At 43.2% G+C, this 144,179-nt stretch overlaps 1 protein-coding gene across 1 annotated transcript; it reads right to left on the reverse strand.

The window, feature by feature from the left end:
* Positions 1 to 64,733: 64,733 nt before the first annotated feature.
* LOC148011252 (histone H3.2-like) lies at positions 64,734 to 65,165 on the reverse strand. The gene has a single exon (XM_087670335.1). It carries the CDS (start codon positions 65,163 to 65,165, stop codon positions 64,734 to 64,736), a length of 432 nt encoding a protein of 143 aa, XP_087526461.1.
* Positions 65,166 to 144,179: the final 79,014 nt, after the last annotated feature.

Consider the following 144,179-nt stretch of genomic DNA (forward strand, 5'->3'; position numbering starts at 1 on the left):
TCACCAGAGTCCACTCGGCTAGCAACATGCAACTCCTTCCTTCGTGCGGATGCGATCTAAATAAAGATATCCCTTAATGTGTTCTTCTAGGGATCAATTACGAATGGTAGTCAACACCTTATAGGAAGTTGGAGAGACATAGGTTGGGTCATATTCAGATGCCTTGATTGCGCATCACTTAATGTGTTCTTCCAAGGGTCGGTTACGAATGGTAGTCAACACCCTATAGGAAGTTGGAGCGACATAGGTTGGGTCATATTCAGATGCCTTAATTGTGTGTCATTATTCAGCGCTGGTCATTACTTGGCATCTCTCTAGCTCCCATTGCAAGCATAGAGCATAGCATGTCCTTAAGAAGGAGGAGTTGTTTTCAGCAAGATGTTGTAACTTCTTGATTTTCTGGTTTGTGGTCATGATCATGTGTTTGCTATATGACATAATGAGACACTGTTTGATTGATTGTTCCTTAGATAGCTCGGCTGCAATTAACTCCTCAGCTACTTCGAAAGCTTTAACAAATACAAATTCCGACTCCTCCCAAGAGCAAGGGAGTGTTCATACTTCCGTCGCTATGGGTTCTTCCAAGAGGCCTAAGTCTAGTCAATCGTAGCTTTTAGCCAATGTCATGAAAGTAGCATCCAAGCAATCGAAGGCAAGCAACCAAGTTGTCCCCAGTATTTTCAGCTAAATCTGGGCCAAGGTTAGAATTGATTGCCACTCATAAGAGGTCCTAAGCCCGGTGGGTGGTTGAGGCTTGGCAGAACTAGAGAGTTCAGCAGCTAATGGTTGCAACATGGTTTTCTACTTAGGTTGTAGCTTGGCCTCATCTTCGATGGATTGGGTTGTAGTTGTGGTTGTGGTGCTACTAGACATGTTTTGAGGTTTGAGGGGCACCAACAGGGGTAGATTTGAGCGGTTTGTTGGTAGAGCAGGCTGTAGTTTTGGGCAATGGATTGGTTCAGGCCTTGCTGAGCTAGGCTTTGGAGGTTCTATGGACTTAGCGGCCTGATTTTCTTATGGTTTGAGTGTCTTTGGAATAATGTTTCCTGTGGTCAAGCTTGAGGGTAGCGTTTGAGTAGGGTTGTTGGTTATTTTGGCTTTAGGCAGCCAAATCTAGGTGTTACCCGCATAGTAGCCTTGCGCTTGCAATAAGGCCTTGGGGACCCCTCTCGGCTTGATCGTATGTCGATGTTTATAGTTTCGTCTTGGCTTCCCAGGTTTTAGGTGTGGATCATTAGCCTTGTGAGGTCGTGGGTTTCTATTCCTAGGTAGCGCTCTTTTCTTAGGTACCCATTTTAAACTGGGGTTCATGGGCTTCAATGTTGGTTCTAATGGGTTGATGGTGTCGAGGCTTGGTAGGTTGTGACAAGTCACGATGCCCCTCCTTAGTCTTGACGGTGGGTTTCTCTACTAGTGGCTTTGTGGACTTGGAAAGAGTCGTGCCACCCTTGCTGAAAGTTGCGACTATGCGGGCATTACCCATAGCTAAATGGATGCGGTGCGACTCATAGTCGACATTGCAACGAGTTTTCTTTTTAAAGGTTTTTCCTAACAGTGACTTTGTGCCTGCATCTTTAGTGTTGGGAAACACATAGAATGTCCTTTGATTGAGTACAATAGTACTAAGTCACCCTATTTGAAGCTGCACTGCTTGACATGCTTGTCAAACTAGCTTTTGTGTCTTGCATTCTTGCATATGAGTGCATGGGTGGCTAGAAGCTGGGTTTTTAAGCGTTCAAGTTCAATCAATCATTCCATCCATGCCCCCTTCCCATACCATCTTTTTTGAAGGGCTATCTTGAGGCTTGGTATGAAGAATTCCAAGGGAAGGATTGCCTCTGTACCATATGTCAATCTAAAGGGGGTCTACGTGTCTTGTAAGCCGTGTGGTAGGCCCACAAGGCCGCCATCAGCTTGTTATCCCAATCACTTGCCAAAGATGACTCTGGTCAGGATGTATACTAGGGAAGGATTGCCTCTATACCATATGTCAATCTAAAGGGGGTCTGCGTGTCTTGTAAGCCGTGCGGTAGGCCCACAAGGCCGCCATCAGCTTGTTATCCCAATCACTTGCCAAAGATGACTCTGGTTAGGATGTATACTAGGATTTTATTTGTTAATTCAGCTTGACCGTTTGCCTGAGGGTAATAAGGCAAGGATTTTCGATGGATGAGAGGTGAGCTATCACTTCATTGATGAAGTGAGTGCCTTGGTTTGCTGACACCCTTGTAATCGGTTGGGGTTGCAAGATCGACAATGACCTTGATCTTCAAGAAATCTGTGGCAATGCCATTCTTCGATACCATGTGCCCTAGGATACATCCATACTTCACCCAAAACTGACACTTCAAGGGGTTTAATGAGAGACAATATAGTCGACATTGTTCAAAGACCTCTTGGAGTCTGTCTAAGTGCTCTCGCTAAGTAGAGTGAACACACAAGTTGTCCATGAAGACCTCTAACTCCTTCATCAGCATATCTTTGAATATTGTGCACATCAATCGTTGGAAAGTGGCTAGTGCATTAGTCAATCCAAAGGGCATGAGTATGTAGGCAAAGACTCCCCATTCAGTGGCAAATGAGGTTTTATACCTATTGTTAGGGTGTACTTGCACCTAATTGTGTCCAGAGAAGCCGTCTAGAAAACTATAGGCCTCTTTGCCAACTACTCTCTCGAGCATATGCTCAGTGTAGGGCAGCGGGTAGTTACCTCTCTTTGTAGCTACATTTACCTTCTTGTAATTGACACACACTCTAATCTTTCCATTCTTCTTTAATACAATGACTATGGGGGAAATCTAGTCCGTGTGTTCAATTTTATAGATGAATCCTACTCTCATTAGCTTGTTGATTTCTTCCTTGACAGCATGTGCATGCTTTGGATTCATGGGATATGGTCATTGCTTGACCGTTGTTGCATCAGGTGTCATGGGTATGTTGTGAGTCACCACACTCGGTCTACCCATTTGAGCTCTTCTAGGGACCAAGCAAAGACGTCTACATACTCTCGCAAGAGAGTAATGAGACTTGATGCATCTTACTCAGCCAAGTCATCGGCTATAAAGACAGGTCGTGGGGTCTCCCCTCCCTAGCTAAATTGACCTCCTTGACCTTGGCAGGTCCCTTGATTGGTCTTGCTTGCCCTTGTCGTTGGGCTCCCAGCAAGATCACCACCCTATCTCCCTTTTTGAACTTTGTGAATCGTTTTGGCAGGTCTTGTGGTTTTCGTTGTTCTTCTGTCTGCATTTCTTTGCTCAGCATCCGTCATTTGTTCCTTAACCGTCGACATTGTAGGTGGAAAGGTAGGTCCCCTTTATGCATCTAGTATTGGGAGGTCGAGGTATTTTACGGTCACTATCTGAGCTAATTTTTTATTTAAAATCGAACCCTCTATCTTTGCTAGATGAGGGGCTCTCTCCTAGTGGTCATAGCTTAGAAGGTGAGTCTGTTCGCAGCAGTGGTGAGTCACTTGGTTGGGCTAGGCCTACCTACTCATAGTCGATCGCACCCGTGTGCTCATCACAATCCTTGTGTCTGACTCCTTTCTCTACTCTAAGTGCACTCTACTTGCGTGGTCTCGCATCTACTTGTATTTGTTCGATTATACGTCCCCCAGTGTCATACTCTAGGGTATCGATTTCCCTTTCGCTCTCATCACTGAAGGAACAACAATCCTCATATTCATCGTTAGAGTTGTCTTTGTCCAATTGCTCATCATTTTCCAGGTTGTAACATATGTCTTTTTGCTGGTCGAGGATTACAACCCAATTGTATCTCAAGTTTAAATCATGCACTTTGGACCATCGCCATTCAAGCTCATCTAAGAGGACTTGGAGTGGCTTAAGATTTGTTGCTGGATTTCCAACCAACTTGTTGGTCAAGTACCCTAGGATCTCCAGGAGCTCTTGTCTATTGTTCGGGACTTGGAATGCAACAAGACTAGGTCTTCCACGTAGGCTCCCGGTATGCAGACTGGCACTAAAAGTTTGTTCTTAATCTTGCCAGTTACCTTGATGGCTTGTTTGTACTCCTCAGTGTTTAAGAACAGTAGGTCGCTGGTAGCAAGAACATGCATCAAATATCACTCGTCCTCAGGGCACGGGATATACTTGGTAAGGGCCCCATAGGATCCCCTAGTTTGCTTCCTGTCGCCCTTTAGCATGGTGGAGATGGCGTCTAGGTCAACTAGCATAGTCTTCCAAGTGTCCATCTCTACTCTTACAGCCTCTGTTTGATTGCCTAAGAAGATAATACTATTGCCTCAGTCTTCTATGACTCTTGCATTGCGCATTCAGGGTCCACCTAGTAGGATGTCGTAGTCCACTCCCTTCATCACTGTGAAGTCAACCGAGAATTGGATTCATGCAATCTTCACTGGCCAATTTTTCAACACTCCAAACAGTTTCACCTTCATTCCATTAGCCAACATGACATTGAACCTAACAATCTCGACCAGTGGGTTTGAGAGCGGAATTTTGGTGCCGGAAAGTGCTTAAAAATAGCTAAAAATTATGAATATCAAGGGAAAAATATTCAACGTCAAAGGCAGTGGCTCGACCTAGGACGATTTTAAGCATCAAAGTGCTCTAAGGACACCCGGGCAACACTTACGGAATTTAAGTAATTTTTCCATGCGCCTGCGTGGGTCAATGGAGCTATTAGTCAGTGCGGGATGCTGAGACGAGCTCACAGAAATTTTCAGATCGCGATTTGGACACCGTATGCGCGAGAGGCGGGGAAAAGGCCAACAAAAATTGGGAGGTGCCCAAAAAAATGAGAAGTGAAGGGGTGCCTTTGTGAAGGGGCACCCCCCTTCTAAAAATCGTGATTGAGGGGGGACGGCGGCTGATTAGGAGGCGCCGAAAAAAACGCCCCCCCCCCCCCCCCCACAAATCGACATGGAGGCTTGTAAGGAAGCCATGAAACCAACTCCTCCAGGCCACTACACTCGGTCTCCGCTCCGTATCGCTCCGGTCTACACGAGGAATGGCAGCTTGTAGAGGGAGAGAGAAAATCAGTCTTTCTCTCTCCTCCCTCTCTCTCCTCTAAGAGGGAGTTCATGTGGGAAGAGGAAGGAAGAAGAAAGAATGGTGGAGGCTTGTCCGGCATCGATCGGATTGCTCCACGGGCTGGAAATGGTGACTTGTAATCGTCATGAGCATGAAGTGCTGCTGATTTTCAGATTTGCAGCCATGGACATGAAACCCGAAACACGCAAATAAGTGGTAATTCAATTTTTTCAAAGAAAATTTGAGATTTCATGGCTTTTGATTGATAAAATGCTGTTCATATGGGTTAAAAATTGTTTATATTGCTGTTTTCCATGAGTACTTGTTGATCATAATCAGAAAATCAGAAAAACATGCATCTTGTGACTCAAAATAATACACTAAAACACGTAAAATATGGAAAATCAAGGGAAAATGATGTTTTTGGGCATAAAAATGGAAGAATAAATAGGAACACCAACTAAATTTTCATTTTTGTTGCAAGAAGGAACTAAGGGCCATAGACCATAACCTATTTTGAATTTTTAGTAATTAAATAATGCAGAAAATAAGGAAAAATACAAGGAAAATGGAGAAAAATCACTAAAAATAGGAGAAAATTGCATTTTGGGTGCGGAAAATTAATGAAAATTAAGAACAATGTTTGTGAATGTTTGTGGGGACTGAAGCATGAGGATTTTCCTCAGTTCAACCCCACATTCTTGTTCTAGTGCATCTTTTTCCGTTTTTTACACATAAAATGATGGCAAAATGCCTGCTAAATCTATACAACAATACAACATTTGATCGATGGGAGGGTAGAGTGGTTAAAATGTGTCTAAATGTGGAGTTAAATGATGAAGAGATTGCTGGTTTTTGTTTGCATGCCATATAGGTCGGTGAATAATTATAAAATAAGGGCCTAGTAGCACGAGAGTTTCCTCGGTGCTAGGTTCGTGCAACGCCGCATAAGAACGGTAGTTGGAAATCATTGAAAGGATCACAATATGCATAAATCATGGAAATATTTAAAGGTATCGAAAATCCTGGATGCACAACAATTGCTTTCATTAGGACTTTGACTCACGTTGAGTGAGAGACAGGACACCCTAAGCCATAGGCTAGTCGTGGGGTCTAGGGGAAAGAGAAGTAAGGACAATGGTACATTCCTGTATACGATTAAATGGTACCTTGAGTGGATTTTGTACGAAATGTTTATATGTTGAGCGACGCACCGAGGGGCCAATCCCCAAGGTGTAGGAGAGTCACAGAGGGGTGGCGGCATTTAGCCGTTGGAGGACCCCCCTATGTCTGTGCTTCATGCCATTAGGCAATGTGTAAGGGACTCCCTCTGAGGAGTAGTGGGCGAGAGAAGAGTGGACTACAAATGACGTAATACAAACGCAAGACATTTAGGAAGGCAATGTATGTGTCATCAATGCTCCTGGCCGCGAGACTGTGGGGTTGTTGAGCGCATGAGATAGAGGTCCGGCTAGTGCACAAGCCAGTGCTGGCCTGTTCTAAGTTCCATCAGTGGTGCATTTGCCGGGAGCCGCTTAAAAGTGGCGGTCCTCGAATCCTGGTTGTCTAGGAACCAACTAGCAGTTTATGCCAAAGGATATTCTGATTGATCTGTTATTTATTGATAAGCATCGTCTAGCAGAAATCCAAAAGCAAGAAAGAGACGAAAGAGCTAGGCGACGTGCTGAAATTTTTAGGAGATATTCCCCTAAGCGTAGCGGTGTTGAACCCTTACGAGGGAGTGGATCTAGTGGTCTTGGTGCCACAAGTAGTAAGTTAGGAGAAGGTGGAAGCTCTAGTGCTCCCTTTCTTCTATAAGCCAGTCTACATCAAGTGCGGGAGGTGTAACCCCACCTTCCCTTATTCCTAGTGCAAATCCAATCCTCGTCATGGCGCAGCCTATTGCAATCCCAGCAGGAACGACAGATTTGTCGGCTCTAGGTTACCCGCTATCCATTTTTAATGGGCTAGTTGAGGAAGATGCGGAACTCCACATTAGGGAGTTTCAAAAGCTGATGTTTAACTGTCGCAACCAAGAAGAATGACATTTAATGATGTTCTTCAATATGACTCTCAAAGGAAGAGCCGCTATATGGTATCATGGTTTAGAAGCCGGAACCATATTGAATATTGATTCATTTTATGGAGCTTTTCGAAGGGAGTTTGCCCCTGAAAGGGGTGGGCAATATTGGTTGCATGTACTTAACGTGACCCGCCAAGAACCACACGATGATATTCGTGCTTATGCGAAGAAAATAAAAGAGGTTTTCCGTAAGTTAGACACCTCTATTCCTATCCCTGCAGCTGCCCAATTGCAATATTTCCTACATGGTTTGGACTTTAATATCCAATTGCAGTTGAGTAGTGTCCCCTTGGGGGATATAGATACTACCATTACACGAGCACAAGAAGTGGAATCCCGACTACAAGCAGCCTATGCTTCTCGAGGCAATTTGAATATGGGTTTAGTATTGGGAAACAATATGACGATGGCCAATGGCAGTAATGGCCAAGGGATAGCGATGGCTAACCCTAATGGGAGAGGGAACATGATGTAGAATGTCCCTTTATTACTAGCTCCCTCTAGCATGTCGATGCCTACGGGCAGTCAAATGGCTCCAAATGGTGGAGGCCAGGTGGTCAATTCTAATACCATGCTTGTGGCTCAACAACCAGTGCCTAATCGAATTGTTAGGCTGATGGAACGACATGGTAATGACCAAGGCTATGAGTCGAGTGCTTCCAATGTTCTTGGCCAGGTTAAGGACATGATGAAGCATTATACTGACATAATTACGGAGCAGTATCGGCAAATAGCCGTTGATGTCAACTTCCTTAAAAAACAACAAAATTTGATAGGAAGTAGATACCCAGATGAGGGTGCACCTTCGAGGTTTAGTTGCAAATGGTGTGGTGGGCAGCATTATCCAAGAAATTGCCCAAATGTTAAGTGCGACATCTATGGAAAATCCGACCATTTAGCAGCTTGCTGGAGTAAGATCAGTTCCCTCCAGCGAGGAAGTCGGCAACCAGGGCCTGTTAATCATCGTGTGCAAGGAAATGATTCCCAGCGAGAAGACGGGCCTAAAAAAATACTTCAATGACCAAAGACTACAGTGGAGGAGCTACCCAGTGGTAGTGGGGTTAGTTTGATTGAGGCTATACGCGTTAATGATGCTGAAATCTCTAATCTGCGAGCTATCCTTACAAGAGGTCAAAAGGGTAGAGAAGCCGACAAGGATAAGCTTGTCGACGGAAACCCTAAACATGGTGACAAAGGAACGCAAGTTTTGGATCCTGCCATGGAAGGGGGACCTTTGAAGCCCGTAGAAAGTAAAGCCGATAAGGAACCACCAAAGAAGAAGGTGAAAGTTAAGAAAGAGGCAATAAAGCCGATTCAACGACCTAAAGAGCGGATGGTTTGGCATAAAAAGCGAGCTCTATCGAACTATCATGAATTCGATTTGGCGAGCTCTCTTTGCGAAGTCAAGCCGGATGTGAATCTTTTACAGCTTATTAAGCTTTCCCCAAGAGTACGCAAGGAATTTAGGAAGATCCTACGTACCGGGTATATAGTAGAACCTTTGGGTATTGCGGGAGTTGGTGATGACTGGTTCGAGCATGCTGAGAAGCATTGCCCAAGGGTTGCGGCCTATGTCGATGGGATATTAGTAGATTATGCCATTGTCGACACAGGATCATCTGTTAACATTATGAGTTCTGAACTGATGGAAAGGTTGGGTCTTGCGATCCAGAAAGATACCTCCACAATTCTCAGAATGGCGGATGATAGTTTGAGACAGCCGGAAGGCTGCATTACTAAGGTCCATGTCACTGTTGCAAATGTAGAATGCCTGTTGGACTTTAGGATGATTCGTTTTGCAGGCCGTCCAAGTTACCAAGTATTACTCGGACGACCTTGGATCTTGCAAGCGGACTGCCAAGTAGATATACCCGCCGGTCGACTAATATTCGGCAGAGGTGCCCAGCGTGTGGTGGTTGACGCTTATCCTGAGTCCCCGCAGAGTGAGAGAGCTCCTCTATCTTCTACAGGATTGGAGACATTAGAGGATTTATATGCCAGTGAGACATCATCGAGTGATGAGTCCAAAGAGGGATCCACCACGGAAGACATCTATCAGATCACTTTGAACGAGCCGATAGAGGGCCAAGATCGTATAAGAGATGCAGATGTTATCAAGCTAGACCTTGGTACGCCTGATGATTCGCAGCCAATCAAATTAGGTTCTATGCTCAGCACAGCAGAAAGGGAGGACTATGTGGCCTTGATTCAGGAATTCCGTGATATCTTTGCCTGGAGTTATGATGAGCTGAGAGGCATTCCTCCTAGTCTGGCTGTTCATACAATCCTGTTGAAAGAGGGCAGTCGTCCTGTATGACAGAAAGTAAGGCGTATGCCTTTCGAACTGAGGGACAAGCTGTTTGAAGAGTTACAGAAGCTTTGAAAAGCGGGTTTGATTTTTCCTGTGCAACACATGGAATGGTGTTCGCCAGTTGTGATCAGAAAGAAGAAGAATAATCAAATCCGATTATGTGTAGACTTTAGGGAGCTGAATAAGCAGACAGTTAAGGACTACTACCCGTTGCCATTTATTGACCAGATTTTGGATCAATTAGCGGGTAGGGAAATATATTCGTTTATGGATTGCTTTGCAGGATATAACCAGATGGCAATTGCAGAAGAGGACAAGTTGAAATCAACTTTTATTACTATATTTGGTACTTTTTCGTACCATGTGATGACCTTTGGTTTATGCAATGCGCCTGGTTCGTGGCAACGAACAGCAGATAAGACATTCGGTGACATATCCCCTAAAGAGTTGAAGGTGTTTATTAATGACTTAGGGGCCGCCACCGTGAGAGAAAGGCAGTTGATCATTTTAAGAAAATGCTTTGAGCGCTGTAGACAATTCTATATCGCTCTAAATCCACGGAAGTGTGTTTTTGGAGTACCTTATGGGCTATTGCTGGGTCATGTGGTCAGTTCGGTAGGAATTGCGACAGACCCCAAGAAGGTCAAAGTTATAGTTGCCATGGGTCCACCACGCACTCCGAAGGAAGTTCATAGCTTTCTGTCTTCGGTTGGTTATTACCGTAGATTCATAAACGTATTGGCAGAAAGAACGTTGCCGCTTACAAATTTATTGTTCTTTAGCTGTTTGTTTGTATGGAGCGACCCTTGTAAGGTAGCATTCGAGGATGTGAAACAAGAGCTAGTAAGAGCTCCCGTTTTAAAAGCACCTAAAAGAGGTGAGGTGTTCTATATATTTTCAGCAGATACCATGCATAGTATCAGCTGCTGTTTAGTCCAAATTTGGGAAGAGAAGTGGTACCACCCGATTGCTTTTGCTAGCCGGATGCTGGGGGTATCCGAAATCAATTATACCTACATGGAGAAGTTGTGTCTAGCGATGGTCTTTGGGACCAAGAAATTTAGGCATTATATTCTCTATGAGAAAGTTATGTTTTATATGAAGGCGGAGGGACTTTGATTATTGATGAATAAGCTACAGCCGCCCGATTGTCTAGCAAAGTGGTTAACACTTTGCAGGAATTTGATTATGAAATCCGTAGTAAGCCACCAAGGTTGCAAGGCATCGTGGAATGTCTTGTGGACTTTGGGGAGCCGAAAGAATCTGTGGGCTGAAGGTAGTGACATGGAGTTGTTATTTAAAATAGATACGGCATCTATTCCCTCCTGGTACGATGCAATAACGCATTATTTATCGACCGGAGAGGCGGGATCCGAATTATCTAAAGCTGAGAGAAGGAAAATTAGGCAGCAAGCGTTAAAGTTTGCCTTGATCGCAGGTACATTATATCGACAAGGGGTTGATGACATCTATCGCCGATGTGTGATGCCTGACGAGGTGCCATTCATTTTGGAAGAGTGCCATGATTCCGCTTATGGCGACCATTTTGCTGGACGACTTACAGCACAAAAGGCTTTAAGAGTAGGTTATTGGTGGCCTGCTATCTTCCAGGATGCGTTTGCATATGTTAAGAGATGCGATATTTGTCAACGACATGATAGTCGAGAGAATAGGAAACGTCCACTCAACCCTATTATGGTGATACTTCCATTCGAGAAGTGGGGAATAGACTTTGTGGGTCCTATTACTCTGACGTCGACTGCGCAAAAGAGGTACATCATTGTAGCAACTGACTACTTCACAAAGTGGTTAGAAGCACGTGCAACAAGGAAAGATGATGCTAAAGAAACTGCTAGTTTCCTTTTAGAGCAGATAATATGCCATTTTGGTCCGCTGAAAGAATTAGTGTCGGACCGCGGAACCCATTTCCTGAATAAGGTGATCAAAAGTTTGACAGAGACTTGGCAAATTAAGCATAACAAGACAACCCCATATAACCCGCAAGCCAATGGGCAAGTTGAAAGCACCAACAAGCAGCTTATGGGCATCCTATCCAAAATTGTGTCGAAAAAGAAACGAGATTGGGATAAAAAGTTATACGTGGCAGTGTGGGCCTATAATACGACCTTCAAACGAGCCACTGGCCATACCCCGTTCAAGTTAGTATATGGGGAGGAGTGTGTCTTGCCTTTAGAGATTGAGCTGCCGACTATTCGGTTTGCCATCAATCATTCTTTGAGTGATGAAGACGCACTTTTTGAGCGCTTGATGACACTGGCACATTTAGATGAGATTAAGCTGCAGAGCTTATTGCACCAAGAAGTGGCGAAGCGCCGAATGAAACAGTTACATGACCTCAAAGCCAAGAAATACACCTTCAAGAAAGGACAGCTTGTTTTGTATTATGATGCATGACGTGAATTATTTCCAGGCAAGCTAGAGCCCAAATGGGACGGGCCCTATAGGATCGTTAGAATAGGAAAGAATAAATCCACAGTCTTGTTAGCTGACCTTGAGGGGATAGAATTTAAAAATAAGGTTAATCTTAATAAGATTAAACCTTATTATTTTTTATTGCACTAATACTATGACTGCCTTGCAGGTCTAGGAGAGATCGATCAAACATCTGCAAGGAAATCGTGATAGAGGTTGATGGGTCGTTTGATCCCTTATTTAGAACACCCATATTTAGAACAGAGGTATCATCAGGGAAAGCTCATTTGGTGGAGCAAAGGATACAAGGTGATTGAGCAAGAAGGCGGGACATTTATTTGGGAGATCAAGGTCTTCTGCCATCACTGCCTACAAATTTTGACGAGCATCCCTGTTGAATTCAATGATGATGGAGGGATGGAGCCTACAATCCACCCGTTGAGTATGCTGAATTTCGATTACCATAACTACGAGTAGAGTTCCGGATGGCGGGAAATGTAAACCCTTTATGGACGTACACCTTGTACTTTGATGGGGCGTCCAGGGATGCATGCAAAAAAGGAAGTGTAGGAGTTGTCATCCAAGACCCCCGATGACGCATTGTCATGAAGTTAGCTGCTTATCTCGGGGTGAATTTTACCAATAATATGGCCGAATACAAAGCCCTGATTATGGGTTTGAATATTGCAAAGAAGGGTGGTATCCGCCAGTTATTGGTGAAAGGGGACTCTCAGTTGGTTTTAAATCAACTCAATGGGACGTACGTGGTACGAAACCCCATCCTTTGCATGTACCATCATACTGCCATAGCCTTGCTAGACGAATTTGATAGAGTGTCTTTTCAGCTGATTCCGCAAAACTGGAATCAGTTTGCCGATTCATTGACTAATTTTGCGTATGAAGAAGACCTCTTCTTTAATTGTGGCCCTTGTCCCGATATATCTATTGACGATGAGACAGGACCTGGTCGTTTGTGGGGTATGCTTTCTGAACATGCCCTCTTTGGCAGACGATGGTTGATCTGGGTGATGCAGAGGGTAAGCGAGACATCTGCCTTTATTATCTTGGACCCACAGACTGATTAGACGACATGTGATGTGAACACCTCTTGCGATATACGCAGGAGGGATGGGTCATAATTTAATGCACCTAGTTTAGGGCTACGAGCCTCTGTTCCCCTAGGAATGATAGAGGGCCGATTCAGTTTTGTAGTGAAGTGTTTCATTTCATTAGGCCAAGAGGGCCATTTCCCTGTCTAGTGCGGGTGCGTTTAATCGGGTTTTTGTGCTGTGCTGGACAGATTTTGTGGTTCGTGGAATTTGGTAGAGCCTGGAGGAGCCTTTGCTGCAATGGAAGCTTCTTGTGGCCAATCCAGGTGATATCTCTCCTTTACGAGTACCTTTCTTTCCTGTTATATGTATTTGTACTTGTCGAGGGGATATATTTTTGTTGGGGACCGGCAACCAAGGCATGAAGTCCCAGGTTTAGGCTAAGTATGTTTGAGGGAGGTCGGAGTAGTCATTGCCTCCTTTAAAGACATTGTCAGGCATCGAAAGACCTGTTGTGGAAGGAAGTCCTAGTGGCCCTGTTCTGCTAGCCTGCTAGGCAGCCGTTCTAGGAGTTCTTGTTAGTAGTGAGGCAGTTAGAGAAGCCTGCCAGAAGATAATAATAATGATGCCAAGAAACCCTGAACATCCCAAAAGATGAATATAAATACGAAGGTGTGTAAAAAGGGGTTCTAACCCCTATCAAAGAAAAGAAAAAAAAAATGAAAACATATAAGCAGTTGATCATTGCCTTACGAAGGCCTGGTAGGTTCCTGGGGACGAGTCAGACCCGGGGCCGATACCTTGTCTTCCTAGGGGTGGCTTCTTGCTGAAAAAAAATGACAAAACAAGGAAGGTTGGAGCGAAAATAAAAGTGAGCGTTAGAAAAGGATTAAGTGTCGCCTTTCGAGGGCTTGGTAGATTCTTGGGTGCCGAGACAGGTCCTGAGGCCGATGCCCTGTTCTCCTTGGGTCACTACGCTCAGCTCCCTCCTTTTTACATGCCCAAGTATGTTCATAAAATAAAAACCCTAAAAGAAGACATGTACTGAAAGAAAATACTCCTTGATCACGCTATAGGAGTCCTCGCCTTGTAGGAGCTCCTAGTTGTATTGTCTTTAGTTGGTAAGTAGTTTAGACTACTACTTAGGGCAACCTCTTTGATAGGGTTTTTTAGTTTGGCTGTGTTGGAGCAGCTGGTTAGTGACTCACTTTGGATCTTCTATTAGATGATGCTAGGCCTACTCCTTGTGGATGTCATGGCTTGGTTCTGTCCAGGGGTAGGGGGAGCATTGTGCTGAGTTTTATTATATATTTGTTTTGTATCAGTTTGATTCTTCTTTGGTTGTTTATGTGCAGATATGTTCGTGGATTCGACGGGCTGAGCCGCCCTATCCCATGGTCGCCAATGAGAGCAGAATTTTGGTGCCGAAAAGTGCTTAAAAATAGCTAAAAATTATGAATATCAAGGGAAAAATATTCAACATCAAAGACGGCGGCTTTTAAGCGTCAAAGTGCTCTAAGGACGCTCGGGCAACACTTGCAGATTTTTAGTAATTTTTTCATGCGTCTGCGCGGGTCAATGGAGCTATCAGTCAGTGTGGGATGCCGAGACGAGCTCACAGAAATTTTCAGATCGCGATTTGGACACTGTATGCGCGAGAGGCGGGGAAAAGGCCAAAAGGCCAGTCAAAAATTGGGAGGTGCCCAAAAAAATGAGAAGTGAAGGGGTGCCTTTGTGAAGGGGCACCCCCCCTTCTAAAAATCGTGATTGAGGGGGGGCGGCGGTTGATCAGGAGCCGCCGAAAAAAATGGCCCCCCCCCACAAATTGACATGGAGGCTTGTAAGGAAGCCATGAAACCAACTCCTCCAGGCCACTACACTCGGTCTCCGCTCCGTATCGCTCCGGTCTACACGAGGAATGACAGCCTGTAGAGGGAGAGAGAAAATCAGTCTTTCTCTCTCCTCCCTCTCTCTCCTCTAAGAGGGAGTTCATGTGGGAAGAGGAAGGAAGAAGAAAGAATGGTGGAGGCTTGTCCGGCATCGATCGGATTGCTCCACGGGCTGGAAATGGTGACTTGTGATCGTCATGAGCATGAAGTGCTGCTGATTTTCAGATTTGCAGCCATGGACATGAAACCTGAAACACGCAAATAAGCGGTAATTCAAAATTTTCAAAGAAAATTTGAGATTTCATGGCTTTTGATTGATAAAATGTTGTTCATGTGGGTTAAAAATTGTTTATGTTGCTATTTTCCATGAGTACTTGTTGATCATAATCAGAAAATTAGAAAAACATGCATCTTGTGACCCAAAATAATACACTAAAACACGTAAAATATGGAAAATCAAGGGAAAATGATGTTTTTGGGCATAAAAATAGAAGAATAAATAGGAACACCAACTAAATTTTCATTTTTCTTGTAAGAAGGAACTAAGGGCCACATCCCATAACCTATTTTGAATTTTTTGTAATTAAATAATGCAAAAAATAAGGGAAAATACAAGGAAAATGGAGAAAAATCACTAAAAATAGGGGAAAAATGCATTGGGTGCGGAAAATTAATGAAAATTAAGAACAATATTTGTGAATATTTGTGGGGACTGAAGCATGAGGATTTGCCTCTGTTCAACCCCACCTTCTTGTTCTAGTGCGTCTTTTTCCGTTTTTTACACATAAAATGATGGCAAAATGCCCTCTAAATCTATACAACAATACAACATTTGATCGATGGGAGGGTAGAGTGGTTAAAATGTGTCTAAATGTGGAGTCAAATGATGAAGAGATTGCTGGTTTTTGTTTGCATGCCATATAGGTCGGTGAATAATTATAAAATAAGGGCCTAGTAGCACGAGGGTTTCCTCGGTGCTAGGTTCGTGCAACGCCGCATAAGAACGGTAGTTGGAAATCATTGAAAGGATGTTTTTCACATGTGCACCATATTGATTTCATAATTGTTTGAGCACTTAGCATCCACAATATGCATAAATCATGGAAATATTTAAAGGTATCGAAAATCCTGGATGCACAGCAATTGCTTTCATTAGGACCTTGACTCACGTTGAGTGAGAGACAGGACACCCTAAGCCATAGGCTAGTTGTGGGGTCTAGGGGAAAGAGAAGTAAGGACAATGGTACATTCTTGTATACGATTAAATGGTACCTTGAGTGGATTTTGTACGGAATGTTTATATGTTGAGCGACGCACCGAGGGGCCAATCCCCAAGGTGTAGGAGAGTCGCAGAGGGGTGGCGGCATTCAGCCGTTGGAGAATCCCCTATGTCTGTGCTTCGTGCCATTAGGCAATGTGTAAGGGACTCCCTCTGAGGAATAGTGGGCGAGAGAAGAGTGGACTACAAACGACGTAATACAAACGCAAGACATTTAGGAAGGCAATGTATGTGTCATCAACGCTCCTGGCCGCGAGGCCATGGGGTTGTTGAGCGCGTGAGATAGAGGTCCGGCTAGTGCACAAGCCAGTGCCGGCCCGTTCTAGGTTCCATCAGGGTTACTCCAGGTCTGGAGTACTATATGGCTTAGCACACTCACTCCTGCCTCTGTGTCTACAATTCCCTCTCTTGTGACATCCCCCAAATCTAGGACTGGTAGGACTGCATGCATTTTTGCACCTTGCCAAAAATCATTGACATACAAGGATTTAGGCATGGAATGCAACGCCAGACTTGGTATTTGAGTTTCTGCATCATGCTTAGGCAAGTCTGTGGTAATTGGCCCATTTGGTTCTTTAACCCACTATTTCAGCTCTAGTTATATCGTTGGATGTTGCCTAAGCAGGCCGCCCAAGCTTAGAGTTATAGGGGTGGTCATTAGTGTATTGAGGGGGTTGCTAGTCACTTGCATCTCTCCTAAGTCTGCAGTTCTTGGCCAATGGCTTTGTCTAGGTGGCTTTGCTTGTGGTGTTATCGCCTCCCTTGATTTTGGTCGTGTAGAGAGGTTGGCACACTTATGCTTGAGAGATCATCGATCTCATCTTCTAGTATGGGCTCAGCGCCTTTTAGGTGCTCCTAGGTCTCCTTCACCCATTCTTTCACCTTCTTGATGGCTTCAGTTGGTGCTTTAGGCTGGGGTACTCCCTGACCTTAGCACTTCTCTTTTCAGCCATCCATGGAGCTTATGTTTCTTCCTCTATGTCAATGACTTTCCTCCCCACAGGTAGTGTTGTGGAACTTTCGATTTTTAGGGTGACCTTAGCATCTGGTCTTTTCTTCCTTCGTCTCCAACTCTTCTTTCCAATTGAGTTTTCATCAAGGTTGCTAGGCCCTGGCAATGATATGCTGGCCTGCTTCGTCTGCGTGCGGGTCATGACATGCAATGGGATAGGCGTGGCCTCCCATCGAGTGTGTTGATGCCAAACAACACCAACGGAACTGATGGCTTGTTTTCTGAACTAGAGTATGGTCTCCGCCTAGAGCAATCAACAAAGAGATGAGTGATTCCACACTCAGCACATCTCAGGTCAATCTTATCTCTATTTTCTTGCTCCTCTCAAGGCAGTGTGAAGAAATGTGTCCTGGGTGATTGCATCTCCAACACACGATTGGCTCTTGGATTTGTGCTCCTAGGCCTTTTCCTCTCCCCCTCCCTAATGCCATCACAGGCATTGGTCAGTAGTCCATAAAGACTATGTTGCCTTCCTCATCATACGATATGTATGGGTTTACATAAGACTCGTCACCGCTAGGCTCGTCGTCCACATAGTGGATTGGAGTATCACTCGATGGGTGGGTCACATAGGCTACAAGTGGTCTAGAGATACCTATAGGATTTATTTCCATCCCAGGAGGGATGGGCAGCTTAGCATTATTAAGTGCCAAGAGAGCCAATGGGGCTCCCCTTCCAAAGAAAGTTTGGTGGCCTGTTTGCAAGGTAGGGTTGATCATAAGGCTACGGGTATGGGAGTCTTTGAGGTAGTCTACAATTCATGGTGGCATGGGAAAACCTACCACAATTAGCGCAAGGTCATGACCTAGGGTCCTGACACTTGGCTAGCAAGTGGTTCCTACCACAATGCATGCATTGGACGCGTGGGCGCATTGGTCGTCTCATCATCTCATATAGTTTAGTTATGTCCATCAAAAATCTCTGCTAGCTCCTATCCTGAGTCAATGCCCTTCCCTTTGTCTTGCACACTTGGGCCTGCTCTCTCACTCAGTGTTGAGGCCCTCTTAGAACTCCTGGTACTGGACTCTTCTCGATTCAAACATTTGGAGCTTCTTTCCTTGAGCTGGTCATCCACTCTAATAGCTTCCTCAAAGACCCCTACCAGTGCATCTCACTACAAGCTTGAGTTGCCGGTCAAGGCTTGTAGAGCTCTTCACTTTGTATTCTATTGATGAAAACAGTGGATACCACTCTTTCGGTTGGTCTCTCGCCCATTGAAGAGGCTTCTCACCTAGGTCACATAATCTCGAATATCCTCTTTCTCTCTCTGCTTGACATTCATGAGTCGCACTAGCAGGTTGTCAGAGTACCTAGGTTTAGAAAATCTCTTAATGAAGAGATTTTTCAAGCCACTAAAATTGACACGCTCTACAGCATCCAAACTCGTGTACCAAGTCCATCCTTGTCACCTAAGCACACTCCAAAAGATTGGGAGCATTGAGTAGGATCGGTAAGGCCGTTGGCGTAGCAAACTTGCTCGAACTATTTTACAAAGCTGAACAAATCATTATTTGCTTGGTACTTGTCTAGCTGCTTTGCCACTACACAGATTTTTGATTGGCTCTTAGATCCTTAGTTAATCCCTAACCCTGCTAGCAGTGATGTTGCTAATGCTGCAACGCTTTGCTCTACTACCGTGTATCTAGCAGTTGCTTCATCACACTTAGTGTGAGGTTTCCCTCTAGCACTCTCTCGCTATCCGATCAATTTATGCCTGCTAGGGCTAGCACTCTCTAGATCTCTCGCATTTCTAAACTCTAGCGTAAGCTCCTAGTTTGCTGGCCCTAGTTATACGCTGCTAGGCCTTGTAGAGCCCTGTGGGAGCTTTCACTCAACTGCCAAGACCCACGAATTGCTTACTATTTCAAGCGTTCCAAGCCAAGCACTAATGGCTACCTCTCACATAGCAGATGCGCCATCCATATCTATGGGTGTAGTGAGCTTACCTCCATGCCGATTGAGTTACCTCCTCTCCGGCGCACTCCAGTAGCTCGACAATTCAAGTGCAAGCTTCAAGCAAGCTCCATCCTCAAGCTCCACGCTCCAAGCTCCATCACCGCGAGCAAGAGAAGAGAAGAGAAGAGAAGAGAAGAGAAGAGAAGAGAAGAGAAGAGAAGAGGAGAGGAGAGGAGAGGAGAAGATGGAGAGCTTCTCCTCCCTGGTCCCTCACCCTCGTACACTCACTCCCTCACACTCTCACACTCCCTCTCTCAAGCCCAAGCTCAAGCAAGCAAGAAGAAGAAGAAGAAGAAGAAGAAGAAGAGAGCCACTTTTGGCCACACACAAGAATGAGCTTCTCATTCACTTTTCAACTTTGTATACAAAACCCTAAATCCCTTTTGGGAGGTCATCCCCTTATCCCCTTTTTTACATGGCCAGCCATGGCCTAGGCCCTTTTTCCCATTGTCCTTCTATCTTCCTAGCTTACTTTTCACCGCCCGTCTACATTTACAAATTGCATAGGTGAGAGCCCGACACTCCTTAAATTAAATCATGATGCGTTTGCACTCTTTTACAAAAGTATTTACTTGCACTTTTCCTTGTGCGCTTTTTTCCTTTGTTTAGGACTTTTCTTCATTTCTTGTGCTTTCATATTTTTATTGACACGCCTTCATCTTCTGTTTCACTTTTGCATTGGCCTTTGTCCTCCACTTTAGATTTTCCACCTTGTTTGTTTGATGGTTAACATTACCCTCCTCCTAGACGAGTGCCAATCCCATGGCACTCACCGTCGTAGGTAGCAGGCTTAGCATGCACCGAAGAAATGGGTGGCAAGGACGTTTGTGGTTGCCATGGAGGAGTGTTAGTAGTGGTGGGGAGGAAGGTCATTGGGGACACGTTGGTGGCCTAGATGGCTAGTGGTAGGGCTATTGGAGTTGGTGGTAGGGATGTTCTTTGTGGGGATTGCACTGATGGAGTACAAGTGACGGTTTGTTGGGGATTCTGCACATGACGATTCTTGGCGGGCTTGCAGGATGATAAAGGATAGGAATTCAGAGTTGAGTGTCGATGAAGAGAAAACAACACTTTCGTTGGAGTCTTCAATACCTGCAATTGAAAACCTCTCATAGGTGGTCTCTCCCTAGGGGTAGTGCTAGTCTTCTCTATGGTGCACAAGACATAGTTCAATTAGTTTGGGAGATAGGTTGAACTCTAAGCAAGTTGAGAGTATTGTCCTGCACTTGAGGACCCAAACTGTGTATATAATTCAGTGCGAATATTATGTGAGTGCTCGTGCATACTTAGATATTACGTAGTTAGAAGACCCTGGGCTGGTTTCTTGTAACAATATGTGGATGAAGCAAAGTTGTCCATGTTGAGAAAAAGTACATGTGAAGGTGTATGAGACATCCTTTGCATTGTGACTGCACGACATATCCTAATTGAACACAAGGACACCGCACTTTCGATGGTTGGGAGCTATTGGACTTGCTTGACGAGGACGGTGTACTTTTCATGGCCATTGTGTGGTGCTTACCACAAGTGATTGCAATGGTTTCATGGCCATTGTGTGGTGCTTACCACAAGTGATTGCAATGGTATTAAGGCAGAGTGCAAGAGGGAATTGTGCGAATGGGTTAGGGTGACAGGTCTAACCATAGGCGAGGCAAGCTCCCTAGGTATGTCCTGCCCTTGATGTGGCTTGAACAATTGTGGGTGATGCTAAGGGGCTAGGGGACTAGGGACAGAGCCAGTCGACGAAGGTCACTGGACGTACCTAATTTGAGGACCCCTAGGTGCTGTGCTGTGATCGTGGGTGCTTCGTATCTTTTTCTTCTTTTTTTTCTCTTTTTTTCTTTTCTGTTTTCTTTTTCTTGCATTTTTTAAATTTATTTCTTTCTTTTTTCTCCTTTTTTTTTTGGACTTGCCTGAGTACAACCATTGCAATGTGTTGAGGCTATCAGCCTTTCAATGGGTTGGGGAATGTCAAGCTTCGAAGGTTCAAGAAATGGATATTATAGTGATGATTGTGCCCTAGCCTCGTTGTTAGAGAAGCAGTTGTTGAGAGGGGAGATACAGTTGAGATATTGCAACCCTCTTTGGAACGTGCGATGTTGGTACAATTGGGGTAACAGCTACCATGAGTGCCCGGCGTAGAGTGTAACCCAAAAAGAGGAAGTGGTTAAGATCATGCTTTGGCCCATGCGATGTGGGCACTCGCACGGGTGATCTTTGCTTTCGGCAGAATGGCTTTGTTGCGGCTCTTTGTGGGGTCGATGGACTTGCGGTGACTTGGGCATTGAACACTTTCGCACAAAGACCTACATCATCCTGCATCCACTTGTCACTTCATGAGAGTACATGCACGACATATGCTACAACTAGAATAAACTAGTACAATGCAAGGAGGCATCACTTATCTGAATTCCATGGTGTTGGCTTAGATACTTATCACTTGCGCTTGATTAGCTTTTTCTTTTGCTAAAGATGTGAAATATATTAAATGCAGATATGAAAAGTTTGTACAATTGGGAAACATGTCAGATCTTAACCATTTAAAGACAAAAATTCATGGCCAAATAGTATTTGGTAAACCTTTTATACAACATGGGGCTACTCTATTTGCACGAGGCGGGGCGAGTCCGGGTGGTCGGGCGACTCAGGTTGCGTTGGTGAGGGGCTCTTGTGAGGCTGGGAGGGGAAAATGTCGACTGGGACTTGAATGGTGTAGTCCCTGGCCGTGACTGTTTTCAAAATGCTTTTAAACAATGCCTCAAATTCCTGCCTGTCTTGAGCTGCCCTCTCCTCTTTTGAGCACCTAGTGCCCAAGCGTCTAGTGGGAGCTTGCACAATCGGTGTTGCCATGCCCCGTGTGCTCCCTTGAGCTTCTATTTCCCTGGCCTTGGGATTTTTTGGCCTACATCCGAGGTGGTGTTGCTTGGGTCCTCGTTTCTTTGCATACCTTTTAAGGGTAGGTATGTAGCATTTCGGCGGAAGAGCTTGCGCTACATGCTCCCTTCGACAGCGGATAGCATCCTTGCAAGCCAATTGCACTGGGTGCTCCATGTCGGCTATCGTAGGGGGACCTGCAATATGCAAACCAAGGATTAGGCCTAGAAGCAGGATAAAACTATTCGCATGGAAGGGATTATACAGTGGGTTATCAAGCACACATGACGAGAAGGGGAGAGGTGAGGCATGTAGTGTTTGTTGTAGAAGGATGGCCTTCATGATGATGTTCATTTGGCCTCCAACCATTAGCAGATCTTGGCTCATGCTAAGTTAGGTGGACTGGTTGTCATGGAGTGGGGCAGGGCTCATCCTCGGAAGGATAGACCGGAAAGGGGGGAAGGTGTATAGAAAGGGATAGTACCCTGTCTACACCATCAGAGATGTTGGTCAGGGCTTCCTATGATGGTAATGAGGGTTGCATGCCCTCCACCTGGAGGCGGGAATGGTCACACAACTTGTAAATGTGTGGTGAGAGGAGGACCTGAGAAGCTTAGCTTGTTGAACCCAACTCTTCTCCCTGCACTTGACTATCATTGCTTGTGTGTGTTGATATTTCTATACAGGATCACAAAAGTCATTGTTTATTTATATACATATCTATGAATCCATGTCACTTCACGAGGATAAAAGCCAATTGTAGAACTCCGGATTGTATTGGACTGTGGCACACGCATCTAGTACTTGTGGCAGCTTACTCAATATCGATAGATATTTTGCAACATCAAGTAGCATGGAACCTTGTCCGAGTCTACTGGCAATATGTAACTCCTCCTCAATGAGAACATTATCAGACAGAGCGTTCTCTTGGCCAGTTTCAGCTAAGTTCATACCCCAAATGGCAGTCAACACTCGAAAGGAAGTTGGTGCCACATAGGTTGGGTCTCTTTGAGACCTCCATTTGGCCAATCGCTCCTCTGAGACTGTCATGATCTGGGCTCCTAGTTTGGCCATTGCAACACGGTTTTCAAACCAACATTGTTCGAATTGACTTCGATCTTCTGATTTCCTCTTTAGTTGCCCTATCTATAAGAGATTTAGTTGACAGAGCACATCATTGAATGTTACAGTTAAGCGTAGTTCGTCAGCTTCCTTGTCAGAGATGAGTCACATGCGTTCATACATGAGCGTGTTATAGTGCTTGTCAAGATGTTCTTGCTCTTCCCAGGATAAGGGAAATGGCAATTATTCTTCAAGCTACTCTTTAGGGAATGCGTCCATGTCTGCCAGGACATAGACACGTGCGAACACTTTGAGCTTAGCATCCAACTCGATTAAGCATTTTGCGACACTTCTATGTTCAACGAGGGCTTGCTCGGTTGCTATCTCATGCATGGTTCTAGGAGCTTGTCGAGGCTTTAGCATAGCTGGGGGCTCGGGCCTAGACGAGCAAGATTGGTCAATTCTAGGATTTCTTATGCTATTGGTTTCCGTGTTTCTCTCGAGGCTTTTTCATTGTGTCATGGTTCTCCTTGGATGTGACTGGTATAAATTTGTCACCCTATTGTGACAGCGTTGTATCCACTCTTGATTGGTCAATGCGAGTTCTGTTGTCAGTGGATTAAGTGTTGCAAGCAGCCATTGATGGTAACAACTGCTTTGATTTTTCAGAGCACATGGATGTGTCTGAGGTTTCACCGCTATTAGGAGAGGCATCAATGGGGTCATTGGTGGATGGACTCGATGCTTTATTCCTCCGCTCTCCAGGGCTCTTGGTGTCAATGTTCTTGGGGTCCACAACCACCTGTAACTACTATTGTTTTCGCTGTTTTCTCCTCTTTTCCTTGGTCAGTGAAGGTGTATCTCTCAATGACTCAGGACCCTGGACTGGGTCAACTATTGATGTGCTTGGCTAGGCCTCAACATTCTCTTTCTCTAGTGTGTCCTTATGGGAGATAGCCATGGCCTGCTAAATAGCCTCGCTAGGGTGTAAGGGTACAAATGCCTCCCTTTTTGGAGAGTCTAGCTCTTCCCTTCTATTTAATTCCTCCAGCCTAGACTTTAGGCACTGGAGTTGTCAATGAAGTTGGTTGTGACACCTCCTCCACAGGTAAACCACTAAGGATACGTTCCGTAAGGGCCATTGTCATGACCAAGGGCTGTGACTGTAGTGATCCCTGATTAGAAGTAGTGGCGGCTATTTCAGTAGACTGGCTACTACTGGTAGATTGCAGTGTCAAGTCCCCAGGGCAATCAGAAGTGATCATGTCTTTTGTTGCCCTTTGAGCATTCACCTATGTAGATCGAGCATGAGTTGATCTAGTCACCTTAGGTTGCACAGGCATATCCTTAGGTTGAGAGCTAAGGGTGGTGTCGTGTCCTGCCTCTTGGACATTTGGAAGCTTTGATGTAGGTAGAGATTGGGATTGAGTAGCCGCGCTTGATGACTATTGTGCTTCCTGTGTCTGTTTAGAAAAAGAGGATATAGGAGATCTAGGACTCTTAGGTGGACTTGGCATTGGCTGAATGATTTGCTTGAGGCTATTAGACGATTGTGCCATTTGCTTTGTTGAGTAATCAACCTTCTCACGAGCAGCGCTGTGCCTCTGGTGCTCATTATACTCTTGGGAAGTCAAAAACTCCTTGAGCACTAGTGGTCTTTGTGCACACTCAATGGTTACATATGACATCTGTTTATTAAGCATGCTAGGCTGAGGATCTACCCTCCGATTGGTCCCATTTGGTTTCTTGATTTTGACCATGAGGGGCTCGGTCACTCCATTGTTGTTGACTCGAGACTTGGTTTTTCATTTTAGATCTCCTCCTACGCTTCTTTGCTCTTGATACGATCTGGCCTTCAGTCGACAAGGGAGGTTTAGCAAGGGGTTTTGGCACCCAAATCCATGGGTTACCTACATAATACCCTTGAGCACGTAGCAATGCTTTGGATATCCATCATGGTATTGTGTTGACCCTCCATCGATGCCTTCGTCTATAAGGCTTGGGCTTCCTCTAGGGTCTTCTACGATATTTGTAAGTCCAAAGCCCGTCCTTGGCATTATCTCTTAACCTTCTTGTTTCAGGCATGGCCTCACTCACTGGTTCTCGTTGTTCGACCTGTGCTCGTATTAACTCTTCCAACAAGTCCTTGCTCTTGTTAGCAGGCTTGATTGTTATGTCACCACCCTCCTTGCCTTTCTCTCAAGGTTCGACGAGGTCACCCTTTCTAAAGGTCGTGACTATCCTTACACCCGGTAGTGTCAGATGTATCCTCTGTGCTACATAGTCGGCCTCACACTTGGTTGCCCTTTTGAAGGGTCTTCCAAGGAGGGTTCCCTTCTCACAATTAGCACTATTTGGAGGAACATGAAATATGATTGGCAAGCTTTTAGTTTCAATTGTCGCAAGGATTTTGCACTTCCCTATGAGTGCTTGTGGGTATCCCCTGTAAGGGCTAAGAGTTGCATTAGTCAGTGTGAGCTCTGGTTGGCCTAGTAGGGTCCATGATTCATAGGTCAAGATATTAAAATCTGCTCCTTCATCAATCAGAGCATCGATAGTATGCTCTCTTTTCACGGTGAGTTTGACCCTAAGATAAGCAGGTGATACTATGTCTTCATCTTCTGGGTCTTGGCTTGTAAATTTAAGCCTTCTGACAAATGCCTTTGAGTCCCTAACTGCACGACCAGATGTGGCTTCTCCATCGATGTCTTGGGTCATCTGTGTAGTGCTGCTCAAGATACATCTCTCGTCAAGAGTGTCATGTCTAATCATCTTCGCATTTGTAGCTTGCTGAAGTTGCATTTTGCTCTAACTAGACACGGTCTGAACACAATGTCTTTGTGTTCTCGTGGTGTGGCCTTTTTGCCCTTGATGGCTAGATTGGCATGTTGAGGTTCTAGGGTCTCTTTTTTTCTTTATTTGGGTGTGGGCTTCTATTTGCTGCTTTGTAAGTTAAGATGTATGCTTGTGTAGAGTCATGACTACACTAGGGCCTAATCTAGAGGACTTGTCACAATGCACGTTTTCTCTCCAACCTACTTGGGGGAGGTGCAGAGGGGGCAGAGCCCCCTCTACAGGGGTCCAGGGGGGCAGCCTCCCCCGGCACGTAGGGCCATTATGGTAAACACCATGTGCAATTTGGAGGGCGATTTATAGCCAAATTTTGAACTACTTGATGGATCTGTGATGTGCCTTTAGCTCTACGTAGCATTTGGGGTCAATTTCGGGGTTTAGATGCGTCAAAATTTGTGTTCTAAATACCTATCCGATTTTGACAATTTTCTGTCTAGTTCTGAGATGTCTAATTTTCAGGAGTCCGATTATCAGAATCGGACGTTCGATTTTGGGTTGGTTCGATCGGTCCAGTAGTCCGATTTTGGTCACATCCAATTTCTGGAATCGGACGTTTGATTTTGATAGGCGTCCGATTCTGAACTCGTCCAATTCCTTGCGTCCGATTTTCGTGTGTCCGATTTTTGTGTGTCCAATTTTGAAGTCCAATTTTCAGTGTGTCCGATTTTCAGGGTCCGAGTGTCCGATTTTGAGACTGGGTCCGATTCTCACAGTGGTCCGATTCTGGGAATCGGATCAGACAAGGTGGTCCGATTCTAGCAGTCAGATGGTCCGACCCCGAAATTGAATGGTCCGATTCTAGGATTCGGACGGACTGGTTCAATGGTGCAGACGACGGCCCGTGGGTTGCGCGCGATGCCTCAAGGTCAACGTCTACTCCATGGAATTATCCAGCGCCTTCTAGGTAGGTGCAAAACACTACAAGGAAATGCCAAACATACCTGGAATCACTGTGGTGCTTGAATCAAATGGCATTCCAAGGATCTGCTCCCCTATTTCCCTGTTTCAGCCTGTTATACAACAACAGAAAACCCTACTGTTTACTCCAATGTTTTGCACCTATCCTTCCTAAATGCAAGAAAAAATTATAAGAAAAATACCTACACTACTCCATCATGCTTTCCCAAGTCCAAAACAACAAAAAACTACTTGCTAAGGAGATCGAATACCTCTTCAAAATTCTCCCTTCCTACCTATCTACCTCAAGCATCGGTTCGGGGAAAACCCTACTTCAATGCTCGATTCGAAGCGTGCAAGCGCTCAAGGCTTGAATCCGTTGGTCCCGGCAATGGAACCAAAATGTGGGAGCTTTTGCTCAACTGCCAAGACCTACGGACTGCTTATTGCTTCAAGTGTTCCAATCCAAGCACTAATGGCTACCTCTCACATAGCCGACGTGCCATCCATATCTATGGGTGTAGTGAGCTTACCTCCATGCCGATCGAGTTACCTCCTCTCCCGCGCACTCCGATAGCTCCACAATTCAAGTGCAAGCTTCAAGCAAGCTCCATCCTCAAGCTCCACACTCCAAGCTCCATCACCGCGAGCAAGAGAAGAGAAGAGAAGAGAAGAGAAGAAGAGAGAAGAAGATGGAGAGCTTCTCCTCCCTGGTCCCTCACCCTCACACACTCACTCCCTCACACTCTCACACTCCCTCTCTCAAGCCCAAGCTCAAGAAAGCAAGAAGAAGAAGAAGAAGAAGAAGAAGAAGAAGAGGAGAAGAGCCACTTTTGGCCACACACAAGAAGAGCTTCTCATTCACTTTTCAACTTTATATACAAAACCCTAAATCCCTTTTGGGCGGTCATCCCCTTATCCCCTTTTTTACATGGCCGGCCATGGCCTAGGCCCTTTTTCCCATTGTCCTTCTATCTTCCTAGCTTCCTTTCCACCGCCCGTCTACATTTACAAATTGCATGGGTGAGAGCCCGGCGCTCCTTAAATTAAATCATGATGCGCTTGCACTCTTTTACAAAAGTATTGACTTATGCTTTTCCTTGTGCGTCTTTTTTCTTTATTTAGGACTTTTCTGCATTTCTTGTGCTTCCATATTTTTCTTGGTGTGCCTTCGTCTTTCATTTCACTTTTGCATTGGCCTTTGTCCTCCGCTTTAGATTTTCTAGATTTTCCACCTTGTTTGTTTGACGGTTATTTAGTGTCAAGAATCGCGTGGTGGAGGGGGTTGCTCAATATGCTGCGCCGAACACACACAGAATGCACAAGGAGAAGCTCACTCAAGAGACAAGAAGAGAGATGGAGGCCAAAACGTTTTCTTGCTGATTTCTTCTTCTTCTTCCACTCACTTTTCAATGTACACAAAGTATAGATAAGATACAACATAAAAGGAAAGTGGCCTACTAAGTCAAACAATGCATAACCGACTACACTAGTCGACTGACGCTATAACTATGCCAGTTGTAAATAGGTGTAACAACCTGAATATAATAAGTAATGAGTCAGTGGCCATGTGAGAGTCATAATGACCACCGACGTGCTAAGTGTAGATGTGTGGACCCATCTAACCAGGCGGTCCATCATCAATGTCCGCATGTGTTGAGCTTGTCATCTCAACACTCCCCCTCAAGCTCAACTGCATCTCTGCAACTCCAAGTAAGCTTCGAAACTTTTGAAGCTTCTCTGTACCCAATGCCTTCATAAAGATATCAGCTATCTGATCCTGTGTGCTGACATACACCAAGTCAATCTCACCTGCTAGTACCTTCTCTCTCACAAAGTGGTAGTGTACCTCAATATGTTTTGTCCTGGCATGGAACACAGGGTTCCTAGCCAACTGTATACTGCTCATGTTGTCACAATAAATGACAACTGGACCTTCCACCTGGACATCCAAATCAGCCAATAGCTTTTGTAGCCATACTACCTCACGTGCTACAACAGCAGCACCTCTATACTCAGCCTCTGTACTCGACAAAGCAACCGTATATTGCTTTTTGCTGCTCCATGCAACTGCTGCACTACCAAGAGAGAACATGTATCCGCTGGTAGATCTTCTATCAGACATACTACCAACCCAATTTGCATCTGTGTATCCAAACACATGTACATCTGTACCTGCCTCATAGAAAAGTCCATAATGTAATGTGGACTTCACATATCTCAATATGCGTCTGACTGCATGTAAATGTGGCTTTCTAGGTACTTGCATAAACTGACTCACAAGACCAACAGCGTAGCTCAAGTCTGGCCTTGTAATGGTCATGTAGATCAAACTCCCCACTATCCTCCTGAACATAGTAGGGTCTTCTATCTCATACCCAACATCAGTACTCAGCTTTACATTCTGCTCCAACGGGACTAAAAGTGGTTTGCATGTAGCCATACCATACTTGGACAACATATCCAAGCCATATTGTCTTTGGAACAGCCATATACCATCATCACATATTATCACCTCAATGCCAAGGAAGTACCTTAGTTCACCTAAATCCTTCATCTCAAACTTCATCTTCAAATAGCCCTTGACTTCAGCAATCCCACTATCACTATCACCTGTAATAATCAAGTCATCCACATAGATGACTATGATGACCAACCCTGCATCTCCCTTTCTCACATAAAGTGAGTGATCAGCATCAGAAACATAAAAGCCAATATTGACAAGATACTCTCTGATCTTGTCAGACCATGCTCTAGGTGCTTGCTTGAGCCCATAGAGTGCCTTCTTCAACCTGCACACATACGTGGGATGCTCTAAATCTTCATAACCTGCTGGCTGATCCATATACACTTCTTCCTGCAAATCACCATGCAAGAAGGCATTCTTTACATCCATTTGCTGCAACCTCCAACCTTTGGCTGCTGCCAAAGCAATCATACATCTGACAGTTGCCATCCTAGCAACTGGACTAAAGGTTTCATCATAATCTATGCCATATGTTTGGGCATAGCTTTTTGCAACCAGCCTAGCTTTGTACCTGCTAATAGAACCATCTGCATTGTGCTTAATCTTATAAACCCACTTACATCCAATAGCTTTCTTTCCCTTCGGCAATGATACTAGATCCCAAGTCTTATTGGCCTCTAATGCAGCCATCTCCTCATCCATTGCTGCATCCCAATGAGCATCACCAACAGCCTCCTCAAAACATGTGGGCTCAACATCCTCAACTAGTTTCACCATATAATCATAATGGTGAGCTGCATAACCTTCAAAACCAAATCTTTTAACAGGGTATCTCACCCTGCTAGACCTGCGTACCACTGGACCACTCAATGGAGTCTTTGCATTAACGCGTGCTCTCTGCACACCTGGAGTCCTCACTGAAGGAATGCCAAGCTCATCATCCAAGCTCTCTGAGCCACTGGAGTCTCCATCAAGAACTGCATCAATGCCTTCTGACACTTTACTCTTTCCTTTGTCTTTACCTGTAGTGCTACTAGATGCACCTGAAGATGTAGAGCTACTCCTTAGTCTCCCAGACCAAGGACTACTAGATGATGTCTCTGGTCCGCTAAGAGTTCGTGATTCTTGCTTTTCAGCCTGTACATGAGTGTCATGATCATCATCATCATCTAATGCATCACCACTAGATGCATACCAACTGCTCATTTCATCAAAGATGACATCCTTGCTCACTCTGAACTTACATGTGACAGGGTTGTAACAGCGATACCCTTTCTGCTCTAAAGAGTATCCAATAAAGACACACTTTTCATCCTTTGGATCCAGTTTCTTCCGCAACTCATCTGGCACATGAACATACGCAATGCAGCCAAACACTTTCAAGTGTGAGACATCAGGCTTCTTACCTGTAAAACATTCTTTGGGGGTCATACCATGAACTGCAGCTGTGGGAGTTCTGTTCATAATATAAACAGCAGTATAAATAGCCTCAGATAAAAAATGCTTAGGCATATTCTTTTCAGCCATCAAGGCACGTGCAACTTCTGCAATATGCCTGTTTTTCCTTTCTGCAACCCCATTTTGCTGTGGGGTATACCTGCATGTGAACTGTCTCTTTATCCCATGAGACCTCAGAAAATCACTGAACTCATTTGAGAGGTACTCTCCCCCTCCATCTGACCTCAGGCACTTTACTTTCAAGCATGTTTCTCTTTCAATTGCAGCCTTGAAAGTTCTAAAGTGCTCAAACACTTCACTCTTTTCCTTCATAAAATATACCCACAGCTTTCTAGAACAATCATCAATGAATGTGACGAAGTATGAACTACCTCCAAGAGATACATTTTGTGTAGGCCCCCAAATGTCTGTATGCACAACATCAAGGATATTTCTGCTTACATCTCTGTCATGTGAAAAGGGTTGTCTTGCCTGCTTACCAAACTGATATGCTTCACATACCTTCTGAAATTCTACAACTTTAAATGTAGGCAAACCTGTAACCAACCCTTTGGACTACATTAATTTCAGCCTTTGTACATTTGCATGTCCAATGCGTTTGTGCCAAATTTCAATGTCTGCAACAACACCTTTTCCTTTGGCATACATAGCCGCATTCATAGTAGGAATTCCAGCATCTAGAGTGAACATACGTCCAACTCTACTTCCCTTTGCTACCAACCTGCACTTGTCATTGAAGTCTTCTACAAAGCAGCCCTTTGCATTAAATCTGACTTGTAGCCCTTGCTCTACCATTTGACCGACTGACACCAAGTTCTTTGTAATAGATGGTACATGTAATACATCTGAAAGACTCTTTGTCTTACCATCATACAAGGACAATGGAACTTTTCCAATGTGTGAAATTGGGTGGCATGAGTCATCACCCGTCTGTACATAACCTGCATTCTGCAAATCCTGCATCTCTCCAAACCATTCTACATGGCTGGTCATATGATTGGATGCACCTGAATCAACATACCAAACATCTTCATGTGTTCCCTTTCCCGTAACAGCATTCAACATATGCTGCATAACGAACAAATGTTCATTTTTGTCTTCATTCTGTCGTGAAGACGATGCATAGTTTCCTTGCTGCAACTTACCACTGCGGATATCATCTCTCTTAGCATAACATTGGGCTGCAATATGACTTGTTTTGCCACAGTAGTGGCACACAATACCAGAGTTGTTAGAACCTCTGTTCTGCCATCCACCTCTTCCTCTAAGCTCCCCCTGCCTCTAAAGTTACCACGACCTCCTGAAACCTGCATATCGCCAAATTGCTGATTCAATCTGTTTTGCTGGTTGTCACTACCACGTCCTGTACCACGGCCTCTTGAAGAGAACCTACCACGTCCCCTTCCTGAACTGGAGTAGAAAGCTTGGACCTATTCACCACTTCTTTCAAATGTCTCACTCTGCATGTTGATCTCTTCAGTGATCATAAGGGAGACCAACTCATCGAAATCTGGAAATGGCTTTCTGACATATACAGAAGTTACAAAAGACTTCCAAGCCTTTTCATTGTTAAGTCCACCCAAGGTAGACGACACCAAATCATCATCATCAGGCATTGCATCAATCGCTGCCAATGCATCTGCAATGCTCCTTACCTTCAATGCATACTCATTGATAGACATCTTCCCTTTCTTCAATGTATTCAACTCTTGCTTGAGTTGAATCTTTCGTGCCTTTGTATTTACAGAAAACATACTTTCAAGTATGGTCCAAGCTGCATATGCATTCTCTGCATTTCTAATGTGTCCTAGTATATTATTGTCAATTACTGCAGACAACCAATACATGAACTTTTTATCCTTTGCATTCCATTCCTTCTATGCCTTTGTCTCTTCTGCAGTTGGAGGATCACTCATCTCCGGTTCCTTTTCTTCACCTGAAACAAACTCGTAGAGGCCTTTTCCAATAAGGAAGTTCGTGACACGGAACTTCCATGAAGGGTAGTTGTTCTTGTCGAGCTTCTCAATGATAGGGCTTCCACTATTCTCTGCCATTATCACAAAATTAATACCAACAGCAAGTAAATCTTCTGCAATCCTGGACCTGTAGTGCACAGCAATACACCAGACAGCCTTTTTAACTGTCTGCTCAACAATACATGTAATCTGCAACCTTTTTGCAGATAAACCTTGTGTTTACTACTGGTAAACACCTTTGAACTTACAGATTTGAGATCTGTAACATGCGCACCCACGTTCGGTCAATACAGTCGAAGTCACAGTGTACCTTGAAACTGTTATCCGCAACCTTGCGGCTCTAAAACGGGCCCTGAAACGGCCTCAGATGCCCAAAATAACTGCGAGAAAGCCCTAAAGGGTCTATCTACAGAATACACATCGCTCTTTGTGCACACCAAATCTCACTGCAATCTGAGATTTTTGCTCTGCCCTACTTCCGGTGCCTCCACAGGCACTATCCAAGAGAAAGAGTTGAAGGATGGAAGAGCTTCTTACCCGTGGCTTGCTTGCTCAAACCTTGCTTCTTCTCCTTTGCTTCAACCTTTGAAATCAGCCTCTCTCAATGGCGCGGCTCTGATACCATGTCAAGAATTGCGTGGTGGAGGGGGTTGCTCAATATGCTGCGCCAAACACACACAGAATGCACAAGGAGAAGCTCACTCAAGAGACAAGAAGAGAGATGGAGGCCAAAACGTTTTCTTGTTGATTTCTTCTTCTTCTTCCACTCACTTTTCAATGTACACAAAGTATAGATAAGATACAACATAAAAGAAAAGTGGCCTACTAAGTCAAACAATGCATAACCGACTACACTAGTTGACTGGCGCTATAACTATGCCAGCTGTAAATAGGTGCAATAACCTGAATATAATAAGTAATGAGTCAGTGGCCATGTGAGAGTCATAATGACCACCGACGTGCTAAGTGTAGATGTGTGGACCCATCTAACCAGGCGGTCCATCATCAATGTCTGCATGTGTTGAGCTTGTCATCTCAACAATAAGCCCTATGAGCTAGCTTCCTCTCTTCCTCAAGGTCTGCTATGACATCCTCTATAGGTCTACTACAGTGTTCTAGCCAAGTTTGAACATTGTACTTGTGCACTAACTGTTGGACGGTCGGCCTCTGAAAAATCGCCTAGGTCCAACTCTTTGTTGCTTCTATGGCCTGAGTTGCCATTTTCCATGTCCAAAGCTTCCTGCTTTGTCAAGTTGTCAATCAAGTCAATAAGGCCGGGTAGATCCACTTCCACGATAGTGCCTGTCCTTGCTGCCTCCAGCATTTTGGCTATGGTCTTTGTTTGGACGTACTTTTGGGGATTCAATCACCCTTCTATGTCTTTAGGTCTTCTCTTATTTGTGGGTTCCTTCAAGTTCTTAAGTCTGGGTGAGTTCCTTGTTATTACAACTAGCCCTCAACTTACCCTCACTCTACACGTGCTTGCGTGTGTGTTTTCTTTTTTGTGCGTTATGTAAAATCAGGCTTTTAGCACTTTCCAAGTATGCCTACTTGAGGGCTAGAAACCAAAGTGAGTGAGAAGACAAGTACCTAGACGACTCTAGCATTCTCATCATGGGTTTAGCCTGATAGGCTTGTACACTCGGTTTTTTGCTGTCCCTGCTGGTTTTAAGGATTCTCTACTATTCCCTCTCCTCGGTTATTATTCATTAGGCTCCAAGACTCCACTCGATATTGCTACTGAGCTAGATCATTAGATGGTCGACTAATGTCACTCCTTTGCCTGTGTCTTGTTGACCCCTTTGTTCCTTATGCCAGAAAGGCATCTCAAGTGTCTGTATGGTCTTCCGATGTTCATATGGACGATGTCTAGGTGGTCTTGTTCAATTTTCAAAAAAATGTGGAAAAATCAGACTCGGCCCAACAGGTCTGAATTGCAAGGGCCGAGTGGTTGATTCTTTGGACGAGCCAGAAGTTGGGGGCCAAGCGAATGATCAAGACAAGGCCGAGTGAATGATTCAGATAGGCCGAGTGGTGAGCGTTCGAGTCGAGCGAGCCGAGGGCCAAGTTTCCATGTGTCGTCCGAGTCAAGTGGGCTGAGGGTCGGTTCTGGGATGCGTAATTCGGAAGAGCCAAATGCATATTCCTAAGTCGGCAAAAAACTCACCACACTGAGTGATTGTGGCCTCCACACTGGCTAAGGACCTCCAGATCCTACCTACGCAAGAAGGAGAAGGTGTGGGTATACCTATAGTTGGCAACAAACTTGTTGGCGATGCTATGGGAACTTTCGCTCAACCGCCAAGACCCATGGACCGCTTATTGTTTCAAGCGTTCCAAGCCGAGCAAAATGGCTACCTCTCAAATAGCCGATGCGCCATCCATGTCTATGGGTGTAGTGAGCTTACCTCGATGCCGATCGAGTTATCTCCTCTCCCGCGCACTCCGGTAGCTCCACGACCCAAGTGCAAGCTTCAAGCAAGCTCCATCCTCAAGCTCCACGCTCCAAGCTCCATCACCGCGAGCAAGAGAAGAGAAGAGAAGAGAAGAGAAGAAGAGAGGAGAAGATGGAGAGCTTCTCCTCCCCGGTCCCTCACCCTCACACACTCACTCCCTCACACTCTCACACTCCCACTCTCAAGCACAAGCTCAAGCAAGCAAGAAGAAGAAGAAGAAGAAGAAGAGGAGAGCTACTTTTGGCCACACACAAGAATGAGCTTCTCATTCACTTTTCAACTTTGTATACAAAACCCTAAATCCCTTTTCGGACGGTCATCCCCTTTTCCCCTTTTTTACATGGCTGGCTGTAGCCTAGGCCCTTTTTCCCATTGTCCTTCTATTTTCCTAGCTTCCTTTCCACTGCTCCTCTACATTTACAAATTGCACAGGTGAGAGCCCGACGCTCCTTGAATTAACCCATGATGTGCTTGCGCTGTCAAAGAGTTTACTGTCCATGATATAAATCATGGGATTCTTATGAACTCAGAAGAGTTTCACTGGGAATTATATGAGATATTTGCATACAAAATTCAGGCATTGTTATCCAATATCTACCTTAGTTATACAAGTTCTTTTGTATTTATCATATAATTTGCAATTATACCATGTACATGTATGAAAAATAAGTCTATGGGAACCTATAACTTGGACATCTGGAAGTAATTGACAGTCTGCTGGATAAATCACATTAATTCAGGTACAAAAATATGGACAAACCCCAAAAATATTGCCAAAAACTGTCAAAAAGTCCACTAGGTCCACGTGGGACCAAAAGTAACTAACTTAGGTGACTAGCAAGTGACCTAGGCTGGTCAAAAAGTGAACAGGGTTAGAGCAGAGAGCAACCCACGTTTTTCGGTGCAAAATGCGAGCTGCACTGCCTGAGGAAGACTGGAGGAATGCTGGAGCTGAGATGCATGGAATGGAGCATGCAAATTGAAGATTAACTAGTCCAACTACTGAAGATGTAAACTTGGTGAGAGCTCCACTTCTCTGCCTCTTTGGTCTGACAAAAATACATGCTAAAACTGTCTATAAAAGAGGGGAAATCTGAGAGAAGAGTATTTAGCCTACTCTTATGCACGACTTCTCTCATCTTCTCTACCTTATTCTTGGTCCAATGAAGCCCGACTTGTGCCCAAGTACTTGAGTGACTTTGGGGCAAGCAAAGGGTGAGGATATTGAAGACTTATGGACTCTTATGGGCTGAAATAACTAGTCATAAACAGGGCAGCCCACTATTTTGATCTATTTTTATGAGCAAACATGGGTTTTTTATGGTTGTAATAGAGAAAAATGACCTCTTTTCTTTAGGACATTGTTCATAGATGATCAAGAGTGCTTCTTCTTGAGTTTATGTACTCATTTTGAATTTGTTTATGGGCTGGAATTTTTTGTTTCAAAACAGGGCTGAAGCTAAAATTATTCTTTTCCCATTCATTTCATGTATATTTGGCCAAAATCTTGGATGTAATTGATTTTAGCATCAAAATGCTTGACCCGAAGGATTGAAATCCATCTATGTACATGAAATAAATGCCATTAGAGCTTGCATTTGACATTCATAAATAAATTAGAAATCTGAAAATATCCTTTATGAATTGATGTATGCATCCTAAAGCATTTGATGTAATCAAGCTAGTCTTATTCCTTCTGTTCATGTATGTTAAGTACAAAGTGAGAAGGCTTGAATTCATCTTCCATACCTAAATTCTTTCTAAACCCCGAATCTTATCAAAACACAATCCATTTTTCCTTCCCGAATCTTGAAACCCAAACTCTTCTTCTGCACTAAAAGCCCCGGTGGTAGACCTGTCAAGATTGTGGGAGAGAAGGAAGGAGTCTCACTTGTAGCTATCTTGCTTGCACAATGGGGAATATACATAGAGGTGGAGGCTGAAAACAGATTTCCTCTTCTTAGTTGTGCAAGCCAAAAAGAACTCACATACAAAGAAATAGAAGAACCCTATATATGGGTCTCAAACCAAAGACAACTAACTAAGGTGGCATACTAACTGAGCCAGAACTAGAGTAGATAAGGATAGCTATCATCTAGCTATTATTCATGGGCGGTGTACCAACCGCATCTACAACTGACAAGTCGGTGACATAAATGCACAATGGTCACCTTGGCATATCACGAGTGGAGCTCGATATCTCAACACTCCCCCTCGAGCTCAATCCCAATTCCTGCACACCAAGCAGGTCTCTGAAATTGCGCAGCTTCTCTGTGCCCAATGCCTTCGTAAATATGTTAGCTACCTGATCCTCTGTGCTGACATAAACTAGATCAATAAGACCTAGTAAAACCCTCTCCCGCACATAGTGATAATGCACCTCAATGTGCTTTGTTCTAGCATGATAGACTGGGTTATTTGCCAAGTGTATACTACTCATGTTGTCACAATAAATGACAACTGGCCCATCTGTAGACTGATGCATATCATAAAGTAGCTTATGCAACCAAGCTACCTCACATGCAGCCATTGCTGCACCTCTATACTCAGCCTCTCTGCTCGACAAGGCAACTGTAGGCTGTTTCTTGTTGCTCCAAGTGACTGCAGCACTCCCAAAAGAGAACACATATCCACTGGCAGATCATCTATCAGAAATGCTACCAACCCAATCAGCATCAGTGTATCCATGCAACTGTATCTGAACCCCAGTCTCATAAAATAGTCCATACTGCAATGTGGACTTCACATACCTGAGTATGCGTCTAGCCGCATCCAAATGCGGTTTCCTTGGAGCCTGCATAAACTGACTTACCAATCCAACAGCATAGCTTAAATCTGGCCTGGTAATAGTCATATAAATCAAGCTTCCTACTATGCGTCTATACATAGTAGGGTCTTCCAGAAGCTCACCTGCGTTTGTGCTCAGCTTCACATTCTGCTCCAAAGGAACTGAAATAGGCTTACAGCCTGTCATCCCATATTTGGACAGCATGTCCAATCCATACTGCCTCTGCAAGAGCTGTATCCCACTTGGTGATCTAATCACCTCAATGCCCAAGAAATAACGCAGCTCTCCCAAATCCTTCATCTCAAACTTCTGCTTCAATAGCATTTTCACATGAAGGATATCTTCATCACTATCACCTGTGATAATCAAATCATCAACATAAATGACAAGCAGCATAATACCTTTCTCTGTTTTTCTCACATAAAGTGAGAAATCTGCCTTGGAAATTTGAAAGCCAATAGTGACAAGATATTGTCCTATCTTGTCAGGCCATGCTCTAGGTGCTTGTTTCAAGCCATACAAGGTTTTCTTCAACTTGCAAACAAACTCAGGATGAACAGTATGCGCATAACCTGGTGGCTGCTCCATATAGACCTCTTCTTGCAAATCACCATGCAAGAAGGCATTCTTTACATCTATCTGATGTAAAGACCATCTCTTTGATGCAGCCATAGCAATGACTGCTCTTATGATTGTCATCCTTGCAACCGGATTGAATGTTTCTTCATAATCAATGCCATATGTTTATGCATACCCCTTGACTACTAATCTTGCCTTGTATCTGTTCACAGAACCATCTGTATTGTGCTTCATCTTATAAACCCACTTACAACCAATTGCATTCTTATCTTTAGGCAAAGGTACCAATTCCCATGTAGCATTTGCTTCCAAAGCATCCATTTCTTCATCCATGGCTTTCTCCCATTTTTCTTTTCCCATGGCTTGCTCAAAAGAAGTGGGTTCTGGTTCCTGTATCACTTTGACCATATATGCATAGTGAATGGCTGTAAATCCATCATATTTCAGCCTATCCACAGGATACCTAACTCTGGTAGACCTGCGCAAAGTGGGTTCACTCCCAGGTGCTCTCAAAACATCCCTGGTCTTCCTTACTCCAGGTGTAACAATAGAGGGGATACCTAACTCATCATCAATGCTCTGTTCCGAGCCACTGGATTCACCATCCACATAAGAGTGACCTGCATTCACATCAAACATGGGCTGATCTACCTTCTCTTTTCCTTTTCGTGAAACCTGCATACCACTATTTGCATTGCTTTGAGAAGATTCTCCTGATCTCAATCTGCCAATCCATGGCGAAGAATGTGAACCACTGCTAGAGGACACTCCAGGTCCACTAATATTTTGTGACTACTGCTGTGAATTCTGTGCAGCATTACCGTTTTGTGCATCTACATCATCAATTACATTTACTGGTTTATACCAGCTACTCATCTCATCAAAAACAACATCTCTGCTCACAGTAAACTTACGAGTAGAAGGGTTATAGCATCTATACCCTTTTTGCTACAGAGAGTAACCAATAAAGATGCACTTCTCAGCTTTTGGATCCAACTTGGATCTCAACTCATTTGGCACATGTACATAGGCAATGCAACCAAAAATTTTCAAATGAGAAATATCTGGTTTCCTACCAGTATACCTCTTCTCTGGAGTCATTCCATGTATTGCTGCAGTGGGAGTCCTGCTCATTATGTAGACTGCTGTAGCAACTACTTGAGCCCAATAAAAATCTGGCAGGTCTTTTTCATTGAGCATGGCACGAGATACCTCTCCAATATACCTATTTTTCCTTTCTGCAACTCCATTTTGTTGTGGGGTATGACTGCATGAATATTGCTGATTTATGCCATGCTCCTGCAGGAACCTTGCAAACTCATTTGAGCGGTACTCTCCCCCTCCATCTGACCTTAGGCATTTTATCTGCAGACTTGTTTCTTTTTCAACCATAGCTTTAAGAGTTTTGAAATGCCCAAAAACTTCACTTTTCTTTTTCATAAAATACACCCAAACTTTTCTGCTATAGTCATCAATAAAAGTGACAAAATAATGACAGTCTCCAAGAGATGCAGCTTTAGTAGTCCATACATCAGAGTGGATTAATTCCAATGGCTTCTTACTCTCTTGAACATGTCTAGGAAATGGTTTCCTTGCCTGTTTTTCAAACTGACAGGCTTTACATATCTTATGCATTTTTGCAACCTTGAATTTAGGCAATCCTGCAACAATATTTTGGGCCTGCATTGATTTAAGTCGCTGTACATTAACATGACCAATGCGTTTATGCCAGATATCAATATCTGCAACTACACCGGTCCCATGTGCAAACATTACTGCACTCAATTCAGGCATGTCTACATCCAATGTAAACATTCTGCCCTTCTTCTTTCCTTTTGCTATCAAGTGACCTTTATTTTTCATATCCTCAACAAAGCATCCATGAGGATTAAATCAGACCTGCAAGCCCTGCTCAACCATTTGACCAACAGAAACCAAATTCTTGGTGATATTCGGGACATGAAATACATCGGACATGTATTTTTTTTTCCCATCCTGCATAGACAAGGGAAATTTTCCAATCTGCACAATAGGATGTGCAGTATCATCACCAGTCTCCACAAATCCTGGTTTTTCCATTTTCCTTGCATCCTCCATCCATTCTGCATGATCTGTCATGTGGTTTGATGCACCTGAGTCAACATACCATACATCATTGCTTTCTTCTGCACTTGTCACAGAATTGTTCATCTGCTGCACCATGAACAAATGCTCATTTCTGTCATCACCCTGTCTACTAAAAGATGCATAATTCCCTTGTTGCAGTTTTTCATTCATGATGTCATTCTGCTTTTTATAGCAGTCTTTAGCCATATGACCCATTTTACCACAGTAGTAGCATTCAACATTACTGTTTGCATTTTGACCTCTTTGCCATCCACCACGACCTCTTTGGTTCCCCCCTGCCTCTAGAGTTACCACGCCCTCCTCCATAGGATTGGTTTTCTTGAGTTTGCTGCATATTCTGATTTCTACCACGGCCTCCAAATCAGCCTCCTCTACCTCTGCCTCTACCTCTTCCAGCATTTGAGTAGAAGACAGCTTCTTCTGAAGTTCCTCCTGAAGAAGATGCACCACCATTTCTCTGCTCCTAATAAATTAGAAGAGCAATCACCTCCTCAAAATTAGGAAATCTTTCACGGACGGAAATGGATGTTCGGAACTGTGCATAATCCTTTCCTAGACCATTCAAGGTCATAGAAACTAAATCATCATCTTCCACTGGCGACCCAATGGAAGCAAGTGCATCTGCAATCTTCTTCACCTTCATGTAATAGTCATTGATGCTCATATTTTCTCTTTGCACATTGTGCAACTCTTGCTTGAGCTGCATTTTCCTGGCTTGCGTATTTGAGCTATACATTTTTGACAAAGTATCCCATGCCTCCTTTGGCGTACTTGCATCCTGAATATGCACAATCATAGAGTCTAAAATACTGATAGATAGCCAGTACATAACTTTCCTGGCTCTCTCATGCCATGCTTTAAATGCCTGCATTTGCTGTTGATTGGGAACATCAGGAAGAACTGGTTCTTCTTCATTTCCTACAACAAATTCCCAATATCCTTTTCCCATAAGAAAATTCGTCATTCTAAACTTCCATGCTTGGAAGTTGTTCTTGTCAAGATTTTCAGTGACAATCTGTGAGAGAGAATCAGACGCCATTACAGAACACTGTAAAAAATTCTGTCACTACAAAAAACACAGTTTCACCCTCACAAGGGCAAATCTGCAAAACTGGCGAAAGTGGTATTTGACCACACAGTCACTTCCTAGTGACGATTTCGCATAAATAGGAACCAAGGATGATTCTGTAACTCCCAATGTCTCTGCACATAAGCATACGATGCAATTTCTGTGGTAACTTTTCACCGACCTGTAGAACAGTGGTCGCACAACATAAAACTGGGCCTTTTCCTGAGTGCGTGCAGAAAACTTCCGCCTCCAAAACAGGCCCCGAAATGGCCTCAAATAAAAAAAACAGGGTTGCCGAGGGCAAAAGCCCTCGCCCGCAACATATACTACACTCTCTTGCTTCACCACGAAGGGCGTCTCAACCTGAGACAATGCACTCTTGTAATTTCCGATTGTGCTACCTGCAGAGATCTACTCCCAAAACAGAAAATGAAAGCAACACTGCTCCTCTTACCAGAACACCGCGAGCTTGGCTTGCTTTCTTGAGCTCCTTACCACGAACAAGGCTCTAATACCATGTCAAGATTGTGGGAGAGAAGGAAGGAGTCTCACTTATAGCTATGTTGCTTGCACAATGGGGAATACACACAGAGGTGGAGGCTGAAAACAGTTTTCCTCTTCTTAGTTTGTAAGCCAAAAAGAATTCACATACAAAGAAATAGAAGAACCCTATATATGGGTCTCAAACCAAAGGCAACTAACTAAGGTGGCATACTAACTGAGCCACGAACTAGAGTAGATAAGAATAGCTATCATCTAGCTATTATTCATGGGCGGTGTACCAACCGCATCTACAACTGACAAGTCGGTGACATAAATGCACAACGGTCACCTTGGCATATCACGAGTGGAGCTCGATATCTCAACAAGACCTTCAACTCTTAACGCAATGAGAGTGGTGAACCTGACGTGAAGGTCCGCTGCTATAGAAGAAGAAGTCTAATGGGAGAATCATCAAGCTCGGGAGGAGATGCTTTGCAACAGTTGGTTCGTCTAATGCAAGAGAGCCAACAACAACAGCTGCAATTTCAGCAGCAGTTGCAATTGCAACAACAATGGAGACAAGAAGAAGAACGAATTGATGCTGCTGCCATTAAGGCCTTAGAAGCAGTTGGGCATGAGCTCAAGCAATTTAATGGGCAAAATGTGTCCTCTTTTATCCGTCTCTACACTGACAAGATGGTCTTCTTTGGAGTTCCTCAACATGCCTGGAGCCGTTACTTTGCCCGTCTGGCTATGCATGGCCTCCAAGACCAAATTCATGGTCTTTTCCAAAAATATGCTGGATGGACTGTGTTCAAAAAGGCTCTTCGAGAAGAATTTTTCCTTGAAGATTCTGGCCTTATGACAAAGAAAATCTTCACCAAATGGGTCGAGAGGCCCCAAAAGGGTCTAATTGCTACTGCTCTTCATCGAGAGTTTGAAAGCAAATTTGTCCAACTAGATCCCGATGACCAACAAGGTATGGAAAGTCAAAAGATTGAGTTATTTTTAAAAGCTGCAGATTCTTCTCTTCAGGAAAAATTGACTGACCGACTTGAAGACCCTGACTCTGAGACGGGATTAAAGACTGCTTGGAGAGATGTCACTGAAGCAGTTAACATGATTGCTCGAAGAGAGCGATTGCGCCTAAGATGGGGATCAACCCCTGTATCAACTGACTCTATGAAGGAGCCTGTTTCAGCTTCTCGACCGCCTGTCTCTATGGCTGAGCAATCAAGAAATTTTGTTGTTCCTTCTCCAAAGAAGGATGTCATGGATGAGTTAATTAAAAGCATGCAGGATCTCCATCTTAATTTAACAGAAATTAATTCTAAAGTAGAAAGGCTTGATGTTAAAGTAGATGAAAGGGGTCGGTCAACTGCCCAAAGACTTGCACGAGAAGGCTTTAAAAGATGCTGCATTTGGTGTGATAGCCTTCAACATGACAAGAGGGAGTGTGGAGCATTCCGTGAAGATGAAGCACAAAAATTAGTCTTTTGGAAGGATGGTAAAATTCATGCAACTGAAACCGGGCTTCCTCTTGAGCCAAACTTCAGCAACGGTGACATGAAGAAAAGATTGGAGGATTTGGCAACAAGAACAGCCTATGCAGCTGTTGATGCTGCAAGTTATGGGTTGTAAAAGCCAACTAATGAAATTGTTAAAGCATGTAAAACTAATGCAAAATCTAAAGTGTGGATGCAGGCCTTGGAACATATGGAGCAAGGCAAGGCAACTAAGGATGATTTAACCACTGCCAGCCAATGTATTCGAGGAAGAACCGGATGGTCCGAACCTATGGATTCATTCTCAGCTTTTGCCCGGCTAGCTGAAATTAATAATCAAGAAGCCATGATAGAAGAAAAGAGAAGAAGAGAAGAAGATGTTGCCGGTCCTTCTTCTTCAGGACCGACTAAACGCATAACAAGAAGCAAATCAGACCAACAAAAGGCTGCTGAAAATCTGCCGCCACCAGAATTTGACATGGGAGATGCCCCTCAAGCAAAGAAGACACAAGGAAAATGAAAAAGCAAACATCCCAGTTACAAGTTGCAGTCGGACATAGAGACCGCAACGGATCTTAAACGGATCCTAGAAGAAAGAATTCTTGGTAGTAGAATTGAATTTACATTAGGTGAAATTCTTGGTATTGCAAAACGAGGATTTCATGATGTAATAATTGATGTAATCAAACGAAAAAGACAATATGTTGGTGAGAAAACTGAAGAATCTATACATGCTTTTTTGCAAGTACTTCATGTGTATTTGTAGGATGAAGAGAAGCTAAAAACTCAAGGGATTCGATTGGAGGCAATCAAAGAATTGATTGCAGCAATAGAAGCAAAAAATGAAGACATTTATGAAGCAGAAGCTGAAGAAGCCATAATGGTGGAAACCTCTCAATCTAAAGTGCAGCCCATGCAGAAGAAAGAGACTTTTCTTCACAACATGCTGAAAGAAAGTGAAACTCACTTTATTCCAAGTAGTCACTATTCCCGTACCCATTGGGCAAGGGCGACTACTGAAACTGTTGTTAAAATCGGTGAGAAAGAAACTCCATGCATTGCCCTTATAGACCATGGTTCAGAAATTAATGTTATGTCAAGAAGTCTCTATGAGAATGGTGGATGGCCCATTGATGTGGACCCAGGGTGGCGCATGAAGGCAACCAATCTCTTCTGGCGAACTTTATGCAACGTGTCCTTATGTAGAAGTTACTATTGGAAATGTAAAAGATGAATTTCATTTCTTTGTTCAAGATTCTTGCAGTTATCCAATCATTCTTGGACAACCATTTATTTCTGAGTCTCGATAGAGACAAAGGCTCTTGATGATGGTTCATCATATGCTCGGATAAGAAGCAAGGATAATGATAAGGCTGTTCAATTCCTAACTATCTGTGTTAATCACCATCGGAATAGGGATCGATTGAGAGATCATCCCGTTCCCCCTAATGCCCGAGAATTTAAGGGTTTTCGGGTAGTGCTGCTATAAGTGGAGGCTATGGCAGTGCATCATGTCATAAAATATTGCCTCCACATATGAAGGAGGCAAGGTCTAAAGCTGATTTGTAGGTTTTTTCAGCCAATGGAGTGGCCTGTTATAAACAATTTTCAGCCATGAACAGGGCTGAAAGAAAGTATTTGAGTTATATGGAGCAAGAACTGAAGCAAATTGATGTTTTACCTAAAGATGAAGAAATTTCAGACCTATTTTATGGGCTGAATTATAATGATACAATGGCTGATATTTATACAGCCGTTCATGCAAAAAATCAAGCTGAAAATCAGTCCATACAGGTATGTACATTGGATATGTATGACATAATTCAAGAATTTGCAGATTATGAAGTCTTTGGATAGCCAAACAAGGATGAAGTAAGAGTAGAAACAAAATATAAAACAATTGATAAGAAGGTCAAGCCGGTAGCTACTCCTCTACCACTTGAAAGCGAAGGATTGGCAGAAAGGGTATCCAAACAACCAAGTCTTCGTGATCCTAAAGATATTGGCCATCAATTTACAGCTGAAAGTCTACAAAAGCTGAAAATTGGTGAAGACTATTTCCTCTTGCCGGCTGAAAAACAAATTTTCATGCAAATGTTAAAAAACCATGGTAAAGCCTTTCCATTTCAGCCTCATGAAATCGGATGTGTGGATCCAAGCATTGTGGCTCCAATGGTAATTTTTACGGTCCCACATATGCCTTGGAATCTTAAACCAATTCCAGTTCCAAGGGCTCATTTGCCTAAGTTATTGGAACTTTTAAATGAAAAGATAAAAATGTGAATATTGGAGCTATCTTCAGCTCCATATTCCAACCGATGGTTTACCATACCTAAGAAGAATGGATCTTTACGATTCATTCAAGATTTGCAACCCTTCAATAAAGTTACTATAAGAAATGTTGGATTAGGACCAATTGTGGATGAGTTCGCCGAAGCATTTGCAGGAAGGGCAATCTATTCCATGGGAGACTTATATTCAGGCTACGACCAATTTCAACTTGCTTTGGAAACCCGTGACATTACTACAATGAAGACACCTCTTGGCCTAGTCCGCATGTGTACTCTACCTCAAGGGGCTACGAATTCAGTAGCTCACATGATGAATGCCATGCATAAAGTATTGAGGGATTATATTTCTCAATTGACTCTTCCTTTCCTTGATGATGTTCCAATCAAAGGATGTGAAGTTCATGAGAAAAATGAAGAACTCAATGAACTTGGATGTCGAAAGTTTGTTTTTGATCATATTAATGATTGTGCTCAAATACTGTCTAAATTAGAAGAAGTTCATCTTACTCTTTCAGGAGCTAAATCTATTTTTGGAGTCAAAGAAGTCCTTGTGGTTTGTCATATGTGTGGACCATATGGCCGAAAGCCTTCTCCATCTAAAATAAATGCAATCAACAAAATGCAAGAAGAATGTACAAATGTTTCAGAAGTGAAAAGATTTCTTGGTACATGTGTCTTCTACCTTATTTGGATACCACATTTTGCTCATGTTGCTGAAAGTCTTTATCAGCTTCTAAGAAAGGGCCAAAGGTCTCTATGGTCAAAAGAACACACTCAGGCTATTCGGAAACTCAAGAAAATGCTGACTTCAGCTCCCACTTTAAAGAGGGCTAACTACTCTAATGGACAGCCCATTTTTCTCACAGTGGACACAACTCCTATTAGAATAGGATGGGCAGTTGGTCAAGACGACCTTGAAGGCAACATATATGTGATCCGCTTTGGAGCAAAGGTTCTTAATGAATGACAAAGAAGGTATACTCAAATTAAAAGAGAGCTTTGGGGAGTAGTAACTGCATTAAAATGTGACAAGGAGTACTTCATGGGCACACATGTTATAGTTGAGACAGATTGCCTTCCACTCTTGGGCATGATAGCCAACTGTTCCACTCCTGACATAGCCATGCTAAGATGGATAGCCTATATTAAATCCTTAAATCCTAATTTGAAACATATTGCAGGTAAAGATAATCTAGTTGCTGACATGCTTTCACGTGCCAGATATATGGATGAAGAAGAAATGATGGATGAATCAAAGTTTATAAATGAAGCTGTTAATGTAGGTACAACAAAAATTACAGCAAGAACAATAGGTTCAGCTGATAGTACAACTTTTACATCAGCAAGGATGGATGAATCAACTAAAGAAGGACAATGGACAGCTAGTAAACAGCATATTCCATGTTTTGTTATGGTTTTTTCACACTTTAAAGAAGAATATTATGCAGATGATTGGCTAAAAATTGGCCAAATTTTGAGCACTATGACAAAGAAGGAAGAATGGACTCATGAAGAGTTCAAGAGAATTAAGAGAAAAGCCTATGGTTTTTTTCTTAAAGATGGCTACCTTTGGAGGCATGCAAAAAAGAAAGGAAGAGCGCCTGTTCGTGTCTTAGGTGACAAAAAGACACAAAGACAGGTCATGCAAGAATTCCATGAAAGCCTGTTGGCTGGTCATAGAGGCGTATGGGATACTTTTGCCAAAATAAAAGAAAAATTTTGGTGGCAAAACATGTATAAAGACATTGAGCATTTTGTTGAGTCCTGTCATGCTTGTCAAATGTATTCTATGGTAAAGCATAGAGATGGGCTTCAGCCTACCTATCCTTTATCTATTCACTATAGATGGGTCATTGATTTAGTAACCATGCCTACAGGAATTTGGAACATGAGATATCTAGTACTTGCTAGAGAAGATCTCACAAAGTAAGTGGAAGGAAAGGCCTTGACAACAAAGTCCACTCATGTTGTTTGTAGATTTTTACTTGAAGAAGTATTTTGCAGGTATGGATGTGTTGCTAAAGTAACTGCTGATAGAGGAGAATTGGATGCTGATGAAGCTCGCCATTTCTTTGCTCAATTGGGAATTAAGCTATCTCTTACTTCTGCCTACAATCCTGAAGGCAATGGTAAGAGTGAAAGAGGTCATCAACCAATTCTTAAAGCTTTAGCAAAATCATGCAAAGAAAAGTTGAGGGAATGGCCTAAAATGCTACCATTCGCATTATGGGCTGATAGAACAACCCATAGTGCAGTGACAGGATAAATGCCAGCTGAACTCATGTATGGATAGCCACCTATTATGCCTATTGAGGAATCCATTGTCACATGGAGTATCTTGCCTTGGGATGAAGGCATGAATAGGGAAGAATTGCTGTCTTTACGCATAAGGCAACTTGAAAGAAGGCCAGAGGATGTTAAAATAGCCATTGAAAGGCTAAAAATAGCAAGATTAAAGAATAAGAAGAGGTTTGATAAGCACCATCGACTCCATCCAAGAGCTATTCAAGAGAATGACTGGGTTCTTGTTTATGATAGCAGCTTGGACAATCAACATAGTGCTCAAAGGAAGTTAGCCAAGCAATGGTTTGGACCATATGTTGTAAAAGTAGTACATCATAATGCTACTTACTCTTTGGCTGAAATGGATGGGACTATGATTAAGATTCCAATAGCTGGGAAACGAATCAAACTCTTCAAACGAAGAGAATCTTCAAGTTATGAACTTGATGACTTAGAAATGAGTCATCTACTTGAAGACATACAGGAAGAAAAAGACTTAGAGAATGAAGATGAAGAAGAAGACCCTCCTTGACCTATAATCTTAAGAAATGGCACATGCCGAAGGATGTGCAGGTTAGGAGGGGGTGAATGTCAAAGACTTTACTATCCATGATATAAATCATGGGATTCTTATGAACTCAGAAGAGTTTCACTGGGAATTATATGAGATATTTGCATACAAAATTTCGGCATTGTTATCCAATATCTACCTTAGTTATACAAATTCTTTTGTATTTATCATATAATTTGCAATTATACCATGTACATTTATGAAAAATAAGTCTATGGGAACCTATAACTTGGACATCTGGAAGTAATTGATAGTCAGCTGGATAAATCACATTAATTCAGGTACAAAAATATGGACAAACCCCAAAAATATTGGCAAAAACTGTCAAAAAGTCCACTAGGTCCACATGGGACCAAAAGTAACTGACTTAGGAGACCAGCAAGTGACCTAGGCTGGTCAAAAAGTGACTAGGGTTAGAGCAGAGAGCAGCCCACGTTTTTCGGTGCAAAATGCGAGCTGCACTGCCTGAGGAAGACTGGAGGAATGCTGGAGCTGAGATGCATGGAATGGAGCATGCAAATTGAAGATTAACTAGTCCAACTACTGAAGATGTAAACTTGGTGAGAGCTCCACTTCTCTGCCTCTTTGGTCTGACAAAAATACATGCTAAAACTGTCTATAAAAGAGGGGAAATCTGAGAGAAGAGTATTTAGCCTACTCTTATGCACGACTTCTCTCATCTTCTCTACCTTATTCTTGGTCCAATGAAGCCCGACTTGTGCCCAAGTACTTGAGTGACTTTGGGGCAAGCAAAGGGTGAGGATATTGAAGACTTATGGACTATTATGGGCTGAAATAACCAGTCATAAACAGGGCAGCCCACTATTTTGATCTATTTTTATGAGCAAACATGGGTTTTTTATGGTTGTAATAGAGGAAAATGACCTCTTTTCTTTAGGACATTGTTCATAGATGATCAAGAGTGCTTCTTCTTGAGTTTATGTACTCATTTTGAATTTGTTTATGGGCTGGAATTTTCTGTTTTAAAACAGGGCTGAAGCTAAAATTATTCTTTTCCCATTCATTTCATGTATATTTGGCCAAAATCTTGGATGTATTTGATTTTAGCATCAAAATGCTTGACCCAAAGGATTGAAATCCATCTATGTACATGAAATAAATGCCATTAGAGCTTGCATTTGACATTCATAAATAAATTAGAAATCTGAAAATATCCTTTATGAATTGATGTATGCATCCTGAAGCATTTGATGTAATCAAGCTAGTCTTATTCCTTCTGTTCATGTATGTGAAGTACAAAGTGAGAAGGCTTGAATTCCTCTTCTGTACCTAAATTCTTTCTAAACCCCGATTCTTATCAAAACCCAATCCATTTTTCCTTCCTGAATCTTGAAACCCAAACTCTTCTTCTGCACTAAAAGCCCCGGTGGTAGACCTTCAACTCTTAACGCGACGACAACGCTCTTTTACAAAAGTTTTGACTTGTGCTTTTCCTTGTGCGCCTTTGTCTTTGGTTTCTCTTTGCCTTGGCCTTTGTCTTTATCTTCTATTTTAGCTTTCCGGATTTTCCACCGCCTGGCACTCTTTTACAAGATTTCAGGGTGTGCCTTTGTACTTTAAAATGCACCTTTCCCCTTTTGCATTTGCCTTAGACTTTTTAAGGTTGCGCCTGCGCTTTTGGCCTTTTCTCCTTTTCTTTCTTCTGTTGGGCCACCTTTTTTTTGCCTTTGCCCAGCATATTTTTTATTTCCTTTTGCTTTCTTCGTGTTGGGGTTAACATTACCCCCCTCCTAGATGAGTGCCAGTCCCATGGTACTCACTATCGTAGGTAGCAAGCGTTAGCATGCATCGAAGACATGGGTGACAAGGGCATCTGTGGTTACCATGGTGGAATGTTGGTAGAGGTGGGGAGGAAGACCATTGAGGGCATGTTGGTGGGCTAAGTGGTAGGTGGTAGGGCAATGGGAATTGGGGATAGAGGGGCTGTTCTTTAGGGCGGGCTGCCCGAATGGAGTACACTGGCAAGTTTACAGGGTGATACAGAGAGGAATGCAGAGTTGAGTGTTGATGAAGATGGAACGACACCCTCGTCGGAGTCTTTAATACTTGCAATTGAAAAACTCTCGTAGGTAATTTCTCCCTAGGGGTAGTGCTAGTCTTCTGTATTGTGCACAAGACATAGTTCAATTAGTTCGGGAGACAAGTCGAACTCTAAGCAAGCTAAGAGTATTGTCCTGCACTTGAGGACCCAAACGATGTATATACTTTGGTGCAGATATTATTTGAGTGCTCGTGCATACTTAAATATTACGTAGGTAGAAAACCGTGGGCTGGTTTCCCATAACGTCGTGTGGATGAAGCCAAGTGGTCCATGGTGGGAAGAAGTACACATGAAGGTGGGTGCGACATCCTGTGCACTGTGATTGCACGACGTAGCAGGATAGAACATAGGGATAGTGTACTATTCGTAGGTGGTAGACATTGGGCCTGTGCGATGAGGACAGTGTACTATTCATGGCCATTCGTGCGGTGCGTGCCCCAATTGATTGCCATGGTTTTAAGGCAGAGTGTTAGAGGTAATTGTGTGAATGGGTCAGGGTGACAGGTCTAACCATAGGTGAGACAAACTCCGTAGGTCTGTCCTACCCTTGATATGCCCTGAACTATTGTGGGGGGTGCTAGGGGGCTAGGGACTAGGGACGGAGCCAGCCGACCAAGGGCACCGGACGCACCTAATTTGAGGACCCCTAGGTGCGGTGCTGTGATCGTGGGTACTTTTTATTTTTTCGTTCTTTTGTTTTCTTCTCTTTTCTTTTCTTTTCATCCCTCTTTTTTTTTTTTGGCCATAGTACAACCATTGCAATATGCGGAGGCTATGAGCCTTTCAATGGGTCGGGAAATGTCAAGCCTCGGAGGCTCAGGAAATGGATATGACCGTGATGATTTTGCCCTAGCCTCATTGTTAGGAGAGCTGTTATTGCGATATTGGTGTGATTGTGGCGACACCCGTCGTGAGCTCACTGTAGAGCTTGGCCCAAGAAGAGAGTGTAACCCATGACTATGCTTTGGTTCGTGCAATGTGGGCACTCGCAAGGGTGATTTTTCACTTCAACAACGTGGCTTTGTTGCGGTTCTTTGTGGGGTTGGTGGTCTTGCGGTGGCCTCGTCGTTGAACATGTTTGCACGAAGACCTGTGTCATCCTGTATCCACTTGTCACTTCGTGAGAGTATCTGCTTTCTTGCATTAAGTACATCGAACAAATGCAATCATGCTAAGACATAATTTTTCAGAATGCTATGATGTCTATTGCGATGCATATTCCATTGCTTATTAGGGTCGCATACATTAACAATAGGTAAAGGAAGTGTGTACAAGTGGGGAGCTTGCCCCTTTACTCATCAAAAGGCAAAAAGTTATGGCATGATGACTTGTCAAGCTACTTGTACATCATATGGGCTTAGTTGATTTGCACTAGGCGGGGCGAGTCTGGGTGGATAGGCAATTGGGGCTCTGCTGGTGCGGGGCTCCCATGAGGTTGGGCAGGGAACATGTCGGCCAGGACATGAATGGTGTAGTCTCGGGCTACCACCGTTTCCAAAATTCCTTTAAATAATTCATTGAATTCTTCCCTGTCCCGAGCTGCCCTTTCTGCCCTTGAACACCTGGTGCCCGAGTGTCTGTTGGGGGTGTGTGTAACTGGTGCCGCCACATCTTGTGTGCTTATTTGAGCTTCGAATTTTTTGGCCCGAGGATTCTTCGACCTTCATCCGGGGCAGTGTCACTTAGGACCTCGTTTCTTTGCATATCTTTTGAGAGTGGGCACATAGTGTATCGGTGGAGGGGCGTGTGCTGCATGTTCTCGTCATCTGCGGAGAGCGTCTCTGCAAGCCAGCTGCTCGAGGTTCTCCATTTTTTCTTTGTGGGAGGCTTGCAAGATACAAACCAAGGGTTAGGCCTTGATACGGAATAAGATCGTTCGCATGGGAGGGATTACAGTGTGGGTTATCAAACGTGTATGACTAGAAGAGGAGGGGTGGGACGTGCTGTGCTTGTTGTAGAGAGATGGCCCCCATGATGATGTCCATTTAGCCTCTAGCCATTAGTAGATTTTGTCTCATGCCGAGTTACGTCGGCTGGTGGTCCTAGATTTGGGTAGGGCTCATCCTCGGAAGGATAGATCGGAAAGGGAAAATGTGTATAGAAAGGGACTGCATGTTGCCTACATCATCAGAGATGTTGATCAGGGCTTCCCATGGTGGTAATGCGGGGTGCCTACCCTCCTCTCAAAGGTGGGAATGGTCATGCCAGTTCTAAATATGTGGTGAGAGGGGGACTGGACGAGCCTAGCCTATTGACCCCAACTCTTCTGTCTGTGCTTGACTATTATTGCTTGTGTGTGTTGATAGTGTCTATACAGGGTGACAAAAGTTATTGTTTATATATATATCCATGGATCCATGTTGCTTTATGAGGATAAAAACCAACTATAGAACTCCGGATTGTATTGGAGTGTGGCACACGCATCTTATACTCGTGGTGGCAGCTTACTCAATATTGATAGATATTTTGCAATATCGAGTAGCATGGAACCTTGTCCAAGTCTACTGGTGAAATGTAACTCCTCTTCAATAAGAACCTTATCGAATAGTGAATCCTCTTGGCTAGGTTCAGCTAAGTTCGTACCCCGAATGGTAGTCAGCACTCGAAGGGAAGTTGGTGCCACATAAGTTGGGTCTCTTTGAGACCGCCATTTGGCCAATCGCTCCTCTGAGATTGTCATGATCTGGGCTCCTAGTTTGGCCATTGCAACACGGTTCTCACACCAACACTGTTCAAATTGACTTTTGCCCTCTGTTAGTTTCTTTAATTGTTCTAACTCTAAGAGATTTGGTTGGTAGAGCGCATCATTGAATGTGAGGGTTAAGTGCAGTTCGTCGGCTTCCTTGCCAGAGATGAGTCGCATGCTTTCATATAGGAGCCTGTTATAGTGCTCGTCAAGATGTTCTTGCTCTTCCCAAGATAAGGGAAATGGCAAGTATTCTTCGATCTACTCTTTAGGGAATGCGCGCATGTCTGCCAAGACATAGACATGTGCGAACACTTTGAGCTTAGCATCCAACTCGGTTAAGCATTCAATGACGCTTCTATGTTGAATGAGGGCTTGATCGATTGCCATCTCATGCAAGGTTCTAGGAGTTTGCCTGGGTTTTAGCGTAGCTAGGGGACTCCGGCCTAGATGCGCAAGTTTGGCCAATGCTAGGGTTTCTTATGCTCTTGGGATCTCCATGTGTCTCCTGAGGCTTCGTTATTGCGTCATGGTTCTCCTTGGATGTGACTGGTATAGGCTTGTCACCTTGTTGTGACGACGTTATGTCCACTCTTGATTGGTCAATGCAAGTTCCATTGTCCGTGAATTGAGCGTTGCAAGCAGCCATTGATGGCAACGACTACTTTGATTCTTCAAAGCACACGGATGTGTCTGAGGTTTCACCACTATTAGGAGAGACATCAATGGGTTCATTGGTGGATGGACTTGATGCTTTATTCCCCAGCTCTCCAGTGCTCTTGGTCTCAATGCTCTTGGGGTCCACAACCACCTATAGCTACTGTTATTTTTGCTATTTTCTCCTCTTTTTCTTGGTCAGTGAAGATGCATAACTTAATGACTCAAGACCCTGAACTAGGTCAGCCGTTGATGTGCTTGGTTGGGCCTTAGCATTTCCTTTCTCTAATGTGTCCACATGGGTCATAGTCGAGGCTTGCTGATAACCAGCCTTGCCAGGGTGTGAGGGCACAACTGTCTCCCTTTTGGGAGATTCTAGCTCTTCAGCCAATTCCCATGTGTTTAACGCATCCAGCCTAGGCTTTAGGCACTTTGGAAGTGCTGGAGTTGTTAATGAAGTTGGTTGGGATACCTCCTCCACAGGTAAACTACTAAGGACACGTTCCGCAAGGGGCATCGTCATGGCCAAGGGCTGTGACTGCTGTGATCCCTGATTTGAAGTAGTAGCAACTACTTCAGTGGACTTGGTACTATTGGTGGATTGCAGTGTCAAGTCCTTAGGGCAATTGGAAGTGGTAGTGTCTTTTGTTGCCCTTAGAGCATTCACTTGCGTAGATCGAGTATTGGTTGAGCTAGCCATAGTGGATTGCACAGGTATATCCTTAGGTTGAGAGCTAAGGGTGGTGTTGTGTCCTGCCTCTTGGACATTTGGAAGCTCTGATGTAGGTAGAGATTGGGATTGAGTAGCCGCACTTGACAAGTGTTGTGCTTCCTGTTTCCGTTTAGGGGAAGAGGTTGTAGGAGACTTGGAACTCCTAAGTGGCTTTGACACTGGCTGGGAGATTTGCTCGTGGCTATTAGATGATTTTGCTATTTGCTTTGTTGAGCATTTAACCTTGCCATGAGCAATGTTGTGCCTATGATGCCTGCTATCCTCTTGGGAAATCAAAGGCTCCTTGGGCACTAGTGGCTTTTGCGTATCCTCAACGATTACATCTGATGTCTGCTTGTCAAGCACGCTAGGCTGAGGATCACATGGCCTCACTCACTAGTTCTCATTGTTTGACCTGTGCTTGTATTAACTCTTCCAACAAGTCCTTGCTCTCGTCAGCAGGCTTGACTGTTATGTCAGTTCCTTGCTTGCCTTTCCCTCTAGGTTCGATGAGGTCACCCTTTCTAAAGGTCGTGACTATCCTTACACCCAGTAGTGTCAGGTGTATCCTCTGTGCTACATAGTCGGCCTCACACTTGGTTGCCCTTTTGAAGGGTCTTCCAAGGAGGGTTCCCTTCTCACAATTAGCACTATTTGGAGGAACATGAAATATGATTGGCAAGCTTTTAGTTTCAATTGTCGCAAGGATTTTGCACTTCCCTATGAGTGCTTGTGGGTATCCCCTGTAAGGGCTAAGAGTTGCATTAGTCAGTGTGAGCTCTGGTTGGCCTAGTAGGGTCCATGATTCATAGGTCAAGATATTAAAATCTGCTCCTTCATCAATCAGAGCATCGATAGTATGCTCTCTTTTCACGGTGAGTTTGACCCTAAGATAAGCAGGTGATACTATGTCTTCATCTTCCGGGTCTTGGCTTGTAAATTTAAGCCTTCTGACAAATGCCCTTGAGTCCCCAACTGCACGACCAGATGTGGATTCTCCACTGGTGCCTTGGATCATCAGTGTAGTGCTATTCAAGGAGCATCTATCGTCAGGACTGTCATATCTAGTCATTCTCTCTATTGTAGCTTGATGTTGTTGCTTTCCGCTTTGACTAGATGCAGCCCGAATGCAACACGTATGTGTTTTTGTAGTGTGGTCTTTTTGCCCTTGTTGGCTAGATGGGCCCATTGAGGTTCTAGGGTCTTTATTTGTCTTTATTCGGGTATGGGCTTTTGGTTGCTCTTTTGCAAGTGAGAATCCATGCTCGTGTAGAGCCATTGCTACACTAGGGTTTGTTTTGGAGGACCTGTCATGGCACGCGTTTTCTCCCCAACCTACTCGGGGGAGGTGCGGAGGGGGCAGAGCCCCCTCTGTGGGGGTGGGGCAATCCCCCCAGCCCGCAGGGCTGTTATGGTAAATGCCATATGTGATTTGAAAGACCGTTTATAGCCAAATTTTAAACTACTTGCTCTAAGTTTCAGCCCAGTGATCAATCTACGATATGGTTTCGGCTCTATATGGTATCTTGGTCAGTTTCACTGCCTTCAGGCTAAAATTTGAAAAAATATAAATTCGGCCCGACATGTTTGAATTGTAGGGGCCGATGCCTGATTCGGCTCTCAAGGGCCGAGTAGGAAGGGCTGAATGTGACTGGTCCGAATGTCGAATTCGGCCGTCCGAGTCTGGTTGTCCAGGGGCCAAGTGGCCCAGGGTGGAGTCGAGTGGGCCGAGGGTTGAGTGGGCTGAGGGTTGAGTCACGTGGGCCGAGCCAAGTGGGCTGAGTCGACCAGGCCGAGTCGAGTGGTCCGAGTGGTAGTGGGCCGAGGGCCGAATGGCTGAGTGGTCTGAGGGCCGAGTTAGGTGGGCCGCGTCAAGTGGCCCAAGTGGTAGTGGGCCGAGGGCCGATTCTGGGGCTCGGCCCAGAATCACCATCACTCAGACACATCGAACGTGGCGCGTTTTTTACCAATGCAACGATAAATCACCCGAATCACACGATTCAGGTCACGGCCTGTTATACACATCTCCGGATCAAAGCTATGGGTGGAGGGGAAGAGTTGTATATACTTGGAATAGCCAATAAACTCCAAAATGAAAATCGGCAAACGAATCAAACCCTCATGCCCTGTTATGACAACAAAAACCCTAATGCTTGTTTTTCTTTTTTTTCTTTGTTTTTTCCTACCCTAATGCACCCAAATCACAAAGCAAATAACTACCCTACTCCAACATGCTTTTTCAAATCCAAAAAACCAAAAACCTACTTGCTAAGGAGATCGAATACTTCTTCAAACTCCCTCGCTTCCTACCTATCTACCTCAAGTATCGGTTTAGGGGGAAAATCCTTACTTCAATGCTCGATTCCAAGCACGCAAGTGCTCAAGGCTTGAATCCATTGGTCCCAGTAATGGAACCAAAATGTGGGAGCTTTTGCTCAACTGCCAAGACCCACGGACTGCTTATTGTTTCAAGCATTCCAAGCCGAGCACTGATGGCTACCTCTCACATAGCCGACGCGCCATCCATGTCTATGGGTATAGTGAGCTTACCTCGATGCCGATCGAGTTACCTCCTCTTCTGCGCACTCCGGTAGCTCCACAATCCAAGTGCAAGCTTCAAGCAAGCTCCATTCTCAAGCTCCACGCTCCAAGCTCCATCACTGCGAGCAAGAGAAGAGAAGAGAAGAGAAGAGAAGAGAAGAAGAGAGGAGAAGATAGAGAGCTTCTCCTCCCCGGTCCCTCACCCTCACACACTCACTCCCTCACATTCTCACATTCCCACTCTCAAGCACAAGCTCAAGCAAGCAAGAAGAAGAAGAAAAAGAAGAAGAAGAGAGCTACTTTTGGCCACACACAAGAATGAGCTTCTCATTCACTTTTCAACTTTATATACAAAACCCTAAATCCCTTTTTGGGCGGTCATCTCCTTTTCCCCTTTTTTACATGCCTGGCCGTAGCCTAGGCCCTTTTTCCCATTGTCCTTCTATTTTCCTAGCTTCCTTTCCACCGCTCGTCTATATTTATAAATTGCACGGATGAGAGCCCAGCGCTCCTTGAATTAACCTATGATGCGCTTGTGCTCTTTTACAAAAGTTTTGACTTGCGCTATTCCTTGTGTGCCTTTGTCTTCCGTTTCTCTTTGCCTTGGCCTTTGTCTTTATCTTCTGTTTTAGCTTTCCGGATTTTCCACCGCCTGGCACTCTTTTACAAGATTTCAGGGTGCACCTTTGTACTTTAAAATGTGCCTTTCCCCTTTTGCATTTGCCTTGGACTTTTTAAGGTTGCCTCTGTGCTTTTGGCCTTTTCTCCTCTTCTTTCTTCTATCGGGCTACCTTTTTTCTGCCTTTGCCCTGTGTCTTTTTTATTTCCTTTTGCTTTCTTCGTGTTAGGGTTCTTTTGGCTTACACAACTAAGAAGAGGAAAACTATTTTCAGCCTCCACCTGTGTGTGTATTCCCCCATTGTGCAAGCAAGAAAGCTACAAGTGAGACTCCTTCCTTCTCTCCCACAATCTTGACATAAGAGACTTTTCTGTTTACCAAATAGCAGGACACATTGCATGCCTTTTGCGAAGCTTACACGAAAACAGATCAAAAAAATTCCTTGAAAGTAAACTTTATATTAAAATTTCAACTGAGATACAAATCCTGTCCATAGGACGATTCTTGCAATTTGTAAGGATGCATCTTATTTTCCTCCAAGTTTCTACCCTTGCACTAGTAATAGGGCCTTGAGATTCCTTCCTGAGTCACGTAGACCATCTGAATAGGATTCGGGGGTCTCTCAAATGACCAGGGTTTCAAATGAGCTCACCCTTGGTCTCCTGGCTATTAAACCCTTGTTTCACAAGATTCTTTCTAGTCCTGCCCCTCACTTATCCCCTTTAACACTCCTTCCTATTTTTCTTAGATCTATGCTTTGTTTGGCTTGTTTTATAGTAGCAAACCCTACGCTTTTCCAATCGATTTCCTGACCTTACCCTACTCTAAATGCAACAAGAATCGAACACAAAGTACTGAACTAAATTCTCATACCCAATTAACCATCAAAAATAAAAAATACTTACTTGTAGTATGAATTAAAGACTCAAAATATCCTATCTATCTCAAGCTCTGGTTTGGGGATAAAACCCTTACTTCGATGCTCGATTTGAAGCATGCAAGCACTCAAGCTTGAATCTGTTGGTCCCAGAATCAAAATGTAGAGGCTTAACCGCCAAGACCCACTGACTGCTTATTGTTCAAGCATTTCAAGTGAGCACTAATGGCTACCTCTCACATAGCCAATGTGATATCCCTCTCTACGAGTGTAATGAGCTTACCTTGATGCTCGATAGAGTTGCCTCCTCTCTCAAGCACTCCAATAGCTCCACGATTTGTGATGCAAGCTCAAGCATCCTCAAGCCTCTACCTCCAAGCTCCATCCTCCATAGCCTGCGTGAGATGAGAGAAGAGAAGAGAAAAAGAAGAAAAGGGGAGATGGTGGAGGGCTTCACCTCCAAGATTCCTCACCCTCACACACTCAATCCCTCACACTCTCACACTTTCTCCCTCAAGCACTCACAAGCAAGCAAGAGAAGAGAAGAAGAGAAGAAGAAGAAGAGTCCACTTTGCCACACACCAAAGAATGAGCTCTCATTCACTTTTTGAACTTTATATACAAAACCCTCTTTCCCTTGGGTGGTCATCCCCTTTTTACATGGCCGGCCATAGCCTAGGCCCTTTTTAGTTGTTCTTCTATCTTTCTAGCTTCTTTCCTACTACGCATCTACCTTTACAATTTGCACGACTAGTGAGAGCCCGTCAACACTCTTTTACAAAGGTTTTGCCTACGCCCTTATATTTAAGGTGTTCCTTCTTGCTTTTCGGCTTCCATGGTTGTGTATTGTACTCTTGGTGGTTGTTCCCATGCTTTTAGATGTCTTCTGAGTCCACTCTCTAGTAGGGTACATTTTCCTTTTTTTCTACCTTGCGCTTTTCTTGTTGATGCCTTGTTTTCCACTTCCTTTTCTTTGCAATAAACATCCTTCACTTTGCAGTAAACATTGCCACACAAGGCCTTCTAGCCCTGATACCATGTTCAAGATGTAGAGGGAGAGAGAGACACACAGAGTGAGGCAACCTCACAGAGTAGAGTGCACTTAGTAGTCTTTCTCATTATTTATTGAGTAATATAGATAACTGCACACAACTACAATAGAGTCAAAATATAATGCTAACCTAATCATACTCCTAATTGGAGTTAGATCCCAACTCATTTTTTGAGGCACACATGACATCCAACTAATTTATAGCTAGATAAGGAATCGAATAGATGAGCTTGATTCTTCATAATGCGTACCCTAGATATAATGCAGGCTAAGTGGGACTACGTGCAAATGTACCTAAATATTGGTGCACTTGAGTTTTTGCCTACCCTATGTGTTTTAATGTGGGATGTGTTCAAGTGTGTGCACAACAAGGGTAGAAGATGCTTAAGCACAAGATGTTCCTCAGTGGATATCTAATGCAATAATGCACTAGGTATGGTTGGTTTGCAAGTGCAATTTTTTAATGCAAATGGGTTCTATGTGCAAAGAGGTTTGCAAGAGCATTGGACACACCCAAGTGTCCTAGCCTACATATGAGTGTGCTTAAGGGTAGAGTGGATACACTAGGTATAGTATAATAGAGTAAAAATGCCTTAATGCCTTAGCCAATATTTAGCCTACTAGGGTTTAGTATAAAAGGCTAAGTTGTAACTTGCCAAGGATCTTTTTGGCCATTTCTAACATTTCATATTTGAGGTCTCAATCTCCCACTATCTAAGAGGGTGCATACTCTTGGCCACCATAGCTTGGGGTGCATACCATGTTGCAGTCTCTTATCAACTGATTCTAAGCCATTAATGGTAATATCATTTCAGCCTAGCTATCTTGGCTATGGTTTCTTAGCAAATTAGTATATTTCTTTGTATTTTCAATTAAATTGTTTCCTATGGAAATTAACTTCTTTACATTACTATCAAAGCAAATCTTTGATCCAATGGAAATGTCATTTTCATGGTGAATCTAGTTACAAGACTAGGCACAGGGTAACTAGAGGTCAAGAATTAGTCATAGGACTTGACACAATCAAAACCGTGACTAGTTAAGGTTCTCTACAATAAGTCATGACTAAATTTTTAGATTTTGAAGAAGGCCTAAAGGAATAATAGCATATTCAAGGTTATTTTAGTGGCTTGGGTCAATTTGGGGCCATTTTGAAGGTTTTTGGACTTAACTAGAGTCTAAACACGTTTGGAAGAGTTAAACTACACTTACTTTTTGAAGCAAGCTTCTCTTTCCTCTTTCCAAACTTCCTTGTGAGAGCTTTCATGGAGTTCTCTTCTCATATCTCTTTCCCATGGTCATCACTTCTCATGCTACCTGCAGAGGATGCTTGATGAGGTCTTAAGCAACTTGTAGACTACCATTATGCTTAATCTTTGGCTTGTTTCTCATCATGTGGTGCAAGAATATGTCCATGATAGTTTGCATCACTTTTCAACATGCTCCTATTCTCCTGAATTAGTCCATGACTTCATCCTCAAGCTATGCCCTCTCTTGCATGGTCAAATGTAGCCTTGACATGAAGTACTAGCCATCTCTTACTTGATCTTTCACTCTTCTTCAACCTTGGATCTCTTTTATCATAATCCTAGCTATGGTTGAACCTAGATAGCATGAAAATTTCAGAGATTTCTTTAAGTTTTGAGTCCATATTGGTACCTTTTAGCTTCAAGAAGTGAAAGGAAAGCATTTACAACCAACATTGGGCATACATTGAAGCATTAAAGCAAGATTTGAAGCATTTTTCCCATCTCAAATTGGAACAAAATAGGGCAGCCATCAATCTTCATCAAATTTTTCTTTCTTGAGGCTTCAATCCATGGGGCTTTTATTGTCTAAAATCTGGGGAAGTTAGATTCAAGCGATTCTATCAAGGAGTTACATTGAAGCATTCCATCAAGATTGATGGCATTTCCAGTCTCTGAAACATGGCAATGTCTAAAAATTCTTGATTCTATCAAGAATTTGGATTCTTCAAGGCTCAAATAATCTTCTCCAACAAATTATTATGGACTTCTACTCAGGTATTGGATTCTCTTAATGCATTGGAGCAATCTTTATGTTTGGGAGCTGAAGTTACATATAGAAGCAACCATCATGGGATAAATTCTTCTTAAAGCTGGCCTTATGTTCTTCAATCTTGATCCATTGATAATGGATTGTGTTGAGTATTTATTGGTTGTGGTTCATATACTACTATTCATCAATATGAAGAGGTAATTCTATTGCTTTCAACAGAATCTCTATTTCCATCATATTGCTGAATCAGTCCTAGTGTTGATAAAGAAAGATTGAGTGTAATAGATCCTCTTAAATCACCATTAAAGAGCATGTAGAATTCAACCTAGGACTGATTGTGATTGCTTTATGAATTCCCTTTTCTAACCATTCATAAATTGATGCCAATTTGATTGCATAAGTGCTATTCACTGCCTACCTAACTTGGAATTTGATTGGATGATTGAATATTGATTCTATAGGACTAAAATAATGATGAAAATGGTTAGTGGGATATTTGTAAAAGTAGTGAGTCACTGCAAAAGGGTAATGCTCTATCCCTAGCTTTCAATTTAGTCATTTCCTAATATCCACTTGCATTCCATTGAAGAATCCAAAGACTTTAGTCAATGCATAGCATCCTTGTTTGATTAGCCAACCATTAGAATGTACTTGCCATGTTGATTTCCATGATAAAAAGGTGAATGCTAGGAAAGTCGAGAAGATAATAGTGAGGTGACCCTCCCTCCTTTATTATGACCCTAAAGGGGTGCACAACGTGGCTTGAGGAGGAACTTTGCACACCCCTCAATCTCGGAGTCCATGCAATTTTCAAGTTTAAATGCAGGTACATGCCCACCATTGACAGAGTTTGAAAATAGCACAATAGTGATCGTTCCTATTTAGAGAGCTACAAATGGTTGAAGTTCCATAGGTATAATATTGGAAGAGGTGTAAGGCATCTCAGGTTCTCTGGATACCTCTAGTAGGTGGTCACAGTTTCACAGGCCTATACAGTAAGTACCTACCATTTCACAAGTCATTCTCAAGCCCTACAGGTGTGCCATAACCCTCTTTAGGTTTCTATAGGATTTTAAAGGGTTACTCTCACACAAGGAACTCCCACAGGGTCAAACATGGCACTTACAGGTTGTGGACAGGGTGTAGGAAACTTCTATTCACAGCACAAAAGATCCTATTACAAAAAATTCTGTGCTGATCCATGTTGAGAAGTTGATAGTTCCTTTCAAACAGGGGATCCTAAGCTTTGATTTCAATAAAAAATCTTGTTGATCCAATATCGAGAGCTCAAGTTATTGTTTTTGATTTACTGACAGTAGTACAGTGAGACAATACCCAAACAACATACATGGTGACACTGTTTTACCTAAAATCTCCAACCCAAGTTGAAAACTTTTCAAATATAGTATATTCTCATATAATAAGCTTTCCATTGAGCTATTAAGCATTGGGATTAGTGTTATATTCTGAGAGAACCATGAGATTTATCAACAAATTGTCTAATACTACAACATTGTTTTCTAATGGCCAAGAATAAGAAGAAAGACCCTGTTACAAAAGTATTGAATGAGGGTGTTACTTATAGCACACACTAAGAAATGGAGGGCACACATGAATTACATGCAGTGAATGATTACTTGTTAATGTCTAAAGAGTTGGGACATATGAATGAAGGTATTTCCAAGGATTTGAAGATATTGAATGAACGCTTAATACACATAAATCAAGGTTTGTTTCAAGAGGATCACTAACCTCTGCAGCAAAGCAACAAATCTTTATTTCAAGAATTCATTTCAGCTATAAAAGAAATTGGTAGCAAACCACAAAGGGAACCTCAAACTATTGAAGATCCACATGGAATCGCTCTTGTTGACAATTTATCCCATCCAAACAAAAAAAGTTCTCAGCTAGTTATGCATACTTTTGAAAGAGGAGAACCATGAAGAGTGAGGGGTAACCATCACCCTTCACAAATTCATGGCATTCATACCACAAGACCTTAGTTTAGCAACCCAAAAGATAGTCTTAGACATGAAGGGGAACAAGATAACAATCGATAGGATGGTGATTAGCATGGATGCGACCCCTTCTATAAGTTTTTTTTACCATCAGCCCTCTAGTGTGCAAAAAGGAAGTGCAGTTGACAATCAATTTCATGAAGGTAGAAGAAATGATGGGAGAAGATTAGCCCATGATCTCTCAAATAAAGAGCATGTTTCAAATGGTCAACCCTCATCTCATGGTTTTGGGCAATTTACTTTTAGGCATCACTCTTAGAACTAATTTCAAAGGGGATAACGCTTCACCTTCAGAATGGAAGGAAGGGATTAACAAGCTTGAATTGTACTTCACTCTTTATCCTCGAAGTGAAGAACCCAAGATTTATTTTGAGGTTCTTTATCTTGAAGGTTATGCCTATACTTGGTGGTGATACATGTGCAAGATTGGGCAAGACTTTCTCACTTGGGAGGAGTTCAAGCAAGCAATGATTGATGTTTTTGTTTTTCTTTTGAAAAAAGAAAGGCTTCAAAGAAGATGGTATACATGTGTCAAAGAGGGATGTTCGTTAGAGACTACTCTAACATCTACTTGAATCTCTCCATGTAAGTTAAAGGCATTTTAAATTTTGCTAAGCTAAATTACTTTTTTTCCTGAGACCCAGGGTCTTTCACTTTCCTTTCTCCTCATTGTTGAAGCTTCCATGGAGTTTTTCTTTGACATGATCTTCTCTTCGTGACCTAATCTCTCTCTATGACCTACAAAGCACCATTCCTTGCATCTCAACGAGAAAAGGGAGCACCATTTTGCAAGATCGCAGGTGGCGGATCCTCAAAGTAAGGTAGTAAAGATCAAAGCACAGATCAATGGCATAAAGGTTGGTATCCTCGAAGAGGCCAACTAGGTAGGCCTCTGAGGCCTTTTGTAGGGCCAGAACGGCAAAGCTCTGAAAGCGGAGGTCAGTCTTGAGTTCCTGGGCAATCTCCCTCACAAGCCTCTGGAAGGGGAGCTTCCTGATGAGGAGCTTCGTGCTCTTCTGATACTTGCGGATATAGCGTAGGGCGACCGTCCTAGGCCTGAAGTGGTGGGGCTTCTTGACACCTCCGGTAGGGGCAGACTTGTGGGCAGCCTTGGTGGCCAGCTTCTTGCAGGGGGCCTTGCCTCCTGTGGACTTGTGGGCCATTAAAGCGATCCCTCAGGAACTTCTCCATGGGCTCCATGTACTTTTCGAACAGGTCCATGTTCAGCTCCTCAAACCTAGCTCTAGTAATGGTGGAATAGAAATCAATGCCTTCGTAAAGAGAGTCGATTTCAAAAGAGAGTTGATTTCACGTCTGTGCAACGTTTGGTAGGACCGGATCATTGAAGATAGCTGGTTCACTTTCTAGAGCACTCTCATGGGGTAGTACTGGCTCATTACCTTTGGTACTCTCTGCAAGTGGTTCAGTTTTGGTACAGTTACTACAAGAAATGTCGTACACTAGAGTGGACGGGCTCTCTTCGACTGGTTCATTATGGTCTGTGCTCTCTTGAACAAGTTCAATTTCTCGGCCATGATCAGTAAAATCCAGTAGAGTTGGCACTTCCTCTCGGAGGACTGCAGCTGAAGGTTCATTGCAATCTGTGGTCGCCTTAATTGGGAGAGGTTCAATACTAATATCTTCTGTGCCTTCTTGGATTCGTTCGACTATCCTAGCTGTGCCATCCTCAGGAATACTCACTATCTTAGTGTCGTCAGGATGTCAATCACCATCTGTGGTATTATACTCGATGACGGTCACTCGCCCTGGGCTCTCAACCATCACATATCCAGTTTCTATCATGACTGTAGGGTCGATCACCGCTGACTGAGGCCTAATTCCATCACCGCATGCCTCAGAGCGATCCTGCAGGTCCCTCGTTTGGTCTGCTGGCTTCTGCCTTTCCTGTGCTGGTTCATATCTTTCAATGCTCTCATCTCTCAACCAAGACTTCATCTACCTCCATGGCTTCTACCAGCTAATTCTCCATCTTGTAAGCATCACATAGAGTATGCATAAGCCATTGCTTGGCTCATGTGATTTTGAAGTAAACAAGTCTGAATTTCTTGCGCTATTTGCGCTGAAAACATACTCTTGTATGAATGATTTAAAATGGAGTTATCAAGCTCCATGAGGCTTGGCCATAGTCCTTACAAACTTACCACTTAATCTCCTTCAACTTTGGCATGAATCAATGGTAATTCTTGAGCTCTTCTTTCTCATACAAACCCTAGAAATGGACTGTTATTATAGTAGAGAGAAAATTTTAGAATTCTTGATCAATTTCATGGGGCTTTTGCTTAAATCCATTCCTTGAAGCTACTACACAACTCTCATGACCGATTGATGGGACCTGAAATGGGCCGGCACAGGCTATAGCACTAGCCGGACCTCATGCTCATGACACACAAACACCCTCACGGCTTCGCGGACCAAGAGCGCCAATCTAATGCTAAAAGACACACTGCCCTAAAGCTTAATTCCTGCATTTATAGTTTATAATTCAGCGTTCCCTTAACTCCTCAGAGGGAGAACCCAAAGTACATAGGCATAATGCCTCCTCACACACACATAGGAGGCACTCCACCGACTAATAGTCGGAGCCCCACTGCAGCTCTCCTACATCGCAGGGATTGGCCCTTTGATGCGCTGCTAAACATATAACACAAACGAGCACAAACTCCTCTCAAGGTACCAATATTTTACGTTCGAGGATGTACCATTCCTCACTATAATTTCCCCTTAGGACCCAGCGACTAACCTACAGCTTAGGACATCCTCACGCTCATCATTGGCCACAACCTAAGGAAGACAAGTGCCATGCATCCAGGAGGTTTTTCTGATACCTTTTAATTATTATGCTTAATGCAAATCGTGTATGGCTATGTGCTCAGACAAAAGAAAGATCAGCATCGTGCATGGTGCATAAAACATTCTTTCCATGAATTTCACTAACGCGTGTTCCGTTGAAAGGAGGCACCGAGCCATATGCTCATGCTACCATCCTCTTTAGTTAAACCGTTTCCTATTTGCCAAGTGCAATGCATAAATCAAATCTTGTCTTATCTTTCAATGTGTCAACCCCTCTTCATCTAACTCTTAGCATTTTGCATTATTGTTCGGTTAGATAGGATTTCTATGCATTTTTCCCTTTTAAAAAAATGATAAATATCACAAAACATAAAAATCGAGACAAACCGAGGCCAACCTCGTGCTTTGCCATCATTATACATTGCACAAACATAGATATAATTTTTCCTAATTTTCCTCGGCCCATTTCTTATTTTTTCCTATTTTTAAACCCATTTTTCCTATTTTAGGCATTTTTCTCTATTTTTCTTTAATAAATAATGACTGAAAATGAAAATTGATTGTGGGATGTGGCCCTTCGGTTCATTGACAGCAAAAACTCAGATTTAGTTGGTGTGACATATCATATTTCTCATTTATATAGCAAAAAACCCAATTTTACCCTTAAAACACGTGTTTTTCATGTATTTTAACACTAATTCTGGCCATGCATCCTTATATTTTCTGATTTTCAGGTTGCAAACAGCTGAAACTCATGGCAAAAAATATTATAATGAACTTTCATCCCATATGAACAAAGTTTCATAAATCAAAGAGCATAAAAAGATCATTTTTCTTTATAAAAATAGCATTACCGCTTATTTTCACGTCTCGGTTTCTTGGTCTTGATTACGGGACTAATTTCCAGCATGCATTTAATGCTCAACACCTTCAAGAATATCACTCTTCATGTCTCCATCCATTGGGAAGCAATCTAGGCTCATCCGGATAAGCTTTGCTCCATCATTCTTCATTGTCTTCTTCCACACAAGAACAGCCCCTTAAGGGAGAGAGAGGGAGGAGAGAGAAAGACTAGAAACAGAGATCTTCATCCAGGCCACCATTTGATAGGTGAGAGGCGGCGATAGAGTTAGCATACAGGAGGTAGACAAGGTCCATGATCTGTTTGGTAGGTTGTATGTAACCAGCATGCCTCCTCCCTCCATCAAGCACAATTTTCGGCATCTGATGGCGCCCCCTTCTCCCACTTTTTCTTCATCTTTTTTTTTGTCCACGATTTGATGTTCCATAAAATGCTACATCCCCCCCCCCAAGGGTCATGACCATTTGGCCAAACTTTGGTCCACCCCTTAAAATCTTACCCATTCGTTGGCCATTTCCCCGTCCGGTGTCCAAATCGAGTGTTGTAAATTTTTGCGCGTCTGGCTTGACATCCCGCATTGGTCGGAAACTCCTGACAACCTGCACAGCAGTCTAAAAAATTATCAAAAATCAACAAGTGTCGCTCGGGCACCTTTAAAGCACTTGACGCTTAAAATCTTCCCAGCTAGAGCTGCCGCCTTCGACGTTGAATATTTTTCCCTTGATATTCGTAATTTTTGGCTATTTTTAAGCACTTCTCGCATCAAAACTCCACTCTCATTGGCGACCACGGGATAGGGCAACTCAGCCTATCGAATCCCACAGTAGATCTGCACAAAAACAACCAAAGGAAGCATCAAGCTGATACAAAATAGATACACACTAAACACATCATAATGCTCACCCTACCCCCTGACAAAACCAAGGCATGACATCCACAAAGAGTAGGCCTAGCAGAATCTGATAGAAGGTCCGAAGCTAGTTACTAACCGACTGTTCCAATACGGCCAAACTAAAAAGAACTATCACAGAGGTTGCCCTAAGTGGTGGCCTGAACTACCTACCTGACTAAGGACAACACAACCAGGAGCTCCTTCTAGGCGAGGACTCCTATAGCCTGATCAATAGGTATTTTCTTTTAGCACATTTCTTCTTTTAAGGCTTTTATCCTTCCATACTCGGGCGTGTAAAAAGGAGGGAGCTGAGCGTAGTGACCCAAGGACAACAGGGCATTGGCCTCAGGTCCTGTCTCGGTATCCAAGAACCTACCAAGCCCTCGCAAGGCCACACTTAATCCTTTTCTAACGCTCACTTTTATTTTCGCTCCAACCGTCCTTACTTTCTTCTTTTCCCAGCAAGATGCCACCCCTAGGAATACAAGGCATCGTTCCCAGGAACCTACCAGGCCTTCACTAGGTGATGATCAACTGCTTATAAAATTTCCTTTCTTTTCTTTTCTATTTTTATAGGGGGTTAGAACCCCTTTTTACACACCTTTGTATATATTTATTTTCTTTAAGATATTCAGGATTTCTTTTCTTCATCATTATTTTTGTCTGGCACGCTTCTCTAACTGCCTCACAACTAGTAAGAACTCCGAGAACGGCTGCCTAGCAGGCTAGCAGAACAGGGTCACCAGGACTACCTTCTAAAACAAGTCTTTCAATGCCTGGCTATGTCTTTACAGGAGGCAACGACTACCCAGACCTCCCTCAACTATACCTAACCTAAACCTGGGACTTCATGCCTTGGCCGTCGGGCACTCCACCACCGACTAATAGTCGGAGCCCCACTGCAGCTCTCCTACATCGCAGGGATTGGCCCTTTGATGCACTGCTAAACATATAACACAAACGAGCACAAACTCCTCTCAAGGTACCAATATTTTACGTTCCAGGATGTACCATTTCTCACTATAATTTTCCCTTAGGACCCAACGACTAACCTACAGCTTAGGACATCCTCACGCTCATCGTTGGTCACAACCTAAGGAAGACAAGTGCCATGCATCCAGGAGGTTTTTCTGATACCTTTTAATTATTACGCTTAATGCAAATCGTGTATGGCTATGTGCTCAGACAAAAGAAAGATTAGCATCGTGCATGGTGCATAAAGCATTCTTTCCATGAATTTCACTAATGCGTGTTGCGTTGAAAGGAGGCACCGAGCTATATGCTCATGCTACCATCCTCTTTATTTAAACCGTTTCCTATTTGCCAAGTGCAATGCATAAATCAAATCTTGTCTTATCTTTCAATGTTTCAACCCCTCTTCATCTAACTCTTAGCATTTTGCATTATTGTTCGGTTAGATAGAGTTTCTATGCATTTCTCTCTTTTAAAAGAATGATAAATACCACAAAACATAGAAACGGGGACAGACCGAGGCCAACCTCATGCTTTGCCATCGTTATACATTGCACAAACATAGATATAATTTTCTCTAATTTTCCTCAGCCCATTTCTTATTTTCCCTATTTTTAAACTCATTTTTTCCATTTTAGGCATTTTTCTCTATTTTTCTTTAATAAATAATGACTGAAAATAAAAATTGATTGTGAGCTGTGGCCCTTAGGTTCATTGATAGCAAAAACTCAGATTTAGTTGGTGTGACATATCATATTTCTCATTTATATAGCAAAAAACACAATTTTACCCTTAAAACGCGTGTTTTTCATATATTTTAACACTAATTCTGGCCATGTAGCCTTATATTTTTTTATTTTCAGGTTGCAAACAGTTGAAACTCATGGCAAAAAATATTATAATGAACTTTCATCCCATATGAACAAAGTTTCATAAATCAAAGAGGATAAAAAGATCATTTTTCTTTATAAAAATAGCATTACCGCTTATTTTCAGGTCTCGGTTTCTTGATCTTGATTAAGGGACTGATTTCCAGCATGCATTTAATGCTCAACAACTTCAAGAATAGCACTCTTCATGTCTCCATCCATCGGGAAGCAATCCGGTCTCATCCGGATAAGCTTTCCTCCATCATTCTTCATTGTTTTCTTCCACACAAGAACAGCCCCTTAAGGAAGAGAGAGGGAGGAGAGAGAAATACTAGAAACAGATATCTTCATCCAGGCCACCATTTGACGGGCGAGAGGCGGCGATAGAGTCAGCATACAGGAAGTAGACAAGGCGCATGATCTGTTTGGTAGATTGTATACAACCAGCATGATGCCTCCTCCCTCCATCAAGCGCAATTTTCGGTGTCTGATGGCGCCCCCTTCTTCCACTTTTTCTTCATCTTTTTTTTGTCCACGATTTGATGTTCCATAAAATGCTACATCCCCCCCCCCCCCCCCCCCAAGGGTCATGACCATTTGGCCAAACTTTGGTCCACCCCTTCAAATCTTACCCATTTGTTGGCCATTTCCCCATTCGGTGTCCAAATCGAGTGCTATAAATTTCTGCGCGTCTGGCTTGACATCCCGCATTGGTCGGCAACTCTTGACAACCAGCACAACAGTCTTAAAAATTATCAAAAATCAACAAGTGTTGCTCGGGTGCCTTTAAAGCACTTGATGCTTAAAATCTTCCCAGTTGGAGCCGCTGCCTTCGACGTTGAATATTTTTCCCTTGATATTCGTAATTTTTGGCTATTTTTAAGCACTTCTTGCATCAAAACTCCACTCTCATTGGCGACCACGGGATAGGACAACACAGCCTATCGAATCCCACAGTAGATCTGCACAAAAACAACCAAAGGAAGCATCAAGCTGATACAAAATAGATACACACTAAACACAGCATAATGCTCACCCTACCCCTTGACAAAACCAAGGCATGACATCCACAAGGAGTAGGCCTAGCAGAATCTGATAGAAGGTCCGAAGCTAGTTACTAATCGACTGTTCCAACATTGCCAAACTAAAAAGAACTATCACAGAGGTCGCCGTAAGTGGTGGCCTGAACTACCTATCTGACTAAGGACCACACAACCAGGAGCTCCTTCTAGGCGAGGACTCCTATAGCCTGATCAATAGGTATTTTCTTTTAGCATATTTCTTCTTTTAGGGTTTTTATCCTTCCATACTCGGGCGTGTAAAAAGGAGGGAGCTGAGCGTAGTGACCCAAGGACAACAGGGCATTGGCCTCAGGTCCTGTCTCGGTACCCAAGAACCTACCAAGCCCTCGCGAGGCGACACTTAATCCTTTTCTGACGCTCACTTTTATTTTCGCTCCAACCATCCTTACTTTCTTCTTTTTCGAGCAAGATGCCACCCCTAGGAATACAAGGCATCGTCCCCAGGAACCTACCAGGCCTTCACTAGGTGATGATCAACTGCTTATAAAATTTCCTTTCTTTTCTTTTCTATTTTTATAGGGGGTTAGAACCCCTTTTTACACACCTTTGTATATATTTATTTTCTTTAAGATATTCAGGGTTTCTTTTCATCATCATTATTTTTGTTTGGCAGGCTTCTCTAACTGCCTCACAACTAGCAAGAACTCCGAGAACAGCTGCCTAGCAGGCTAGCAGAACAGGGTCACCAGGACTACCTTCTAAAACAAGTCTTTCAATGCCTGGCTATGTCTTTACAGGAGGCAACGACTACCCAGACCTCCCTCAACTATACCTAACCTAAACCTGGGACTTCATGCCTTGGTCATCGAGAACTCCACCACCGACTAATAGTCGGAGCCCCACTGCAGCTCTCCTACATCGCAGGGATTGGCCGTTTGATGTGCTGCTAAACATATAACACAAACGAGCACAAACTCCTCTCAAGGTACCAATATTTTACGTTCCAGGATGTACCATTCCTCACTATAATTTCCCCTTAGGACCCAACGACTAACCTACAGCTTAGGACATCCTCACGCTCATCGTTGGTCACAACCTAAGGAAGACAAGTGCCATGTATCTAGGAGGTTTTTCTGATACCTTTTAATTATTATGCTTAATGCAAATCGTGTATGGCTATGTGCTCAGATAAAATAAAGATCAGCATCGTGCATGGTGCATAAAGCATTCTTTCCATGAATTTCACTAACGCGTGTTGCGTTGAAAGGAGGCATTGAGCCATATGCTCATGCTACCATCCTCTCTATTTAAACCATTTCCTATTTGCCAAGTGCAATGCATAAATCAAATCTTGTCTTATCTTTCAATGTTTCAACCCCTCTTCATCTAACTCTTAGCATTTTGCATTATTGTTCGGTTAGATAGAGTTTCTATGCATTTCTCCGTTTTAAAAGAACGATAAATACCACAAAACATAAAAACGGGGACAAACTGAGGCCAACCTCATACTTTGCCATCGTTATACATTGCACAAACATAGATATAATTTTCTCTAAATTTTCTCAGTCCATTTCTTATTTTTCCCTATTTTTAAACCCATTTTTTCTATTTTTAGGCATTTTTCTCTATTTTTCTTTAATAAATAATGACTGAAAATGAAAATTGATTGTGGGCTGTGGCCCTTAGGTTCATTGACAGCAAAAACTCAGATTTAGTTGGTGTGACATATCATATTTCTTATTTATATAGCAAAAAACCCAATTTTACACTTAAAACGCGTGTTTTTCATATATTTTAACACTAATTCCGGCCATGAAGCCTTATATTTTCTGATTTTTAGGTTGCAAATAGTTGAAAATCATGGCAAAAAATATTATAATGAACTTTCATCCCATATGAACAAAGTTTCATAAATCAAAGAGCATAAAAAGATCGTTTTTCTTTATAAAAATAGCATTACCGCTTATTTTTAGGTCTCGATTTCTTGATCTTGATTAAGGGACTGATTTCCAGTATGCATTTAATGCTCAATACCTTCAAGAATAGCACTCTTCATGTCTCCATCCATCGGGAAGCAATCCGGTCTCATCCGGATAAGCTTTCCTCCATCATTCTTCATTGTCTTCTTCCACACAAGAACAGCCCCTTAAGGGAGAGAGAGGGAGGAGAGAGAAAGACTAGAAACAGATATCTTCATCTAGGACACCATTTGACGGGGGAGAGGCGGCGATAGAGTCAGCATACAGGAGGTAGACAAGGCCCATGATTTGTTTGGTAGGTTGTATGCAACTAGCATGATGCCTCCTCCCTCCATCAAGCACAATTTTCAGCGTCTGATGGTGCCTCCTTCTCCCACATTTTCTTCATCTTTTTTTTGTCCATGATTTGATGTTCCATAAAATGCTACATCCCCCCCTGCCCAAGGGTCATGACCATTTGGCCAAACTTTGGTCCACCCCTTCAAATCTTACCCATTTGTTGGCCATTTCCCCATCCGGTGTCCAAATCGAGTGCTGTAAATTTTGCGCGTCTGGCTTGACATCCTGCATTGGCCGGCAACTCCTCACAACCCGCACGGCAATCTGAAAAATGATCAAAAATCAACAAGTGTCGCTCGGGCGCCTTTAAAGCACTTGACGCTTAAAATCTTCCCAGCTGGAGCCGCCGCCTTCGACATTGAATATTTTTCCCTTGATATTCGTAATTTTTGGCTATTTTTAAGCACTTCTCACATCAAAACTCCGCTCTCACCGACATTAAATCTTCTTCAAGCTTGGAGCTTCATTTTGACATGGCTATGGAGTCAAAATAGGGCTGCAAGCTATAGGTTTCAAATTTTTGATCTATTCTCTTATATTTCATAGGGCTTTAGTCTTAAATGACTTCAGGGATCTTCCTACTACTCCAAACACTCAAGATTTTGAAGGCTTTAAGCAATGGATTCAAGATTGAAGGCCAATTTTCTCTTGGACTTCAAGCATGACAGGGATTGAAGAATTTCTTGGAAATCTCAATTAAAGAGGCTCCAATTACAAAGGATCTTCCATTCATTTGGCTTCTTGGAGTTGAAGACTCACTCAAGGCATCATCCTTGGATCATACTTGGAGCTATTGTATGGAATTATGGAGTATGACTCTCTCTTGATCAATTGGAGGACTTATGAAGATGGGCTATCACTCTTTATGGCTGAGGTTTGAGACAAGCAACATCTTCTTCTCCAAGCATTGAAAGAGGTACTTCTAATACTCTTTTTAATCTCTCCAATCATTAATCCACTTGTTGAGTGCATCTCCTATTGTTGAAGAAGAGATTAAGAGAGTAATCTAAGCAATGACTTGTTTCATAGACTTTACCTTCAGCATTGATTGATAATGAATCATCAAATTTCATACAATGAGCCTTCAATTTGGATTGTCAAGCATTGATTGAGTATCTACTCAGTCATTCAGCCATTCATTGATTGAGTTTTGATCATCCCATTGATCTATTGCATTTGATTGATTGAAGACTTCAAAATTCATCATATAATCCTTCATATTTTGATTGAGATTTACCTAACTCTAACCCATGAGTTTGTGGTGACTCAATCTTTGAGAATTTCCCAAAATAAATTTGAAAAGGTGAGCATAGTATGCAGTGAGTCACTGATACTATTGGTAAGCCTATCTCAGCCCATTTTCATTCATGATACCTTTCCAATTCATGCATATCATGAAAGGATCAATGTCTTGATTCGGTCTTGCATATCATACCTTGTTTGTTAGAATACTAGCTCTGCCATGTTCAATACCGACTGAGGAAAAAGGTCGAAGTCGGACGAGATAGCAAGACAATAGTGAGGTGACCCTCCCTTGCTATTGATGACTCTGTAAGGGTGCACAACCTAGCCCGAAAGGAACTTTGCACACCTTCCAGAGTTTCAGAGCCCATTTAGGTACCTGTCCGCCGTTTTATCCCTCACCACAGGTGGTGGACCATGGAAGACCACTCAGGATGAGAGTGGAAAAGATTTGAAGACACTTGGTACAAACAGGAAAAAATAGGGCAGTTTGGTCATAGTTTGACAGGTCTACAGGTGCTACAAATTTGATTCCGGGTGGTTATTATAGCCTACAGGTTGCCCTTCAGTGCCCACACGAGTTTTCCCATAGTCTATATGGATATGGGATGAAACAGTACTCAAACAGTGCTTTTACAGGGTTTTACAAGGTGCAGTCCCATTCTGGACAGTCATAAAGAACCTATTACAGGAAAGGCATTTTTAATTCTGAAATAAGGGTTCTTGTGCTCAATACGTAGAGCTCAAAGTCCTCTTTGATCCTAGCTATAGCATGCCTCATTTGGAGTAGGCAGATCAAGTTATAGCCCATTTTGTGACATGTGGTCACTATAGACTGCACTTTGATAGGCAGACAGAGACACACTATTTTGGTTTGGAACCATTATATACCTTTTCCAAAGTACTTATTTTAGTAAATCTGGTATATATACATATTGTAAGCTCCATTTGTAGCTATAAAGCACTTGGATCGGGGAAGCATAGCTCAAGATGTAGACCAATCTTTGATTGACAGTGTTGAAATTACAACATGGCAAGGAACAAGAAGAAAGAGCAAATGTTAGACCACATTGAGGAAGGCTTGGAGGAGTATCATGCTGAGACAAATGACAATAATAGAGCCACAAATCAGAGGCTAGAATTCATGGGAGTTAGTACCACCAATGACGAAGTGCAATGGCCAAAGAACCCTCATGTCATAGATCAAGGGAATGAAGTAAACATTTCACGTGATTCTAACGACTTCCAACAAATGTCTAAGCAACTTGGCAACATGAATGATGGTTTACTTAAGCTTACCCACTCCATGAATGATGGTTTACTTCAGCTTACCCACTCCATGGATGATAAATTTAGCAAGATGATTTCTCATATGGAGCAACAAAGTAGTAGATTGGATACCAAGTTTGATCAGCTGATCACTATATTCAGCAATTTGGGAGATAGATTCCAAAGTAAACCACCATCTCATGTTGAAGAATTGCCACTTACTCATGGGAATGTGAGATCTACTACAGCTCATCAACATATACCATCGACTTATGAACATGGAGGTCCTTCTAGAGTCGATGAAACTGCTCAGCCACATGCTAATTCATGGAGTAGAGGCAGGCCTAAATTTCCTATCTCAAGAGAACATGGACAGCAAGGTCATTCACTACATGAAGATGAAGAAGAGTTTATTCATGGATGTCACCCCTCTTATAAAGAGTTTGATACTCATCATGCTCAAACTCCTAATGTAAGAGAACCTAATGTGAGAGAAGATCATGGACAACATGTACATGGGGACAGTTTTTAGCATGTTAAAGTATCGGCTATCCTAGAATTTCCTACTCCCTATGGCATTCAACGAAGGATTATACCTCACTAAGAGTTGAAGGAAATGTGTCGGCAATTCATATGCTATAAATGTAAAGAACGATGGACTCCTAGTCATGACAACTACTGTAGAAACAAACATTTTGCTACAGCCATTGTTTTGGAGGATTCAAGTGACTATGAAGAAGGGGATTACCAAGTTCAACAACAAGAGTTTTATGGAGTTGAAGTTGAAGACAAAGTTGAAAATAAAGCTGAAGATAAAGATGAAGATGAAAATGAAAATGAAGATGAAGACGAAGCTGAAGACAAAGCTGAAGATGAAGATGAAGATGAAGATGAAGAGTAAGAGGATACACATGACAAAGTTGATCAAGAGTATATTAGTGTACAACAAGAAGAGCAAACTCAAGGTTTACATATATTTCATGATGATGTTGAAGAGGATTATGTTCATCATATATGTCATGAAGATATTGAGGCATCACATGAAGATATTGAAGAAACACATGATGGATTCTATCAGCCCATTGACAACTTTGGTATGCTACAGCCAATAGAAGAAGATGTTGATTGGAATGCATATGGAGATGTACATGAGAAAAATGTTTGGGATGCATATACTTTTGATGAGAGTATCAATGAAGACATGCCTTATGATGATGATGAGATATCTTTTCCCTATGATTCGGGTAGTCATGATGGAGGTGATTCTCTCTTTCCTTTTGACCTGGGTGGTTTGACATTTATGGTTCATGACAATCCTACTTCTCTTGATGGTTATTATCTCGGTATTCCATATGACCCGGGTGGTCTTATACTAAGAGAAAGTCATTTGCAGCAAGTCATCCTGCATACAAAACTTAATGATACTTTGTTCTCATGGTTTCTTCATGGTTTATATGGGAGAAAGGCTGAAGAAGATGGATTTTCCTGCAAAATACAGCTTGCTGTATTAAATTCTTATCATGGAATTAAATGATTTATCTTTGTCAAAATCATGAATTTTTGCTTGGAGAGGGTAGCCTACATCATATACTTCGATATGACATATCATTTGTTCAATTTGGATGTGTCTATCAAAAGTTATGCCTATTTTACTATGGCAGCCCGGTTATGCCAGCATGCAAGAAATTCACTATAGATTTCTTGTGGAGCTTCATCGATCATGGGATCTTTTCAGCCACATATGCTTTGATCTACTATTTCATCCATTGTATTCTTTCCCATTTTCTCAAGCTTTGAGGACAAAGCTTCTTTAGGCCGGGATGGCTTGTAATAAAGCAAATTTAACCTAGGCTTAGGAGCTAGACACATTAATTAGGGTTAGCTATAAATAGTGGAGTATGGCCAAATGTGGGAACCTTTTTTATCATTTTGAAATACAACTCCTTGTGGAGCTCTTGAGGTCACATCCTCCCACCATTCATGGAGGTGCATATCCATGTCCACCCTACTTGGAGGTGAGTATCCTTGTAGAAGGTGAGTATTCTACAGCAACTTATCATCACTTGATTCTCAGCATACCATCTATTTCCCCATTTGTACATCTCATATGGAACATGGATCTTGGCTATGGTAGTAGTTTTTCTTGTTATTGTCAGCATTAGATGTTAGATCTTGTGTATTTTCTTGTATGAGATCTCAGCTTTATTACAAATCCCATGGATGTGCCCTTGGTAGGTTATGATTTATGTTTGGAAACCCACTTGCTTATCTAGACTACAACTTTGGTCGGGGCTTCTAAGTGTTGCGACTATTTCCGATTAGATGTTCGTGTGGGTTTACTACCCCTCTCCTTAGGCATGAGGGTAAAAAACATTACATAGTAGACCATATGTCTCGCATAACCACAGGAGAAGTAGCTGGAAGAGGCATTGTAGATGACTTACCCAATACATGTCTGTTTAGAATGTCAAACAAAAGAGATATGTTTAGAGAAGACCTTATACATTATTAGGTAGATGACATAGTCCACATCGTAGAAGATGGATTACCTAAATGTCCAATTAAGAAGGCTAGGTTAAAACATCTCATTCTAAGGGTTCAACCTTATCAATTGATTGTCGGCCAACTCCACCAACTAGGATAGGATGGTTTATTGAGGAGATGTGTTTGTGAGCATGAGATGCGTGATGTGCTTATAGAAGCTCACAATGGAATTGCTGGAGGACATTTCGATGGGGACACTATGGTACGTAAGATGCTCTAGTCTAAATTGTGGTGCCCTACACTATTCCACAATGTAGCTAAGATTGTGAAGCATTGTGATGAGTGCCAATGAACTAAAGTCCCTATTCAAAAGAATGAGATGAAGTTGACCCCAATGATATCATGCCAACCATTTGAAAAATGGGAGATTGATTTCATTGGTCCAATCAATCCTATAGTACAATACTCACAAGTAAGGTACATAATCATAGCCCATAGACTATCTCAACAAGTGGACTGAAGCTCGGAAAACTTGAAAAAATGACACTAGGGCCATTGCCAAATTTCTTTAGGAGCAAATGATCTCACAGTTTAGATATCCCATAGAATTAGTCAACGATCAAGGCATGTACTTCATCAATAAAGTGATTGCTTACTTGTTGTCCACCTTCTTAATAATCAATAAAAAATCCTCACCGTATTATCCTCAAGCTAATGGTCAAACTGAGGCCATAAATAAAATCCTAGTGACTATTGTAACCAAGGTGGTCTCTGTCTCATGCAGTGATTAGGACAATAAGCTAGTGGCAGTACTATGGGCTTATAGGATGGCCTACAAAATGACTATAGGATAGACACCATTAGTAGAGGAAAGCCCATGCTCAACCATGAAGACCCATGGACCATTTATTGTTCAAGCATTTCAAGCGAGCACTAATGGCTACCTCTCACATAGCCGATGTACTATCCCTCTCTATAAGTGTAGCGAGCTTACCTTGATGCCCGATTGAGTTGCTTCCTCCCTCAAGCACTCCAATAGCTCCATGATTTGTGATGCAAGCTCGAGCATCCTCAAGCCTTTTCCTCCAAGATCCATCCTCCATAGCCATGCGCAAGATGAGAGAAGAGAAAAGAAAAAGAAGGGAGAATATAGTAGAGAGCTTCACCTCCAAGATCCCTCACATGCTCACTCCCTCACTCACTCATACTCCCTCCCTCAAGCACTCACAAGCAAGCAAAAGAAGATAAGAAGAGAAGAAGAAGAAGAGTCCAATTTGCCACACACCAAAGAATGAACTCTTATTCACTTTTTTGAACTTTATATACAAAACCATAAATCCCTTTTGGGCGGTCATCCCCTTATCCCCTTTTTTACATGGCCGGCAGTGGCTTAGGCCCTTTTTCCCATTGTCCTCCTATTTTTCTAGCTTCTTTCCTATTGCCCATCTACCTTTACAATTTGCATGGGTGAGAGCCCGGCGCTCTTCAAATAAATCATGGTGTGCCTTGTGCTCTTTTACAAAAGTATTGACTTGCGTTTTTTCTTGTGTGCCTCTCTCCTTGATTTAGGACTTTTTCACACTTCTTGTGTTTCCCAATTTTTCTTGGCGTGCCTTCATCTTCTATTCCTCTTTTGCCTTGGCCTTGTCTTTTGCTTTAGATTTTTTAGATTTTCCACCTTGTTTGTCTGAGGGTTAACATTACCCCTCTCCTAGTTGAGTGCCAGTCCCATGGCACTTGCTAGGTGGTGTGTCGGACGGTGCTACGAGGGAAGCCATGTGGCTTTTTGAGTTTTTCTACAAGCCATATTAGTAGGTGTGTTGGAGGGATTTGTGGAACTGGAAGGCCCTTGAGTTGGATATGAGCCTTGGTGTGGGAGGGATTTATGGAACTGGAAGGCCCTTGAGTTGGATATGAGCCTTGCTGTTGGAGGGATTTATGGAACTGGAAGGCCCTTGAGTTGGATATGAGCCTTGCTGTTGGAGGGATTTATGGAACTAAAAGGCCCTTGAGTTGGATATGAGCCTTGGTGTTGGAGGGATTTATGGAACTGAAAGACCCTTATACGAGCCATGGTGGAGGGTGTGTTGGAGGGATTTATGTCTTTGAAATTGAAGATAAAGTTGGATGGATCCTTGTGTGGAGTGAGGCTGGTGGGTGCATTCGTCTTTGAAATTGAATATTATGTTGGATGGATCTGTCACCTGGCCATGTGTGGTTTCCTTATCTTTCCATGTTCCAAATGAGCTTCTTCATTCACTTTTCGACTGGGGCTGTCACGTCTGCCCCTTGGTTTGTCATGCTTGCATGGTGGTATGTTGCATAAGATGGGGAGTGCATTGCATGGATGATGGGGTCTGTGGAGCCGATGGTTGGGGCCTCTATTTGTACCTGGAAAGAAAAGAAGATGCACTACATCAGGGTGTGTTTGCCTTATCGTGAAGTGTGTGGTACCAATGCTTGTACGACTGGGAGATGGGCTAGGGGGGGTCACCTTATAGAAGCAGACTATATAACGTGCATTCAATGGATACTTTAAAAACCCCTTTTTAAAAAAAATTCACCATTTTATATACCCCTTTTGTGAATTTTGAAGGCAATAGTTATATCCCCTCTATAAATCTAAAATTTGAATCGAATGTGCAATTTCATGGCCCCTTCTGTACAATTCAAAGTAAAACATGATACTACCATAGTGACTACATCTCCAACTCAACTCTTTCAAATGGAAAACCATGCATTGAGCATCATGTATCCTTTTACCTCATCAAGTGGAGCATTATGAGCATTCATTGCTCATACAAGATCCCAAGAAACTACCACACTAGTTAGAAAGTTACCCTCATCTACTCTTTACATCCACACCCTTGATTTGTCAAGGTTGTGGGAGAGAAGGAAGGAGTCTCACTTGTAGCTTTCTCACTTACACAATGGGGGAATACACACAAAGGTGGAGGTTGAAAATAGTTTTTCTCTTCTTAGTTGTGTAAGCAAAAAAAACTCTCATACAAAGAAATAGAAGAACCCTATATATGGGTCTCAAACCAAACTCAACTAACTAAGGTGACATACTAACTGAACCACGAACTAGAGTAGATAAGGATAGCTGTCATCTAGCTATTATTCATGGGTGGTGTACCAACCGCATCTGCAACTAACAAATCGGTGATATAAATGCACAACGGTCACCCTGGCATATCAGAGTGAAGCTCGATATCTCAACACTCCCCCTCGAGATCAATCCCAATTCCTGCACACCAAGCAGGTCTCTGAACTTGCGCAGCTTCTCTGTGCCCAATGCCTTCATGAACATGTCAGCTACTTGATCCTTTGTGCTGACATAAACTAGACCAATAAGACCTAGTAAAACCCTCTTCCGCACATAGTGATAATGTACCTCAATGTACTTTGTTCTAGCATGATATACTGGGTTATTTGCCAAGTGTATACTACTCATGTTGTCACAATAAATGACAACTGGCCTATCTGTAGGCTGATGCATATCATAAAGTAGCTTATGCAACCAAGCTACCTCACATGCAGCCATTGATGCACCCCTGTACTTAGCCTCTGTACTCGACAAGGCAACTGTAGGCTGTTTCTTGCTGCTCCAAGTGACTGTAGCACTTCCAAAAGAGAACACATATCCACTGGTAGATCGTCTATCAGAAATACTACCAGCCCAATTAGCATCAGTGTATCCATGCAACTGTATCTGAATCCCATTCTCATAAAATAGTCCATACTGCAATGTGGACTTCACATACCTGAGTATGTGTCTAGCCGCATCCAAATGCGATTTCCTTGGAGCCTACATAAACTGACTTACCAATCCAACAGCATAGCTCAAATCTGGCCTGGTAATAGTCATATAAATCAAACTTCCTACTATGCGCCTTCCAAAAGCTCACCTGCATCTGCGCTCAACTTCACATTCTGCTCTAAAGAAACTGAAATAGGCTTACAGCCTGTCATCCCATATTTGGATAGCATGTCCAATCTATACTACCTCTGCAAGAGCCATATCCCACTTGGTGATCTTATCACCTCAATGCCTAAGAAATAATGCAGCTCTCCCAAATCCTTCATCTCAAACTTCTGCTTCAATAGCATTTTCACATGAAGGATATCTTCATCACTATCACCTGTGATAATCAAATCATCAACATAAATGACAAGCAGCATAATACCTTTCTCTGTTTTTCTCACATAAAGTGAGAAATCTGCCTTGGAAATCTGAAAGCCAATAGTGACAAGATATTGTCCTATCTTGTCAGGCCATGCTCTAGGTGCTTGTTTCAAGCCATACAAGGTTTTCTTCAACTTGCAAACAAACTCAGGATGAACAGTATGCGCATAACCTGGTGGCTGCTCCATATAGACCTCTTCTTGCAAATCACCATGCAAGAAGGCATTCTTTACATCTATCTGATGTAAAGACCATCCCTTTGATGCAGCCATAGCAATGACTGCTCTTATGATTGTCATTCTTGCAACCGGACTGAATGTTTCTTCATAATCAATGCTATATGTTTATGCATACCCCTTGACTACTAATCTTGCCTTGTATCTGTTCACAGAACCATCTGTATTGTGCTTCACCTTATAAACCCACTTACAACCAATTGCATTCTTATCTTTAGGCAAAGGTACCAATTCCCATGTAGCATTTGCTTCCAAAGCATCCATTTCTTCATCCATGGCTTTCTCCCATTTTTCTTTTCCCATGGCTTGCTCAAAAGAAGTGGGTTCTGGTTCCTGTATCACTTTGACTATATAGGCATAGTGAATGGCTGTAAATCCATCATATTTCAGCCTATCCACAGGATACCTAGCTTTGGTAGACCTACGCAAAGTAGACTCATTTCCAAGTGCTCTCAAAACATCCCTAGTCTTCCTTACTCCAGGTGTAACAATAGAAGGAATACCCAACTCATCATCAATGCTCTGTTTTGAGCCACTAGATTCACCATCCACATAAGAGTGACCTGCATTCACATTAAACATGGGCTGATCTACCTTCTCTTTTCCTTTTTGTGATACCTGCATATCACAATCTGCATTGCTTTGAGAAGATTCTCCTGATCTCAATCTGGCTGTCCATGGCAAAGAATGTGAACCACTGCTAGAGGACACTCTAGGTCCACTAATATCTTGTGACTGCTGCTGTGAATTCTGTGCAGCATTACCATTTTGTGCATCTACATTATCAATCACATTTAATGGTTTATACCAGCTACTCATCTCATCAAAAACAACATCTCTGCTCACTGTAAACTTACGAGTAGAAGGGTTATAACATCTATACCCTTTTTGCTCTGCAGAGAGTAACCAATAAAGATGCACTTCTTAGCTTTTGGATCCAACTTGGATCTCAACTCATCTGGCACATGAACATAGGCAATGCAACAAAAAATTTTCAAATGAGAAATATCTGGTTTCCTATCAGTATACCTCTCCTCTGGAGTCATGCAATGTATTGCTGCAGTGGGAGTCCTGTTCATTATGTAGACTGCTGTAGCAACTGCCTCAGCCCAGTAAAAATCTGGCAGGTCTTTTTCATTGAGTATGGCATGAGATACCTCTTCAATATGCCTATTTTTTCTTTCTGCAATTCTATTTTTTTGTGGGGTATGACTACATGAATATTGTTGCTTTATGCCATGCTCTTGCAAGAACCTTGCAAACTCATTTGAGAGGTACCCTCCCCCTCCATCTGACCTTAGGCATTTTATTTGCAGGCCTGTTTCTTTTTCAACCATAGCTTTAAGAGTTTTGAAATGCCCAAAAACTTCACTTTTCTTTTTCATAAAATACACCCAAACTTTTCTGTTATAGTCATCAATAAAAGTGATAAAATAATGACAGCCTCCAATAGATGCAGCTTTAGTAGTCCACACATCAGAGTGGATTAATTCCAATGGCTTCTTACTCTCTTGAACATGTCTAGGAAATGGTTTCCTTGCCTGTTTTCCAAATTGACAGGCTTCACATACCTTATGCATTTCTACAACCTTGAATTTAGGCAATCCTGCAACAATATTTTGGGCCTGCATTGATTTAAGTCGCTGTACATTAACATGGCCAATGCGTTTATGCCAGATATCAATATCTGCAACTACACTCGTCCCATGTGCAAACATTGCTGCACTCAATTCAGGCATGTCTGCATCTAATGTAAACATTCTGCCCTTCTTATTTCCTTTTGCTATCAAGCGACCTTTATTTTTTATATCCTCAACAAAGCATCCATGAGGATTAAATCTGATCTGCAAGCCTTGCTCAACCATTTGACCAACAGAAACCAGATTAATGTGGGACATGAAATACATCTGACAGGTATTTCTTTTTCCCATCCTGCATAGACATAGGAATTTTTCCAATCTGCACAATAGGATGTGCAGTATCATCACCAGTCTCCACAAATCCTAGTTTTTCCATTTTCCTTGCATCATCCATCCATTCTGCATGACCTGTCATGTGGTTTGACGCACCTAAGTCAACATACCACACTTCGTTGCTTTCTTCCGCACTTGTCACAGAATTGTTCATGTGCTGCACCATAAACAAATGCTCATTTCTAACATCACCCTGTCTACTAGAAGATGCATAATTCCCTTGTTGCAATTTTCCATTCATGATGTCATTTTACTTTTTATAGCAGTCTTTAGCCATATGACCCATTTTACCACAATAGTAGCATTCAACATTACTGTTTGCATTTTGGCCTCTTTGCCATCCACCACGACCTCTTTGGCTCCCCCTGCCTCTAGAGTTACCACGTCCTCTTCCATAGGACTGGTTTTCTTGAGTTTGCTGCATATTCTGATTTCTACCACAGCCTCCAGATTGGCCTCCTCTACCTTTGCCTCTACCTCTTCCAGCATTTGAGTAGAAGACAGTTTCTTTTGAAGTTCCTCCTGAAGAAGATGCACCACCATTTCTCTGCTCCTCAGAAATTAGAAGAGCAATCAACTCCTCAAAATCAGAAAATCTTTCACGGACGAAAATGGATGTTCGGAACTGTGCATAATCCTTTCCTAGACAATTCAAGGTCACGGAAACTAAATCATCATCTTCCACTGGCGACCCAATGGAAGAAGTGCATCTGCAATCTTCTTCACCTTCATATGGTAGTCATTGATGCTCATACTTTCTCTTTGCACATTGTGCAACTCTTGCTTGAGCTTCATTTTCCTGGCTTGCGTATTTGTGCTATACATTTTTGACAAAGTATCCCATGCCTCCTTTGGCGTACTTGCATCCTGAATATGCACAATCATAGAGTCTAAAATACTGATAGACAGCCAGTACATAACTTTCCTGGCTCTCTCATGCCATCCTTTAAATGCCTGCATTTGTTGTTGATTGGGAACATCAGGAAGAACTGATTCTTCTTCATTTCCTGCAATAAATTCCCAATATCCTTTTCCCATAAGGAAATTCATCATTCTAAACTTCCATGCTTGGAAGTTGTTCTTGTCAAGCTTTTCAATGACAACCTGTGAAAGAGAATCAGACGCCATTATAAAACACTGTAAAAAATTCGGTCACTGTAAAAAACACAGCTTCAGCCTCACAAGGGAAAATTTGCAAAACTGATGAAAGTGGTATTTGACCACACAGTCACTTCCTAGTGACGATTTTGCATCAACAGGCAACAAGGATGATTCTGTAACTCCCAATGTCTCTGCGCACAGGCATACGATGCAATTTCTATGGTAACTTTTCACCGACCTGTAGAACAGTGGTTGCACAGCATAAAACAGGGCCTTTTCCTGAATGCGTGCAGAAAACTTCTGCCTCCAAAACAGGCCCCGAAATGGCCTCAAATCAAAAAAACAGAGCAACCAAGGGCTAAAGCCCTTACCCGCAGCATATACTGCCCTCTTGCTACACCGCGAAGGGCATCTCAATCTGAGAAAATGCACTCTTGTACTTTCTGGCTGTGATACTGCAGAGACTTGCTCCCAAAATAGAAAAATGAAAGCAACACTAGTCCTCTTACCAAAACACCGCGAACTTGGTTTGCTTTTTTGAGCTCCTTACCACGAACAAGGATCTGATACCATGTCAAGATTGTGGGAGAGAAGGAAGGAGTCTCACTTGTAGCTTTCTCACTTACACAATGGGGGAATACACACAAAGGTGGAGGGTGAAAATAGTTTTTCTCTTCTTAGTTGTGTAAGCCAAAAGAACTCTCATACAAAGAAATAGAAGAACCCTATATATGGGTCTCAAACCAAACTCAACTAACTAAGGTGGCATACTAACTGAACCACGAACTAGAGTAGATAAGGATAGATGTCATCTAGCTATTATTCATGGGCAGTGTACCAACCGCATCTGCAACTAACAAGTTGGTGATATAAATGCACAACGATCACCCTGGCATATCACGAGTGGAGCTCAATATCTCAATATGATTGTGGTTTCGTACTTTGAGTCTCACTTTTGTATGAACTATTGGGCCAAGTTAAACAAAAAAACATCCACCAAACAAAAATCATTGCCTTCACGATCATTGCAAGCTTGTGAGTAATCCATTGCAACACCCTTGGTATGATGTCTTGATTTCATTGGGATGACGTCTTGGGCAACTCAAACAAAATATCCATTACCTTCATGATCCTCCTAGGTCCTTGAGTAGTCCGAAGTGACACCCTTGGCGCAATGTCTTAGTCTCGTTTTTCAAGAATCGCGTGGTGGGGGGACTTGCTCAAGATGCTGTGCCAAACACACACAGAATGCACAAGGAGAAGCTCACTCAAGAGACAAGAAGAGAGATGGAGTCCAAAACATTTTCTTGCTGGTTTGTTCTTCTTCTTCCACACTCTTTACAATGTACACAAAGTATATATAAGATATAACATAAAGGAAAGTGGCCTACTAAGTCAAACAATGCATAACTGACTACACTAGTTGATTGGCGCTATAACTGTACCAGTTGTAAATAGGTGTAACAACCTGAATATAATAAGTAATGAGTCATTGGCCATATGAGAGTCATAATGACCCCACCGACGTGCTAAGTGTAGACATGTGGACCCATCTAACCAGGCGGTCCATCATTAATGTCCGCATGTGTTGAGCTTGTCATCTCAACACTCCCCCTCAAGCTTAATTATATCTCTGCAACTCCAAGTAAGCTTCGAAACTTTTAAAGCTTCTCTGTACCCAATGCCTTTGTGAAGATGTCAGCTATCTGATCCTGTGTGCTGACATACACCAAGTCAATCTCACATGCTAGTACCTTCTCTCTCACAAAGTGGTAGTGTACCTCAATATGTTTTGTACTGGCATGGAACACAGGGTTCCTAGCCAACTGTATACTACTCATGTTGTCACAATAAATGACAACTGGACCTTCCACCTGCACATCTAAATTAGCCAATAAATTTTGCAGCCATACTACCTCACATGCTACAATAGCAGCACCTCTATACTCAGCCTCTGTACTCGACAAAGCAACTGTAGATTGCTTTTTGCTGCTCCAAGTAACTGTTGCACTACCAAGAGAGAACATGTATCTGCTGGTAGATCTTCTATCAGACATACTACCAGCCCAATCTACATTTGTGTATCCAAACACATGTACATTTGTACCTGCCTCATAGAAAAGTCCATAATGTAATGTGGACTTCACATATCTCAATATGCGTCTGACTACATCGAAATGTGGCTTTATAGGTACTTGCATAAACTGACTCACAAGTCCAACAATGTAGCTCAAGTCTGGCCTTGTAATGGTCATGTAGATCAAACTCCTCACTATCCTCCTGAACATAGTAGGGTCTTCTATCTCATCCCCAACATCAGCACTCAACTTTACATTCTGCTCCAATGGGACTGAAAGTGGTTTGTATGTTGTCATACCATACTTGGACAACATACCCAATCCATACTGTCTTTGAGACAGCCATATACCATCATCACATCTGATCACCTCAATGCCAAGGAAGTACCTTAGCTCACCTAAATCCTTCATCTCAAATTTCTTCTTCAAAAAGTCCTTGACTTCAACAATCCCACTATCACTATCACCTGTAATAATCAAGTCATCCACATAGATGACTATGATGACCAAACTTTCATCTCCCTTTCTCACATAAAATGAGTGATCAGCATCAAAAACATAATAGCCAATATTGACAAGATATACTCTAATCTTGTCAGACCATGCTCTAGGTGCTTGCTTGAGCCCATAGAGCGTCTTCTTCAACCTGCACACATATGTGGGATGCTCTAAATCTTCATAACCTGCTGTGGCTAATCCATATACACTTCTTCTTGCAAATCACCATGCAAGAAGGCATTCTTCACATCCATTTGCTGCAACCTCCAACCTTTGGCTGCTGCCAAAGCAATTACATATCTGACAATTGCCATCCTAGCAACTGGACTGAAGGTTTCTTCATAATTTATGCTATATGTCTGGGCATAGACTTTTGCAACCAGCCTAGCTTTGTACCTACTAATAGAACCATCTGCATTGTGCTTAATCTTATAAACCCACTTACATCCAATAGCTTTCTTGCCCTTCGGCAATGATACTAGATCCCAAGTCTTATTGGCCTCTAATGCAGCCATCTCCTCATCCATTGTTGCATCCCAATGAGTATGACCAACAGCATCCTCAAAGCAAGTGGGCTCAACATCCTCAACTAGTTTTACCATATAAACATAATGGTGAGCTGCATAACCTTCAAAACCAAATATTTTAATAGGGTATTTGACCCTGCTAGATTTGTGTACTACCGGATCACTCAATGGAGCCTTTACATTACTATGAGCTCTATGTACACCTGGTATCCTAACAGAAGGAATACCAAGCTCATCATCCAAGCTCTCTGAGCCATTGGAGTCTCCATCAAGAACTACATCAATTCCATCTGACACTTTATTCTTTCCTTTGTCTTTACCTGTAGTGCTACTAGATGCACCTAAAGATGTAGAGCTACTCCTTAGTCTCCTAGACCAAGGACTACCAGATGATGTCTCTGGTCCACTAAGAGTCCGTGATTCTTGCTTTTCAGCTTGCACATGAGTGTCATCATCATCATCATCATCCAATGCATCACCACTAGATGCATATCAACTGCTCATTTCATCAAAGATGACATCCCTACTCACTCTGAACTTACATGTGATAGGGTTATAATAGTGATACCCTTTGTGCTCTAAAGAATATCCAATAAAGACACATTTTTCTGCCTTTGGATCAAGCTTCTTACATAGCTCATCTGGCACATGAACATATGCAACACAGCCAAATACCTTCAAGTGTGATACATCAGGCTTCTTGCCAGTAAAGCATTCTTCAGGAATCATCCCATGAGTTGTAGCTGTGGGAGTTCTGTTCATAATATAAATAGCAGTATGAATAATCTCAGACCAAAAATGCTTAGGCATATGCTTTTCAACCATCAAGGCACGTGCAACTTCTGCAATATGCCTATTTTTCCTTTCTGCGACACCATTTTGCTGTGGGGTATACCTGCATGTGAACTGTCTCTTTATCCCATGAGACCTCAGAAAATCACTGAACTCATTCAAGAGGTACTCTCCCCCTCCATCTGACCTCAAGCACTTTACTTTCAAGCCTGTTTCTCTTTCAATTGCAGCCTTGAAAGTTCTAAAGTGCTCAAACGCTTCACTCTTTTCCTTCATAAAATATACCCATAGCTTTCTAGAACAATCATCAATGAATGTGACAAAGTATGAACTGCCTCCAAGAGATACATTTTGTGTAGGCCCCCAAATATCTGTAGGCACAACATCAAGGATATTTCTTCTTACATCTCTATCATGTGAAAAGGGTTGTCTTGCCTGTTTACCAAACTGACATGCTTCGCATACCTTATGAAATTCTGCAACTCTAAATGTAGGTAAACCTGTAAGCAACTCTTTGGACTGCATTAATTTCAGCCTTTGTACATTTGCATGTCCAATACGTTTGTGCCAAATTTCAATATCTGTAACAACACCTTTTCCTTTAGCATACATAGCAGCATTCATAGTAGGAATTCCAGCATCAAGAGTAAACATACGTCCAACTCTACTTCCCTTTGCAACCAACCTGCACTTGTCATTGAAGTCTTCTACAAAGCAGCCCTTTGCATTAAATCTGACTTGCAGCCCTTGCTCTACCATCTGACCAACTGACACCAAGTTCTTTGTAATAGATGGCACATGTAATACATCTAAAAGACTCTTTGTCTTACCATCATGCAAGGATAATGAAATTTTTCTAATGTGTGAAATTGGGTGGCATGAATCATCACCCATCTGTACATAACCTGCATTTTGCAAATCCTGCATCTCTCCAAACCATTCTACATGGCTGGTCATATGATTGGATGCACCTGAATCAACATACCAAACATCATCATGTGTTCCCTTTCCTGTAACAGCATTTAGCATATGCTGCATAACAAATATACGTTCATTTTTGTCTTCATTCTGTCGTGAAGAGGATGTATAGTTTCCTTGTTACAACTTACCACTGCGAATATCATCTTTCTTAGCATAACATTGGGCTGCAATATGACCTATTTTGCCACAGTAGTGACACACAATACCAAAGTTGTTAGAACCTCTATTCTACCATCCACCTCTTCCTCTAAAGCTCCCCCTGCCTCTAAAGTTACCACGACCTCCTGAAACCTGCATATCGCCGAATTGCTGATTCAATCTGTTTTGTTGGTTGTCACTACCATGTCCTGTACCACGGCCTATTGAAGAGAACCTACCACGTCCCCTTCCTAAACTGGAGTAGAAATCTTGGACCTGTTCACCACTTCTTTCAGATGTCTCACTCTGCAGGTTGATCTCTTCAATTATCATAAGGGAGACCAACTCATCGAAATATGGAAATGGCTTTCTAACATATACGGGAGTTACAAAAGACTTCCAGGCCTTTTCATTGTTAAGTCCACCCAAGGTAGACGACACTAAATCATCATCATCAGGCATTGCATCAATCGCTGCCAAGGCATCTGCAATACTCCTTACCTTCAGTGCATACTCATTGATAGACATCTTTCCTTTCTTCAATGTATTCAACTCTTGCTTGAGTTGAATCTTTCGTACCTTTGTATTTACGGAAAACATACTTTTAAGTATGGTCCAAGCTGCATATGAATTCTCTGTATTTCTGATATTTCCTAGTATAATATTGTCAATTACTGTAGATAGCCAATACATGACCTTTTTGTCTTTTGCATTCCATTCCTTCCGTGCCTTTGTCTCTTTTGCAGTTTGAGGATCACTCGCCTCCGGCTCTTTTTCATCACTTGACACAAACTCGTAGAGGCATTTTCCAATAAGGAAGTTCGTGACACGAAACTTCCATGAAGGGTAATTGTTCTTGTCGAGCTTCTCAATGATGGGGTTTCCACTATTCTCTACCATTATCACAAAAGTAATACCAAACAGTAAGCAAATCTTCTGCAACCCTCGACCTATAGTGCACATCAATACACTAGATAGCCTTTTTCACTGTCTGCTCAACAATACATGCAATCTGTAACCAGTTTGCAGATAAACCTTATGTTTATTCATTGTTAAACACCTTTGAACTTACAGATCTAAAATCTGTAACCTGTGCACCTGTATACGGCAGACACAGTTGAAATTGCAATGTATCTCGAACTGTTGTCCGCAACCTTTTGGCTCTAAAACGGGGCCTAAAATGACCTCAGATGGCCAAAATAGCGGCGGGGTTGTCTGCAAAATACACACCGCTCTTCGCGCACACCAAATCTCACTGCAATGGGAGATTTTTGCTCTGCCCTGCTTTTGGTGTCTCCCCAGGCACTGTCCAAGAGAAAGAGTGGAAGAATGGGAGAGCTTCTTACCCGTGGCTTGCTTGCTCGAACTTTGCTTCTTCTCCCTCCATTCACCCTTCGAAACCAGCCTCTCTCAGTGGCATGGCTCTGATACCATGTCAAGAATCGCGTGGTGGGGGGACTTACTCAAGATGCTGCACTGAACACACACAGAATGCACAAGGAGAAGCTCACTCAAGAGATAAGAAGAGAGATGGAGGCCAAAACGTTTTCTTGCTGGTTTCTTCTTCTTCTTCCACATTCTTTACAATGTACACAAAGTATAGATAAGATACAACATAAAGGAAAGTGGCCTACTAAGTCAAACAATGCATAACCGACTACACTAGTCGACTGGCGCTATAACTATGCCAGTTGTAAATAGGTGTAACAACTTGAATATAATAAGTAATGAGTCAGTGGACATGTGAGAGTCATAATGACCACCGACGTACTAAGTGTAGACATGTGGACCCATCTAACTAGGCGGTCCATCATTAATGTCCGCATGTGTTGACCTTGTTATCTCAACATCGTGGGGTGGGACTCTTTGTGTCAAGACTAGAGCCTTCCTTTCACTCTCTTTGATCACCCTTTTTTAGCATGAGAGGAAGTGTTAGGCTACCTTAAATTGCCTTTCAAAGTATCATGGTTCTTATATCAGCCCCAAAAAGTAATTTTTTATTTTAGATATCACACAAGACATTTCAACAGGACAACTAGCTCAAAATGTTGTATTAAAGAGGACCCAATGTGCACTCCCATTTTCGTAAGTTGATCTTTGTGATTCATTTATATAGAAGGTTTTTTTCAATTGTTGCATTTAAAGAAAGCCTAACTACATGGTTGGTAGATGTTTTTTTGGATACAACCATGATGTGAGACTTTGACTTGATATGCTTTGTGAAAACCGTGTGCAAGCCGGATCTTGAAGGGCACAAATGCAATCATTTTTTATCATACTTTTCCATACAACTCTTACTCTCCCTTTATCTTTGTAGTCATTCAATGTTGCCTCAATAAGCTCAAAATCAAATCCTATATAATTTCAAGTCAAGACTCTCACAAATTAATCTCCAAAATGATTAGAAATTAGCCCTAAGATACATATACAAAAGTGATTTTAAAACAAACCCAAACCTTACTAAAGCTCAACTATTTCATAAACCAGTAATTATCGTATATGAAAATAACATTTTACTAGAGGTTTCAATGGTTAAAAAGATGTCACTTACCATTGTGAGTGTTATTAAAAACATCCATCTCCTCTACCTGTAGCTAAAACCGCAACCACATTATCTTCATTGCTTTCTTCTACGTCTTTTGAGCTAGACGTTGCTCCTATCTTTAACCCTTGATTTGTCAAATATCTTATTTGATGCACTTGATCTTCCAATATATGGGTTCTCATGAAATTAGAAAGACACGAGTAAGCAGATTGCTTGCCAATGACTCGCGATCCATAAGGAGCTTTTGTTAGGAAGGTAGCTAAAGTCAGGTTGGCATCTTAACAATAGTTTCCTAACATGAGTGGAAGACAATGATTGGCTTATCTTCTTGCCTTCTATGCAGAGAGGGGGGATGCTATCCATACTAAGATGCGATTTACTACTACACCATTGTACCACTTCTATTTTTACCACTATCCATGATAGTTTACAAGGTTGAGCGAGTTGAGCAACCTCTTGATTGCCCTCCTCCAATACTTCTAATTTGCCTTGATGTAACCAATGCCTAATTTTAAGGACTCCCTTTTTTCCAAGATCCACAACTCTTAACTCATAAAATGGGCCACTTTACTCAAGATAGTGAGCCACTTAACTTGAGTAAAATGTGGCTAATTTTTTGGAGCCATGCACCACCTTTCCATGCACCATTTTACTAGCATATGCCCTAAAGGGAAAGGCTAATAATATTACAAGGAGAGGAAACAACTATGGATGCTTTGCCTCACCCGACAAAAGCACCTGTGTGTTGCCTATAATCCTCAAACTTGGAAGTTTTTTGGATTTTAATGTGAACATAAGGTAAATTCATATTGATGAAAAGCTATGATAGAATCCACTCCCCCTCCCCCATGCTAGTTGTAAATATTTTTCTCATGAGAATATACATGCCTTTAAGTATTGATCCCCTCCCCCCATCTTCCCCCACCCATCCCCTTCCCACCCCACACACCCCCCTCCCCCCTGCTTCCCTTAAAAAGTGTGTTGCTGAAAATTTTTGAATAAAAACACCCTTAATGTAAATTTTACATAAGGTGCATTTATAAACCCCTTCTATTTTTGGAAAACTGTAAGTCAGCATAATAAAAATACCCTTTCTTTTGAACTCACGTGGTATATTACATGTTCTATAAGGTGACCCCCCCCCCCCCCCCCCCGAGGAGATGGGTCACCTTGGGCAATCCCTTGGTGTATCCCACAATTGAGGACCCAGTTTGTGCATAAGGGAGGTGCGATGCAGGGGGCTCAGGGTGACAGATCTAGCCATAGGCAAGTGTTACCTCCTTAGGTGTGTCCTGCCCTTGATATGCTCTAAGCATGACGTGGAGAATCAAAATGAGGCTAGGGGGTTAGGGATGATGGAGTTGGCTGACCAGGGCTTACCAGACGCAGCTAACTTGAGAACCCCTAGCCGTAGTGACTGTGATCAATGTGTAGCTTGCGGTGTCTCTTCTTCTTTTTCTTGTTCTCTTTATAATTAAAAAAAAAACCCAAGTTACATAGTCGTGACAGAAGTTAGTGTTTGTCATCGACGTGAGGTGGAGAAGGGGGCTTAATAGATTTATTAAGGAATCGACGGCTTTGGAGATACCTCTTGAGGTTTAGGCAGACTTGAAGGGTGGTGGTGGAGAGGAATGGATGATTGTAGCAGATGAAGCGGCTATCATTCATGTCCTCTAGAAGAGCTAAGAAAAATGAAGGCAATAGAGCAACTCACAATCATTAGTTGAGCCATCTCGCAACTATCTACATCGTTAGGATCAAAATGGAGTACTAGAAGGCTGCACTCTTGCAGGGTGGGGTCTTGCCTAAGGAGTATCCTAAGCAATCTAAGGTAATTAAAAGTATTAATAAAGGTGGGGTCAGGGCATGAAGAGAATTTGTTAGTAAATTGGATTACGATATCATACAAGTTCTCTAATGTGAAGATGAGGGCATCTTCATATGTAGTACAATGAGGATTATAGATTATAGGGAAGTCGTAGCAGCCATGGACATTGGAGTCAAAATCCACTCCCACCCTTTGAGGGTAGGGCATAAAGGTTGGGTTATTCCACTCGAATGATTGAGTGTTGCAAAGGGCCATCCAAGTGTCCAGTTTGGTATCACAGACCCTTCTTCTCCACGTAAGTTGGCATTCGTAGCCGGGCACAGACCTTGGTACTTCAAAAACTTTATTTTGCCAAAATTCAACATCTTCATTGGCCCACAATGTGGGTTGAAGAGCACCCTACCATGGCACCATGAGAACCACAAACAGGCTAAGAGAGGTTGCAAGTATGCTTGCTAGCCACAAAAACCTGCAAGAAACCTTCTTCTTCACCAAGAATCCATTGCTCCAAAACACACAAGAGAGAAGGCACACAAGAAATTAAACAATGCTTTCATCCTCACTCTCTTTCTCTTCCTCACTCTCCATTAGATTAGGCAATGAAGCACAAGAGAGAAAGAAACAAGAACAAGAAAGATGAGAGTTGTGGCAAAATGGGAGAGAAAGAAATGAAGCGTGAGAGGAGAAGATAAAGGAAGAGAGGGGGTGTAACCACCTCAACCTCCCACCTCCTCAAATCACCAAACAAGCCTCTTCCTTTTCCTTTCTTGATATTATAAAATTGAATTGCATACATCTTGGCCAAGGTCTAGAGACCCTTTATTTGTGGAATGAGACAAAAGTATTCGATATTTTCTTCCTTTCTACATTTTAAATTGTCAGCCTTTGGACTACAATTTTTACATTGCTTCATAGACAATTTTTGACAAGATGGTACATTTGTAATGAGTCATTTTACCAAAAGTTATTTACATGTGAGCACATTTTTGTGCCTTTATTTGCACTAATTTTCCAATTATCATTCCTCCCACGCTTAAGTGTGAAGCATCCTCGTGAAAAAATTGGAGAAGAACCACGATCAATACTTCGACAAAACTTCATATTATTTCTTCAATCTTCATTTTCTTTTCTTCATCGTCTTTGAATTGTCATTGGATAGGGACGGGAAATAACATACAATAGAAAAAAACACCCCACTAGGTCATATTTGCCTAGGTAGCAAGCACACTAAGTAATAGACACACATCATAAGAGATAGGGCTTTTCAACAAATTTGCATACAAGGATGAGCATCACACCCAAGATAGGTTGAAAAACAACCACACCGTGAAGCACAATAATAAACCCGAGAGATATAACCATAGTGCACACCCTTACAAAAGATAAAACATTGGAGTTCTCCCACCCGATTATTTTTGAAAGAGGAAAGGAGAGGTAGGTTCAAAAAGAAAAGACAAAGTGAACTGAATTCTAGTGTGTTTCAAAAGGTAATCTTGGCAAAGAAAAGCACTTTCAAGTAAGCATTGCGTATGAATGGGTATTATAGGTATTTAAGTGTTTTAGTTTTTTCATTTTGAAGGTTTACAGGATTGAAAATTATGTGAATTCAAAAATGTCAAAAGAGAGAGGATAATATTAAATAATTGTTCACGGCACTGTGTGGACGAGATTTTTTTTTAAAATGATGATGCTGGATGCCACTGTTTGAACGTGTGGGCTCCTCTTCACGTTTGAAACTGCAGGAGATGACAGAGACGTTGACCAGCTTGGAAGACGATCTTGTTGAGCCTGTGTGTAAAGCTGGGATACATCATTGGCAGTTGTGTAGAAGGAGGTGTGCAAGGTGCACTCTGCATCTTCAACACCGACGGCGGCTTTCAATCTTCTGTTCTTCATCATAGTTTTGATGCTGGTATAGTTGGGTGGATGTCTTCGTTTGCGTGTATTGGGATGCTGGGCATATACAACCCTTGGCAGTGTCACCCATCTCCAAGTCGCAAAATGGATCAGGATCATTGCTGCTTGGAGAGGATTGGATGAGGTGGAATGGCACTACCTGGAGAACAAGGGTGAGTCTGGAACTTTTTGGAGGTCCCATAGTGGAGGCGGATGGAATCTTTGGCCAAGCGATTCTGGATGGGAAGGTGTGGAGATTGTGGTGCAAAGGTTGGACAATCTTCGTGTGCCACATGAGCATGCATATATTCAACCGACTGATCTTCTTCTCTTGAACATACGTTTTAGGGATTTCCAAGAAGATTCTGCCTCTTCATAAATCCTTTCCTCTTCTTTTTCATCTTCTTGGAAATCCCTAAAATATATGTCCAAGAGGCAGAATCTCTTCTTGATTTATGAAGAGGTAGAATCTTCTTGATCCTTGTAAATCCCTTCATGAGAATGTAATCGGAATTGAAGACCTTCATGCTAATCAGATCAAACTCATCCTCTTGCAAATCTTGTAGCCACATCTTTCCTGGCCAGTGCACCAAATGAAGAGCACTTTTGCCATGGCACCATGAGAACCATGAACCGGCCAAGAGAGGCTGCACATATGCTTGCTGGCCAAAAAATCTACAAGAAACCTTCTTCTTCACCAAGAACCCATTGCTCCAAAACACACAAGAGAGAAGGCACACAAGAAATTAAACAATGCTTCCATCCTCACTCTCTTCCTCTTTCTCACTCTCCATTAGATTAGGATATGAAGCACAAGAAAGAAAGAAACAAGAATAAGAAATATGAGAGTTGTGCCAAAATGGGAGAGAAAGAAATGAAGTGTGAGAGGATAGGATAAAGGAAGAGAGGGGATATAACCACCTCATTCTCCCACCTCCTCAAATCACCAAACAAGCCTCTTCCTTTTCCTTTCTTGATATTATAAAATTGACTTGCATACATCTTGGCTAAGGTCTAGAGACCCTTTATTTGTGGAACAAGACAAAAGTATTTGACCTTTTCTTCCTTTCTACATTTTAAATTGTCAGCCTTTGGACTACAATTTTTACATTGCTTCATAAACAATTTTTAACAAGATGATACATTTGCAATGAGCCATTTTACCAAAAGTTATTTCCATGTGAGCACATTTTGGTGCCTTTATTTTCACTGATTTCCCAATTATCATGGGTGTCTATGCTCTTTCCTCAAGCCATTTCTGCCCAAGCCTACCTCCGATGTTAATCACCTCCTCCACCACCTTGATGGGTAAAACTCCATGCAGGATAGTGGGGAATAGGAAGTTAAGGTCGAAGGGGCTTTTGGTTGTTTCTTGCCTCTCCCAGATTATGAGGTTGGTGTGAAAGCTTGCTGGGGTGTCATCCACACATGGTGGGATAGGTGCCTGGGGTGTCGGCACCTCACTCCCTTGGCATTCCATTTTCTCCTTGTATCCTCCACCATTTGTTTCCTTCTTTCCCTCAGTGTCGGATTTCTTTTTGCGGAGGTGTCTGCGTGTTGCTACTCTTTAGGCCGTGGGAAAGGAGGTGGTGGGACAAGCTCTTCTTTGTGCGGTCCCATTTCAAAGTTCACATTCACCTCCCTTTCGTGGCTTGGCTCTTACTACTCTCCTTCAATGAACCCGAGTGCATCTATTTCCTGCGAGGTTAGGCCTACCAATAGGAGATAATGGCGTTGCTCTTCTAGGCTTGGGCCAACCCTACTAGGTTGTGGTAGCATATGTAGCCCTGCTTTCAGTGCCTTATGAGCCATTGCTAGTTTCTTTTTCATTGCCTCTATGGACTCTCCCTTCTCTGCCTGGGGGGTGAAGTCCAATAGGGTATCTAGGAAGGCGCATTGCTGGGTTTGGAAGCTCACTTGAACAGCGTATACTCTGCTTCAAGTATTTTTTCTTTTTCCACTTGAGCGAGATGGCATGCCAAGGCTGTGACCCTTTTTTTGTTTTGGTTAGCCCATTCCTCTGCCCTCCTGTTCATAACTTCGAGGCTTTCCCCTTGCCTCTGAGCTAGCACTGTCAGCTTTCGTTCTTGATCTTCCATTTCTATCCTTAGCTTTTGTTTCTCTTCTTGTGCAGAGGCAGCCTCTTGGGTTAGTTTCTCCACCTCTCTTTAGTACCTGCAAGCTCTTTCCTCCCTCAACTCCTCCAGTTCTTTTGTGGACTTAGTGATTTTCTCCATTTTAGCTTGTCAATATTTGCAGTGTGCCAAATCTCTTCATTGTGCAACCGTAGGCGTCATATGGCCTCGGTTTCTTCATTCAAGTGCACCTACCATTCTGCTTCTATCTCTTCCTTAGCTTATAGCTACTCATCGAGCTCATTGACTTCCCTTTGGGTCATGGCCATTTGGTGTGTTCTCTCCAACTGGGATGCAGCCATGGCCTTTGTTTCGGCTTCGAGCTCTACTACCGCAATTCTCTTCTCCTTCTTGGCTCTTGCTAATTGAGAGAAGAGCTCCTTGATGACTCGTCCTATTCTTCAGACAACCTCTTTGTTGGGGGGACGGAGGTAATGGATCCTGCCACCTTCTGCCTCTTTGGGTCTTGCCTCGACTCAGTGTCTAATGCAGCCATCCTTTTGGTTCCTATCAAGGGGGTTTCCTTCTCTTGCTCCTTGGCTCATTTCTTTATTCACAAAGTATTGGACCGAAGCCATTAGGTTACTGGTGTCCACCTGGGTCATAGAACTGGGAGTGGAGATGGTAGTGGTGGTGGCAGGCATCAAGAGAGTGGGAACGGGTGTGATCGGGGCCTTGCCCTTGCCTTCTTGCACTGCAAGTGGCATGAATTCTGGCACTTGGGAGCTTGAACTTGGCCCTTCTTCTTTGATTGGGCTTGCAAGTTCTAGCTCATCACACATGTGGACTGCTGCTCAGTGGACCTATGCATGGCAATGGCCATGTCTTCCTCCTCCTTTCTTCTTAATTCTTCCTCCTCCTCTTCCTACTTTCTCCTTCTTTCCTCCTTAGCCTTTTTGGACTCTCAGCGGGCCTTTTGCAAGTCTGATTTTTCTTGTTTCCTCCCCTCCTCTTCTTGTTGTTCTTGTGCAATATTCTTCTTTGTCTTCTTAGCCTTTCCTCGGCTAGTTTTCTCTTCTTGTTCCTTGCTTTCTTCTTCCTCACTCAGCGTCCTTTCGCTAGATTGTGCCTCCTGTTCATTGTGAGGTGTTGACTTGCTTGGTGTTTCATCCACTCCTTTTCCTCCTTCGTCGTGCCCTTGTCCCCTAAGGCTTCCCTGGGGCTTCCCTGATGATCACGGTGAGTACCCCACTGAATCCAATGGTTGCACCTTTGATGACAAAGCTTTCCTTTTAGCTTTGGTGGCAAGAGATTCTCCTCCAACAAGTTGTCCTCATGTTGCCAAGGCTTTTACTGAGGTCTTAATGGTCTTTCTCACAAAACCGTTGAGGTTCACCTCATCTAGAAACCTTGCTGCAATGTTCTCTAGTAGGGGGCGTTAATGTAGCTCATGATGGCATTGTATCTTTGACTAGAAAACAATGCCTGCATCATCTTAACTTGGAGTTGGATTTTGGGGTCAGGAATATCCGCCAAGTTAATGCTATCGTTGGTGTGGACCTTTCCCTTGTCCATTCCTAGCAAGGTAGATACATCTCTCTTTGGCTTCCTCTCTACTTTGTTCACCAAGCCCAATGCCTTTTCCATTAGCTCAAAGGGGTGAATTCAATTTGCACATGACAAGTTTCCTCTTCCTTCTATACAGTTATGGTGCCGCGATTCCTATGAAAAGTCCTTAGGAACTCTGCATAGTGGAGGTAGTCCACCCCCAGCTTACTGCTTCCACATATTTCTACAGATTGCATTGCTCGATGATTTGCCTCATAGCCCGTTCTTCAATGGCCACATCTTCCAGGTTGAAGATATGTCGAAACTTGAACTAGTTGAAGGCTTGTGTCTCTACTAAAAGTTCATATTTTGCTCGTTATTCCTTTGAAAAAGGCAATTTGCCAACCTTTTCTTGGCCTGCCATGATGGGTGCCTGTCATGAAGCCATATGCACCATTAGTGTTTTTCAGAATAATTACAAGTGACAAGAAACGACTACATACTCATTGAACTGAAATGCTTGAGTACAGAAGTAGACTTTTCCCTCCTAGTAGTCTATTGATTTGACCTTTTCCTCAATCACAAGTTGTTGCATTCTACCCTTGCAATGTGTGCTTTTCCCTTATTGTTTTCCTTATGTGTTTGGTTTGATTCACCTTATCCTCTCCCCCTTCTAAAATGAGAAGAATCCTTCCTAGGATTATAGGGTTAGAGGATGAAGGGCCTTCAACGTACAATCTTAGAGTTTTATTTTCACATGAGCCAGGCATAGAAATTTGGATTATATTCTAATTTAGCATAGCTATCCATATCCAAAGGGCAGATGCCTACATGCGTAATGTAAGTGAGGATATCAAGCAAGAAGTCACCGAAATCCACTCAGCTAGCAACATGCAACTCCTCCTCGGTGAGGATGCGATCTAAATAAGGATGTCCCTTAACGTGTTCTTTGAGGGGTCGATTACGGAGGGTAGTCAACACCTTATAGGAAGTTGGAGCAACATAGGTTGGGTCATATTCAGATACCTTGATTGCACATCATTGTTTAGTGTTGGTCATTATTTGGCATCCCTCTAGCTCCCATTGCAATCGTAGAGCATACCAGTTCCGCAAGAAGGTGGAGTTGTTGTCGGCAAGCTGTTGCAACTTCTCGATTTCCTAATTTGTGGCCATGATCGTGTTCTTGTTATATGACATAATGAAATGCTATTTGATTGCTTGTTCCTTGGATAGATCGGTTGCAATTAACTCCTCAGCTACTTTGGAAGCTTTAACACATACGAATTCCGACTCTTCCCAAGAGCAAGGGAGTGTTTGTACTTCCATCGCTATAGGTTCTTCCAAGAGGCCTAAGTCTAGTCAATCGTAGCGTTTAGCCAATGCCATGAAAACAACATCTAAGCATCAGAGGTAAGAAACCAAGTCCTCCCTAGTATTGTCAATTAAATCTGCGGCGGCCAAGGTTAGAATTGATCGCCATTCATAAGGGGGTCTATGCTCGGGGGGGGGGGGGGGGGGGGGGGGTTTGAGGCTTGGTGGAACTAGAGAGTTCAACAGCTAATGGTCATAGCTTGGTTTGCTCCTTTGGTTGTATTTGGGCCTCAGGTTCAATGGGTTGGGTTGTAGTTGCGGTTGTGGTGCTACTTAATGCGTCTGAGATCTGAGGGGCACCATCGAGGCTAGATTTTGGCGGGTTGTCAGTGTAGTAGGCTGCGGTTTTGGGGCGATATATTGGTTGAGGCTCTGTGCTAAGCTAGGCTTTGGAGGTTTTGTGGACTTAGCGGCCTGATCCTCTTGTGTTTTGAGTGTCTCTGGCATGATGTTTCGTGTGGTCAAGCTTGAGGGTGGAATTTGAGTAAGGGGGCTTTAGGCAACCAAATCCAGGTGTTACCCGCATAGTAGCCTTGCACTTGCAATAAGGCTTTGGGGACCCATCATGGCTTGATTGTACATCAATGTTTATAGTTTCATCTTGGCTTGTTAGGTTTTAAGTGCGGATCATGAGCCTTGCAAGGCCATGGGTTTCTGTTCCTAGGTGGTGGTCCTTGTTGCTTAAGTACCCATTTGAACTAGAGTTCATGTGCTTCAGTGTGGGGTTTAGTGGGTTGCTGGCATGGAGGTTTGGCAGGTTGTGATGAGTCATGACCCCCCTCCTTAGTCTTGATAGTGGGTTTCTCTATCGGTGGCTTTGTGGACTTGGAAGGAGCCACATCGCCCTTGCTAAAAGCTGCGCAACTATGTAGATGTTTCCCAGGATGCACTGCAACTCGTAGTCAATATTGCAATGAGCTTGCTTCTTAAAGGTTCGTCCTAAGAGTTGTCAAGATTGTGGGAGAGAAGGAAGGAGTCTCGCTTGAAGCTTTCTTGCTTGCACAATGGGGGAAGACACACAAGGGTGGAGGCTGAAAACAGTTTTCCTCTTCTTAGTTGTGTAAGCCAAAAGAACTCAAGTACAAAGAAATAGAAGAACCCTCTATATGGGTCTCAAACCAAACTCAACTAACTAAGGTGGCATACTAACTGAGCCACGAACTAGAGTAGATAAGGATAGCTATCATGTGGCTATTATTCATGGGCGGTGTACCAACCGCATCTGCAACTGACAAGTCGGTGACATAAATACACAATGGTCACCCTAGCGTATCACGAGTGGAGCTCGATATCTCAACACTCCCCCTCGAGCTCAATCCCAATTCCTGCACACCAAGCAGGTCTCTGAACTTGCGCAGCTTCTCTGCGCCCAATGCCTTCGTGAATATGTCAGCTACCTGATCCTCTGTGCTGACATAAACTAGATCAATAAGACCTAGTAAAACCCTCTCTCGCACATAGTGATAATGCACCTCAATGTGCTTTGTTCTAGCATGATAGACTGGGTTATTTGCCAAGTGTATACTACTCATGTTGTCACAGTAAATGACAACTGGCCCATCTGTAGACTGATGCATATCATAAAGTAGCTTATGCAACCAAGCTACCTCACATGCAGCCATTGCTGCACCCCTGTACTCAGCCTCTGTGCTTGACAAGGCAACTGTAGGCTGTTTCTTGCTGCTCCAAGTGACTGCAGCACTCCCAAAAGAGAATACATATCCACTGGTAGATCGTCTATCAGAAATACTACCAGCCCAATCAGCATCAGTGTATCCATGCAACTGTATCTGAACCCCAGTCTCATAAAATAGTCCATACTGCAATGTGGACTTCACATACCTAAGTATGCGTCTAGCCGCATCCAAATGTGGTTTCCTTGGAGCCTGCATAAACTGACTTACCAATCCAACAGCATAGCTCAAATCTGGCCTGGTAATAGTCATATAAATCAAACTTCCTACTATGCGTCTGTACATAGTAGGGTCTTCTAGAAGCTCACCTGCATCTGTGCTCAGCTTCACATTTTGCTCCAAAGGAACTGAAATAGGCTTACAGCCTGTCATCCCATATTTGGACAGCATGTCCAATCCATACTGCCTCTGCAAGAGCTGTATCCCACTTGGTGATCTAATCACCTCAATGCCCAAGAAATAACGCAGCTCTCCCAAATCCTTCATCTCAAACTTCTGCTTCAATAGCATTTTCACATGAAGGATATCTTCATCACTGTCACCTGTCATAATCAAATCATCAACATAAATGACAAGTAGCATAATACCTTTCTCTGTTTTTCTCACATAAAGTGAGAAATCTGCCTTGGAAATCTGAAAGCCAATAGTGACAAGATACTGTCCTATCTTGTCAGACCATGCTCTAGGTGCTTGCTTCAAGCCATACAAGGCTTTCTTCAACCTGCAAACAAACTCAGGATGAACAGCATGCACATAACCTGGTGGCTGCTCCATATAGACCTCTTCTTGCAAATCACCATGCAAGAAGGCATTCTTTACATCCATCTGATGTAAAGACCATCCCTTTGATGCAGCCATAGCAATGACTGCTCTTACGGTTGCCATCCTTGCAACCGGACTAAATGTTTCTTCATAGTCAATGCCATATGTTTGTGCATACCCCTTGACTACTAATCTTGCCTTGTATCTGTTCACAGAACCATCTGCATTGTGCTTCACCTTATAAACCCACTTACAGCCAATTGCATTCTTACCTTTAGGCAAAGGTACTAACTCCCATGTAGCATTTGCTTCCAAGGCATCCATTTCTTCATCCATGGCTTTCTCCCATTTTTCTTTTCCCATGGCTTGCTCAAAAGAAGTGGGTTCTGGTTCCTGTATCACCTTCACCATATATGCATAGTGAGTGGCTGTAAATCCATCATATTTCAGCCTATCCACAGGATACCTAGTTCTCGTAGACCTGCGCAAAGTAGGTTCACTCCCAGGTGCTCTCAAAACATCCCTAGTCTTCCTTACTCTAGGTGTAACAATAGAAGGAATACCCAACTCATCATCAATGCTGTGTTCTGAGCCACTGGATTCACCATCCACATAAGAGTGACCTGCATTCACATCAAACATGGGCTGATCAACCTTCTCTTTTCCTTTTCATGATACCTGCATACCACTATCTGCATTACTTTGAGAAGATTCTCTTGATCTCAATCTGCCTGTCCATGGCGAAGAATGTGAACCAATACTAGAGGACGCTCCAGGTCCACTAATATTTTGTGACTGCTGCTGTGAATTTTGTGCAGCATTACCATTTTGTGCATCTACATCATCAATCACATTTACTGGTTTATACCAGCTACTCATCTCATCAAAAACAACATCTCTGCTCACTGTAAACTTACGAGTAGAAGGGTTATAGCATCTATACCCTTTTTGCTGCAGAGAGTAACCAATAAAGATGCACTTCTCAGCTTTTGGATCCAACTTGGATCTCAACTCATCTGGCACATGTACATAGGCAATGCAACCAAAAATTTTCAAATGAGAAATATCTGGTTTCCTACCAGTATACCTCTCCTCTGGAGTCATCCCATGTATTGCTGCAGTGGGAGTCCTGTTCATTATATAGACTGCTGTAGCAACTGCTTCAGCCCAATAAAAATCTGGCAAGTCTTTTTCATTGAGCATGGCACGAGATACCTCTCCAATATGCCTGTTTTTCCTTTCTGCAATTCCATTTTGTTGTGGGGTATAACTGCATGAATATTGCTGCTTTATGCCATGCTCCTGCAAGAACTTTGCAAACTCATTTGAGAGGTACTCTCCCCCTCCATCTGACCTTAGGCATTTTATTTGCAGACCTGTTTCTTTTTCAGCCATAGCTTTAAGGGTTTTGAAATGCCCAAACACTTCACTTTTCTTTTTCATAAAATACACCCAAACTTTTCTGCTATAGTCATCAATAAACGTGACAAAATAATGACAGCCTCCAAGAGATGCAGCTTTCGTAGTCCACACATCAGAGTGGATTAATTCCAATGGCTTCTTACTCTCTTGAACATGTCTAGGAAATGGTTTCCTTGCCTGTTTTCCAAACTGACAGGCTTCACATACCTTATGCATTTCTGCAACCTTGAATTTTGGCAAACCTGCAACAATATTTTGGGCCTGCATTGATTTAAGTCGCTGTACATTAACATGACCAATGCGTTTATGCCAGATATCAATATCTGCAACTACACCGGTCCCATGTGCAAACATTGCTGCACTCAATTCAGACATGTCTGCATCCAGTGTAAACATTCTGCCCTTCTTCTTTCCTTTTGCTATCAAGCGACCTTTATTTTTCATATCCTCAACAAAGCATCCATGAGGATTAAATCTGACCTGCAAGCCCTGCTCAACCATTTGACCGACAGAAACCAGATTCTTGGTGATATTCGGGACATGAAATACATCGGACAAGTATTTCTTTTTTCCATCCTGCATAGACAATGGAATTTTTCCAATCTGCACAATAGGATGTGCAGTATCATCACCAGTCTCCACAAATCCTGGTTTTTCCATTTCCCTTGCATCCTCCATCCATTCTACATGACCTGTCATGTGGTTTGATGCACCTGAGTCAACATACCATACATCATTTCTTCCTTTTGCACTTGTCACAGAATTGTTCATGTGCTGCACCATGAACAAATGCTCATTTCTGTCATCACCCTGTCTGCTAGAAGATGCATAATTCCCTTGTTGCAGTTTTCCATTCATGATGTCATTCTGCTTTTTATAGCAGTCTTTAGCCATATGACCCATTTTACCACAATAGTAGCATTCAACATTACTGTTTGCATTTTGGCCTCTTTGCCATCCACCACGACCTCTTTGGCTCCCCCTGCCTCTAGAGTTACCACGTCCTCCTCCATAGGACTGGTTTTCTTGAGTTTGCTGCATACTCTGATTTCTACCACGGCCTCCAAATCGGCCTCCTCTACCTCTGCCTCTACCTCTTCCAGCATTTGAGTAGAAGACAGCTTCTTTTGAAGTTCCTCCTGAAGAAGATGCACCACCATTTCTCTGCTCCTCAGAAATTAGAAGAGCAATCAACTCCTCAAAATCAGGAAATCTTTCACGAACTGAAATGGATGTCCGAAACTGTGCATAATCCTTTCCTAGACCATTCAAGGTCACGGAAACTAAATCATCATCTTCCACTGGCGACCCAATGGAAGCAAGTGCATCTGCAATCTTCTTCACCTTCATGTGGTAGTCGTTGATGCTCATACTTTCTCTCTGCACATTATGCAACTCTTGCTTGAGCTGCATTTTCCTGGCTTGCGTATTTGTGCTATACATTTTTGACAAAGTATCCCATGCCTCCTTTGGCGTACTTGCATCCTGAATATGCACAATCATAGAGTCCGAAATACTGATAGACAGCCAGTACATAACTTTCCTGGCTCTCTCATGCCATGCTTTGAATGCCTGCATTTGCTGTTGATTGGGAACATCAGGAAGAATTGGTTCTTCTTCATTTCCTGCAACAAATTCCCAATATCCTTTTCCCATAAGGAAATTCGTCATTCTAAACTTCCATGCTTGGAAGTTGTTCTTGTCAAGTTTTTCAGTGACAATCTGGGAAAGAGAATCAGATGCCATTACAGAAGACTGCAAAAAATTCTGTCACTGCAAAAAACCACAGCTTCACCCTCACAAGGGAAAAACTGTAAAACTGGCGAAAGTGGTATTTGACCACACAGTCACTTCCTAGTGACGATTTTGCATAAACAGGAACCAAGGATGATTCTGTAACCCAATGTCTTTGCACACAAGCATACGATGCAATTTCTGTGGTAACTTTTCACCAACCTGTAGAGCAGTGGTTGCAAAGCATAAAACAGGGCTTTCTTTTGAGTGCGTGCAGAAAATTTCCGCCTCCAAAACAGGCCCCGAAATGGCCTCAAATCAAAAAAACAGGGTCGCCAAGGGCTAAAGCCCTCTCCCGCAGTATATACTACCCTCTTGCTTCACCGCGAAGGGCGTCTCAACCAGAACACCGCGAGCTTGGCTTGCTTTCTTGAGCTCCTTACCACGAACAAGGCTCTGATACCATGTCAAGATTGTGGGAGAGAAGGAAGGAGTCTCGCTTGAAGCTTTCTTGCTTGCACAATGGGGGAAGACACACAAGGGTGGAGGCTGAAAACAGTTTTCCTCTTCTTAGTTGTGTAAGCCAAAAGAACTCAAGTACAAAGAAATAGAAGAACCCTCTATATGGGTCTCAAACCAAACTCAACTAACTAAGGTGGCATACTAACTGAGCCACGAACTAGAGTAGATAAGGATAGCTATCATGTGGCTATTATTCATGGGCGGTGTACCAACCGCATCTGCAACTGACAAGTCGGTGACATAAATACACAATGGTCACCCTGGCGTATCACGAGTGGAGCTCGATATCTCAACAAGAGTGACTTTATGCCTACATCCTTAATGTTGGGCTACACATAGGCATGCTTTTAGTCTCAATAGAAACTGCAACCTTGCACTTTCCCAAAAGTGCATAGGGTTGACCTCCATAGGGGCTGAGCTTTAGTGGGCTGCAATTGCGGTTTGCCCATTTGGGTCCAATGGTCATGGATCAAGATATTAAAATCAACTCCTTCATCGATCAATGCATTGATTGTGCATGTGTGCTTAGTACTAACCGTCATGCTTAGGTAAGCTAGTTCTATTACTTCCTTATCCTCACTGTCCATCTCAATGATAGTGGCTACTCGTACATGGATAGGGGGTGCTGGCATTGGGGGCTAATGCAATGGGTGCATGGGAGGGAAGTACTTCTTTATGTAATTTCCATTGAAGAAGACTATGCCCTTGCCCTCTAGGGTTTCAAGTTCTACATTGCCAGTTCAGCTAATGGTTCAAACCTTAAAAGGTCCTAGCTCTGGAAACTTCAGTTTTTGCTTATGTCCTTTGATTGAGTATAGTAGTACTAAGTCACTCGCAATAGTACTAAGTCACCCTATTCAAAGTTGCGCTACTTGACATGCTTGTCAAACTAGCTTTTGAGTCTTGCCTTCTCGCATATTAGTGCATGGGTGGCTAGAAGTTTGGTTTCCAATAAGCGTTCGAGCTCAATTAGGCATTTCATCCATGCTTCCTTCCCGTCCCATCCTTCTTGCCAGGCTATCCTGAGGCTAGGTATGAAGAACTCCAAGAGTAGAATGGCTTCCATACCATAATTCAACCTAAAGGGGTTTTGTCCTATAGCTGTCTTGTAAGCCATGCGATAGGCCCACAAGGCTGCCATCAACTTGTTATCCCAATCACTGGTTGGCACTCATCACAATGCTTCACAAATCGTGTCGCATCTTGGAAAAGGGTAGGCGACCACAACTAGGACTGCAACACCTTGCGGGCTATCGCATCTCCACTGAAATGTCCTCTTGTGATTTTTCCATGTGCCTCTGTCAGTACATCATGCATCTCATGCTCACACATGCATCTGCATAGTAATCCGTCTTTCCCCAACCTATAAAGTTGCATGGTATCAATTGATATGGTTGGATCTTCAGGATGAGCCACCTAAGTCGGGCTTTTTCTATCAGCCATTTTGGCAGCACTTGAACTATGTCATCTACCCAATATGACATCATGTCATTTTTAAAAAAATCTTCTTTGTTGGATAAGTAGAATAGATACGCATTTGATAGTTCATCCACAATGCCTTGTCCAGTTGCTTCTCCAGTGGGGATGCGAGACAGATGGTCAGCCATGTCATACTGCTTCCCTTTACGCATCATCATGGAGAAGTCAAACTCCAAAAGTGGAAGTAGTCATCTGGCGATGCGTCCTGTAGTGCAAGGTTTGTTAACAAGATACAATAAGGCTTGATGGTCAACAAAGAATATAAACGGCGTAGCCAAAAGATAATGCCAAAATTTCTTTTCAGCAAACACCATGGCCAAGCCCTCTCTCTCTATTGTTGAGTAATTCATTTCTGTCTCAATGAGTTGTTTGCTAGCAAAGCTCACTGGGTAATCCAGGTTGTGTTCACCAGGTTGGCAAAACATAGCTCCTACATCAAATTTCAAAGCGTCAACGTGCACATGGAACGTGAGTGTCTAATCTGGGGCTCATAGAATTGGTGCCATGGTTAAAGCCTTTTTTAGTTCCTCAAATGCGTGTTGGCATTCCTCGGTCCATTCGAATATAATCAATAGCTTGTATGGAGGTCTAGCAATCAATGCATAGTTTAACACAAACCGTCGATAGTACCCTATATGTCCTAAGGAAGCACTGGATATGGATGATGATGTTTGGATGGAAGTTGATGAGCTATGCAAGTCTACCATTATTTTCTCACTCTCAGAAGAGGTCCATCATAATGTTGTTGAAGATGAGAATCAGAGTGCATGGGATTTATGGGAGAAGATTCAAGAGCTCTATGCACAACAAAGTCCTGCATCGTAGACGTATTGGCTGAAGCAATTAATGGACCTTCACATGAAGGAGGGGACCTCCCTTTCATCTCATTTCAGCTAGTTCCATGCTATCATGAAGAGTCTATTGTCACATGGTATTGAGTTCAAAGACAACTTGCACCCATTATTTCTGCTTGGCACCTTGCCTGAATCATGGGATGTCTTTCGTACTACCATCTGCATGAACAAGCTTGATGGGCTGAAAATCAAAGATGTTGAGAGTGCTTTATTGACTAAGGAAATCAATAGGAGAAACAATGATGCTTCTCGCTCTTCACATGCATTGATCATTAGAGATGTCAGACATGGCAGGCATGATAATGATCATAAGGGCAGGGACTTTCAGAAGTCCAAGTCCAAGTCACATGGTCGCAATAAGTCCTATGGATGGAAGTCTGATCTTACCTGTCATTATTGTGGGAAAGCAGGACATATTAGGCCACAATGCCATAAAATGCATGATGATAAGCGCAAGGAGAAGGGAAAAGAAAAAGTGCAGGAAAAGTCTTCTAAGCGCAGTATTGTACCTGCAAAGTCCAATGTGAAGATAGAAGAGATTAATGTCATGCACACCACTGATTCAGATGATGATTACATACTTGCAACTTCTTCATGCAATGCCTTATAGACTTCTTAGATACATTCTATGTATGCGCAGTGCTGGCTCTTGGATTCGGGTGCGTCCTTTCATGTGATACCCTGTAGAGATTGGTTTCATACCTATCGTACTATGTCTGGTTCTGTGTGTCTTGGTGATGATAGGTCTCTTGACATTGTGGGCATTGGAGATGTTAGGATGCAGTTTCCTTCTTGCAGTTCTTTTGTTTTGCATGATGTATGCCATGTACCTATATTGACTCACAGCCTTATGTCAGCTGGACATCTTGATGATGCAGGGTATTTTGTGCCTTTTGGAGACTCTGCATGAAGATTACTCGTGGCAGGCTTGTACTTGCAAGAGGTGCCAAGTGTGGCAGCCTCTATCCCTTACTTATATTCGGAGCTACATTGGATCATGTTTTTTATGTGGGATATATCCCCTATGTATCCCTTTGGCATGCTCGTTTAGGGCATATGTCTCTTAAAGGAATGAAAATGCTCCGTGTTTTGCAATAACTTTCGCCTTTTGACTCTTCGCATTTTGATTCTTGTGATCATCCTTTGTATGGCAGGAAGACTAGAAGTACACATAAAAAGTCTGGTAAGAAATGCATGGGTGAGCCCTTGGCTCTTGTGCACTCAGATGTATGTGGGCCCATGCCTTGTCAATCACTTGGTGGAGCAAAGTACTTTGTTACTTTCATAGATGATTACTCATGTAAGGTCCGGGATTATCCCATAAAGATAAAATCCAATGTCTTAGACACATTTCAACGTTGTCTTGCATTGGTAGAGAACCAATCTGGGAAAAGGCTGAAATGCCTAAGGTCAAATAATGGGGGTGAGTATGTTTCACATTCTTTTGAGCAGTTTTGTGATGAGCGAGGTATTAAGTGTAGTTGACTGCCCCTTACACATGTATGAGAGATGGGTTATCGTCTATGGGATTTGCAGGTGTGAAAAGTGATCCACAGCCATGATTTCATATTTCATGAGGAAAAAATGCATATGCAACTTGAGAAATTGGTTGAGATACACAGAGTTATCTTTTAGGAGGAGCCACTTGCTCCCTTTCAGCCCGCTCCATGGCTAGCTAGACAGTGTGTGACATCACCTGATACTCATGGCCTAGATGTTAGACATGCTGATGTTAGACAAGATGTCGATCAGGCAGCAGAGCCTGCGTTAAGGTGTTCTACTAGAGATAGAAGACCTCCTGACCGTTTTGCGCCCTCTATGGATTATGTACTGGTTACAAATGTAGGAGAGCCTCTCACTTATGATGAGACTATCCGGAGGGGTGATTGTCACTCTTGGGAGAGGGCTATATAGTTTGAACTTGACTCATTGCATAAGAATTAGACTTGGGATTTGGTTTCCTTGCCTTAGGGTAAGAAGGCTTTGCCATGCAAGTGGGTAGACAAGCTAAAAAGTACCCCTGGACATCCCAAGCTGGCATACAAGGCTCGATTGGTTGCTAAGGGTTTTAAGCAGGAGCATGGTGTTGACTTTGATGAAGTCTTTTCTCCTTGGTCAAGATGACCACCCTATGCTTAGTCTTAGCCTTGGTTGCATAGCTTGGCCTCGACTTGTACCAAATGGATGTAAAGACGGCTTTTCTACATGGGGACTTGCATGATGAGATTTACATGGAGCAACCTAAGGGCTTTGCAGACCCTGGCAGGGAACACCTAGTGTGCAAGCTAAAGAAGAGTCTATATGGCTTGAAGCAGGCACCTAGGAAATGGTACCATAAGTTTGATGCATTCATGCAGTCATAGGGCTATAGCCATAGTGCTATGGATCCGTGCTTGTACACAAAGAAAGCCAGTGATGGTTCTTTACTGATTTTGGTACTCTATGTGGATGACATGCTTTTAGCAGGGACAGCTCATGAGGAGCTAGATGCTCTTAAGGCTAAGCTCAAGAAGAGCTTTGAGATGAAAGATATGGGACATGCCTCTCATATACTTGGTATACACATTACACGTGATAGATCTTAGGGACTACTCTATCTGTTACAAAGGGAGTACATTCATAAAGTCCTTGAGTATTTTTGCATGAAGGATGTTAAGCCTATTGGCTGTCCATTACCTTCTCATGTGAAGGTTTCACACGCTGATTTTCTGCAAATAGATGAGAAGAGGGCTGAGAGATGGCCAAGATTCCCTATGCATGAGCCATGGGCAATCTTGTGTATGCCATGATAGCCACCCGTCTAGATATTGCTTTTGCAACTGGGGTTGTGGCATGTTATATGGCTACACCTGGCAAGAAACATTGGGATGTTGTGAAGGGTATCATGAGGTACCTGAAGGGCATAGCAAATATGTGTCTTTGTTATGGCAGCTAGGATACAAGAGTCATGGGGTACACTGACTTTGATTATGCAGGACATGCAAATAGTAGGAAGTCCACTTCTGGCTATGTGTTCAATTATGTTGGAGGGGCTATCTCTTGGATGTCTAAGGCACAGAAGTGTACGACCCTTTCTACTACAAAGGCCAAGTATATTGTAGCCACAGAGGCTTGCAAGGAGGCTATCTGGTTAGATTGTTTGATTTGCTCACCTTGGTATGACTGATGCTATGCCTACACTGCATTTGGATTCTATGAGTGCCATTCAGTTGCCCAAGAATCCGGTCTTCCATGCGAAGATGAAACATATTGAGTGAGGTATCACTTCATTTGTGAGGTCATTGAGAACAGGTCTATTGACCTTGTCAAGATTCCGACTAAGTAGAATCCTGCAGACTTGCTCACAATAGCCTCACTTCTACCGAGCACTTTGCTTTCCTCAGGAGATTGATGGGCATTGGATGAGATGACGTCTTTTTTCTCATCCTGTTGTACATGTGTATGTGTTGTAGTGTCTTTTCCTTTTTCTCTCTCACTGGGGCAGATTTTCCTTTAAGTGGGAGGTTGTTGGGTGTAAAGGCGCCTTTGCCTAGCCACCTGTGTATTACTACACTAACAGTACCCGCCACTACACACTGCAAGTGGCGGGCACCCGTCACAGTCACTTATTCTTTATTCTTTTAGTGACAATTTGAATAAAGGAAGGCCCGGCCACACATTGTGGTTGTTGGAGTTCCCACTTTTGAGTCTCTCTCTCTCGTGGCTCTTGCTCTCCATCCGCCATAGCTCTCACCGCCAAGCTTCTTCCTCCTGGGTTCCACTTCCCTTTCATGAACAATTTCACCTTCAATCCATTAGCCAACGTGATATTGAACCTAGTAGTCTTGACTGGTGGGTTATTCCAGGTGGAGTACTGCATGGCTTAGCACACTCATTCTTGCCCCTGTGTCTACAATCCGCTTTCTTGTGACATCCCCCAGAACTAGGACTGGCAGGACTGCATGCATTTCTTTTCCTTCCCAAAAAGCATTAACATGCAAGGATTTAGGCATGGAGTGCATCGTTAGACTCAGTATTTGGGTTTTTGTATCATGCTCAGGAAAGTCTCTAGTAATTGGCTCATTCGGTTCTTCGACTCACTATTTTAGCTCTAGCCATAGAGTTGGATGCTGCCTAAGCAGGTCGCCCAAACTTAGAGTTACAAGGGTGGTCACCAGTGTATTGAGAAGGTTGCTAGTCACTTGCCTCTCTCCTAATTCTACAGTTCTTGGCGAATGGCCTTGATTATTTTGCTAGCTCGAAGCATTTAGCCTTTGTCTAGGTGGCTCTGGTGTGGTGTTATTGCCTCTCTTGATTTTGGTTGTCGGAGAGAGATTGATGTACTCATGTTTGAGATATCATCAATCACATCTTCTAGTATGGGCTCAGCATCTTTTAGGTGCTCTTGGGCCTCCTTCACCCATTCTTTCACCTTCTTGATGGCTTCGAGTTGGCGCTTCAGGTCAGGGTACTCCTGACCTTAGCACTTCCCCTTTCAACCATTCGTGGAGCCAATGTTTCCTCCTGTGCGTCAATGACTTTCCTCCCCACAGGTAGTGTTGTGGAAATTTCAATTTTGAGGGTGACCTTAGCGTCTGGTCTTTTCTTCCTTCATCTCTGACTCTTCTTTCCAATTGAGGTTGCGTCAAGGTTGCTAGGCCCTGACAATGATATGCCAACTTGCTTTGTCTAAGGGTGGATCATGACATGGAGTGGGATAGGTGTGGCCTCCCCATCGAGTGTCTCGACAATGAACAGCCCCAATGGATCGATGGCTCGCTTGTCGAATTAGAGGATGGCCTCCTCCTAGTGCAATTAACAAAGAGATGAGTGATTCCACATTTATCGCATCTTAGATCCGCATTATCTCTATTTTCTTGCTCCCTCTCATGGTAGCGCGAAGAAATGTGTCATGGGTGACTACAAGTCAGCCTTCTTCATTGTATGACACGTATGGGTTTACATAAGACTTGTCGCTGATAGGCTTGTCCACATAGTGGACTAGAGTATCACTTGGTGGGTGGGTCATGTAGGGTCCAGGTGGCCTAGAAATACCTGTAAGATTTATTTCCATCCTAGGGATGGGCGGCTTAGCATCATTAGGTGCCGAGAGAGCCAATGGGGCTCCCCTTCCAAAGAAGTTCGGTGGCCTGTTCGCAAGATAGGGTTGACCATAAGGTTGCCAGTACGGAATCTCTAAGGTAGTCTACAATGCATGGCATCATGGCCAAATCTACCACAATTAGTGCAAGGTCATGACCTAGGGTCCTGACACTTGGGTGGCAAGTGGTTCCCACCACAATGCACTCATTGGACATGTGGGTGCTTTGGTCGTCTCATCATCTCCTGTAGTTTGGTTATGTCCATCCTAATCTCTGCTAGCTCTTGTCCCGAGTCAGTGCCCTTCCCTTTCTCTTGCGTGCTTGGACCTGCTCTCTCACTTGACATTGAGGCCCTCTTGGAACTCCTGGTATTAGACTCTTCTCTATTTGAGCACCTAGAGCTTCTTTCCTTGAGTTGCTCATCCACTCTAATAGCTTCCTCAAAGACCCTTGCCAGTGCATCTTGTTGCAAGCTTGAGTTTCTGGCCAAGGCTATGTAGAGCTCTTCACTTTGTATTCCGCTCTTCACTTTGTATTCCGCTTATGAATATCGTGGATACTGCTCTTTTGGTTAGTCTCTCACCCATTGGGATTCTCTTGAAGAGGGTCCTCACCTAGGTCACATAATCCTGAATATCCTCTTTCTCTCTCACCTTGACATTCATGAGTCTCGCTAGCAGGTTGCTAGAGTTACCTAGGTTCAGAAAATCTCTTGATGAAGAAATTTTTCAAGGTATTGAAATTAGCATGCTCTAGCATCCAAACTCATGTGCCAAGTCCATGGCCCTTGTCATCTAGGCACAATTCAAATCTTGGGAGCGTTGAGCAGGATTGGTAAGACCTACTTGAACTATTCCAAAAGCTGTACGGATCATCATTTGCTCGTGTCGTTTACTTGTCCAACTACTTCGCCACCACAGGGATTTTTGATCGGCTCTTAGAGCCTTGGTTAACCCCAACCTTGCTAGTAGTGATGTAGCTAATACTGCAGTGCTTTACCCTGCTGCTGTGTTATCTAGTAGTCACTTTGTCAGAAGCTTGCTCAGTGTGAGGTCTCCCTCTATCTATTGCTCTCTCGCTATTCAATCAATTTTTTCTCGCTAGGGCTAGCACTCTCTGGATCTCTTGCATTTCCAAACTCTAGCGTAAGCTCCTAGTTTGTTGGTCCTGGTTGTACACAGCTAGGCCTTGTAGAGTCTTGTGAGCCAGCTTCCTCTCTTCCTCAAGGTCTTCTATGACATCCTCTATAGGTCTATGGCAGTGTTCTAGCAAGGTTTGAACATTGTATTTGTGCACTAACTATTGACGGCCTATGAAAATTTGCCTAGGTCCAGCTCTTCGTTGCTTCTACGGCATGAGCTACCTTCTTCCATGTCCAAAGCTTCCTGCTTTCCCAAGTTGTCGATCAAGTTGATAAGGCCAGGTAGATCCACTTTCATGATAGTGCCTATCCTTGTTGCGTCTAGCTTTTGGCTATGTTCTTCACTTGGGCCTACCTTTGGGGATTCGATCACCCCTCTATGTCTTTGAATCTTCTCTTACTAGTGGGTTCCTTCAAAGTTTTATGTCTGAGTGAGTTCCTTGTTAATTGCAACCAATTCTCAACTTACCCTCACTTTGTGAGTGTGTGTGTTCCTTTTCTTGCAATGTGTAAAATCAGATTTTTAGCTCTTTTCAAGTGTGCTTCAAGTGATGGAAACCAGAGTGAGTGAGAAAACAAAGTGTGTGCAACTCTGGCTCTCTAGTATTCGGGTTGGCCTGATAGGGTTGAGTATTTGGTTCCTAGATGTTCTCGTCGGCTTCTCGAGTTTTTTTGCTGCGCTATTTTGTTCGCTTGTTCAAGGTTGAGTTGGGGTCTTGCAATCAGCCCACAGCACCAGACACGATTCCAAACTGTTCAGTCATGATTTCTAGATTTGTAACTGGTGAGGTGTTCCATGAATTCTTTTGGAGTGGGTAACGCTTCTCATTAGTTGGGGTTTGTCAAGCTTCTAATTTTTTTCTTCCTCAGGTTGTGTCTGATTTTGAAAATCGGATGTTCGATTTACCAGTGTTCGATTCTAGGAATCAGACAGGGTCGGGTTCAATTGTCATAATCAAATAAGGTGTATCCAATCGGACAGCCTGAGTTGGTCCGATTGGGATATATCTGATTCTAGGAATGGACATAGTCGGGTCCAATTCGAAGGTATGTCAAATCGAACAAGTCACTTGGTCTGATTTTGTGATCTGATTATCACGATCAGACAGGTCAAGCATCCAATCGGACAGGATTGTGTGTCCAATTATAGAGTTAGTTTGATTTTCAAAATCGGATGGGTACGTCCAATCAGATGAAATGGGCTTGCTCAAGTTCAATTCTGGGAATCGACACTGTGTGGCAACAACCCTCCCACGGCAAAAAATAAACATGATACAAGGTAGAAGTGTGCAAAATCTATGCACACGGCTAAGCCATTAATCTCAAAACTAAAAAGAAACCATAAATCTTCCACTTAATAATGAACCGATTCGTTATCTTCATCATCTTCATCTATATCTTCAACCATTATACAAGAACAAAAGAGAAAAGAGGAATTTCTGCACAAAAGACAGAGGAGACAGGAGAGAGAACAACTTTTTTGGCACCACCAAAAAAGGGAATATGCAATTGGACAAGAGAGGGAAGGGAAAGAGGCACATAACCACTCGTGCACTCCCCCCCCACCTCTTCCCCAAAAAGCACACCCCTTCGTATTTTTATTATTTCTTTGAAACTTTCATACATTTGATATTATAAGACCTTTGGCCTTTAATTTTGAGTATTCCTACCCTTTACAAATGCATGCATGTAACAGTTTTGTGTATACCATTTATTTATGATGGATGTGGATGTGGATGTGGCCCCCTCATGTCTCTCTCTCTTTTTGGCGATTTTGTAACAATGTAGTATTATTCTCTTGTCAAAAAATAAAAATATAATGCATGCTTGGATTCTTTTGTGCCTTGTTTTTATGCTTCTTTGGGTGTCATCACTAAGGGAAGCATCTAATTCCATTGGCCAAAGTATGTGTCAATCACGTTTTTGCCAAAAATATTTACTTAAATGTTGCTAGTAGCTACCACAACTTCTGAGAATCAAAGAGGAGTGTAGGACAAGGGCATTCTATACCTGAATCTCACTGAAAGCTCTGACACACTCCGATCGATTCGATGTAGTCTTGTGCCTTGCAAGCTCTCTCTCTTCCTCTCTCTCTCTCTCTCTCACAAAGCCAGGACTGCAAATGAGGTTTTCCCTAGTTACCTAGACCCTTGCTGACAGCACCTCAGCCTTCCCAATCACTCCATCTACAACTCCAAGACATTTGATCCCTCTCTTTTTTCCATTTGCCTTGTTATTGCCATGTGCAGGACTATTTTACAACAGTGAACTGTAAGCTTCCCACTCTGATTTCTCCTTCCTATCCTACTCTAAATGCAACAAAAATCAAAAGCAAGGTACTGAATTGAATTCTCCTACTCAACCAATCATCAAAAACCAAAAATACTTGTAGCACGGATTAAAACCCAAAACCTCCTAGCTACCTCAAGCTCCAATTTGGGGATGAAACCCTTACTTCGATGCTCGATTTGAAGCATGCAAGAGCTCAAGCTTTGTAGCACCCCCCCCCCCCCCCCCGTGCATAAGAACCCCCCCTTTTTAAATATTTTTTTTAAATGTCATGCACCCCCCCAGGTGTGGGGTGGCATCTGTTAAATGGCCGTCTCCCCCCCTCATAAACCACCCCCTCCCCACTATTTAAGGGGAGCCCCCCCCCCGCACCCCCCCCATGGTCTAGAGCAATGCCGCTCCCCCTCCGCCTGACAGCAGCGCCACCCCCCTTCTGCCTGACAGCAACCCCCCTACCCTGCTTGAAATCGCCGCCTCCCTCATCATCATCATCATATTCGTCTTCCTCCCCATCCTCAACTCGACGCCATCAGGGTTCCCTTGTCAGAAAACAGGAAATAAAAGAAAAAAAAAGCTTCCTAGAAGCTTTCACAAAAAACCTCCTAGGGGGTGTTTCACCCGCAAACCGTGGAAGGCACAACTCGTTTGCGAAGGGAGTTCTAAAGGAAGGACTACCAGTTTGCAGAGAATTTCAGCACACCTCCCACCTTCCCGACTTATTCCCAAGTCTCGATTGCGATGGCCCCCAAGCGTCACACAAGAGGAGCACACGTGGGAGTAAGAGGAGCACATGCAGGAGTCCCCACCCGAAGCGCAGGAATCAATAATACCCCTCCTGCGGATGCTCAGGTTCCATCAAATTCACCCTTTTCATTTTCGCATGATATGGATGCATTAAGTTAATTGCATTATTAGAATGCTTTGTTTTTAAAAAAGATCATAGGAATGCTTAGAAAAGTCTTAAATTGAATGACGAGGTACTTATAATTCTCGCACCATCATGATGAAAGGTTGTAGCGTTTTTGAGTATACGGTTCAAGTGTTAAAAGATGCACTTATGCAATAATGTCCTAGTTGCATTGCGCACATAGGTTAAATATATATTGCGATGCTCATGTGCATTGGAAGGTTTGCATTGGGTAACTTACGTTGGCAAGAATGAGTTATGTTGTACACAATTCATTTGTGCAATTAAAAAAATCCCTTGTGATGACCGTAAATAGGTTGATTCGTAGAAGGATGTTTAATTAAAGATTAGATAGTTGCTATGGAGAGGAATAAAAGGGTTATATTTTCGCATAAGCAACTACATTCTATTTTTCTTGACTTGCATGGGAAAGGAAAAGATTATGTATTTATTTCAATATCATTATAACTGTACATAGCATAACCTGCAAACTTGCATGCATAAGTAAATGTATGGAAAGGAAAAGCGTTATATTTCATTTGATGAAAAGCATATAATACGCATGAAATGACAGTTACATTCAATATGAAAGATAGGTTAAGTTAAGTTAAAATGTTGCTTAGTATTGCGCTTGTAGAGTTAATCTAGCATTCTCGTACTTAGATCGTTCTAAGTTGCGAGTAAGAGAGGGTACCAGGCCTTAGGACACGAATACTAGTAATATCGACAAAGGGATGTAATTCCTCAAGATAGGCACTACTACCTATCTCATGCAACTAGTCTGCAAGGTCGGATGCTATTGCAACTAAATCATAAGATGCTACTACTATGTCTTAGGCAAAGGGAGGAGAGATCTAATTACAAGCTAGATTCGTTAAGAAGTCGAGTAGTCGCCCTACTACAACTCTCTCTCTTGGGGACTAATTTGTCAAACTTAGGGAAATTGTGAATTGCCAAGAAGCAAATCGAGCAACTGAGGGTGACGGGGTTGGCCACGATCTATTTTACAAGGAGACCTAAGGTGAGGATAATTAGGGTCGGTAGGGTACAAACCCTAACCCAAAGAAAAAGGGGAAACAAGCAACCTAGCTTGCCAAGCCCTTGGAATCTCGCCAAGTCACGAACGATCCAGGATCAAATGCTGGGAGTATTCAGGAAAAAGAAATCACACCTTAGCAGTTGGTCGTACAAACGACCACAAAAATGATCATGATTGTACACTTAGATACATTGTTTGATCTTCTTTGCTCAAGAAACCAATTCAAGGCCAAACACTTAATGCTTCAAGTTAATAGCCTGGAGGGAGAGGCAGGTTCAGTTACCTTTGACTGCCTGCCTGGCCCTATCCAAGGGGGTTGTTAGCCGTGTTGGGTACATGGACTGAACCTGTTGCAAGAGGTCTCTCTATGGGTGCTGCTTGGAGCGGGAGGACACTTGGGTGCCAGGGGAAGCTCTGGCTGTAAATTCCTTGCCTCCAAATCCCGCACAAGAGGCTTACGTGACTCGAGATGGGATCTCGAGGCCCATGTACTAGTCTACGGGAAAAACTTGGAGTAGCAATCCTATTGATTGCTGGGATAGCCTTCGGGCATGATATTTGATGTATTCCAAGACTATGATAAATAAAGGTCAAATATTTGGAAAAGGAACTTGCTTGACATTGTTTTTTTTAATGTCAGTGCCTAAGTTATGTGAAGGAACCTGTGTTTAAATTGATTAATTAAGGAAGCTATTTTTGCATGTCAAACATAATGTGATAGGTAATTAGATAACCAAGCAACCCGAGGAATGTGTGGTGGATGCGACTTGGGTCCATCCTACAGAGGGGTGGTCCCAGTTAGTTGGAAACTTTTCTCAAAAGACGTGATAACGAGACTGTGAAAACCTAGAGTCAATAGAGTTAGAATCCCGATTCATGCTGTTTTAGGAGCGTGGAATGGGAGTATGCCTTATGGGCAAAAAGGTTGAGCTTCGCATTCCTCTCGTTTCCCATTCTCCATGAACCAAGTGCAGCATAAATCCCTTCGAATCTGTTGTTCCTATGCAAAGTGGTTCATCTAGAGCTCGACGCTAGCTACTTCTGTTAACCCCAAGCCGAGAAGGCAGAAGGATGAATGAAAAAGAAGAAAGAAGATGGAAAAGGAGTAAGGGCACGCAGGCAGTCTCTAAAGCTAAGCCGGGGCCAAAAGCGTAGTTTTAAATAAAAGGCGCCTTAAAAACTCCAAAAACTCTTGTAAAAGAGCCCCGCGCTCCCTTCTGTGCCATCTGTAAAAGAATAGTTGAATATAGACCTAGAGCATGAAGCAAAAATAGGGAATTAGAAAAAGGGACCTTGCTACAATGATCGGTCATGTAAAAAAGGATGGGTGCCCATGGGGTTTTAGGGTTTGTATATATAAAGTTCAAAAATTGAATGGAAGCTCATTCTTTGGTGTGTGCCCAACAAGAGCTCTTCTCTTCTTCTCTTCTTCTCCTCTCCTTGCTTGTGTGTGCTCTTGAGAGAGGGATCACCATCTACTCTTCTCTTTCCTTCTCTTGTGCACGTGGCTATGGCGGTTGGAGCTTGGAGAAGGAGGAGGCTTGAGCATGCTTGAGCTAGCATCTAGGATCGTGGAGCTACCGGAGTGCGCAAGAGAGAAGGCAACTCATATCGGCATCAAGGTAAGCTCACTACACTCGTAGGATTGACAATACATCGGCTATGTGAGAGGTAGCCATTAGAGCTCGCTTGGAACGCTTGAAAAAATAAGTGGTCCGTGGGTCTTGGCAGTTGAGCATGAGCTCCCACATTTTGGTTCCATTTTCCAGGACCAACATATTCGAGCTTGAGCGCTTGCGCACCCCATATCGAGCATCAAAGTAAGGGATTCTCCCTCGAAACGGAGCTTTAGGTAGGTAGGAAGGTTGGGTGTTTTGATCTTCGAAACAAGTAAGTATTTTGGGTTAGTTAGCTAGTTTGATGATTGGAAAATAGGGAGAAATCATTTCAGTTTGTTGCTTTCGATTCTCGTTGCATTTAGTATAGGATAGGATTAGGAAATCGAACCGGGAAAGGGTAGGGTTTACTGTTGTAAACAAGGCAAAACAGGGCATAAAACATGCAAAAAATGGCAAAAAGTTGGCTTGAGATGCTTAATGTCAGCAAGTGAGTGATTGAGAGTGTCAAAGCCCTACTTGGGAAGTGGTTTAAGAGACAGGAGGCCAAGGGAGAGCTCATTTGCAACCGTTGCAGTGAGAGAGAGAGAGAGAGAGAGAGAGAGAGAGAGAGAGAGAGAGAGAGAGAGAGATCCCCCACAAAGATTCGATTCGATCGCATCATCGAAGAGCCTACCACTCACCCCAGGTATACCAATCACTTCCCTTGGCGCCTTAGCCAGGATCTGGAAGTTTGTGCTTGGGATGATTGGCTAGCTAGGGAGATTCAATCGAAATAGTTATTGCGCGGCATTTGTCGCGCTGCACTTAGCCCATCCAAATGGCCCTTGTTAGGCCGAGTCCTAGACTCGGTCCTCGGACCTGCCCATTTGGACCTCGACCCAAAAACCCTAGTCAGCCCTCTGCCCAACACTTGACTCGGCCCGTCTGAGTTATTCCACTCAGCCATTTGACCAAACCGACACTCGGCCCGAAGTCCACTCAGCCCTCGGTCCAGTCGGCCTAGGACCCAGCCCAGGACCTAACTGCCCTCGGCCCAACACGCGACTCTGCCCATTCAAGTTACTCCACTCAGACCTCGGCCTACGAAAAAAAATTTGCACTCAAACAAGTGTGATTTGGCCCATCCGAGTCACTCACTCGGCCCCTGCAATTCGGACCAATTGGGCCGAGTGTGTGTTTAACTCAATCTTAGAGATTTGACTTGACTCAATTGGAGCTCAGCAGCGCAACCTATCGTAAGCCCTCCTGACATTTAGAGCCTGATTCTAGTGCACCGAGTAGACAAATCGTAAGGCATAGCCGCTTAACAGTTTGAGTGGGTTGTTGCGACACCTAGAAACCTAGAGACCTAGAGGTAACCCGTCGAGCCATAAAACCTTGATCCAGCCAAAAAAAAAAACGGCAAGGCAACGTAACCGAAGCACCCTAAATCCTGTCTAGACGGCCAGAGAATTGATCTACAAAGCCTATCAGGCCCGAGGGTGCATGAGACACTTAGAGGCTGTTTTTCGCACTCACCTTGAATTTCCACACTTAAAATGCACTTAAGAAAAATTGAAAGCCTGATTGAACACAAGTGCACCAGAAAGAACACACACACGGAGTGGAGATAACTTGAGGACTGTATTTAATAAGTCAAGGAGCTCACTCAAATAAGCTACTCAAGGAACCCACGGATAGGAAAGAACCCACGGACGAAGACAAACCATCAACAGGCAAATTAGGACCAAGCAAGCGGTGCAAACGAAGGGGATTTGACAAACCTCTTGTGATAATAGCATCTGTTGTCCGATATGCACGCCCAGTATGAGCACCACGGTCGGACAACAGATGCTATCATCGCAAACTTTGAAGAAGAGAGGAAGCTAACCCATAAGACGTTGCAAGGCATAGCCGCGTACAATAGAGACTAGCATGCTAGGAGTCAAAGGCAAAGCACGGAGTTGTGTGGGGTATAGCGAATGCTGAACTTAGCCGACAGAAACCGAACGGATCATGAGAGAGCCCTAGAAGGAGACTTAACGCTAAGCAAACTTCTTATGAAGCGATTGTTAGATAACACCGAAGTAGAGCAAAGTGCTGCAGCATTGGTGACCTCACTGCTGGCAGGATTAGGAGCAACCCAAGGCTCTAAGATCCAGTCTAAAATCCCAATAGTCGCAAAGCAGCTCAACAAGTACCAACCCCATGATGACCCATACAACTTTGTAGAGCAGTTCGAGCAAGTCTGCGAAGCCAACGGCCTCAGCGACCTAACTCAGCGTTCTCAAGCATTCGGGCTCTGCTTAGGTGACAAGGGCAGGACCTGGTATACAAGCTTAGACACCACAGAGCAGGCAAACTTCAATAGCCTCAAGAATCTCTTCATTAAGAGATTTGCCAAGCCTGGATACTTCAACAATCTGCTAGTGTGACTGATGAATGTCAAGTAGAAAGAGAAGGAGGACATTCACGCTTACATAACCCACATAAGGAGCCTCTTCAAGAGAATCCCTATAGGTGAACGACCGACTGAAAAAGCAGCATCAACTGTGCTCATCAGCATAATTCGAAACGAGGAACTGTATAAGGCTTTGGCAACCAACTCGAGCTTGCAGCGAGATATGCTAGCTATGGTTTTTGAGAAAGCTATCAGAGTTGACGATCAACTGAACGAGAGGAGCTCCAGGAGCTCCAACTCAGAAGAAACCATCTTGCGAGGTTTGGAAAGAGCACCAACCTCTGGTGAGCGACCAGCCCCATCATCCCAAGATAAGGGGAAGGCCACCGAGACGATTGGCCGATGTCAAGATGGAGATAGTCAAGCTGTAAGACCTATGGAGACGACCAACACGACCGCACATCCAATGTGTGTACTGTGGCAAAAATCATTTGCCATTCAAGTGTCAAGACCCTCAGTCAAGACCTTGCGCTAACTGCAGTAGGTTCGATCACGACGTTATGCACTGTAGATTGCCCAGGAGACTTCCGTACTCCCAACCATATCGTTAGCCTTACCTAGCAAACAGACTGCATCAACTTTTTGGAAGGGGAGCCCCATTAGCCCTCCTTGCGCCTAATGACATTAAGCCGGCTGTCCCCAGGATGGACATAAACCCTACAGGTATACCTAGGCCAACCGGTCCCTATGTGACCCATCCACCGAGTGACGCTCCAGTCCACTACATGGAAGAGCCAAATGAGGAAGAGACTTACTTATACCCTTATGTGTCTCACGATGAAAAGGGCAACGCCATCCTTATGGACTATCAACCAGTACCAACGATGGCGTTAATGTAATAAAGCTGACATCTCATACAAGAAAATACACAAGATCTAACATCTAATGCTGGCAATAACAAGAAATTCTACTGCCATAGCCAAGATCCATGTTCCATATGAGATGTACAAATGGGGAAATAGATGGTATGCTGAGAATCAAGTGATGATAAGCTGCTATAGAATACTCACCTTCTACAATGGTGGACAAGGATACTCACCTCCAAGTAGGGTGGACATGGATATGCACCTCCATGAATGGTGGAAGGATGTGACCTCAAGAGCTCCACAAGGAGTTGTATTTCAAAATGATCAAAAAGGTTCCCACATTTGGCCATACTCCACTATTTATAGCTAACCCTAATTAATGTGTCTAGCTCCTAAGCCTAGGTTAAATTTGCTTTATTACAAGCCATCCCGGCCTAAAGAAGCTTTGTCCTCAAAGCTTGAGAAAATGGGAAAGAATACAATGGATGAAATAGTAGATCAAAGCATACGTGGCTGAAAAGATCCCATGATTGATGAAGCTCCACAAGAAATCTATAGTGAATTTCTTGCATGCTGGCATAATCAAGCTGCCATAGTAAAATAGGCATAACTTTCGATAGACACATCCAAATTAGACAAATGATATGTCATATTGAAGTATATGATGTAGGCTACCCTCTCCAAGCAAAAATCCATGATTTTGACAAAGATAAATCATTTAATTCCATGACAGGAATTTAATATAGCAAGCTATATTCTGCAGGAAAATCCATCTTCTTCAGCCTTTCTCCCATATAAACCATGAAGAAACCGTGAGAACAAAGTATCACTAAGTTTTTATGTAGGATTCCTTGCTGCAAATGACTTTCTCTTAATATAAGACCACCCGGGTCATATGAAATACCGAGATAATAACCATCAAGAGAAGTAGGATTGTCATGAACCATAAATGTCAAACCACCCTGGTCAAAAGGAAAGAGAGAATAATCTCCATCATGACTACCCAGATCATAGGGAAAAGATATCTCATCATCATCATAAGGCATGTCTTCATTGATACTCTCATCAAAAGTATATGCATCCCAAATATTTTTCTCATGTACATCTCCATATGCATTCCAATCAACATCTTCTTCTATTGGCTGTAGCATACCAAAGTTATCAATGGGCTGATAGAACCCATCATGTGTTTCCTCAATATCTTCATGTGATGCCTCAATATCTTCATGACATATATGATCAACAAAATCCTCTTCAACATCATCATGAAATATATGTAAACCTTGAGTTTGCTCTTCTTATTGTACACTAATGTACTCTTGATCAACTTTGTCATGTGTATCCTCTTGCTCTTCATCTTCATCTTCATCTTCGTCTTCATCTTCATCTTCATCTTCAGCTTTGTCTTCACCTTCATCTTCATCTTCATGCAGTGAATGACCTTGCTGTACATGTTCTCTTGAGATAGGAATTTTAGGACTGCCTCTACTCCATGAATTAGCACATGGCTGAGCGGTTTCATTGATTCTAGAAGGACCTCCATGTTCATAAGTTGATGATATATGTGGATGAGATGTAGTAGATCTCACATTCCCATGAGTAAGTGGCACTTCTTCAACACGGGGTGGTGGTTTACTTTGGAATCTATCTCCCAAATTGCTGACTATAGTGATCAGCTGATCAAACTTGGTATCCAATCTACTACTTTGTTGCTCCATACGAGAAATCATCTTGTTAAATTTATCATCCATGGAGTGGGTAAGCTGAAGTAAACCATCATTCATGTTGCCAAGTTGCTTAGATATTTGTTGGAAATCGTTAGAATCACGTGAGATGTTTATTTCATTCCCCTGATCTATGACATGAGGGTTCTTTGGCCATTGCACCTCGTCATTGGTGGTACTAACTCCCATGAATTCTAGCCTCTGATTTTTGGCTCTATTATTGTCATTTGTCTCAGCATGATACTCCTCCAATCCTTCCTCAATGTGGTCTAACATTTGCTCTTTCTTCTTGTTCCTTGCCATGTTGTAATTTCAGCACTGTCAGTCAAAGATTGGTCTATATCTTGAGCTATGCTTCCCCGATCCAAGTTCTTTATAGCTGCAAACGGAGCTTACAATATGTTTATATACCAGATTTACTGAAATAAGCACTTTGGAAAAGGCATATAATGGTTCCAGACCAAAACAGTGTGTCTCTGCCTGCCTATCAAAGTTCAGTCTACAGTGACCACCTGTCACAAAATGGGCTATAACTTGAGCTCTGCTACTCCAAATGAGGCGTGCTATAGCTAGGATCAAAGAGGACTTTGAGCTCTACGTATTGAGCATAAGAACCCTTATTGCAGAATTAAAATTTCCATTCCTGTAATAGGTTCTTTATGACTGTCCAGACTAGGACTGCACCCTGTAAAATTCATTTCCTATAATAGGTTCTTTATGACTGTCCAGACCCTGTAGAAGCACTATTTAAGCATTGTTTCATTCCATATGCATATAGACCATGGTAAAACTCATGTGGGCACTGAAGGGCAACCTGTAGGCTGTAATCACCACCTGGAATCAAATCTGTAGCACCTGTAGACCTATCAAACTGCTCAAAACTGTGACCAAACTGCCTTGTTTTCCCTTGTTTGTACGAAGTGTCTTCAAATATTTTCCACTCTCATCCTGAGTGGTCTTCCGTGGTCCACCACCTGTGGTGAGGGATAACACGGTGGAACAGGCACCTAAATGGGCTCTGAAACTCCGGAAGGTGTGCAAAGTTCCTTCCGGGCCAGGTTGTGCACACTTACAGAGTCATCAATAGCAAGGGAGGGTCACCTCACTATTGTCTTGCTATCTCGTCCGACTTCAACCTTTTTCCTCAGTCGGTATTGAACATGGCAGAGCTAGTATTCTAACAAACAAGGTATGATATGCAAGACCGAATCAAGACATTGATCCTTTCATGATATGCATGAATTTGGAAAAGTATCATGAATGAAAATGGGCTGAGATAGGCTTACCAGTAGTATCAGTGACTCATTGCATACTATGCTCACCTTTACAAATTCATTTTAGGAAATTCTCAAAGATTGGGTCAACACAAACTCATGGGTTAGGGTTAGGTAAATCTCAATCAAAATATGAAGGACTATATGATGAATTTTGAAGTCTTCAATCAATCAAATGCAATAGATCAATGAGATGATCAAAACTCAATCAATGAATGGCTGAATGACTGAGTAGATACTCAATCAATGCTTGAAAATCCCAATTGAAGGCTCATTGTATGAAATTTGATGATTCATTATCAATCAATGCTGAAGGTAAAGTCTATGAAGCAAGTAATTGCTTGATTACTCTCTTAATCTCTCCTTCAACAATAGGAGATGCAGTCATCAAGTGGATTAATGATTGGAGAGATTAAAATGGAGTATTAGAAATACCTCTTTCAATGCTTGAAGAAGAATATGTTGCTTGTCTCAAACCTCAGCCGTAAAGAGTGATAGCCCATCTTCATAAGTCCTCCAATTGATCAAGAGAGAGTAATACTCCATAATTCCATACAATAGCTCCAAGTATAATCCAAGGATGATGCCTTAAGTGAGTCTTCAACTCCAAGAAGCCAAATGAATGGAAGATCCTTTGTAATTGGAGCCTCTTTAACTGAGATTTCCAAGGAATTCTTCAATCCCTGTCATGCTTGAAGTCCAAGAGAGGATTGGCCTTCAATCTTGAATCCAATGCTTAAAGCCTTCAAAATCTTGAGTGTTTGGAGTAGTAGGAAGGTCCCTGAAGTCATTTAAGACCAAAGCCCCATGAAATAGAAGAGAATAGATGAAAAATTTGAAGCCTATAGCTTGCTGCCCTGTTTTGACTCCATAGCCAACTCTCTTTGAAGCTTCAAGTCCAAGAATGCTTCAATGTCAGTCTCTTGAGTGTTGAGGAAGCTCCAGGAAGTAAAATGGAATAAAAGCCCCTTGATCTCTTCAAGAATTTCTAAAAATTTTGAGTTTTGTCTTGAAATCTGCCATAGCTAGGGTTTCATGTAAGCTTCAAGACTCCAATGTCATGAAGAAGAAGATGTTTGAGGCCAAGATCTTCAAGATAATGCTCCAAATAGCCATGCCATAGTGCTCAATGCTTGAAGCATCCAATCGTTTTGATCACGTGGTAAGAAGACATGCTGAAAACTAGCACAAAATTGCTGATCACATACTCCTCTACCATCGTGAGTGTACCATATAGGTATTCTATGGCAAGCTTATAACCCAAGGAAGACTCCTACCAAGCCGTTTGATGGATAGAAGCCATGGGAGGAAGATATGAGCAAAGATCTCTATGGCAGTTTGTAGAGAAGCTTGAGAGAAAGAGGAAAGAGAAGAAGAATTCCTTGGTTAACAAAAAGTAACCCTGTTTACTCCTCTCTAATCCTTGTTTAACTCCAGTTAGTCCAATCTCCCTCCAAAATGACCTATGAATTGACCACGAGCTGTTATTTTCACCATAGAACCTCCAAGAACCTCAAAAATATTGACTACTTGATGCAGATAGCCATGGCTAGTCACAGTTTGAACTGTAACTAAGCCTGTGACCAAATCTTGTCCTCCCAGTTACCCTGTACCAAGTCTGTGACTAGAATTCACCATGAAAATGACCCTTCCCATGGATCAAAATCCATGCTCTGATACCAATGAAATAAAGCTGACATCTCATACAAGAAAATACACAATATCTAACATCTAATGCTGACAATAACAAGAAATTCTACTGCCATAGCCAAGATCCATGTTCCATATGAGATGTGCAAATGGGAAAATAGATGGTATGCTGAGAACTAAGTGATGATAAGCTGCTATAGAATACTCGCCTTCTACAATGGTGGACAAGGATACTCACCTCCAAGTAGGGTGGACATGGATATGCACCTCCATGAATGGTGGGAGGATGTGACCTCAAGAGCTCCACAAGGAGTTGTATTTCAAAATGAACAAAAGGTTCCCACATTTGGCCATACTCCACTATTTATAGCTAACCCTAATTAATGTGTCTAGCTCCTAAGCCTAGGTTAAATTTGCTTTATTACAGTTAGGGAGAGGATGAGGTAGAGGCCTAGGAAGGCAGACGCAAGATCTAATCATCTGTTGGACCTGTGGTCACCCAGGCCATGTCTCATCACGTTGCCCCGAGAGGGAGCAGCTGAACAGAGACAAGGCTGACCTAAGGTGTGTTGAGTGTGGAATCACCCATCTCTTCATCGATTGCCCGAAGCAAAAACCTTCTGCAAATTCAGCCGAAGTACCATCTGTCCCATTGGGGTTGTTTGGCATTGAGAACCTTGATGGGGAGGCCACACCCATCCCATTGCGGGTCATGACCCGCGCCCAGACAAAGCAGGCCAGCATATCACTACTGAGGCCCAGCAACCTTGATGCAGCCTCGACGGGAAAAAAGAGCCGCAGGAGAAGGAAGAGGAGGCAGGAGGCTAAGATTGCAGTGAAAGCTGAGAGTGCTACAACTCTGCCTGTTGGAAAGAAAGTCAAGGATGCAGAGCGCAAGCTTCAGACCCCAAGATGGTCAAAAAGGGAAGTGCCAAGGTAGGGGAGTACCCGCATCTGAAGCACCAACTCGAGGCCATAGAGAAGGTGAAGGGCTGGGTAAAAGAGGTCCAAGAGCACTTAAGAGATGTTGAGCCCATCCTAGAGGACGAGAGCGAGGATCTCATTAGCATGAGCACAGCAGTCTCACCCCCTCGACCAAAGTTAGGAGATGCAACCGCACCACAGATAGTACCCCTTAGGGCAAGCCTTGATGCTGCAGGCCCACAAATCAGTCACGACCATTGGCTAGGACAATCCAGTGTAGGAGAGGGACGAGCAACTGACAGCCTCCTCACCACGCTAGTGACCACCCGAGTGATGTTAAGCCTAGGAGACCTGCTTAAGCAGCACCCCGCCCTATGGCAAAACCTCAAGCAGTGGGTCACAGGTGTCGAGATCTGCAGGACCAGGACGCAGAAACACAAATACCGAGTCTAACGCTACACTCTGTGCCAAAATTCTTGCATGTTAATGCTTTCTGGGAAGGCATCGAGATGCATGCAGCGTTACCAGTCCTAGCCTTAGGAGACACAACAAGAAAGGGGATTGTAGACACGGGAGCTGGGGTTAGTGTGCTAAGCCATGCAATACTGCAGACCTGGGGAAACCCACCTGTTGGGACCACTTGGTTTAATGTCACATTAGCAAATGACATGAGGGTGAGGCCATTCGGGGTACTTAAAAATTGGCCAGTGAAAATCGCAGGTGTCTAGTTCTCTGTTGACTTTATAGTCATGAAGGGGGTGGACTATGATGTCCTGTTAGGCCTGCCCTGGATGTGCAATGCTAGAGTTATTGAAGATTGGGGTAACGGCTTGATATTCTTAGGCAATAGGACGGAAGTTGTGAGGGTAGAGATGGACACTTGGAAGACCTCATTAGTCAACTTGGATGCCATCTCCTTGATGCTCAAGGGTGACAATCAGGTCAAGAAGTCTTATGGGCCCTTGACCAAGTATATCCCATGTCCAGAAGATGAGCGGGATTGGATGCATGTCCTTGCTACAATCGACTTGCCATTCTCGGACCAAGAGGCGCATGAGCAAGCCATTAAGATGATGGGCACAACCGATGGCACGCCCTCTATACCAGTGTGCATGATGAAAGAAACCCATCTTGGGAGACCTAAGCCGACGCACCTACCAAGTGTCAGGCAACAAGAGAGAACTCCAGGAGGCCCTGGAATACTTAACGGACAAGCTGGCTGACAATTTAGCAGCAAACCTCAAACCACTCCAGGACCTCTTAAGCGAATCCGAATAGCAATGGACGAGGGTGCATGACTTGAACCTTATGTATTATTGGGCCTTAGTCCCGGATTGATGACAAGAGATGTACCAAGCCCTACAAGACGATGAACAGGCTGGCGCAAAGGACTCTGATGATGAGTATGAAGACTACCAACCCTTCAGTGGTGGAAGTGAGGGTGAGGTGGATTCGGTAGAATACAACACAGAGGGACAGGAAATAGAACAAATACGGGCAGATTCCAAGCCGCAAAAAAGAAGTGCCTACAAGACAGAGCGAGGACTCATGCACATAAATTGTGACCATGCCTGGTTTAGAACATGTAGGAGCCATAAACCTTGAGCAAGCAGGCCTAGCTCAACCAGGAGTGACACCAGTGCTTAGAGCAGAATCACCACCTAAACTGCGACCACCAGGGGAGACCCCCTCCTCTAGCGAAGACAGCGAGTTCAACTCTGAGTCAGTGGTGAGCTCGGATAGCGACCCAGAAATACCTAGGGCGTCGCACAACCGGGGACTTACATGTCCATCTAAGGTGCAGACGATTGAAGCAAGGAAGGGCGAACCAACCCAGGGACACCTGAACAAACGAACAACAAAAACCACGAGACCTTCCAAAATGATTTACGAAATTCAAGAAAGGAGATAGGGTAGTGATCTTGATGGGTGCCAAATGGCAAGGGCAAACGAGCGAACCGATCGAGGGACCAGCCAGGGTCAAAGAGGTGAACTTAGCCTAGGAATGGGAGACACCCCGACCAATCTTTGTTGCCAATGACTTGGAAAGAGGAAGCGATTCTAGTCGCTCTCTTGTGAGAGTATGTGGACATGTTCGCATGGTCCTTGGAAGAGCTTAAAGGGGTAGATCCGAGTGTAGTGACTCATAACATACCCATGACACAGGATGCAGGATTCATTTACAAAATTGAGCACACGGATTGGGTATCACCCATAGTCATCGTGATGAAGAAAACTGGAAAAATTAGAGTGTATGTCAATTATAAAAAGGTGAACGCTGCTACTAAAAGGGATATTTATCCATTGCTATACACCGAGCACATGCTTGAAAGAGTGGCACGCAAGGAGAACTAAAGTTTTCTAGACGGCTTCTCAGGATACAACCAAGTGCAAGTGCATCCTGCCAATAGGCATAAGAGTGCCTTCGCCACCAAGTGGGGCGTCTTTGTGTACATAGTCATGCCTTTCGGGTTGACTAATGCCCCTGCCACCTTCCAACGTCTCATGTGCACTATATTTAAAGACATGCTTTGCAAGGAGCTAGAAGTCTTTGTCGATGACCTCTACGTTCACTCGACCTAGATGAAACACTTGAACAAACTCCAAGCAGTCTTTGACCGGTGTCGCCTATATCGTCTCTCCTTGAACCCCTTGAAATGCCAGTTTTGGGTGAAGAATGGATGCATCCTCGGCCATGTGGTGTCGAAGAACGGCATTGCCACTGACTTCTCGAAGGTCAGGGCTATTGTCAATCTTCCACCCCCAACCAACTACAAGGGAGTTCAATGCTTCTTAGGCCATACGGGATACTATCGACGGTTTGTGTTGAATTATGCATTGATAGCTAGACCTTTATACAAGCTGCTGATTGTCTTTGAATGGACTAAAGCATGCCAATGAGCATATGAAGAGTTGAAGAGGGCTCTAACCATAGCACCAATTCTACGAACCCCGGATTGGACCATAATCTTCCACATGCATATCGATGCTTCTAAAATTGCTGTGGGGGCAGTGTTGTGCCAATCTAGTGAGCACAACCTAGATAATCCAGTGAGCTTTGCTAGCAGACAACTCACGGAGACGGAAATGAATTATTCGATGATGGAAAGAGAGGGCTTGGCCATGGTGTTTGCTGTGAAGAAGTTTCGACATTATCTATTAGCTACACCCTTTACCTTCTTTGTAGACCATCAAGCCTTGCTATACCTAGTGAACAAACCTTGCGCTACAGGATGCATAGTGGCTCCTTCTGCTTTTGGAGTTGGACTTCTCTGTGGTTGTACAGAAGGGAAAACAACACTACATGGCTGATCATATGTCACGCATCCCCACAGGGGAATCCGCTGGAGAAGGCATTACCGATGAATTGCCAAACGCCCACCTCTTCAACCTCTCCAACAGGAGGGATTTATTCAAGACCGATCTAACGCCATATTGGGCAGATGACATAGTCCAACTGCTTGAGCACGGACTGCCTGAACGACCAATAGAGAAGGCAAGACTGAGGCGACTTATTCTCAAAATCCAACCCTACCAGTTGATAGCAGGCCAGCTATGTCGCTTAGGGCAAGATGGATTGCTGTGAAAATGCATATGCGAACATGAGATGCACGACGTGCTCTCGGAGGCACACAGTGGGATTGCTGGTGGACACTTTTGCAGAGACACAACGACCCGCAAGGTGTTGTAGTCTCAACTATGGTGGCCAACGCTGTTTTGTGATGCCGCATGATTTGTTAAGCATTGTGACAAATGTCAGCGGACTAAGGTCCCAATTCGCAAGGATTAGATGGAGTTGATCCCAATTATTGCACGACAACCCTTCAAAAAATGGGGAATCGACTTCTGGGACCCATCAACCTCGTTGCACAGTATTCTTAGGCCAAATACATCATTGTGGCCACAGACTACCTAACAAAGTGGGCAGAGGTGAGAGCAACCCGAAAGAACGATGCTCAAACAACTGCCAAGTTCTTGTGGGAGCACGTGATCTCATGATTCAGATGCCCCATCAAACTAGTCAATGACCAGGGGATACACTTCATCAATGAAGTGATAACTCATCTCCTATCCACATTCCTAATTATCCATCAGAAATTCTCTCCATACTACCCTCAAGAAAATGGCTAGGAAGAATCCACAAATAAGATTCTTGTCAACGTCCTAACCAAGGTAGTCTTGGCTTCATGCAGTGACTAGGATAACAAGCTGATGGTGGCCTTGTGGGCTTACCACACAGCTTACAAAACGAGTGTCGGATAGATCCCCTTTAGGTTGACCTACGGAATTGAAGCAATTCTCCCTGTAGCATTCTTCATGCCTAGCCTACGAATTGCGCTTCAGGAGCGATGGGAAGGAAAGGAGGCATGGACGCAATGCCTAGTAGAGCTTGAATGCCTCTCGGAGACTCGTCTTCTAGCCACTCATGCACTCATATGCGAGAAGGCATGACACAAGAGCTAGTTTGACAAGAATGTCAAGCAATGCAACTTCGAACAAGGCGACCTAGTGCTCCTATACTCAGTCAAGGGGCACAAGTAAAAAATGAAGTTTCGAGGTCTTGAACCTTTCAGGGTCTGTGCGATCCGCCAAACAGGCAACGTCGAGCTCAAGACTCTAGCCGGCGAAGGAATAGGCTTCTTCAATGGCAGCCGTGTCAAGAAATACTATCCCCCCATGCATCCTTTGCATGAACCACCAATGTTGGAACCACCAGTCACAACGTCCGGGTAGCCACCATCACCAAAATCAATGACGAGGATGAGGAAATCGTGGAACTTGCATACTTGCATATCACGGTCACTACCAAGCAAACATGCATCTTCAATGCCTTAATTGACGAGGGAGCGGACTTCAATGACTTGACTCATGATCATTGGACCAAACTTGGCAAACCGCCACTACAACCCACTAATGCTAGGTTAAATCCATATGGGGGCAACTCCTATGCACTCCTCGGTAAGTGCAGGGCCACTATTTCTATCGAGACTGAAACTATACCAATGATCTTCTACGTGCTGCAAACACCAAGAACGCAGGCATAGAGATGCTGCTTGCTAGGGCAAACCTTCAAGAAGCAAACTCGTTGCCACGTCGATTATGAGTTGTAGCGCATTCACCTCGCCATAGGCAACATCTGCATTGATACACCCTTCAGCAAGGGTTGCGCAATGGAACAGTCTGTATGACCACCGATAGAACTATTAGCATCCAAATCTAAGGAGAAGAGCAGTGCGGCCACCACCCACCACCTCTCAAGAACCACAACTCGTGGTAACAAAAGCTAAGGCTCAATAGGCTAGTTTCTAATGGAGGTTGAAACAACCACACCCATCGCCTAGGAGTCATCGCACATAACCTCATAAGACCCAAAGCTCTAAACCTAGGACACCAAGGTGCAGTTACAGAAATCAGGGCATGATCAGGCGAAGGTGGGTCTCTAAAGCCCTCCTACATGCGCAAGGCTACTATGAGGAGAAGGATTGGTTATATATCCCTAAAGCCCACACGGCCAAGACCGCCACTCATATGCTACCCCCAAGCTTGATCACCCCTAGCCCCATCAAACCTCAAAACCATAAGCCGTAGTGCTCCCCAGGCCCACATCCCTCAAGCCCATCTACACATATGCCCGAGAGTCTCGAACAAGCCTACCGGCCCAAACGACAAACATCAACGCATGACCCATCACCCACTAGAATCCATCTGACTACAATGATCCACTCTAAAGGCAGTAGTCCATCAGAATTAGCTGTTGCTTCCCCAACCCTAAGCCAGGAAGCCCAACTGCAACCACAACTATCCACTGTCAAAGGCTCCAGTGCTATCAAACCCCAACCACTAGCACGTCTTAAACCCTCCTACGAGCGAAAGTCATTTTTGACACTAGCCTCAGATCTAGCCAAAGATACAAGGGATGATGTGGTTGATTGCATTAGACGGCTCGATGCCACCTTCAGAGAGCTAGCTCTGAGCTATGACAGCTTGTACTTAGGCTTGTTGCCCAAGCCTTTTGAAACCGAAATTCGCACAATGTCTTGTTCTTGGGAGACGTTTGAACTTGCCTTCGCAAAGGCAGCAAACTCTACTGTTGTATTGCTTAACAGCAAGGTCTCTAAAGAGCAAGCCCTCAAACAGCGCCTCATAACGTCATATGATCAGCGAACCACTTCTGCCATCACCGACCAAGAAATTGCAGAATTATCCCAACTTGCTGGGACTGAATCCCCATTCTTGCGACACTTGTACACTCTTAGGTTGCAATGGGAAGTAGAGGGATGCGAGTCATGACCAACACAAAGCAGCACCGTGCAATCAAAACAACGGAGTACAACCCCACTTATATCGTGCCAACCTCGTACAGAGTGTTAACCACTCTTCGCAACTGCCCCCTGGAAGAGCACATCAAGGGACACCCTTACCTCGATCGCCTACTGACTGAGGAGGAGCTACACATTGCTAGCCACGGTGCCTTCGGTGACTTCCTAATAGATGTTCTCACTTACATAATACACGTTGGCACTCGCCCTTTTGATCTCGATTGCACAGCTCAGTTAGAGTAGAACCCTGATTTTTACACTTGGTTCCTATGTCGATGACTCCTAAGACCCATTGTTGAAGGTCCTCAACCTCCCACACCTTCAATCCTAGTAAGGATTCTTCTCAAGCTGGGAGGGGAAGGGGAGTAAGGTGAATCAAGAGATCAATTAAAACCAGTGAAAATCAAGCAAAATGCATAAGCATGTAGACAACGAGCAAGGTAGAAAAATGTCAAGAGAACTTTAAAATAAAAGGCAAAAAGCTAAAGCTGAAAGGGAAGGCTCCACATTGGATAGGATTTTAAGGCTTTCATTCAATAAACACATAGAGTCTTTCCTTTTTAGTCTATGAATTTTTTTTTGTGAATTGTTAATTTGGAAGCACTAATGGAAACTGGGGTTTATGACAAGAACAAAAGATGTCGCAACAAGACCGTGCCCACCAACTTCCATTCACGGAAGAGGAAAGAGCGCAGTACATCATCACTCTAGAGAGCCACGTCTACAACTAGCTAAAGTTCTGAACCATTCACAACATAGAAGGTTTGGTGGCCAAGGAGGAGGCGGCCAGGAGAGTCGTTGAAAAATGCAACTTCACTAAGTACTTGGAAAAATTTGCGCAAGAACCTGACCACACAAAGTGTGTGGAGTTTCTCAAGTCTTACGACCCCGACAATGAGTGCAGCACCATCACAATAGGAAGGGGACAAAATGCCAAATAGGTGCAGGTTCTCTTAACCCCTGCCTTGGTGGAGAAGGCGTTGGGGCTGGAGCCAAAAATAGAAAAGAAGCAAAAGAGGGATGTGTATGCCATGCTGAAGATGAGAAAGAAGGACGTGCTGACAAATGACGACATCAGCATCCAAGACATCCCTGATGCGGAAACCAGATTGCAGGCAAAACTAGTACATGCGCTCTTCTCCAACCAGCGCTACAACGCCTTGATGCACCAAATCAGTGTGCTTGTGCTAGAGAACATAGTGGCTCATACCTTGCATGAAGTCGATTGGAATGTCTATGTGTGCAAAACTATCGACCAGGCAGCTAAAGCACTGGCTTTAGAAAGTGCACCCACAGGAGGAGAGTCTCCAACTTCTAGGGCCACGGAAAGAAAGAAGGCCTCATTCATTGCCTATGGAAGCATTTTAACTGCACTCATCCAGGACGCAGTGAAAGAGATGCAAGATGTAGAAGAAGGGGAAGGAGAAACGCCCGACAAGTTACCCCCTCATCAGGACCAAGAGAGGTCCAGCGACAGGACCGAGACTGATAAGGAAGGGCAAGGGCAAGAAGAGCAATCAAGCAAAAAGTAGGTCAAGGAACCCAAGAAGAAGACATCGTAGAAGAAAAAGAAGCCAGATGAAGGCTGTAGGAAGGAGAAAGAGGATCTAGAAAAAGAAAAAAGACAATCCCTCAAGGAGGCCGAGGAGGGGGAGAAGAAGAGGAAACAGGAAGAGGAAGAAACAACAGAACAAGTCAAGAGGGATAAAAAGGCGTCAAAACAAGAGGCTGAGAAGAGAAAAAGAGAAGAGCAGGAAGAAAAGGAGAAACTGGAGGAAGAGTACAAGAAAGCCGAAAAAGAAAGGCAAAGAAGAGCTGCGGAGGAAGAAGAGGAACTAAGAAGGAAGGAGGAGGAGGACTTGGCCAAAGCCACATGTCGGTCCATTGAGCAATAGTGTAGGGCTGATGATCCAGGAGCCTGGAGCTAGCTGAGGGAAGAAGGGCCTAGCTCTAGCACGCAGGTACCAGAAGTTGCGCCACCCGCTGTCCTGGAAGGCAAAGACAAGGCCCTCCTCCATCCTATCCCCACCCTCATGGCACCCTCCACCAAACCAACCATCCTCACCCCTAGCATCCCCACCAGCATGGAGGTTTCCAACTTCGTGGCCTGGATGCAATATTTTATCAGTAAAGAAATGGCCCAGGGAAAGAGTACAGAAACCATGGTCACGGGGCAAAAGAGGCCAGCCGCAGATGATGCTGAGTCGAGACATGACTAGAAGCGTCTGAGAGTGGAGCCCTTGACCACCCCAACCCACACAACAATGACGCCACCAGCCAATTACGATGAGTACGTCACCAAGCTACTCTCCCAATTGGAGAGGGCGAAGGAGGAAAAGAGAATGGCTATGGCTAAGTTGGTGGTGGCAGAAAAGGAGTCAATAGCCGCCTTCCAACTTGAGAAAACCCGCACAATAGCCATGCAACAACGACAGATCTTTGACCTCAAGTAGGAATTAAAGGCCAAGGAAGACATGGAAGAAAGCTACAAATAGCGACTCGAGGAGGAAAATCAAGAATTGGTGCAGATGCAGCAGGAATACAAGCTCCTCTTGATGCAACATGGAGAATTGGAGGCGAAAACCGCCAACATCGAGCAAATGATGGAGGAACTAAATGCCAAAGAGGATGAGAGAAGACAAGAGAGGAAGCAACAGCAAAAGGAGATCGAGTCTATGACCGATCAACTGCACCTGAGAAGGAAAAAGCACGAGAATATGAGCAAAGAACTCAAAGCCCAGGAGCGGAAGCTGGTAACCCTAGCACAGAAGCAAGGGGAGAGCATGGAAGGAATGAACAAAAGGGCAGAGGAATGGGCTGCGCAGAACAAGAAACGAGTAAAGACACTGGCATGGCACCTCGCTTTGGTGGAAAAAGAAAAAATCCTTGCAGAAAGTAAAGCAGACGCTGCCCAAACAACCTTCAATGCCCAGCAACAACAGGCTTCCTCAGCACATTACTAGACACAACTTGGCAAGAGGGAAAGGAGTCATTAGAGGTGTTGCAGAAGAAAATGAGCATCGCACGTAGGGCCCTACATGCGGGGCTACAGATGCCACCCCAACCTACGGAGGTTAGGTTGAGCTTAGAAGAACAACGAAAGTACCTAGTATTGGCCGGCCTAACCCCTGAGGAGTTGGACACACTGGGCTTTGAGGAAGAAGCGCAACTAGAAGATCGGCAAGGGGAGGAGGCTGACCCTGAATTCGTCATGAGGAGAACCAGCAAAGAGATAATCCCACAACCCCCCTCGTCGCATGATCAAGAATAGCAACAACAGATGGATCTGCCCTCAGAAAAACAAACCGCGCTCAGGGAGAGACAGAGAAAATTAGTGGAAGAAACCAAGAGGCAGTTAAGAGCCAAACCAGTTGTGTGGCCGTCTGCACCCCTCCCACCATGCCCTGATGACCTCCCTGTCAAGAATCACTTGGTGGGGGGACTTGCTCAAGATGCTGTGCCGAACACACACACAATGCACAAGGAGAAGCTCACTCAAGAGACAAGAAGAGAGATGGAGGCCAAAACGTTTTCTTGCTGATTTCTTCTTCTTCTTTCACACACTTTACAATGTACACAACATATAGATAAGATACAACATAAAGGAAAGTGACCTACTAAGTCAAACAATGCATAACTGACTACACTAGTCGACTGGCGCTATAACTATGACAGCTGTAAATAGGTGTAACAACTTGAATATAATAAGTAATGAGTTAGTGGCCATGTGAGAGTCATAATGACCACCAACGTGCTAAGTGTAGACGTGTGGACCCATCTAACCAGGCGGTCCATCATCAATGTCCGCATGTGTTGAGCTTGTCATCTCAACACTCCCCCTCAAGCTCAACTGCATCTCTGCAACTCCAAGTAAGCTTCGAAACTTTTGAAGCTTCTCTGTACCCAATGCCTTCGTGAAGATGTCAGATATCTGATCCTGTGTGCTAACATACACCAAGTCAATCTCACCTGCTAGTACCTTCTCTCTCACAAAGTGGTAGTGTACCTCAATATGTTTTGTCCTGGCATGGAACACAGGGTTCCTAGCCAACTGTATACTGCTCATATTGTCACAATAAATGACAACTTGACCTTCCACCTGCACATCAAAATCAACCATTAACTTTTTTAGCCATACTACCTCACATGTTGCAATAGCAACACCTCTATACTCAACCTCTGTACTCGACAAAGCAACTGAAGATTGCTTTTTACTGCTCCAAGCAACTACTGCACTACCAAGAGAGAACATGTATCCGCTGGTAGATCTTCTATCAGACATACTACCAGCCCAATCTGCATCTGTGTATCCAAACACTTGTACATCTGTACCTGCCTCATAGAAAAGTCCATAATGTAATGTGGACTTCACATATCTCAATATGCGTCTGACTGCATCCAAATGTGGCTTTCTAGGTACTTGCATAAACTAACTCACAAGACCAACAGCATAGCTCAAGTCTGGCCTTGTAATGGTCATGTAGATCAAACTCCCCACTATCCTCCTGAACATAGTAGGGTCTTCTATCTCATCCCCAACATCAGCACTCAACTTTACATTCTGCTCCAACGGGACTGAAAGTGGTTTGCATGCAATCATACCATACTTGGACAACATATCCAAGCCATATTGTCTTTGGGACAACCATATACAATCATCACATCTAATCACCTCAATGCCAAGGAAGTACCTTAGCTCACCTAAATCCTTCATCTCAAACTTCTTCTTCAAATTTCCCTTGACTTCAGCAATCCCACTATCACTATCACATGTAATAATCAAGTCATCCACATAGATGACTATGATGACCAAACCTGCATCTCCCTTTCTCACATAAAGTGAGTGATCAGCATCAGAAACATAAAAGCCAATATTGACAAGATACTCTCTGATATTTTCAGACCATGCTCTAGGTGCTTGCTTGAGCCCATAGAGTGCTTTCTTCAACCTGCACACATACGTGGGATGCTTTAAATCTTCATAACCTGCTAGCTGATCCATATACACTTCTTCCTGCAAATCACCATGCAAGAAGGCATTCTTCACATCCATTTACTGCAACCTCCAACCTTTGGCTACTGCCAAAGCAATCACACATCTGACAGTTGCCATCCTAGCAACTGGACTGAAGGTTTCATCATAATCTATGCCATATGTTTGGGCATAGCCTTTTGCAACCAGACTAGCTTTGTACCTACTAATAGAACCATCTGCATTGTGCTTAATCTTATAAACCCACTTACATCCAATAGCTTTCTTTCCCTTTGGCAATGATACTAGATCCCAAGTCTTATTGGCCTCTAATGCAGCCATCTCCTCATCCATTGCTGCATCCCAATGAGCATGACCAATAGCCTCCTCAAAACATGTGGGCTCAACATCCTTAACTAGTTTCACCATATAAGCATAATGGTGAGCTGCATAACCTTCAAAACCAAATCTTTTAGCAGGATATCTGACCCTGCTAGATTTGTGTACCACCGAATCACTCAATGGAGCCTTTACATTATTATGAGCTCTCTGTACACCTGGTGTCCTCACTGAAGGAATGCCAAGCTCATCATCCAAGCTCTCTGAGCCACTAGAGTCTCCATCAAGAACTGCATCAATGCCTTCTGACACTTTACTCTTTCCTTTGTCTTTACCTGTAGTGCTACTAGATGCACCTGAAGATGTAGAGGTACTCCTTAGTCTCCCAGACCAAGGACTACCAGATGATGTCTTTGGTCCACTAAGAGTCCATGATTCTTGCTTTTCAGCCTGCACATGAGTGTCATAATCATCATCATCATCCAATGCATCACCACTAGACGCGTACCAGCTGCTCATTTCATCAAAGATGACATCCCTGCTCACTCTAAACTTACATGTGACAGGGTTATAACAGCGATACCCTTTCTGCTCTAAAGAGTATCCAATAAAGACACACTTTTCAGCCTTTGGATCCAATTTCTTCTGCAACTCATCTGGCACATGAA

This window comes from Lygodium microphyllum, chromosome 28, assembly GCF_053477565.2.
Source record: "Lygodium microphyllum isolate KBCC chromosome 28, Lygodium_microphyllum_v1.1.10, whole genome shotgun sequence".
NCBI lineage: Eukaryota > Viridiplantae > Streptophyta > Polypodiopsida > Schizaeales > Lygodiaceae > Lygodium > Lygodium microphyllum.

What these genes read in the sequence shown, in the direction of transcription:
- LOC148011252 (XM_087670335.1), bottom strand. Translation starts at nt 65,165, where the DNA reads ATGGCCCACAAGTCCACAGGAGGCAAGGCCCCCTGCAAGAAGCTGGCC.